The 144,179-nt window shown below is 42.8% G+C and overlaps 1 protein-coding gene across 5 annotated transcripts; it reads right to left on the reverse strand.

Annotated features, from left to right (window-relative positions):
• Positions 1–8,958: 8,958 nt before the first annotated feature.
• On the reverse strand, positions 8,959–96,461 carry NUP93 (nucleoporin 93; the record flags this gene model as incomplete). 5 transcript variants are annotated; one of them, XM_084257805.1, is made up of 21 exons in its annotated part: positions 8,959–9,364; positions 12,035–12,163; positions 13,493–13,576; positions 14,047–14,164; positions 14,971–15,089; positions 15,823–15,939; positions 17,465–17,509; positions 17,788–17,860; positions 17,975–18,101; positions 18,703–18,894; positions 19,610–19,703; positions 19,942–20,107; positions 21,177–21,334; positions 22,757–22,889; positions 29,860–29,999; positions 31,780–31,869; positions 34,171–34,245; positions 45,746–45,874; positions 54,144–54,206; positions 89,639–89,756; positions 96,283–96,461. In XM_084257805.1, the coding sequence occupies 21 exons, from the start codon at positions 96,459–96,461 to the stop codon at positions 9,254–9,256; spliced, it is 2,460 nt and encodes an 819-aa protein (XP_084113931.1). In that variant the 3' UTR covers positions 8,959–9,253. The 5 variants fall into 5 exon arrangements, with proteins under 5 accessions (XP_084113931.1, XP_084113933.1, XP_084113932.1 ...); XM_084257807.1 differs by lacking the exon at positions 54,144–54,206; XM_084257806.1 differs by lacking the exon at positions 17,465–17,509.
• Positions 96,462–144,179: the final 47,718 nt, after the last annotated feature.

The raw sequence follows: 144,179 nt of genomic DNA on the forward strand, positions 1-144,179 counted from the left end.
GGCATGGTGCTTTGTAAATATAACCTTTTTTTTTTTTTGACGGGTGGACCCAAAAAGTCCTTTAGGTACCAGGAAAAGAAAGGTGGGAGAAAACCAACCTACCTTTATTTATTTATTTAAAATTTATTTTAAAAATAAACAAGTTGGGGCAAGGGGAGATGTAGGAAAGAGGAACTTGGGGATCAAAAAGCAGAAACCTAAGAGAGCTGGCTGTAGTCATCAGAGCTCAAGGTTTAGCAGAGGCCAACGTTCAGAGTCTGAGAAGCTCAGGGTGGGAGCAGCTTCTCCCACATCATGTGGCTGCCCTTTACCAACTACTGAAATATGCTGCTGACCTTCATTTCCCAAAGCACAATCTTAAGGTTCTTCCGTCACTGTCACCCAGCACTCTGCACCCTGCACCCAGCACCAGGACTCAGTTGCAAGTTAACATGGGCCATGTGGCTGCATTTATGCTAAAGTGAGGTCAGGGATTGGATTGAAGAGGAGAATCTACCTTACCCTGGGTGCAGGTCCTACAGGGTAGGCAGCAGGAAGTTTGAGGGGCTGCTTGTGGAGGTCCTCACCCCCAGGGAGCTCAGCAGTAGCACTGGAGCGCTAGGAAAGAACACCCCTGATGAGGGCCCAGGGATTAAACCAAGTTGTCATATGCTCATTCGTTTGTGGTCTCTGGGAAATTTGCCCCTCATCCCCCCATCACATACAATGATGCTCTTCATTTGATGCCATTTTTACTGGCTAACCACCCAACATCAAAGAACATGCTGGAGAACTGACTCTGACCTTGGTGGGTACACAAAGGGCAAGCTGGCCCAATATATATTTTCGGTACTATATATATTTTTCCTAAGCAGTTAGAATTTTTATATTCCTATTCTATGATTTATTGAAAGCCTGTATTAAGGATATAGAGGCCCAGAGGCCTACTTCTTCAAGCCCTGCCTTCAACCAGAACAAGAGTTCTTGATCTTGTTCTTAAACCAGGGCATGAAAAATCACCTGGGAAGCTTTAAAATATACCAATCAGTACAGTGCCTGTACCCCTCCCAGGGCAATTAAGTCAGATGTTAAGGGGGCAGGAGCTTGGAAATTGTGGTTTTAAGAGCTCCCCAGGAGATTCTGGCATGTAGTCAGTGTGGAGAGGCAGATCTGGAGCTGTAAGCTAGAGGAGAAAAGATGTGTCACCTTAAGCTGTGTGCAGCACAGAACCTGGCTCCCTGCTTAAAGGTAATGCTGATTTAGTGCATCTAAAAAAATGATCTTTCATGTTATAAAAAGTCTTTAAAGAACTCTTTTCTCCCTGGTAGACACAGGAATATGTAAGTTGGCCACCAGTCCTTTCTGCTGGATTTATTGTCCAAGGCCAACAGGCAGACTCGTACATACACGTGTCACCTCCCAACCCCACCCTCATACTCACCTTTTGAACAAGGTGGATTCCCTACAGTCAGTCAGGCTTCAGCTTGGCCAGAATGGGCTGAACCTGCGGTCTGTAACCTCTTGCAGGTCTCCACCTGGTTCCAGGGCCTGTCAACTCACCTGAGTCCTGCTGTTTCTCCTGCTTCAAGGTCATGGGCGAGATCAAGGACAGCAAAATTCACTGGGGCCGACCAGGATGGATACAGGTGCTCTCAGTATCCTAGTCTAGCCAGGAAGGCAACTCCCATGCCACCCCCTCCTGCCAAACCTGCAGGTCTGAATCTTGGTCATTTACAGGTGGCTCCCACATGCCCAGCCACAGGAAATTCTGTCTTTGCCCTTATCCCTCTTTCTCCAGGCTTCATATTTTATTATGATGTGTCTGTGTGCACACAAACACAACCTGCTTATCTCTCTTCCTCAACCACAATGTGAGCTTAGGAAGGCAGGGTCTCGCCTCAGGTTCAAAAATCACCACATGGCTCTTAGCCCCAAGGCTACATGGTGGGTGGGTAAATGGGTGGGTGAGGTATTCACCTGGGAAGAAATCCACTTTTGTAGGAAGAGGCTGGTTACTGTAGGTCTCACTGCAGTAAAATGTAAGAGCCTAAGGGCAGCGATCTTGCTGTACTGCCCCCGGGGCCAGGGCAATACTGGCAAGGGACAGATGTTCAGACACTTGGACTGTTTTCTCCATTTGACAGTCACTTGACATCAATGTCTGTCCCTGAATAGTAAATTTTTGGCCTACTAATTTTGACCTAATTTTGTCTATTGTAAGAAAGAAAAGAAAAAGCCGCCCCTGGGGGAGGGGTGATTGAGTTCTGCATCCACGTGAAAAATCTGTTGTGAAGAGCAGAGTCAAACAGCAGAGGATGCCCCTGCAGTCTTAGAGACCCGTCTAGACAAAGCTGGGAGCAGGGTGACCAAAATACACTTGCACCGAGGACCCACTGTGTAATAGGCAGGTGTTTTATATTAATTAACCCTCCCAATAGCCTGATGGAATAGGCACTAGGATCCTGCTTTATACCTGCCCAGACTGGTTCAGAGCTGTCAAGTGACTTGCCCTCAGCCACACAATTACCAACTGCAGATGAAGGGGTTTTAAGTCTGGCTCCAAAATTTGTGATGGTCTTTTGACCACGTGTGGCCCTGAAGTCTTTGAGGTCATGTATTCCATGATAGTTCTGTGCTTCCAGAATTTGCAGTCTGGGGGCTGTTTCCACAGTATTCCTTACCCTTCTCTTCCCCCACCCCCATCCATATTTAGCTCTTTCCTTTCAGAATTTAGTTTTGAAAGGTCTCAAATCCTTCTTGGGCATTTGGTGTTAAAACCAGGGAATCTCTGCTGGCCACCACAGGGCCACATTCTGAACATCAGTATTAGAGGAACTGAAGTGCCCTTTTCGGTTTGGTTTAATTTTCCTAATAATGAACAATGATGTAATATATATATAAATTAAAAATAATTTTCCTAAACAAGCGAGCCAGCCAGTTGTAGTGCTGGTCTGCACAAAAGCTCACCCAAGAACACCCCGAGTGTGGAAGAGTCAGCCAGGTGCAGCTGACGCCTTCAGGCAGGTACCCTTTGGGTGGGAGGCATTGAGGCAATTGAGGAAAAGGACTTTCCAGTTGACCTCCCCAAGGGAAAAGCTACCTAGGACCAGCACTCTGATCCCCCAGGCTCTGACCCCTCAGTCCTCATACTTCTCTGTGACTGTTTGATCCCCGAGGCTTCTACAGAAACATCTTAGAAACCCATTCTAAGGGAATAACTAAGGTATCTTCATATCAGGGTGGCCAGTGGCCCTAACCACTTGGGAGGGATGGAGAGTCTTTAGTCCACTGCAAAGTCGGTCTCTAGCTCTGAGACCTGGATAAACAGGGCCACAGTTTGCCCCAGAAGCACCTTCCCAGCTGGCCTCACAATAGTTCTCCCTGGCCAGGGCTGGCCAGGGGCCACAGGGGTCCAGGGAGAACCACTAACCCTACAATGGGGAGTGTGGGCACTTGTATGAAGTCCACATTCCCAGGTGATTCAACAAGAAATGGCCTCCCATAGACCCCAGCAGCCAGAAGAAGCTGAGGGTCCCAAGGCAGAGGGAGGGGAGGTAGCCCCTTCAGGGGAGAATACTCAGACCCCAGGCAGCTGGCTCTGAGTCACTTTAGGGTTTTCATGAGGGCAAAGTCCCCCAGAAGGAGAAAGCAAACACCCCCTCCCTCCCCAGCCGTTTGCATATCCCCAAGCAGAATCCCATGGCTCAGATCTGGAAAAATGCCTCTCCTGGTCAGAAACACAGAAGATAGTGTGTGAGAGGGCAGAGGCATCTGCCCCATGGCTCCAGACTCTCCCACCCTCTGACAAACACAGCCTCTGTCTTGCCTCCCTTTCCCCAAGGCCAAAAAGTTGCTTTCAACCCCCATTAAGATGCTTTCCACTGAGAGTCCAAGAGAAAAGTCACAGATTTTTAAGTGCTCCCAGTCTCCAAGTATATACCCTCTCTGGGCTTACCACCAAAATGTTCATTTATAGTCCCACACCCCTCAGCCAGACCCTGTTTATCTATTCTGAGGCTTGGAAGCAGGGGTGAGTGTCCTGTACTTACAGAGACCTGTGGGGTCATCACGGACCCAGGGACGGGCCAGGCCTTGGCCCTCCTTGCAGGGAGTGGCGGAGAGGCCAGGCTCCATTCACTCCCAGAAGCTGGGAAGAAGCACGTCTGTTGCCTTCAGAGGAGCTCTGGGCTGTGCCTCGGTTAAGGGCATTCCCGGGAGAGGAAGGCTGAGAGAGGTTTTCGCCCCACTGAAGAACTGAACAAGGGAGCACATGGCACTTTAAGGGGATATTCCAGAAATTTACTGGCTAGTCAGGGTGGTGGTGAAGTAACCAGCCTAAACAGAGTAAATGCAGAAGTTACTGTGCAGAAAGGCACACGTAGAGCACACACACCAATACCCTCCACCCTCTCCCCTCGCCCCATGAACACCACACAGAGCGACAATGTCAGAAAAGCAAAGACGAAAGAAAAACAGTCAACTGAATAAAGCCAGTTCTCCCCACTGTGTTTCTAATAAAAGTTATGATCAAGTGAGAAAAGGCTGTGCTTTGCCATCTTGCCCTCTTTAAAAGATACACGACATTTGAAGTTCCTGATGGAAAAACACGCAGTTGATGATAGCAGCCAAGGTCAGGCGGGGCCTGTCAGCATCCCACTCAGCCGGCCTGCCCGCTCTTCAAAACTCATTCCAGTTACTGCCCTCTCTCAAGTGACTTCATATGTCACTGTCATTTCCGCTGGCCCACAGAAGCAGTAAGAGTGCAACAAATCAGGGTAATAATCCACTTTAGCTGGAGAGCTCCTGGCAGCCTGTGCCAACCCTGGAAGCCTCTAAGCAGCAAATGCCAGCAAAGTCTGAATCCGGGAGCCAGATGAAGTTGGGACCTACCCATTTTAAGAACTTATTATTTATCTGAAATGCAAATTGAACTGAATATCCTGCTTTTTTATTTGTCAACTCTGGCCCCAGTGAAGGGGCCTTGGCTAAGGCTGTAAATCCCTGGATGCCCCTGGGGGTCCTGTCCAGGTCAGCTCTTCTGAGGCCACAAAGGAGGCTCTGCTCTGTCTGCTTTGCTGCTAGGAGCTCCTCTGGGATCACAGGCTCCCCACCTCCTGCTCAAACGGAGCCAGTGACTGAGGTAAACTCCTTCCCCAGGAAATAGATTCTAAAGGACCCCAAGGGCAAAGGCAACAAGGAGGACAAATTATGCAGAGGCAATGCAGGGTCTCTTCCAGCAAGCCTTTCCTTCAATTCTTTTAAAGATCTGATTCTTATTAACAGTAAATCAAATTCCCACTCCCTTCCTCCCAATGTTTCCTTCTTTGAAAGACCAGCTCTGTTATCTGACCCCAAGAGACACTCTTTTCCACCTTCTTTGACACCGAATGTCCATCAAGGGCCCCAAAGGTGAACTAGGGAGGCTGAATCTGCACAGGGAGCTGGTTGATGATGTGGGGAGGGGGCTGGCACCCGAGGCCAAAACAAACTGCTTGTTCAAACACTTGCTGAGTGGTAAGTTGTTGGCTCCCAGTAAAGGGCACACAGAAGCATCTCAAAACCCAAGGCTAAGATAGAAAAACTACCTTCTTCCCTGGGTGAGAAATTTAGAACCACCAGTTTCCACTTAGGTGATTCTGTAAAAAGAGGACTTGGAGAGGTGATTTGTGAGTGGCTCTAGGGCGGGGACTTGATTTGCCCTGGTTGTCATCTGCCCCAAAGCACAGCCAGTACACGCAGGAGCTTTGTATCTGCTGAAGTAAACCTGGGCTGACAAGTCAATATGGAGGCGCCTGGTTAGACAGGCCATGGGCTCAGTTGGGGTAAGTGTATACGTATAACAATGCCAGAAGTGTAAGTCACCAGAAATTTTAAAAAACATTTTAGTTAATGGTTTTAAGCTTTTTTCTACCAACCTTTTCCATTAGGAAGAAGTGGCAAGAGGCAGTTTAACTCCCCCCCTCTCCCTGCTCTGGGAGAGACAGGAGTACACTATCAAATTGTCTGACAGTTGGCTGAGGAAGGGTCATTTCTGAATTCAGCCTACAAGAAAGAATGGGGTCATTCAGGACCCTGAACGCAGGCTCATGTTCTTTCAGTTCTTCATAATCCCTGTTTAATGAGATGCTGACTTCCGCCTGACATCCCTCAAATGCAGGAGTGAAAACTTATTTTATTGAAATAAAATGAGCATAATGATGCCATAAAATGCCATTTCCACTAGGAATTTTATAAGGAACACCTTCTCCCAATTTGTTGGACACAGGGCTCAGTCAATCCCCATGGCTGAGTGAAGGTAAGTGGGGGGCTGTCAGTGTGAAGCTAAGTGGGGGGACCCGTCAGTGCCAGCACTTTGGAGGCCTGGGACATTGTCCCACGCCCCCCTTGGGTTTTGCAGCATTCAGCTTGAGAGTCACTTCCTAAGAGGCATGATGGAAATCTGGCAGAGATGTGAACTACCTAATGAGCTAGACAAAGGTTCTATGGCCCAGTGGAGAAACAAAGATCGAGGAGATCCAGGTTAAGGCAGCTGGTATATCTGCACACGAGTCCTAATTTAACATTAATCATCGGGAGAATTTCCTCAAATAGGGCAGGCAGGGGCAAGGATCCTAAAACAGAATAATCTTCACCCTTTTTTTTTTTTAATTCAGCAAAGTCAAGGCTTCTGAAAAGACCCCAGTGATCAAGCTGACACCTCCCTGTGAGTGTCTCGAGTGTCTCGTGGGTCTATGAGCCACTCTGAGGCAGGCACTAACCCTATCGGCCTGCAAGTGGGACAGTCTAGAGTACCATGCTAAAAAGTAACCTAAACCCTAGAACTTAAATGAATTATCAAAAGAGTAATGAGAGCAGCTCCCATATTGCTGCTCAAAGTCTCTTATTGGGCAGCAGCAGGGCCTCATGCTGACCCAGTGTGACTGGCATTTTCTGGTCCTCTGTCCCTCTCGGGAGTGGTAAAAGCAAAGGACTAGCTCCCTAAGGAGCCCCTGAGTTCCAGCTCAGTTTCCCCTGTGAAGGTGAACATCCAGAGTTGTTCTATTGAAAAAACAACAACAACAACAACAAAAAAAAACCCCAAAGTTCAGAATCCTTGAAATCAAATTGCTGAAAAATAAAGACCCAGATCAAGTCAGCACTTCCCTCTGAGTGTCTCAGTGCGTTTATTATCAGCCACTCTGAGGCAGGCACTAACCTTACAAGTGCCCTTGAGTTTTTTTAGAAAGATTGGAATCTCCTCCCTGGCAGAGACTCCCATGCCCCTTTCTCTTGTTTCTCTGGATAAATGGTGAAATCATGGACCAATGTCAAGGGGAAGGTTGATGTTGAAGTTCTCTGAATAGGATCATAATTTCTGGGCACCCTGGGTACATGGGAACCTGCTGTGGCCTTGCCAAGTAGGTCATCCCTCCAACATCTTTGCCCCAGCTGACCGTAATTCCCCACAGAAGTAGCTGATAGGATAAGCTCTGGGATTTGCTCTGTGAGCCTGGCCCATCTGGTATGAACCTAGTTATCTGATTTCTCCTATAAATGGGCAACTTAAGTCCTCAAATGCCACTTTCCTTTAACCACACAGCTCCCCATCAGGGCAGCTCAAGGTCTGGTGGCTTTTCTCTCCCTTCTGATTTTATGTCTCAGTTGCCTCTCAAAGGGCGGCGGACCTCACCCTCCTATGCAGGCCTTACATGCAGTTCTCCTGCTTGGAGTTGGCAGAAGCATGTGATGCAAGGAAAGGAAATTCACAATTTATTCTCATTGTAAGAATAACGAGCAGAATGAGCCAGGGAGCAAATACACATTTAAATAACTTGAGTCTCCCCTCATTTATGATACTGTTAACATTTCTATCTGTATGTGAGATCTAATATTAAAAAAAAAGTCACTTTAGGAAAGGTCCCCAGAGTTCACTTTTTAAAGCAATGTTAAAGCAAGTCACTTGACTTTTTAGAAATATAAATCAGTACCTGAAAACAGGACATAACTTGCTAAGTCAAATCACCTGCAGCACTCATCTTTGGGACTTTTAGTCAAGTTCAGCAGGTGTGTGCTCCAGGTGAAGAGACAGGGCTAGAGGAGGAAGGCAGAAGCCCGATGATCCTCAGATGACATCAGGATGGATTTATGGAATCCAACAGATGTACAGCTTATATACACATCAGCTCTTTCCCAAAAGGAAAGGTAATTTATTTTAACAACCAGAAGATGGAAAGGCTAACCATGCCCTATACGAGAGTAAGCAAAAGCACTTTTGGAGATCGGGGGCTCTTAATATCCTCTTGGGAGAGCTGGCCTCAGGAGCAGGCCATCACACCTGCCCCACTCTGGTGTTCCCAGATGGCCCACTCAGGCCAAAAACTAGTCCTCATTTCCTCTCTGGTTTATTCCAGGGCTTTGGGAAACACAGAGCCAGTGATGGGGGACAGTCACTGAACAGGTATAAGGGAACAAATACCCTGGCACTGACGCCCAGCAGTGTCTGCATTCTGAAGTCAGAACTCAGAAAGTGACCAGCAGAGAAGGGAAAAGAGGGGCTTAGAAATCCTTAAGAAGAGGGGAGCAGACATACCTAAGCAGTCACCTCCCAGTGGGGCAGCCACCAAGAGGAGGAGAGATGAGGTTTGCCCTTCCTCATCTGGGGCACTGACAACATTCATTTTTAAGGCTTCCTTTCACTAGGTCTGTGCTTCACTGCCAGTGGGATTTCAACTGAACCGAGAACTAGTTAAACCTGGAATCAGAGCAGATGATTTTAAGGATGGTCTTGGACCACCTGGATCCATCCCAAGGTGCACTGGAGAGAAGAGAAAGGACATGGAAGGCCTTTTATTTCACACACAGACCATAACTTGCCTGAAATGTGAACATGGGCCGGTGAGCCTGCTAAACATGAGATATTACACCCAAGTAAAAGTAACTCCCGAAGGCTTCATTTCCTTGCACATTTTGGGTGAATTTTTAATAATTTAAGGTCAATTTTTACCAAATCACAGACACCTATATGAGCCTATCATTCCCTGGCCCCCAGACCAGTGAAGGACATTTCCTCTCACACAAATAAAACTTAAAAATTCAAAGGAAAAAAAAAAAAAACCAATGAAAATAAAAGAATGTGAAAAGAAATACAAATAAAAGAAATTTATTGGTGTTGACAAAAATATATAATACAAAAAACAAACCAAAAAAACCACAACAGAAATAAAAGCAGAAACCCCACCACACAGGCCCACGTGCCTGAGGTGCTGAGAGTTCACAGTCCCCCAAAACATGGAACTTAATTCATGAGGACCTCCATCTGCACCAGCCTCGCGTTGGTGTCCCCAGACGTCCGGTAGGGGATCATGCCTGCAAAGGTGATGAGGGCTCGGGCTTGACTTCGCAGTTGCTGAGAAAGCAGAGGGAGAGAGGAAAACCAGTTAACTTTCCAGTCAGGGCTGTGCCCCGAGGCCACCACCATGTCCTTCCATGCTGCTCCTAAGTGTCAGGGGCAGATTCCTGGGGTAGACGACAGTCTTTCCAGTCTTTCCTGAGGTAGACGACAGTCTCACCCTCCACTGTCAGGCGCTCCCAGCATGCTGCAGAGTTAGCAAAGCTCATCCCTGGGCCCCAGTTGCAGAGAATGTCAAAGCAATAGAGACCTGGCTTTGCCGGGCAAGCTGCCTTGCCTGCCCACTGCATGAGCCAACATGGTCCTGTGCTCCCCCTCCCCCAGCCTCTCGCTTTCCTGGGTGGGTTCTGTCCACCTGCTTCCATGGGGATCTAGTTTCTAGGGTCCCCGTGGAGAACCTGCAACCTGAGGTGGTGGTTGTAACTGAGTGTATCCCATTCTAGCTCATTTCCTCCCCACCTCTTCCCTTTTCTTTCCTTCCATTTCGCCCTTCCAGATCTAAGTGTTTGACTCTCTTTTCCTAGGCAGCAATATCCGTGGAATTCTTGCATTGTTTTGGGAGGGAAAGATTTTAATCCAGGCATTCCCATGAAGAATGGGAATTCTTCAACATTCCCAATGCTGCACTCTGACGTCTAAGTGATAAATTACTGAATAAGGAAAAAAGAAACTGAGGTGCTTCAGATTATCCCAGAACGAGATGGGTTAGATGCCTGTACCAGCAAGAAAGGGAACTGTATCTGGAATGGAAAAGGAGAGTCTACAAATACCCTTTGAGCCAGTAAGAAGACTTCTAAGAAAAATCCAAGGGTCACTTACTAGGCTTCTTAAGGATCATTCAAGAAGAAAAATGAAAGGCAAGTGCTTTTTACCTGATATGTGAAACAAATTGGCAGGCATATGCCCTCATTCATGTTCAAAGCAGAAGAAATCTTTACTGTATGATGACAGCACCCATTGGATATTTTTTAAAAGTGCCTGATTTGAAGCTACTATAAATGAGCTCTAGGGGGTTAGGCAAAGAAACCCGGTCTCTTCTTGGCTAGGCAGTTTTTATATATAAATCTTTCCTTAACCCTACCCAGTCCTACCCTTCATAAAGAGACAGAAGAAGGAGAGGGGTGGGCAAGAGAAAGAGAGGAGAAAGAAAGGCTTTATTCATGATATGTAAAACCTAAAACACACACACAATGAGTTCAGCTGGTCTTCAAACAGCTCCCATTAGACATGGGAAATGGGCCTCTCTATGGACAAGTCCCCCAATGTGTGAGCAGCACACAGTGGGTGAGACACGCCTGCCTCTGCAGCACTCGCATCACAACAGTGTGAACTCATCCTTTCACCATAAACACAGCCGGACTCTGAGGTGCAAGCAAGTGGGCCCACCACCGGCACAGCCCTGACATTTATTTTTATGCTGTTTAGGATTGTGGCTGTCCAAGGGCAGATGGCAGAGGGCAGTGACCTCTTGGGCACACAGGGACACCCCAGAAACTGCTACCTACATCCTAAAGGTGAAAATGCCTGCCATCATTCACCAGGTAGAACTCCATCAACCCAGTGCCTGGAGGGTCACGTGGAGAGAGCCTAATGAGATCCTTGGAGGCAGAAGCCAGACTTTTAAGGATCTAGTTTCCTCATTACCAAAACCAAGAAACAGGTCTGGCTATCAGACACCACAACAAGAATCTTGTCAAAAAGTAAGTGGAAAAGTTGAGGTGAAGGTAATTTTAAACCATCACTGGTTTAACTGGGTCAAATACCTTGGCCCTTTTGTCAAATTGAATGGACAACAGACGCTGTGTGCATCCCAGTGTCCTAGAAGCCTGGACTCTGCTGGACCCATGCACCATTGAAGGCCCCACAGACAGCAGAGTGGGCACTGGCCAGGTATCAGACAGGCCAGGCTTCCAAAAGCCAACTTCCCGACTACAGCCTCAGTTCTCTCAGCTATAAAATGGGGTTAACAGGGCTTCCCTGGTGGCGCAGCAGTTGAATGCTGGGCTACGAAGCTGCCTGCAGCCTCTGCAGCACTGGTTTGATCCCCGGCCACCAGCAAGGGTCCCACATGGCGTGCAGACCTCTCCTGCCATGCCCACTGCTCCCCTCAGCAGTGTACTTCGTTGGTCTGCCTGTTCTGCTCCCCACTCTGGCTCTGGTGAATTTTCTCACCCTCCCGCGCTTCTGACTGTACCCAGTGCTTGTATATATAAATAAATAAATCTTTAAAATAGGGATAACAGTGACCTAGCTAGTTACTTCTTTGGGATCACTGTGCAGCTCAGATGAGGGTTGAAACAAAATTTCTCATCAAATTAATGTTTTGACTAAAAGTGAATATGGTTTTGATGAAAATGCTGAGCTTATTAGGCTCACAAAATAACCTTTATTTTATAATGCGCAGGAAATTCTCATGGAATCTCTACAAATAAGCATCCTGTTTGATTTTTTTTTAAGGTGCTATTTGCAGACTTAACACATTTTATTTCAGTTGGAGAAGAGCAGCAGCCCCACTAATGTTCGATTTCTTCTGGCAGCCCCCCACACGAGATTTGCCCGACTGCTAGGCAGTCAGGGAGGGGCGCTCTGGGGCCACGAGCAGTGATCAATGGACGCAAACCAGAAAGGAAAATCTCAGCAGTGGCTCCGGCCACACTGGGATCTTACAGAGTCACGATCCTCGATGACTCGCTGGGGCCTGGATGCCGAGGAGGGACTCGTCCCCTTGAGCCTCTTAAACTGTGTGAACAAGATGTTCATGGTGGCGAGAAGCACTTCTGAGAGGTTGTGCCTGATCTGCACAGAGAGAAACACATGAAGTCAGGAAAAAGCCACCAAGTCATGGGGCCAAGACCAAGTTGCTCCGGGCAGGCGTGGTCACACCACATCCTCGCAGCTGCCAAGTGGAGTGTGGCAAGGTCATCAAAAAGGAGATAATGGCACCGAAATGCCAACAGTGATAGCAACCCCCAAGCAATGCTACTTAGGAGGCCAGGTGGGTCATCCTTGGGTTCTCTTCCTTAAGCCATTCCTCTTAGCAGGGGCAGTGAGGCAAACACATGCTGACCATGTTTGGACAGCCTGTAGGCTCAGACTGGCTATCAAAGGGATTACCAAAAAAAAAAAATCTAGACTGGATGTAAGCAGAGTAACTGTCCAGTCCCCATCCTTCTCCACTGGTTCAGGTCCAGGAAATGGCAGACCCACACTGCCCCTGCACAGTCCATGGGTGCATCTTCAAGGGGCAGCCCTGCCGCAGGCCATGATGCTCCACATATGGGGGAGGCAAGAACAGCAAACGGCCCGTGGCTTGGGGTAGAAGTGACAGCAGGAATGAAGAGAAGGTGGTAAGGGGATGGGCCTTCTGAAGGTGACTGCCCCTCCACATGTGCAGAAACCACTTTTCCTTCTTCCTCTAAAATAGATGTGTGTTTCTGTGAAAGGTCACCTGCTTTCTCAATAACAATAGTAAATTCAAACACCACGAGTGACAGCCCAGAACCAGGCAGCTGGCCCTGAGTGTCTGGTTCTAGAGAAGTTTTACCCTTGCTGTATATGGGAATGCCTGGGGGAGGTCCAGGCTACAGTTCAGATCAGGGACACCTGAATTTTGGGGGAATGGGCCTGGGCGTGACGATTTTTTAAGGAAAAAAAAAGCTGCCAAAAGACAGTGGCTCTGAGACTTGTGGTGATAACTTAGTTCAGGATCACTGCACTTGAGACAAAACAGTTCAAGGAAGGGAAAGAAGGAAGAATCATGATGAATTTCTCATGCATCCATTGGAAACTTAAAGACAATCAGAATTAAGCACTAACACCCTTGAGAACAAGTGGATAGTAAAAGAATTACAACAGCCATCACCGAGTCCAACCAGAAACCTGTTTCTCCCAAAAAGATGTCTGACCACTAAAGCTACTGTATTCTGGAGCCAGGAATTCAGACAATAATCTGATGGGGAGATGTGCACTCAGAGAAAGATCAGCGAAGGCTACCTGAAATTGGACTCATCTCAGAAAATGCACACTGGAGGACTCCTAAGCATCCTAAAGTTATTAGTTATATTAAAACAAAAACTTCCCATGAAGGAGAAAAACAATTCTGTAACTCGGAAGAAAAGAACTCACTTCATCACTGAAGTTTCGGAAGGCAGCCACTCTTTCTTCCACACTTTCCTGATTCAGAGGCACCAGTTTCAAGCGATCAATTATCTGTTTAAAACAAAACCACACCAGCCCATATAATATACCATCACAGTCATTTCATCTTCCTATATGCACATCAGCATCTAATATGTTCATTAACAGCTTCTTAATAGAAAATGCTACTCCCCTTATACACAAAATTCCCCAAGCCCTCCTGAAAAGAAAAAGATAACAAACAGAACCCACCAATATACACAAAGGCCTTGGTTCTAACTTGCTGATTAACTTAACTCCTATTCTCACTTTCTGGGGCAGTTTTAAAATTCAGTTATTTCAAATTACTTTGAGAAATATTTCTGTCTTCAGATTAAAGGGGAAAGGAATAGAAAAAACACAACAGAAATTCCCTTTAAATTCCTAAATTTCTACTTGTCTTCATTTTGCAGGCATATTGGTGACATTTCCTTTGTTTTAAATGAAGAATTTAAAAAATGCAGGAAGAATCCTGCACTTCAAGCACCCCTCCTGAAACTTACATCAAAGGCTCTATCAATATGACCACTGTGATACTCGTCAAAAAAGGTGATCAAGTCCAACAGAAGATAGAATGTGGAGTCCACAAATTTATTTGCACTGATTCCCTGAGCCCTGTATCTGAACGACAAAAAAGGAGGGGAGAGAAGGGGTAGATCATGAATTTTGATTTCATTTACAACATCAACACCTAAATTCTTCTGGGTAAGGAGAATGAAGAAGTGGAAAATAGCCTTTTTTCCTGAAATGGCCAAGCATTTATTTGATGGTGGATTTGACATGAGTATAAATACTCTGCAGGAAGTATGCTTTTCTGGCTTCCGCCACCATCTCAGCACCCAAACCTCACCAAGGATGGCAGGTCCTGATGGCAAAACAACCAGCGACCATCACTGGAGACTGTGTGCTAAATGGAGAGATCTCATCTGCCAAAGAATGTTCTTCTGTGCCACCCCAGGACAGCTCCCCTACCCAGATTTCTCTGGGTCACTTTATTAAGAGCATCTACACAGGGCACAAAAGTAGTGACTGTTACTTAGCCTAGCAGCTCTACTAGTTAAAGTGAAATAACTCCATCAACTTGCAGGGAGGAAAGTGGCTTCTGCAACACTGGTCACTACACCTCTAAGAATGCCCCCATCCGTTTGTCTATCCTACCTTCGTTCCCAATACTTTTGAGGTGGTTGATACAGTATATAAATGACTGGAAGGCCCAGAATTAAACCTAATGTGTAGGAGAGAAATGTTGAGATGCCCTTTCATACCCTTTTTGGGGGCAAATGTTCTAAAGGTCTGACAGTATCAAGGTCTGGTTATGTTGTGGGAAACCAGGAACTCTCAAACAGTGCTGGTGAGAAGGGGAGATACTTCAGGAAACTAACGCTAATGGGCAGCGGGGCGGGCACTAGTGCTGGCCCCAGCCTCACCGTTCTGCAATGGAGAGGGCCATGTTCTTCAGCCTCTCCTTGTTGGACTGCGGTGCGCTGATCTGGGGGACGACAGGACTGAGCAGTTTGTTCATCAGCTCCAGTACCTTGTCAGCATTCTGTTTGGATTTTAAAAATTAAGGAAATAATCAATAAAAGGACAAACTATAAAACCAAGACCAAAAAGGGAACTTTGTGGGGTGATGAATAGAAATGCTCTGTGTCTTGATCTGGGTGGTGGTTACAGACACACACCATAGAGAATTCATCAAGCTGTACACTTAATGTCTGTACATTTTCTAAGGCTTAACTAGACCTCAATCAAAACATAGTAAATGAAAAAAAAATAATTTTATAACCATTTCTACCCACTTTTGTCAGCAGATGAAAGGAGAGAATATTATCTTTTTTAGACCATACACCCAATGGCAGTCATCAGATATTCTTATGAAGAAATACTTATTCTGGATGTCCCAGCTGCCCTATTGTTCGCTAGCTGGACACCAGCAAGTCTGCGGCTGACAGAGGGGAGCGTGACGGCATTTCCACCTGCAGCTTTGCCACTGAGCTGTGATGGATGCTCGGTCTGCTGTCAGCTGAAGACCGCGGTTCAGCAGCTGCAGGGGAGCCTTTCAACATGTGCCTTGTTTGGCCAGAAATACCTTATGGGCAGAAATAATTCTGTAAAATGGGAATTTCACTCTGATCGGACCATTAACTGCCTCAGCAGTAGGAGAAAATGCCTCAGCAGGGAGAGCAGCACAATAATGGCACCGTCGAAATGATTGTGAATTTAGTGCCAAAGGCCAATAGATCTTTTGAGTGCAGGAGGAGGAAAAGGGCACATTTTACCTTGGCAAGGTCATAAAGCTTTGCTGCTTCTTCAAACAGTCCTTTATTTTCTGCCACGGAAGCAACTTTGTTGATAATAGGCTTCGTGTCACTAGTAAACTTATCTATGACTCCAGGCTGACAAGACAAATTGCAGAGGGGGAGAGAGAAAGAGGGGTGCACAGAGCTGTTATTTTAAACACAGAGAAGCAATCGGGACCTGAAAACTACTTTAAGTGAAAATGCTTGCTGTGGGCAATGCATACATTTCTTCAGCTAGATCTGGCTTTCTTGAAGATAGAAGAGTCTATTAAAGCTATGAAAAGGACGATGGGAACTACACAGGCAGAGGCAGACTCACGGCAGCACAGAAGAGTCAGCAATAAGACATCTGTGCTTTCTAATTTTCCAAATGACCTCAAGGATAGATGAAATCATCAATGGTTTTGGATTTGCTGATGAGTAGCACTAGGAAGGAAAACCAGCAGGCTCAGAGAAGATAACTGAGAGACTTTGGATTGCTAAGACAGAGAACAAAAGAAACTCAGTGTAGAAAAAAATATATGACAAGTGGTGTCCAGATATTTAAAATCCCCCTCATCACTTGATGGCAACCAAATCAAGAGAGAACGAGAGAGGCCTCTGGAACCACAGAAGAGAAAGTGCATGTCAAGTGACATCTGGCCATTCTGAGCCTCCATCAGCCTGGACCAAGTGGGATGACTGCTCCTGCCACCTACAGGCAGCACAGGTGATGAGTGAAGAGCAGGGCTCAGAGGTGAGGAGCACAGGTTCAAAATCTAGCCCCCATTCTTACTAGCTGTGTGACCTTGAGGGCCCATGCCCACTCATCTCCATTCCCTCACTTGGAAAATACAGAAAGTAATCGTTCCACTCAGGTTACTGTGATGATAAAATAACTAAACACATATAAAGTGCTTGATGCAGAGTGACAGTGCAGCTGTCTCTGCCCAATAAGCCCGGCCATGTCATTAGCCCAGTAACTAGTCTCTCTTCTGCGCTGGATGGTATGAGCAGCGTGAGCTCATCCTGAGATTGCTCGGTCGAGGCCACCCATTTTTACACATGAGGAAAGTGAGTGCTGAAGAGGCAGGTGACTTTCCCCAGGCAACAGTGAGTGTTGGGTGGGGTCAGGACCGGTCCCTTCGGCTTTGCCAACCCATAGACACGATGGGTCTCAGGGTGGCCAAGACTCACAGAACACCTGCGTCTCTGGGGTCAAGGCAGAGGCCTGAACCCTCAGGAACTACCTTTGCAAAGAGGTAAAGCTCACTTCCAACTTTTCCATTTGGGAAGAATAGGTGCAATGGTTAATTTCTTTTCTTGTATATTTTCTGAGCCAAGAATGGCAGAAATGTAGCCTTCCCAGCTTAAAAAGTGGCAGGTATAAACACATGAGTGTATTGAACATAATTTAAAAAGCTACCTAGTTACAAATTTATGTATTTTAAGGAGAAATTTAAACGTGTGTAAAATTAAAGTCGTCATCGGGTGCCTGTAGTTTTCATTCTGTTTTTTTTAAGTAACTTCATTCAGATTTGCATTTTTGGAGCCTTGAGCCCTAAAATCTAATTGTATCCTTTTGACAACTGTAAATGCCCAACTGCAAACTAATACATCTCTCAGGGCATGTTTAACCCACCTTTCTACTTCCATCGTTCTCCAGTTTCCCAAGAATCATATCAAACTGTGGAGACAAGAAAAAAGTTTACTCAATTTACTAGACAAAGATATACAAACAATCCACAATTACTTGGAGTTAACAGAGGGGAAGGAAATAGGGGAGGTGGGGAGGTTTTAAACAACTTAGAAAACAGTAAGCCTGTTTGTTTGCCAAAAACCAAGCCAACGCTAATAATTCCCAGGCCACATCCAGCCTCCCCACACGAGGGACCACGGGCCCATCACACTAGCGTGGGAGCGCACACGTGATGCCATGGCGGAGAGGTCAGGAGCCCAACATACCTCTCGACTTTCTATCACAAGCTCACTGACACAGCGCAGAAACATGTTTTCTCCTTGGCTATCCTTCTCATCCCTGTTAGGTGAGAAAAGTGACCTGGTTTCTGGTGTGGACTCAGTGTCTCCAAGAGTCATTCTCAAATGGCAGAAATCAGAGCCAGCCAGAGCAAAGGGCCAGAGCAAGTGTTACCTGAGGAAGTAAAAGTACTGGAGTGCCTCCCTCGGATCCGTGGATTCGAACTTGCGGGTGTAGAGCATGAGCAGTCGCACAAAGTTCAGTCGCCTCATGCAGGGGGGGTCTCCAGGCTCATGGCTGACTACATCGTGGGGGACACAACTGGTCATATCACACTGCCTCTCTGACCCCCACAACCGGCAGCTATGGGAGCTGAATCTGAAGAGCCAGCCCATCCACACCCATAGGCCAGTTATCTCTGCCAGTGTGAGCTTCAGTCAACTCCCTTCACTCCCTGCCCTCCATTTCTCTCCATGCACAGGATGCAGAAAATGGCTTTCTATAGTAAACTACACGTGCTCTGGGGTGACATGCAGCCATTCCTCCACATGCACCTTCCCTCCCTCTCGACTGTCCACCCACTCTAGGGTGCACAGGAGAAGGCTGGTGGAGGAGTCCGACTAGAGCCCAGTGGGGACCAGACTGATGATCTAGCCACTGCTTCGCCTGCACCACTTTGACAAAACCAGCACTTCCTATAGCACTTTATAAGTCCACACCTCAGGGAATACTGGGGGAGAAGGGGAGAAGCAAGAACCCTAACAACTAATCATCCAAGCCTGTCTACAATGGTCCAAAATGACTGGCACCGTCTGCTCACATCCTCATGAGGTGCAGTTATGTGTCCGCTGCTACCCAATAGGGGACATGTCACAGATAGGCCACTGCCCATAAATACTCACGGAGCTGAGCACTCTGCCCCGAGGACTTCAAAAGCAGCTTCAGCTCAAAGAGCACCAGTGCCACGTGGACGGCATGGCAACGCAGCCGCTCCATGCGGAAGAGAAAGGCGATGGCAGCTTCAAACTGCGCTGTCAGGAAGAGCACTTGGAAGTAGAGGAAGGGCTGCTGGTTCACTGTGAAGTGAGATTCTCCTGAGGAGAGAGAACAGACTCAGGAGGAGTCAGGTCCACCAGCAGCTCCAATCCCAGGTGGGATAAAAGGAAGAGTGAACTGGGGGGGGGGGGGGGGGGCCTGGACACTGAACTGTCAGATGAATCAAGATCTCGTCCACAACCTTCTCCAGACCTCACAACTGCCAAGTGGGGGCCATGTTGTAAAACCCAAACCGAGTTCAGGACCTTAAAATAGAATATGAAAGGGATCGTTAATCTCCTTTATCTTGGTAAGTCACTCAATAGGGAGAGGAACTAACAGTCAAAGGTTCTGTTCATAGATATATGAATTCAGCAACTGCTGATCACTGGTTGGAATCTTCATCACAGATTTTTAAATGATGGGGTGGGGGTGGAAGGCAGAGAAAAGAATTTCTCCCTCGTTGTGAGAGAGACAGTCACTGCCAGAGTTATAAGGAAGTAATAGCCAAGTCCTCTTTATGTCTCTGTCTGAGCAAAGGTCTACCAGAGCAGTCGAGAATTGGACAGAATAGCTTACTGCATATGGCCATGCAAGGCCACGTGGTCTCTACTGGAATTTGAAGTCAGTGTTTTGCTGCATTGTGTTGTGAAGATCCAAAGGGTTTTGAGAATGAGGTAAGAGTTCAGAGATAAAAGATTTTCCCAGAAGAAAGCTAAGTAGCGACCTTAACTGCATGAGAGAGAGACGGTGGTTATGTGTAAGATATCTCACCATAGTCTTCCAACAGCTGCTTCTGGAACTGTGAGAGAGTGAGTCTGTCTTGTGGAGAGCTGGTGCCATCATCGTCGAAGCACACTTGGTTCAACTAAACCCCCCAGCCCCCAAGAGAGACACATGATTAGTATCAACTACCTCCTCTGCCAGATGCAGAGGTAGTTGTTCCGTTAATGGTCATGGAAATTCTGCAATGAAAAATGTGGCCGGTAGATGGGAAATCCACTAACCCTATTGGCATCACATGTAAAACAGGTAAAATCTGTGTGTGGAACGTGAGGAGAGGGACGGGGCTAAAAAGCCCTGAGGAGCAAAGGAAACAGCCCCACCTTCAGCCACAGGTAATCCTCAGTTTTGTCAGCCACTTCACTCTGGTTGTCGGTGATGTCACATCTGCCAATGATGCAGTACACCGCCCGCTTATAGGGGTCGGTGTTGTTTCTGAGGGCCCTGCGGTAATGCAGCCGGAGCTTGTTCTCCGTAGCTGGTGACAATCTAACAACACAAGGGAACAGACAGACACCGTCACTGAGGATGCTCGAGGGCACCTGAAAGCTCCCAGTCCCAAGCACATAACCGGGTTACCAGGCTTCCTTCACAGAGGGAAACTGACACTGCCCTGGCCAGTACCACAGGAACCATCACGCTAGTCTGACTCGTGACTGTCAGCACCCCTGTATCTCTCCTGCTGGCATCTTCGAGGAGGGCTCCAGGGGCAAGTCAGAAATCCTAAGGAATTAATACTTCACTCTACCAGCCAGGAGCCCCCAAACAGTGATGGACTAGAGAGAGCCCTTCGCTTAACCATCTTCGCACCTCCTCCTTCAGGCCTCCTCACCCCCTTACGTATGTGGGGTCATCTCCCAAATAAACTACTTGCACACAAATTCTTGCCTTTTCTCCTGGGAAAATCCTAAGACATTAACCTACTTTAAACTTTCTATAAGCAAGACAGAGGCTTATGACTGAAGACAATTTCTGAACATGGCATTAGTAACTGTCAAAAAAAGCATTCCTGGTTTCCCACAGTATAAAAGGGGTAACCATCATTATTTCTCCATATGTATACGTACATATATTTAAACTGGGCTCAAACGTGAACTTAAGCCCAGTTACATTAACACAATGCAGAGAAAAACGAATGCCTAGCAGTTCCTTAATGCAAGAGAACAACAATAATAACCTCAGGCAATCAGGGCTTACAGTGATTACATTTCAGTGATTACATTTCAAGATAATATAAACTTCTAATTCTAGTCCAGTTCTAGCTACAAAGTGGGTAACAATGCATTTTGGTATTGGGCTGCATGTTAAAAATACACCATAATACAATAAAACTTCATTTGATCAAGCACCCTAAGTGTGCTTTGGGTTCAGAGAATAAAGTGAAGTCACGTTTGTGACCACAGACCCTCCTGCATGGGAGCAGAGCCCGAACGCCAGCGCCAGGCCTCCGGAGTTCTCTTCACGACTTCAACTGCTACTTGCCAGAGAGTTTTACTCACTTTCTAAATGTCACTTGTCCCCCAAGCAAAAAATTATTTTGAGTTTCTGTTCACTGTACCGTCTGTCCTTGCTGTTCATGTACTCCTGGAACCAGGTTTTGAACTCTCCCAGCTGGTGCTGGGCTCGGTTAACCACCTGAGAGGCGGCAAGCAGATCTCCACAGCGCATACAGTAATAAATCAGTGCCCACACAGGATGGCCTTCGACTTCTCCATCCTAAAAGAGGAAAGATGCTCAAATGAAGAGACAACGGCTTTTGTATGTGTTGCCTCTCTGCAAAGCCCCGTCCTTTTACCAAGTCTCTTAATCTTCACAACAATCCTGCTGGGTAGGGACCGATAATAGCCTTCTCCTTTCTGTTTACAAGTAAGGAAACTGAGGCTGGGAGATGTTAAGTAATTTGACCAAGGGAAGCCAGTAAATGGTAGTCTGCCTCTACAGCCTCTCCTCTAAAGTGTGACGTGCACCATCTGACTCAAAATCAGTCTGTGGTCTCCCCACAGATGCCCAGCAGCTACAGTAACGTGGTACCACGTTCTTCTGACTCCTCACAGATGTGCATTTCTGCAACCCTCCAGCGAGCTAGGGCAAGAGATGCCCAGTAGGAGACTCTCAGCATACTTGAGTTTATAAAATACCCGAGATACCAATAGTTAACAAAATCAATGTGGCATTTTCATTTATTCATTCGCTGTTTATTCATATACTCACTGAGTATCTTTGTCTCAGGCACTGCTAGACACTGGGACTGAAAAGGCAGCTCTCTTCCCACCCTCCTAGACCTGTGGCTACTGTTCTCGCCCTGGTGCCCCCCAACTCCTCCAAAGAACTGAGCCTCAGACTTCCTCTCTTAGCCACCCTCCCTCCCACATGGCAGGACTCTTTTTAAAACCCAAGTCTGATCATGCCATTTCCCACTCAAACCCCCTTTGAGATATTTATATCCAAAATGCTTATCCTGGCACTCAAGGTCTTCACCAGCTGGCCCCAAGATCATCGAGCCCTGCTATGCACCCAATGTGCGAGATACTCTTTCCTGCATCTATGCTTTGCTCATGCTGTTCCCTCCCCTGGGATGCCCATTTCCAAGACCTCAGGCTGGTTGAGTCCAGATCTTCAAACCACCTCCTTTATGAAGTCAGCCTTCTATGTATCCCACACCACCCTTGGTATGCAGCTTCAGAACAGTGCTGTGCACACAGAATGCCAACTGTCTGTCAGATAATTCCTCCACTGAACTGTTGTGAGAAGAGGCCACATCCTAGGAACCACATCTAATTCCATTCTTCTAGCTGCTTGAGTCAGCAATCTCAGAAATCATTCCCTGACTCTGCCTCTCATTCCCACATCCAAGTTCTTCAATAAGTCATTGTGTTTTCAAAACACACCCAAAACCCAATGACACCAACCCCCAACTGCACCCTTTACCATCCTGACCCAAGCAGCACCACCACTCACCTGGACTCCTGCTCCACCAGTCCCCCAAGATTATCCAGCTCCTCTTCTCATCCCCCTATCCCATGCCTAGTCTCTTTTGCATATAGCAGTTTGCATACATAATCTTATTTTAACTGAAAACACATATGGAAGACAGCTTGTTCTGGGGGCATAAATGATCACATAGAAAGTTGACAGTACCTGGAGTCCAGGCAAGGGAGCTGGAAGTTTAATGTTCAGGAAACTTCGAACCAACTGGTAAGTCCCAGGCACCCCGCCCAGCTGGGCCTGATGCAAATTTCCAAAGACAGTCACGAGGGTGTAGTTCTTATAACTAGAAAAATTTTAAAGGAAAAAACAGGGAAAATTGAAAAGTACATATTCCACTTATCTAAACCCATATCCAAGGCAGGGTGTGGACTTGAAACCTAGCACAGAAGAGGCAGCAGTGCCAGCTTCATGAAGCAAGCTACATGATTTATTCAGTAAGCAGTGGATCACTGTAAAGATTTCTCATCACTGTGGACATGCAAACAAACCCCCCTGGAGGAACATAACTGTAGACTTCTAAAGCATTAAGGGCTAATGTGCAGAATAATAATTGCTCCAGCTCACAAATCTAAAGCTCTACTGGGTTCTTTTAAAACTTTTTCTTTGAAAAAATCAAACCTACAAAAAAAATTAAATAGTTCAATGAACACTTGAATACCCTTTATCTAGACTCACCATTTCTGCATATTTTCTGTGTATATACATGTATAAAATACGTGCAAATACACAAATACATACGTAGACACGCATACACAGTCGCACAAATCTTTTTTTCTGAATTATACAAATACAAAAATTTGGGGCTACCTCATCTGTAAATACAATATACATCACCTAAGAACTAGTACATTTCTGTACCTAACCTAAATTACTTTTATCACACCAAGAAATGTAACATTAATATTCTGTCATTATCTATAAAATATAACTTACATTCAAATTTCTTAGTGTCCTTTATATTTGTGTTTTTAAATTGGGATCCAATCAAAAATGTATGGCACGTAGTTGTCATGCTATTTCTATCTTTCTTAATGTATGGTAATTCTAGACATTGACCTTTTAAAAAGAATCCAGGCTAGATGTCTGGAAGAATATTTCACAAGCTATACAGTTTCCTCTTGATTTGATTCAGATTCAACCTTTTCATGGATGTCGGTACTGCCCACCTAGCCTCACAACAAATTAGGTAATATCCGTTTGCATTGCAGACAATCAGAATCCCCAAAGACACAAAGTCAATCCAGAATGTTGAAATATGAAAGAGCAAAATCCTCGAAATATAATTCTGGGGGAAATTTTTTCCCCAAAATTCCTTAAAATATATTATTTACATTTTTATTTTATTTTTTAAATTATTTATTCATGCATACAAGAGCTGGGGTGTAGGCCAGAGGTGTGGGGGTGAGAGGATCACCAGAGACAGAGTGGGGAGTAGAATAGGTGGATCAACTGAAATATACTGCTGAGGGGAGCAGCGGGTGAGACAGGAGAGGTCTGCCGTTCCATGTGGGTCAGCTCCCTCGCCAGGGATCAAACTCTTGCTGCAGTGGCTGCTGATAGCTTCATAGTGCTGAGACTTAACCCCTTGCACCACCAGGGAGGCCCTACTTAAATTTTTATTTATTTATTTATTTTTAAAGATTTATTTATTTATTTATACAAGCACTGGGTACAGTCAGAAGCGCGGGAGGGTGAGAGAATTCACCAGAGCCAGAGCGGGGAGTAGAACAGGCAGAAGGACCGAAGTACACTGCTGAGGGGAGCAGTGGGCGGCAGGAGAGGTCTGCGCACCATGTGGGACCCTCCTCCGGTGGCCGGGGAGCAGCTGGGGATCGAACCGGCGCTGCAGAGACTGCGGGCAGCTTCGCAACCCAGCGCTCAACTGCTGCGCCACTGGGGAGGCCCTCTATTTAAATTTTTAAATGAAGATTTACTTGAGAATCAAAGATACTTGCTGACACAGAGGTTCCTCCTGTATTGCAAATCGTATTAAATGGTGAACTATTCTTGATTAGTGATTTGACTTTCAAAGAAGACTGACTTTGTATATTCACCACTAAATCTAACATAGAAGAATTATCACATAATTCACTTTGGATAATGAATGGGACATTCAAAACCCCACTATTTTATCCCTATTGGATCTAAAAATTCTAGAATATAGCCACCCACTTATGTATTAATGAATGGGAAAAGTGAAGTACTTTACAAATGCTTATTTTGAAAATTTGGTGGATTTTGCTGAAGAAATGGATTTCAATAGAAATAGAAAACCATAATGACATAATGAAATTAGGTGCAACTTGGGGCCTCGCTGGTGGCGTAGGGGTTAAGTCTCAGCACTATCACCACTATGGCCTGAGTTCGATCCCTGGCCAGGGAGCTGACCCACATGGTGCAGCAGACTTCTCCTGTCTCACCCGCTGCTCCCCTTAGCAGTGTATTTCAACCAACCCACCTGTTCTGCTCCTTGCTCTGTGTCTGGTAAATCCCCTCACCCCCTACACCTCTGGACTACACCCCAGTTCTTCTACACAAAAAGAAAAAGAAATTAGGTGCAATCAAAGCTTCTAAAAGTGAATTTCACAATGTTGCCAATACTGTTTTTTTTCCATTTAGCCCAGTGCATTCAGTGGATAATTCAGACGAGTAGACTGGCCAGATGATATAGCAACCGCTATTAATGAATTAAAGCTCCACATGCCTAAAAAAGTCAGTGAAGCTATTGACTGGTTTGAAAATGATTGTATGCACACATCAATGGTCAACTAATCTACAACAAAGGAGCAAAGAACATACACTGGAGGCCTTCCCCCGTGGCACAGTGGTTGAACGCTGGGCTGTGAATCTGCCTGCAGCCTCTGCAGTGCTGGTTCGATCCCTGGCCACCGGCAAGGATCCAACATGGTGCGCAGACCTCTCCTGCTGTGCCCGCTGCTCCCCTCCGCAGTGTACTTCATCAGTCTACCTGTTCTGCTACCCGCTCTGGCTTTGGTGAATTCTCTCACCCTCCCATGCTTCTGACTGTACCCAGTGCTTGTATAAATAAATAAATCTTTAAAAAAAAAAAAAAAAAAAAGAACATACTGGAACAAAGGGAGCTTATTCATTAAATAATGTTGAGAAAACTGGACTGCAACATACAGAAGATTAAACTAGACTATCTCACACCATATATAAAAATCAACTCAAAATGGATAAAAGACTTGAATATAGACCTGACACCATAAAATACATAGAATAAAACAATGGCAAAACACTCTATGACACAGTCTCAGAAACATCTTTGAGAATTCTTATCCAGAAACAAGGAAAACAAAAGAGAAGATAAATGGCTAGGACTACATCAAATTAAAAAGCTTGTATATGGCAAAAGAGACAATCAAAACGAAGAGACATTATACTGAATGGGAAAAAATATTTGCACACCTATGGCAGATAAGGGGCTGATATCAAAGATCTACAAAGGACTTACACTACTCAACAAAATCAAAGCAAACAACCCAAGTAAAAAATGAGCAGAAAAATTAAAAAGCTACTTCTTTCAAAGAATAAATGCAAATGGCCAACAAACATATGAAAAATTTTCAACATCATTACTTGTCAGGGAAATGCAAATCAAAACCACAACGAGATACTACCTAATACCAGTAAGAATGGCCCCCCATTAAAAAAACAGAAACAACAAATGCTGGAGAGGATAACGAGATAAAGGAATCCTCTTACACTGCAGGTAGGAATACAAATTTGTCAAACCTCTATGGAAAGCTTTGTGGAGGTTCCTCAGAACACTAAAAACAGATCTACCAAATGATCCTGGATTCCAGTCCTAGAAATCCAGGACATAAAATTCCAAAGGACACAAAAACACTAATTCGAAAGGAAACCTGCACTCCTATGTTTATTGCAGCACTGTTTACAATAGCCAAGATATGGAAACAACCCAAATGCCCCAAAATGGATGACAGCATCAAAAAGTTGCGGTTTATTTATACAATGGATTATTACACAGGGATCAAAAAAGACAAACTTATGCCAATTACAACAACAGGGATGGAGCTGGAAGGGATTATGTTAGCTAAAATTGGTCAGAAGGAAAAGATAAATACCGGATGCTCTCACTTACATGTGGAATATGGAGAAACCAAACAAAAGGTCAAGAAAAAGTCAAAACTACCAAGCTGACCATAGATCTGAGGCATCCAGGAGAGGGGGGGAAAGGGCAAAACAGGGGAGGGAAGAACACAGAGGAATATGGTGATGGTTCACGGGTGATATGGTGGCAGGAGAACTATAGGGACTACAACGATGTAAGAAAAAAAATTTAATAAAGAAAAGAAATACACAAAAAAATAAAAATAATTGCGTGCATGGTAGGATTAAGAGGATACTTACACAACAGTGTTGCTATTCAATCACCAGAGTAGTTTTGGCAAACACATGTTCTGTATATGAGCACATTCAGGAAAACTTCCCCTGCTTCCAAAACAACACAGAAGCACAGCACACAAGACGTGGAGGCTTAACTAGGGAATGTTCATGTTGGTGTACACTGGGTTGCAGAATCTCAAGGGCAGTGCCACACAGAAAATGAATGTGAGCGCATTCTCTAAGGAGAGCCACACACTGAAAGTAAAAAAGCAGCTATTCTTTGCAACGTAAGACTTCAAAATAGAGTTCGTTGTTCTGAAAGTCAGTTCGTAGGGACTACCTCTGCACCATTACTCATAATATATCCCTCTACTATACTTTTTCATAGTCAAATTTTCTTTTTAGTTTTTAAATTGTTTTTCTGTTTTTTAGTCCACACCCCCCCCCCAACTATTTTAAATTGTCGGCAATATTTTTTTTTTTTTTACAATTCATTATGCTATGTATTTCATCTTCATGTCATCTCTACAACTGGACAAATAAATCAGGTCAAAACTTCTAGGGAGTTAACTCATTTTATGCCAACCTGACTCCATAAATGTTCATAATCACAATGCTGACTGTGTGTGTAAGCATCATGCATATACATAAAAATGGTGAAACTGCCTTAGTAGGTGAAAAGCTATCACAGATGCAGGTGCAAATTGTATAAAGTGGCCCATCATATGTTCTGTCATGCTATGTTTCACAAATAAATCACATTTAAGAACATTAATAATTGTCTTTTAAAGAATTTTTATTATTTTTTTTCCCCAGAAATATATTTTCAAGATTTTGATTTCCAGGATGTTATACTTTAGGAATTTTGATCTTTCAGGATTTCAACATTCAGGAATAATTTAAAAAGCAATCTATATAGAACCACATATTTATACAATCTGATCATAACTGTGTAATAATAATAAAAAATAACAAGGTACCATAAGACTCTGGATGTGGTATGAGACCCCTCCCCTTTTCTCAGGCCTTTTTGACATCTTTCAAAAATTTACAAAATGTGCATTTACCATTTTTATAATGAAAACAAAATTTAAGTTACTAAGTATAGTGAGTTCTCCATCACAAGACACATTTTAAAATTGAGGTAGGAAAAGGGATTAGAGGAAAAGAGACCTTCAGCACCCAGGACAGACATGCTCACTGTGGTCTCTTCCACCTTGAACTGAGACAACCCACAGCTAGCCAAGCCCAAGCTGAAGCAGCAGCTAAATTACTTAACTGCTAAGAACTAGCTTCAAATTTGGAATGTGAAAGGGAACAAACACTACATTTTCTCAACATTTTCAGTCTTCCATTTGAAAAGTGCACACATATATATATAGTCATTGGATGAGCATCAGTAAAAATACTTTAAAAATGAGTATAATTATTCTAAAATATTCCGTCTGTCTAAACAGGTAACTGTGAGTCCTTTAGAAGGAAGATACCAGAATACAAAAGAGAATATGGTCACAATAATTGTAGACCGGAAACTCCCAAATAGCTCAAGTACTGCTAAAGGAATGCATGGAACAAAAACTAAATGAAAAGAATATACAAGAAATCAGATGGCTGCCAGATATGAACCCAAGACAAGCAGCCTGGCAGCACTGATGAAGTCAGGTCCAGTGCTGCAGATCAGGTGCACTGAGGAAAAAGCAATCATAAGTAGTCATGTTAAAAATCCTAAAGGTTGTTACATGCTGTAAGAAATTGTGACTCATATTTTGCTGACATATAGCAATAAATACTACTACATACATTAGGTCCTTCAGGCTGTAGATTAATACACCCAAAATGTACACAAGGAAAATTGAGTCAAAGCCTGATGAAATATTTTATAACCTCTTTTGTGCCTATGACAGAAAGAATAAGAAACCACTTAGAACTTCAGGTTTTTCTTAGCAAGGGAATGGAGGTTAGCGAGCTTAATATGTTTGATGGCGTTTCACCCCATGCCACTATTGTAGAATTAATATAGTATTTGGTATAAAAAAACCTCTGCTCTAACACATCTGAATTACCTCAGTTACACCCAGGAAATCTATGACTTCCTAATGAAGTATTATTTTGTTGATAAAGGCCGGTTGCACTATAGGGTCACTGGCAGCGACACAGGCTCAGAAGCAAAGAGCTACAATTCAGCAAGTGCTTTCTTCTCCAGTCAACAGAGAGAGGCCCACCACTCCGTCTCTGAAATAAAGAGGGTCTGTTGCACTCTCACGACAGCCCCTACAGGCCAATTCAGAGCTGGAAGGAGTGTCCACAGGAGAGATGAAAGGCACAGGCCCAACTCACAAAGGGGACAAGTCAGAATTCAAGGGCACAGTCACGAACCCCTCCCCCCAGTGACCAAGTCCAATTAATGAGGTGGTGGCAAACAGAAACCCAGGCACAAATCACAGGCATTAGTAGCAGGGATTAACTGAGCAAGAGAATGAACGCTCAAAGTACCGTCCTAAGGTTTGAAAGTGGTAGTATTGCCAGGCGTAAAAATTAAGATATTGAATGAGAACAAAAGCGTGTAAGGAAGGAGTATTGGTTGAATGACACTAGGGAACAGGACCCAGACCTAGGCATTAGGCGTTAATAATCATGAAGTCTCTGTACTGAGGGACAGCGAGTAGAGATAAGAGAAAAAGCAAGTCTAACAGTGCTCCCATGGACCATATTTTTTGTATCACTGGGAGAAGTGTTTCTGAAAACAGGATTACACTTCTCAGCCTGGTTCAACCTTTAAATTACCCCAGCTACAGAGCACTCAGCCTAAAGACTACTTAAAACACGAGAACACCTGACTTCAAGGGACCTACAGATAGCCTGCAGTGCTCATGCTGCCTCACCTCTGCTCCAGGTACCCCAAGGCCTGCCTGACGAACTCCATGCGCACTTCCACGCTGCTGCGGCTCTTCAGGGCATCAGTTGCCGGTGTCAACAGCACATCTGTCATTTGTTTCACCATGGTCCACATGTCAGAGATGTTCTGCAACAAACGAGACCGCACGGGACAATGCTGCAGGGCTGGAGAAACTGGTTCTACACAGCACTTTGACCTCAAAGGCAGGCAGGATGAGGAGGGGGAAGAGTGTGATGTCCATCGTCTGAGTCCCTCAGGCTTAAGTCCTGTCCTGCCAGCTGCCAGGTGCTGTAGTCAGTGAGCAGCCCCTGTTCTGAGTTGGTTTTCAGATCAATTACAATTCCACCTACATAATTAAGACCACATAAAAGTAACCAGAACACTGAATCTCTGCAGGTCATCCCTTGAGAGAGAGTGAATATCAATCACTCTTATAATCACTCAGAGCTCTAGGAGCTTAAACTCCAGTAGTGCATAGCCCTTACAAGGTCATTTGAGGTTGTTAAGGCTTAAAATAAGAGTTTAACCTAAATAATACAGGTTCTGACCTCCCAGAGACTCTACAGGGGCCAGTGCTCTTCCCCCCACTCCGTGCGCACGACAGCCTACCATTTGCCTTCCCACTCACTCTCTTCAAAAGACACCTGCCAGGACAGCCTCCCAGGAGAGGAACAGGCGTTCTCTTCTGCGTGTTACCACCACCCAGCTGGGACTCCCGTTCCCCAAAAGCCTCCTGGTGCAAATCTGTCTTTAAAAATGTGTTCCTTCAATCCTTAGCAACTTTTATATAAGTAAAGAATCCTTGGAAGACAACACAATTAGAGAAAAGCAGACTTACGCTTTTTCCCACTTTAGATCTGTTCGTATTGCCTTATATTTTACTATTTAAAAAGAATAGGGCCTCCCCAGTGGCGCAGCGGTTGAGAACTGGGTTGCGAAGCTGCCGGCGACCTCTGCGGCGCCGGTTCGATCCCCGGCTGCTCCCCGGCCACCAGAGGAGGGTCCCACATGGTGCGCAGACCTCTCCTGCCGCCCGCTGCTCCCCTCAGCAGTGTACTTCGGTCCTTCTGCCTGCTCTGCTCCCTGCTCTGGCTCTGGTGAATTCTCTCACCCTCCCGCGCTTCTGACTGTACCCAGTGCATGTATAAACAAAACAAACAAACAAACAAACAAATAAATAAAACATGCCTCTAAAAAAAAAAAAAAAAAAAAGAATAAAGTTGGATGCATTTTGAAGACCAAAAAAATCCAAACCCTGTATGAGTGTTTGCCCCCATCACATCCTTTCCTTCTTTTCTCTTTCCTCCTGACAACCTCCCAACCCATCTACCATCTATCTAATCACCGATCCTTCTATCTCAGGGGGTGAAAACTGACCAGTGTAAAGAGTTAGGGAAGGGAATAAAGATGGAGAGTCAGAGAGGAAGGGAACCAGTGGGATGCAAAGGATGCTTTAAAAACCCCTCCAAGTCAAGTTCAAAGCTCATCAGGGTGAAGAACTTATCACCTTTATAATTGAGCGCTCGTTAAAAAGGTTGTACGTTTGTCTAGGAAGAGATACTGGTAAAGGAGTTTTTAGAACCTGACGGGACTTCAAAGCAAATACAGTTGAAGGAGAACTCTTGAGATAGTTAATTAATCCTGGTTGGGCCTTTTGAAGATATATAAAAAAAATATTCTTACATGCACACACACATTACATACACCCCCACACACACATACACACATACTCTTATAAAATCATCATCAAAAAACCGCCCCCAAATTATCTAAATAAAACTCTGAAGAACAGTTAACGTTTTATTTCACAGAATGTCTCTTCAGCACATTTCTGCCAAGTCAGCAAGCTTCTACTCCTGTCTGAATACCTGACCCAGGTTCCTACTCGGGTATGCCCCAGCACTACCTTATCATCCAGCTCTGCGACGGAAGCACAGAGGTCCACGAGGTTAGGCTGCAGATGTCCGTTTACAATCTTCTCGTTATAGATATAAATCTGAAATGATGAAAAGCAAAGTAAATGGCACAATTTCTATTTTCACCTCTTCTTAAAGTCTCTAGAAGCAGTTCTGAAGCCAGCTTCTGCCAAAAAAGCCAGCAGAAGCTGCAACCTTCCTCAAAGTGACCTTTTCTTCCTCAAAGTGGCTAAGCTAGCCACACTGCCTGGTCAGCAAGGCCGCCTCCAGCCACCCCATCTTGCATTTGGGCTCTGGACAGCCACATCAAAAGACACCAGAGATGGCTGCTACCCCGGCCTTCCTAAACCCAACAGGGAGCTCCAACCTCAGGAGGGGGTCTTTGGGAGGTGTCCCACAGGTAGTTCTGGCCTCTCAGCCCAGCAGATCTTCAGTCACAGTGCGCAAAGACCAAAGGGCAAGATGGGATGACAGAAGGACTCCCATGGCTGCATTCTAGGTCCCTGAAGCAAAGTGTGGTAATCTTTCTGCCAAACAGTCTGAATGGGCCCAGGCCCGGGATTCTAGACTGAGTGGAGAGTGTCAGGTCTCAGTCTTTTACATGTGTTGGAATAGTAGTTGCTGTACATTTAGGTGAAAACATTCCTGCTTCTCAGGGAAGAACATTTCATCAAGAAATGGGAAAATCACTATTACTTTGAATTTTATTTGAAAAGAACTAAAATGATGGTAAAAACTAGTAAGTTCTATTTTTTGAAGCCCTGTTCTTACCAAGGACTGAAAAAGGCAGTAATGTTAGACAAATCAGAACCCTATCGAAGTTGAGGTACCTGAACTTAAGGGGTGTTATAAAGATTCTATAAAAAGTTTTTAAGCAATAGGTGGCATTTAATCACTCAACAAGCATTTATTAGAGGCCTTCCCTTTGCAAGGTACTATGTTCAACACGGGTTATAAAGATGCCCTCACTTCTGGAGGGGACAGCCATGTAAGTAGCAGACACAGGCGTGATGTTATGGTGCCCTAAGTATAAAAAATGTTAGTTTTCTGAAGCTTTAGTCTTCACAGCTGTAGAAGATACTTAGCTTCTCTCCTCAGAAACTTATAATCATTAAGTCTGAACTCTGGTGGTGGCCCTGGCAATGGAAAGAGTCAGCCATAAAATGAAGGTAAATCCTAAGGTAAGACTTAAAGACATAAAATGAAGGATGTAGAGAGAGACATGTGAAAACCCAGCAATAACACATGACGGAGTTGGAAGGAAAGGATTCATGTGCAGTAGGCCAATGAGGCTGGCTTCTGCTACTTAAGAGTTTGAAGTGCCATTGGTACACTGAAGGAGAAAGACTTTTAAATAGCACTTAGAAAATTTTTCTCAGCAGGGTTACAAGAGGGATTTCTGATAATACCATCAGCCTACCAGGTAATTCAGTTAACACAGAACTCTATTTGCTAAGTAATTGACTACCGAAGGTAGACTCCTCTGTTAAATGGCACAGGGCCTAACAATTCTCACAGCAACCTGCGCCCTTCCATAGCTGTGACATATTGCTTCCACCACCCCACTCCAGACTGAGTGGCACCAACCTGGCTACAGTGGCACCAACGTGTTCTCCCCTCAAAGAACCACAGGAGTTGGTCATAACTGAGCATATGATCCTTGGCCACTGCCAGTGCGGGATGATCTAAAGGTGATGAAAGGCCACCATCCTCCACTCCCCTCTGATACTTTGTGGGGGAAAGCGGCAAATAAGAATAAGTCACACAGGTGGCCAAGCACTGCTTTATTTCAAAAAGTTAATTCCAGGTAAGTACGATGGTCAGTAAGTTTATGTACAACAGACTCCCTGTGCTCACCACAAACCATCTCAATCCACACCCACAGTACTGCAAGGTCATGATCTACAACCAGAACAATCACGAGTTCCTACAGGACAGTATTAAGTAGTGTTGAGTTAACTATGCTTACCAAGGTAGAAAAACATTAAAAAAATTTCTCTCACCAACAGGGGTGAAAAAGTATTTCTGATAAAACTATTGTCCTACTGGCTAATTCAGTTAATACAGAGCTCCACTGGCTAAGCAGTGTAGTTACTCAAAGCCTGATTATATACGGGCCATTGCCAAATGCAAAACGAGATGCCTTGGTCAGTGTAGAGGGCAGATTTCAATTTCCTTAAATGAAATCTGAGCCATTCTATTAACCCAATTTGATAGAATTCTCCAGTGACCTGGATGGTAAAATATTAACCCAGACTTCTGGACAAAGACCCAGAGTGTTTTCAGGGATTGACTTTCACATGAAGTCTTGTTTCCCTTTTAGTACCCAGAGGGCTCAGAAAAGATTTTTCTGATTTGATCTTCCTTGAGAATATACTCACCTGCCGGGCATAGGCCATTTCAATGCTGTCCAGAGAGCTTCGACCTGGAGGTCCCCCATCACTGATGTAACTTGGCTGTAGACAGATCCACATTTAGAACTGGTTAAGAACAGCATCAGTCACGTAAAAAAGTCATATAAACATATTTATCTTTAACAAAGCTGTGAGGGGTCTGTTTCTTAGTCAGACTTCCTCAAAATGATGATTTTTGGGATCCCAATAGAATGCAGCTCTCTTAGCAGGCACATGTGAGATGGGAGCAGGCACAGGACTCAATTTACAAACGCACATCTTTACAACAGTCAATTTCAATCCCAAGACCCCTTTCCACCTCATTTTCTCCATGTCTCCACACCACTAAGGATATCATTTTTATTTGTGGGCATCCCGGTTCCATCAATCACATCAGACAGCTGAGGGGATGAAGTCTGCAGGGTCACAACACTGGCATTCAGACATTTCCAATCTAGAGCCTGTAATAAGGCCAACAAGTTGCTGATACATTTTCTGCATCTGAAGATATGAAGCCAATCTGTTGGCGGGGGTTATTCATTCATTCAGTGAATACTAGCAAAGTGCCTGCTACATGCAGAGCTCTGTACCCATCCTTCCCCATGCGCATGGCCGCAGGCCCCCTCACAGACACTGGCCCAAGGAGCTCACCTTCTCGGGGGAGAGTCAGACACAAACATATGGGTAGGCTAAATCATTAGGCTTTTTAAAGAAAGACTAAAGTTAATCTCTGGCTGACGTTTTTTCCCCATTATGAAAAAATATGGACAAAATTGGGCATATTTTTATTAGGTTCATTAAGTATATCCTTAAATTTCTAATGTATTAGTTTGAACGGTACTGTAGCAAAAATAAAATAACTCAACTGTCTCTCATTAAAAATAAATCAGTGCTGTATTCTCTAAAGTCTAAAACAAAGCAGTTTAAAGAAGGCTTCCTGGGAAATTGATGGACAGTAAAACTTCCTAGCACCACAATGCTGGTAAAGGAACATGGTGTGAGCATTGATGGGGGTAGCAGAGAGAAGGGCAGCAGGCAGAATGGTGGGAATCTGAACCCTCAGGTTCCAGAGAATGAACACTGGACTGTCAGGACAACGTGGATCCAGAAGAATTTCACTCACTATAGCTTTATGGCCTGGGGTAGAGCACACTCTCCTGAAATCGAATGAAGGGCTTGTCCTAGACAATCTTGAGCAGTTCTCCCCAACTCCGATTTCCTGTGATCACTGGTATCAAAAGAGCTTTAAACCACGTACTGATGACCTTTGGCAGATGCTGGTGGGTGGCTGACCCAATAACCATTCCCAATCCCTGTCTCTCACCTCTGTCCCCTGCATATGGCATATAGAGTTAAACATATCCAATGATATATGGGTAAATGTTCAGCAACCAGCCTGGGGAAGAGGATCTGATATGTAGCATTTGGCGCCAAAAATCCTACACCACGACGGCAGACATCAAGCTATCCCAGGTGATACCGACTAAATTACAAATTTTCTGAAAATTTAAGAATTGACCTTTGTGAGCTGAATCTTACACACTACTAAATACCCTTTCCAGCCTCTGCTATGTCTAGCTACTGTGCCCTTGTTCTAGCCAGTGAGATAAAAGCACAGGCCTGTTGGTGCATTTGGGGCCAGCTTTGGTTTTCCTAATAAAGGGAGAAATAAGAATTGATCGTGGCCTTTCAGCCTTCTCCCTGAAATGTCAAGGCTGTCAAGACTGCAACAGCACCTGTGAACCTGGAGTCAGAGTACGTGCTAAGGATGGTGGTGTGCAAAGACAGGAGGCTTTAGGTTTTGTGACACTGCAGCCAACACTCTCCACAACTACAGACTTCTTGTTAGGTTGAATTTTCTGTTACTCATACAGGAAAGAAAGTATTCCTATCTGAAACACAGAGTTACCCAAAATCACAAGTTCACAGTAACAGCAGCTACTTATTGAACACTTACTATGTGCTGAGTACGATCTTAATTTCCATGTCTGAAGTAACTTCCATAATCCTATGAGATAAATACTTTCACTCTATCAATTTTACAGATGAAGACACCAAATCGCACAGAAAGCAACTTGCCCAATGTCACTCCCATAGGAAACAGTGGACCCAAGGTTTGAATCCACAGTCTGGTACCAACATGCCTGCCATGGCTGCTAGGAACTTTTCCAGGACAGCCATCTGAGAATAGGGAAAGTGGTGGCTAGAAATCTGGCTCCACACTACTCACTTGCTATGTCACCTTGATTGAGTATATGGCTTTTCTGATCCCCGATTTCTTTAAGCTGTACAACAGGGGTAGTGAGGGTACCCACCTTGTAGGTTTGCAATGAAGATTAAATGTGGAAAAAGCAGTATTTACCTCACAGGAATGTTGTGAGAAATAAGGAGAAAGAACTTAGCATAGTACCAAACATGTGGCCTATAAACATTAGCAGTTGTTATCATTTGCTAAATGAAAAATAAACAACCATAATGAACACAGGAACAAACCCTGCACTGGACAACAACAGACAGATGTGGATACTACAAAAACAGAACCTAAATATTTTACTGTGTACTGGCTAGAAATCCTCATCTCATTTTTCTATAATGAACACACATTCTGTGCATGAACAGAACCCTCCACCGGGTCATTTTCTACTTCTAGACTAATTCAGAGTGTCCCTAGTAACGCTGAGTTGAGGACTGCTCTATAAGATAGCTACCTTTCTGGAACCATCTGAAAGTTGAAGATCCCAAAGTCTTTTAAAGACACAGGGTCTAAACCTGCTAATTCCAATGACTAAACCGGAAGGGATAAATAGGAGGGTAAAAAGGGGAACAGCACTGAAACATTTCTGCAAGGACATAGTTCTTTCAGCTAAATATATGTAAACAGCTTTGAGAAATATTTTCCAGCACTAAAAATCTAATTTCTTAAATTATCCATTTAAAAAGTAGTTGGTCTTCGGTCTTCAAATTTCCATTTAAATTAATTTTGCCTAATGCTCTTGTTTTCAAAAGTATTTTTCCTTCATTTGCCCTTGGCCAAGCCTCTTTCACTACGCAGAAAGTCAATTATCCATCCACGGGATACGTACACATACATTCCTGAGCAAAGCACCAATAAATGTGCACTGCAATTTCAAAGCTGGGGGTGCTCGAGAGCTGGGAAAGTGGATGCCAGTAAGCTGTTCAAGAATAACACTCAAACTCCTCAGATATGTGGGTTTTTCTGTTCTGAGTCTGGTCAAGTCATGGTGGGGATGACAGGGATAGGAAATCAGAGACCAGAAAGGCAGAGAAGATGGGTGCAAGGACTAGAGAGGGAAAAGAGGGGTTCACCCAGGAGTCTGGAGACAGGTGGACAAAGTGTAATCTTTGGGAGCAGGTATGAGAATGGACTTGTCAAAATGGCCAGTGTTCCCCGAAACAGTCAATTACAGGTAAGTCGCAGTTGGAGAATGGTAAGAGAGAACTACAGATTTTTATTAAGTAACTTTTGTACAAAGCCTATCCAGGGATCATTACAACTCTCCAAACGAGTGCCCATTCTCATTTGGGAATAGGGAACATAGTTAGCATTCCTAGTAAAACAAGTGGAGAGTAAAAAGAAAATATACTACAGAAAGATGAGAGTTTAATTTCCAAGAGGAATGTTTTCGCCGAATATAAGCAAAATGGAAGCAAAGTAATTTAATTTGTAACAGCTGGCTATAAAATCTGTACATAGAAACACAGTATCACAAGAAAAAAACACCATTTGGGGGCCAGAAGACCCAGGTTCTTAACACAACCCCATTAGTAATGACTTCAGATGGATCTACACATACAAGTGTGCACACACCGGAGTGATATGGAGGGATGGGGGTGCACCAGCAACAGAGGCTGTCCGTGTGCGGGGTGAAGAGAGCAGCTGAGCCACCACTGTAGGTCAGGCATGTGTAAAAAGAAACCACTTGTGTGAGATACATAACAGCAATAAAATGGAGGGCCTGCTAAGCTGTTTTTAAAACTTCTTTTTGAAAGAGCAGCTGAGCACTTTTGATACTTGAAATCCTATTCAAATTCCAATACGTGAAACAAATCTACCCTTTAGGAAACCACCAGGGAGTCCTACCAGACAAGCTTGGAATCATCTAGTCATCAAAACTCTGCCAGTCTGTATTTTATTGTATCCTATCAAGTCTCAGACAGCATTTATTGTAAACAAAAGATATCAAAAGAAAGAAAAAATGCAGTCAAATGATGACATACCACTAAAATTAAGACATCCTGATTTTGGAGATGATAAAACATAGAAAAGATGTGTGACTGGAAATTAAGTCAGTTAACATCAAAATTAGATACAATGTTCAATGTGCCCAGTTGATACACCAGTATAGATGCTGGACCTTAGCTTCTCTCCCAGCCTGCTGATTACTTGGCTTTTCCATATAATGCACTAACGGATCATCTGCTGACTGTGTCTACCACCAAAGTCATGCTACACCAGATCAGACAAACTTACCTTTAAATACCATTTTAAAAGTCAGCTAAGGGCCTCCCTGGTGGTGCAAGGGGTTGAGTTGAGTTTGATCCCCGGCCAGGGAGCTACCCACATGGCTCAGCCGATCTCTCCTGTCTCACCTGCTGGTCCCCTCAGCAGCGTACTTCAGTAGATTTGCCCATTCTGCTCCCCACTCTGTCTCTAATGAATTTTCTCACTCCCCACACTCCAGCTCTTGTATGCATAAATAAATAAAATAGATCTTTTTTTAAAAAAAGAAGTCAGCTAAGACATACTCAGGGTCCCAGGAGGGCTCAAACCCCACATGCTAGCATGTACAGAGCACAGCACTAGGGCTCTTCCTCTCACTGACCACTAGATGCGAGGACCAGGGCACCAGGGCACTTAACCAAGAATCTCTTTTTTGTGTCAAAGCACATCATTTTGATTCAGTCCACAACTTGAAAAGTTATTAACAATCTTTCAATTCCTCCCTGCCTTAAAAATTATACTTCTTTTCTCAATGATATCCTAAGGAAATTAATTTTCCAAACTGAATTTATGCTACTGAAGCATCATCTCCTTTATTAAAACTTGCCAGGAATAGATATTACCAATGTGTAATTGCTCTCCTTGTTATTGGCAGCCTTGGGGGGGAAATATTTCTAGAAATCACCATATCCTAGCCCATTTTTTGCTTAAAGAAAAAAAGGAGCCCCAAGCCTTTTTTATTAAATTATCCAAATTTGGACATTTTCCCTCAAATATATGGTCAGCTCAAAATGATCTGATGCCTCATTCCTAACGAATTATTCTTTGGAGTTCAAATCTTATTCCTGACAATAAAGTACCCAGTAAAGAATGGTTTAGATAGCAAGTCATACTCTAATTACTTCCCTTTATTCCCAAAGTCTGTTTTCATTCCTAGCAATACTTTATAAATCAAAGGAAGCACTTAAAAAGGAAAGGCCTAGGCTCATACATATGTGGTTAAAATAAACTCGTTAATACTATGTAGCTTACCAAGCACTAATCACCATGGTACACACTGCCAGGATGTACTGAGTGGGTGCTCATGAGGCCCCAGCTAGGGCTTGCATGTGTCCCACACCACTACAACACCTCTTCCTTCACAATGCACATACCCAGGCCGGGAGTCCAGGTCTGTCCAACTCCAGCCATCTCTGGCCTTCACACTCTGTGGTTTCCTCATAGAGAGGGTAGGGGTAAGTACCTGCCCCAATGGAGATAATATCACCTTTCCATCATTTTGAAGGAAATTATATAGAAAAGATGGCAAAAATACATGTTTTCCACATTCATGAGAATGGTTAAATTGAGAGAGATTTAAAAAAAAAGGGGGGGGCCTCCTTGGTGGCGCAAGGGGCTAAGATGGAAGCTATGAAGCTGTCTGCAGCCTCTGCAGTACAAGTTCAATCCCCCGGCCGGCAGGGAGCAAACCACATGGCGCAGCAGACCTCTCCTGACTCACCCGCTGCTCCCCTCAGCAGTGTACTTTAGTCAATCTGCCTGTTCTGTTTCCCACTCTGTCTCTGGTGAATCCTTTCACCCTCCCACACATCTGGCCTGTACCCCAGCCTTTGTATGCATAAATAAATAAATCTTAAAAAAATTTTTTTTAAAAAAAGGTGGCAAGGATATGGAACAAATGGAATTCTTACCTTCTGCTGGGGTAAGGGTAGTACAATACAACCATTTGGGGAAATTGTCCAGTAGTATTAACTATGGCCGGACATATGCATTCCCTTTCACTCAGCAATTCCCCTCTTAGGTACACCCAACAGAGATGTAATCATATGCTCAACAAAAGACACACCTATGATATTAGTCACAGAGCAAAATTTTAAAATTATGAGAACCAGAATCAAGAACTAGAAACTATACAAATGTCCCACAAATGTCTATTTGAATGGATGAATAGACTATGGATAGACCGTTCAGTCATGAGGATGAATGGCCACAACTACATGCACCAATACTCAGGAAGTAAAGCAAGAAGAATTAAGAGCACATATTCTTTGATTCCATTCATAGAAAGTTCAAAAATAAACAAGATTTATCTGCAAGGTTAGAAGTTAGGGCAGCAGTGGGATAAAGAGTAATGACTAGAGGGCCTCCCCGGTGGCGCAGCGGTTGAGCACTGGGTTGCGAAGCTGCCCGCAGCCTCTGCAGCGCCGGTTCGATCCCCAGCTGCTCCCCGGCCACCAGAGGAAGGTCCCACATGGCGCGTGGACCTCTCCTGCCGCCCGCTGATCCCCTCAGCAGTGTACTTCGGTCCCTCTGCCTGTTCTGCTCCCCGCTCTGGTTCTGCTGAATTCTCTCACCCTTCTGCGCTTCTGACTGTGCCCAGTGCTTGTATAAATAAATAAATAAATAAATCTTTAAATAATTAAATAAATAAATAAAAATTCAACAAAAGCTTTAAAAAAAAAGTAATGACTGGAAAGGTGCAGTTAGGGGGTTGCTGGGGGTCTGGTAATGTTCTCCTTCTTCATCTGGGAGTGTTCCATTTGTGATAATTCACTGAGCTATATACTTAGGATGTGTGCACTTTTCTGTATATATGTCATAATTCGGGAGGGAAATTCAAAATAGCAACAAACAACAAAACCTACAAGTTTCCAGAAAATGGCAATTCCCTGTATAACCTGGAGTGAGAATCATCTGTATCACTTGCCAGCTTCTAGTTCAAAACTTTCCATTCTACTAGGTCTCACAACAGAAACAGCAAAAGTATTGATAACTTCCTTCCAAGGGGACTTGAGGTCAAGGAAGAAGAGTCTATTAAATAGACCAGTCTATTTTTAAGAAAAGAGCAATCAAGAAAGAATATTTCATTAGCAACTTAAATTACTTCCAAATCCCAATACATACCACAACCTATTAACACCATTTTTAAAAATGAAGTTTATAATCCATGGGCTGTTCTAGTTCTCTTCCCAGACACATAAGACATTGAAAAAAAACATTACGCTGGCCAAGTGTTTGATGCATATTAGTTCTTCCCTCACAAAGACGTTCATCTGAGTCTTAAGTCTTTAAATCAGGATAAATTTGCAGGTAGGGAATCTGAGAAGTTACCCTTAGGCATAACAAACTGAAAAGCCACCCAATCCTTGACCCAAACTTTAACAGTCCTAGGCCACATCAGCATCACGAACGTCAGCCGTCTCTTATGAAAAGAATGCTAGTTAGCCCAATAGCTTCTGTGAAAAAGACTTCTCAGGAAGCACTGGTAATATTATTTGAAAATGTCTAAGCTATGCTTTCTTGTAACATTATAGTTTTTTTTTTTTTTACATTATAGTTTTAATTACCTCCAAATAACCTGAAACTACTTTTTAAGAAAGTATCACCATTCTCCCCAATGACCCCATTTCACCAGCAAAGACACTTAAGGTTTACAGGGTTAAATAACTTGGACAAAGTCTCAGAACCAGTCAGTGGGGAAGTTAAGAACGAACCCTGGGGGTCTCCCCGGTGGCGCAGCGGTTGAGCGCTGGGTTGCGAAGCTGCCCGTGGCCTCTGCCGCGCCGGTTCGATCCCCGGCTGCTCCCCGGCTACTCCCCGGCCACCGGAGGATGGTCCCACATGGTGCGCAGACCTCTCCTGCCGCCCGCTGCTCCCCTCAGCAGTGTACTTCGGTCCTTCTGCCTGCTCTGCTCCCTGCTCTGGCTCTGGTGAATTCTCTCACCCTCCTGCGCTTCTGACTGTACCCAGTGCATGTATAAACAAAACAAACAAACAAACAAATAAATAAATAAAACATGCCTCTATTTAAAAAAAAAAAAAAAAAAAGAATGAACCCTGGGGCTAATCTCTTCCCAATACCAGGGTGGAAAATGTGTGGCAGGTCACAGCTTCCCCAGGCACAAGGGCAGACATCACTAATCAAGCAAGATATTCTTTCCTGCTGACCCCAAGATGCAGCCTTAAATCCCTCTCAGGAAAGATGTCCAGGATAGATTAAGAACAGACCACAAAGTAAGCTAACTTCTGTATAAGAAGGTTGGGGGATAAGGAAATAAACATGAGAAAGTAGTTAAAGTGATTATCTCTGGGGGAGGCAAAAGGAGGAGGAAATGGGCTTTTGGGGTCATGGTTTTTAATTCTTGAATCATATAAATATATTACCTTTTTCAAAAACTGGATTTTAAAAGAGAAAAACCATCAAGTTAGCACTGTTTCTAAGCAATTAACACTGGCAATTAAGACAACCCCATTTATACCCACTCTAAAATCATAGTTTCAACATATCCCTAATACTTCAGTTAGCACACAGGTACAGACAAATGATTCATTCATCAAGCACCTACTATGTTCTAGGTATTCATCAAGGCTCTGGAGATATAAGGGTAAATGAAACAAACACCCTTACCTTCATGGAACTCAATTTCAACTATAAGCAATGACATAAAACATATGCAGTGGTATGTGGGAGAAAGTGTTAAAGAGAAAAATACAGCAAAAAAGGAGGAGTACAGAAGTGTTGAAGTGGGAGAGGATGTTTGGATTTCAGTTATCAAGGCCTCAGAAGGCCTCTCTGAGATGGTATTGGATAAATATTTGAAGGAAGTGGGAGACAGTCACACAGTTCCACTCAATTATTTGGGAGAAGAGCATTCTAGGCAGAAGCAACAAGAAAGACAGAGGACTTGAGGTAGGAGCAAGCCTTCCAGGTTTGTTTAAGGAATCTGTAAGGAGCTTGTCTGGCTGGAGTAGCAAAAGCAACAGGGAAGAGTCCTCATTTAACACTGTGATAGGTTCTTGGGAACTTCAACTTTAAGCAAAATGACATATAAAAAAAAGAAAACAGGGCCTCCCTTGCTGGCGCAGTGGTTGAGTGCTGGGCTGCAAAGCTGCCCGCAGCCTCTGCAGTGCCATTTGGATCCCTGGCTACGGGCGAGGGTCCCACATGGTGCGACAGACCTCTCCTGCTGCGCCTGCTGCTCCCCTCAGCAGTGTATTTTGTCAAGTCTGCCTGTTCTGTTCCCCGTTCTGGCTCTGGTGAATTCTCTTACCCTCCCACGCTTCTGGGAGGGAGGGAGGGAAAGAGGGAGGGAGGGAGGGAGGGAGGGAGGGAGGGAGGGAGGGAGGGAGGGAGGGAGGGAGGGAGGGAAGGAAACAAGCAATCCCAGTCAATGCTGAAAGCAACAAATTCATTTGGGAACCTGGTTTTGCTATATGTTGTTTCATTTACCATGACAATTTCCAAGAACCTATCTATGACATTAAGCAAAAGCAATGGGGAGCAACTGGGTAAGGTGAGCTTGAAGAGGCAAGAAAACCAAGTCAGGTAGGGACTTAGAGGTCATGGTGAAGACTTTGGCCTTTATTCCACTGGAAGGTCCCGAAGAGAGGAATGACACAATCTAGTGTGTTTTAATAGTGTTACCCTGACTCTGCGTTGAGGAAAAGCAGGGAGACCAACATGGTTGGCAACATCTAATGTAGCCCTTAATAATCCCCATCTCCTGGTATTCAAGTCCTTGTATAATCCTTTTCCCTTTAGTATAGACTGGATTTAGTGACTTCTGACAGAGAGGTTTCAAGATAAAGTTACAGAAAGACTGTGGTTTCTGTTGTCGTGGGAGCTCTTTAGTGCTCCCTCAGACCCATCACTCTTGCTCTAGGGGCGGCAAGCTGTCCTACTGATGTCTCTGGCCAAGAGCCCAGAGAGCACCTGAGGTGTGCAAGAGCCATGAATGAGTGAGCTTGAAGTGGCTCCTCCCACAACCCTGACCACAGCCTCAAGACACCCTGAATCAGAAATACCCATCTAAGCTAAATGCTCACTCACTTGGGTTTGGAATAATGTATCACACAGCAGCAGACAACTAAAACCGGGCAGGAGGCTAGGTCGACAACCTGAGCAAGAGGTGATGGTGGTTTGGACCAGAGTGCAGACAATGGAGGTGGTAAGAAGTGCTAGATTTGGGGTATATTTTGGGAGACAGGATTAAGTGAAGTTGCCAACATGTGAGAGAGACTAGGCTGGAGGAGAGGACAAAAATGAATCTGAGGTTTTTTTTATCTGAGCAAGTAAAAAACTGTAATTGCCATTTATAAAGATGAGCAACTGTGAAAAGTAAAGGCTGGTGTGGGGCTGGGGATAGGGGAGCATCTGCCCTCATGGCTCAGTTCTGGCCATGTTCAGCCTGAAATGAGATGGCTCTGAGATATCCAAGCAGAGAGAGCCAAGAAAACGACTAGATGAATGAGTCTGGGGTTTGGGGCTGCTGAATCTTCGGCTTACAGATATTTAAAGCCATAAGCGCAGATGAGATCAAGAGGGAAATGAGGGCCTCCCCTGGTGGTGCAGCGGTTGAGCACTGGGCTGCAAAGCTATGCCCACAGCCTCTGCAACGCCGGATCGATCCCCAGCCACCGAAGAGGGTCCCACATGGCTCCCAGACCTCTCCTGCCGCCCGCTGCTCCCCTCAGCAGTGTTTCGTCAGTCTGCCTGTTCTGTTTCCCGCTCTGGCTCTGGTGAATTCTCTCACCCTCCCGCGCTTCTGACTGTACCCAGTGCTTGTATAAATAAATATTTTTAAAAAACAGCAAGAAAATGAATGAATTATAGACAGCAACAAGATGAAACTCCACTTAATCATGGGTTCGGCATAATTTTGCATGATAATAAAAGTGACTTTCTATCAATTATATAACACACATATACAAAATAATAGCCTTTATGTGCATATAAATATTATATAAAAATAGAGAAAATATCTGGAAAAATTCAAATCAAACTGATAAGTATGACTCTCAAAAAAAATAAATAAATAAAAGAGGGAAACGACTGAGGGAGAAACAAAAAAAGGTTAAGGATTGGGCCCCAGACAATGAAGCATCTCGAGGTCAAGGAGTTAGGGAAAAAATCAGCAAAGGAGACTGAGGAGAGGCAGCTGGACATGTTGGAAAAAAGCCAGGCAAATGGGGGCATCCTAGAAACCAAACATACATAGTGTTTCAAGGAGAGAGTGAGCAACCGCGCCAAGACGGCCAAAACAGGCATTCTTCAACCTCACATTTTTATTAACAGTGGTTTTTCTTTTGGACTCAGCCTACCTCACTTTCTTGAGTAAAGTCAAGGGCGTCTTCTCCTGATGCCAGCAGCGTGTGGAGAATTCGCTGTTTGACCTGCTCCCACTCGACCAGCATTGACTCTCGGTGGTACTCCTCAGCCATGCCAAATGTCTGTCAGGAAGAAGCAGAGATGATGCAAACAGAAAAGCAAAGAACAGTTTCTCTTAAAGACTAATAGAAATAAACTCCAAATGTATTCAAGATTTAGATACCAGACCTGCAACAATAAAATACATAGACGACACTGACAATATGTTCCATGTTATCAACAGTAAATATATTTTTGGTGATTCAACCCATATGGCAAGGGAGTTAAAGACAAATATAAACAAGTGGGATGACCTCAAATTAAAAAGCTTCTATACAGTGAAGGAAAATACAAGACAATTAAATAGTTACCCTGCTAAATGGGAGAAAATGCTTACACAATACATAACAGATAGGGATTAATATCCAAGATATACAAAACACATATAACTCAACAATGAAATAAAAACGAGCCAATTAACAAATGAGCAGTAGATATGAACAGGCAATTCACCAAAGAGGATATCCAGAAGGCCAAAAGACTTTGAAAAATGTTCATGTTCACATTAAAACTGCGATGAGATACCATTCTTATCTGTGAGAATGGCACATATTAAAAAGACCCCCAACAAATGTTGGAAAAGATGTGGCATTTTCTTTAGGAGCTTTAGAGTGAAGCACCTTTTCTTTGTAGTATATGAAGTGGTAAGTTATAAAAGCGATGGAATCCAAACATGTAATAAGCATGTAAAGTGAAAACAGACAAAAACAAGATTCCCCTGATTTTATTATTTTTTAAGAAACAGTAATAGTCTCCTAGGTAGAAGCAAACCAGTGAAAGAGTGGCTTTGGTGGCTAGGTTTCCTACAGTCTACTCAGTCACACTGAAAAGCTGGCAAACCTCACTCCTGTCCATCAACCAAAACAAAGGTCCTTGGGAGAAAAAGGAAGAAGTGGGGGGGTGTTGGGGGGTGTTAAAGCAACTTACAGAGACATACCAAATCTTGACTATTCTTAGTCTAGTCTTCTTTTTTTTTTTTAATTTTTTTTTTTATAGAGGCATGTTTTTATTTATTTGTTTGTTTGTTTGTTTGTTTATACATGCACTGGGTACAGTCAGAAGCGTGGGAGGGTGAGAGAATTCACCAGAGCCAGAGCGGGGAGCAGAGCAGGCAGAAGGACCGAAGTACACTGCTGAGGGGAGCAGCGGGCGGCAGGAGAGGTCTGCGCGCCATGTGGGACCCTACGCCGGTGGCCGGGGAGCAGCCGGGGATGGAACCGGCGGCGCAGAGGCCGCGGGCAGCTTCGCAACCCAGCGCTCAACTGCTGCGCCACCGGGGAGGCCCTAGTCTATTCTTCTTTAACTGGCAAACCAGATTTCTCATCAGCTTAAGCCCACTTTTCAAAAAGCCATTTCATCTACCATCAGACTGGCAGGTAATTTAGGCAGCACCAAGGGAGTAAGTATCAGTAATGCCTGCTTTATTTCTGGCAACAATTTATACTGAAAATATCCACATACATGAGTTTTGGGAAACTTAGAAAAATCACATATCCTCTTCCTGCAATTAGAATGTTTTGCATTTGGACTAATACTTGGAACAACGAAAATGTGAAAAAAGATAGACACCAGACAAGCAAAAAATGATGAGGAAGAAGGCTGCCACATCTTCCAAGCAATGATATGGGTTCATTTACCAATGGATGCCTTTTCCAATGTTTTCTGAAGACACATGGAGAAATGACAACCACAAATGTTAACAACAGTCTCCTACCTGGTTTTCTTCTCACTGAGAAACAGGGTTAATGGACCAGTTCCAGTCAGCCTGGACTGAAAAAATACCCAGAGAAAAATCCTTTCCTCTTGGTAATTACATTAATGAACTTAAACATAAAAGCTAGGCACTCTGAAAAGAGAGGCATTTGAAGAGAAAGGGGTGTGGGAAAGAGTGGTTTCCCTGCAAGATATGCAGAAATAGTAGACAAGTGAAACAATTTCTTCCTACTTAGTGGTCAAATCACCACCTCCTCAGCCTCCAGCAAGAGGAAACAAAGAGCCATGTGACCAGGATGGGTAGAAATGGGGAGGTGGGAGAAGGCTGGCATACCATCCAGCTTACTGTGCTTGCAACAGTAAGGCTGACTGAACTGTGGCACTGACGCAGGACCACAGCATCACAAGAGTTTTTCTTAAGGACAAGACCTTAAGAGAGAGGAATAAAGGTAACTGAAGAAAGCAGACAATGCATTGCAGAGAGACACTGTTGATATGGGCGATGGGGCAGACTTCCAGCACTGTGTAAGGGTCAGAACAATAGTGGGAATTAACCATCCACTGCTAATCAGGCTGCCCACCTGTGTGCCAAGACTCCTGCTTTGCTAACATATGAAGTACTCTGAAAATTGGCAGCTTTCTGGGCACAGATCCTCAGCTATTTGAGAAGTATGCCAGGCTACTCATTTGGAGAGTCCCATAACCTGAATGAACAGCACTGTGGTTCCATTCATCACTAGTGTGATAAGGAGCTTCAAATAAAAATAAAGACCCAATATTAAAATTCTCTTCCTTGACCATGCCACCCCCAGCTTATCTTAATTACATTAGAGATAATGAAACATCCAATTTGTAGGCTAATCAGGGGTGATCAGGCACCCATCTGCCCAGTTCTAGCCTATTCTCTTTAGACCCATAACTGAACCACCAGTTTAGGTGCAAAGAATGTCAGCTAGAGGAGCTAATGAGAGAATCACCCAACCTAGGAAGAATCAGCAAACTCAACAAAGAACTAAGAGGAGGACAGTGAGGATCTGAGGTGTGAGGTAGGAGGAAGGAGTAAACTGGAACAAGAAGGCAAGAACCCAAGGAAGAGATAAGGGGTGGCCTGTCAGAGGGTGCTGAGGTCTAACAATGAAAAGGAAGCCTAGACCAAGCACAGAACATGACAAAACAGTGGAACTACTGTTGCAGCAACTATGACAAATTAAATCATGATCTTTGAAGGTATGTATGGAATATACATCTCCTTGAACACAATTAAGAAAGGAAGGCAGGGAGAGAACCGGGCGGCTGATTTTAGAACAGGTGGGAAGCACTTGAACCCCATTTTCATGAAAGGAAGAGGGCAATATGGTTTGACTCCACACCCGCTTATTACTGAGCTGTTGCTGGCTTTTAGAAACTCCACATATGTTCTGATAATGTTGTTCTGTTTTTGCTGGGATGCACCAAATGGAAAAAGATAGGACACATTTGTGGGTTTGTAGCTTGTTTTCTTGGCATTTCAGCAGGACATTGGCAAGTTATTCAAACATGAAATTGCCACCCAAATGCCAGGAAGCTTGTATGAACATGATTCTTACTCAGTGGCAATCTCTAGGTGTCTAAACAGGTGAAAGGTCACCCACCTCCACCCCAGGTTGGCACCCAGCATTGGAATGTCTCTCTCACAAACACATATGCACACATTTTGCACTGTGGTATGTCACTTAAATGTTTTAGCTGGCTGCACATTTAGTCTCAGTATGGCACAATGTTCAGAGACTGCCAATTTCAGGAACACATTCCACAGAGTAAATGGATTAATAAGGCTCAGTGGCATTCGATAATCGTAATTTAATTTCACTGGTCATTTACAGCAGGAGGATCAATGCTGATACGTAACTCAAGGTGTGAACCCCCCCCCAAAAAAAACCCTCCAAAACACCTTTCTTAAAATATTTTCAAAACTGAATCAAGTGAATTTCTCTATTTCAAGAAATAAGTATTATTGCCAAAAATGTAATTAATGATATTTTAAGGATTTTTACTCTGGTAATTAAATATACCAGTCATTTAGACAAGGCCTTTAGAACATTTTCTTAGAATTTTTTTTTTTTAAAGATTTATTTATTTATTTATACAAGCACTGGGTACAGTCAGAAGCACGGGAGGGTAAGAGAATTCACCAGAGCCAGAGCAGGAAACAGAACAGGCATACTGACGATACACTGCTGAGGGGAGCAGCAGGCGGCAGGCGAGGTCTGCGCGCCACATGGGACCCTCGCGGCTGGGGATCAAACCGGTGCTGCAGAGGCTGCAGGCAGCTTCGCAACCCAGCGCTCAACCGCTGCGCCACTGGGGAGGCCCTGGAACATTTTCTTATATATTAAACTGGCAAGCCCCCTGCTGCCCTAACTCACATCAGCCCCACTGGGACAATTTCATCTGAGCAGAACATTTTAATAAAGTTACTGAGATGCAGTAAATTTTTAAGCCTTTTTAAAAAAAAAAAAAAAAACACTACATTAGTAACAAGTAGAAATATTTCATTTGAAACTGGCCCCCTTCACCCCATCTCTCCTTTGCAGAGACAGCCACTGCTGGCAGACAGTTCAGAAGCCTCCAGCCTTCTTTTTGGGGAAAAGCTGCAAATTCAGAAACAAGTCTACACAATAGCTGATCTTCCTCTCATTGCAAAAGGCCCAGTGGCCTGAAAACTCCCTCCTCCACAATGGGGTATTTTGCAAAAGTTTTAATCTTTCAGTCCTTGTCAGAAATAAAAGATAATACACGTTACTAAAATAAACAATCTTTGTATATCTTGAAGGAAGTTGCAATATTGCTGCACGTATATGGTAATGGGGCTCTAACTGACTCATTTACCATTCTGTCCAGTGTCAAGATCACGTGTGTGTATGTGTGTGTGTATAAAACATCATTGTTCATTTTTGTACAATGTATGCTTGTCATGCTTTCTCCTTTTAGGTGTAGTCTCTGTAAAATTGCCACTACCAATTCAGCTATCACCATAGTCCCTTGTGCTCTTCTCTCCCTTGTTTTGATCCCTCTTCCTCCCCTCCTTGCAGAATGTCTTTGATTTATGGTTGACTGATAATTTTTTTAATATTATTATTGTTATATATATTTTTCCCGATCCTTTATTTGGTTCTCCTATATTCCTCCTATAAGTGAAACCATCCAATATTTTTCTTTTTCCTTCTGGCTTATTTCACTGAACATAATCCCTTGTAGCTTCATCCGTGTTGCTGTGAAAGGCATGAATTTATCTTTTTTGATGGCTGAGGAGTATTCCATTGTGTGTGTATATAGACCACATCTTCTTGATCTAGCCATCTGTTTTTGGGTATCTGGGTTGTTTCCATGTCTTGGCTAAGTAGTGCTGCAATAAACATAGGGGTGTAGGTATCCTTTTCATTTAATGTTTTTGTGTCCTTTGGATAGACTGGTAGGACTGGAACTGCTGGGTCATATGGTAGCTCCATTTTTAGTAGGCTGAGGAACCTTCATACAGCTTTCCACAGTGATTGGACCAGTTTACATTCCCACCAGAAGTGTAGCAGAGTTCCTTTTTCTCCACATCCTCACCAGCATTTGTTGTTGCCTGTTTTAATGTGTGCCATTCTCACTGGTGTAAGATGGTATCTCATGGTAGTTTTGATTTGCATCTCTCTGATTATAAGGGATATTGAACATTTTTTTATATAGCTATTGGCCATCTGCATTTCTTCCAAAGCAAAGAAAGTGAAGGAAAAGATAAACAGCTGGGATTAATCAAACTAAAAAGCTTCTGCTTGACTACTACCTCACACCAAGCACAAAACCAACTCAAAATGGAAAAAGAACTAGACATAAGACCTAAAACCATAAAATATATAGAAGGAAATATAGGCAAAACACTACATGACATACACCTCAGTAACATCTTTAAAGACACATCACCCAAAGCAGTGATAGTGAAAGCAAAGATAAATAGCTGGGACTAAATCAAATTAAAGAGCTTCTGTACAGCAAAAGAGACAGTAACCAAAACAAAGAGATACCCCACTGATAGGGAGAAAATTTTTGCACACAACACTAACAATAAAGGACTGATCACAAAAATCTACAAAGAGCTGATGAAACTCAACAAAAACAAAGTAAATAATCCAGTCAAAAAATGGGCAGAAGAGCTAAAAAGAAACTTCTCCAAAAAGGAAATGAAAACGGCCAACAGGCATATGAAAAAATGTTCAACATTGGGCCTCCCTGGTGGCGCAAGGGGTTAAGCACCGCACTGTGAAGCAATTCACAGCCTCTGCAGCATGAGTTCAATCCCAGGCCGGCCAGGGAGCAACCCACATGGTGCAGCAGACCTCTCCTGACTCATCCATTGCTCCCCTCAGCAGTGTATTTCAGTCAGTCTGCCTTATTCTGTTCCCCACTCTATCTCTGGTTAATCCTCTCACCGCCCCCCCTTCTCTGGGCTGTACCCCAGCTCTTGTATGCAAAAATAAATAAACTAAAAAAAAAATGTTCAACATCGCTTGCAATCAGGGAAATGCAAATCAAAACTACAATGAGATACCATCTTACACCAGTGAGAATGCCACATATTAAAAAAACTAGCAACAGGGCCTCCCCGGTGGCGCAGCGGTTGAGCGCTGGGTTGCAAAGCTGCCCGTGGCCTCTGCGGCGCCGATTCGATCCCCTACTGCTCCCAGGACACCAGAGGAAGGGCTCACATGGTGCGCAGACCTCTCCTGCCGCCCGCTGCTCCCCTCAGCAGTGTACTTTGGTCCTTCTGCCTGCTCTGCTCCCCACTCTGGCTCTGGTGAATTCACTCACCCTCCTGCGCTTCTGACTGTACCCAGTGCTTGTATAAATAAATAAATAAATCTTTTAAAAAAATTATTAAAAAAAAAAGTTGTCTTAAAAAAAAAAACAAAAACCTAGCAACAACAAATGTTGGCAAGGATGTGGAGAAAAAGGAACTCTCCAGCACTACTGGTGGGAGTGCAAAGTGGTGGGAGTGCAACCACTATGGAAAGGTGTGTGGCGATTCCTCAACCTGCTAAAGATGGAGCTTCCATATGATCCAGCAATTCCACTCCTAGGTATTTACCCAAAGGACACAGAAACATTAATTCAAAAGGGCACCTGCAGGGCCTCCCTGGTGGCACAGCGGTTGAGCGCTGGGCTGCGAAGCTAGCTGCAGCCTTTGCAGCGCTGGCTAGATCCCTGGTTGCCAGCAAGGGTCCCACATGGTGCGCAGACCTCTCCTGCTGTGCCTGCTGCTCCCCTCAGCAGTGTATTTCATCAGTCTGCCTGTTCTGTTCTCCGCTCTGGCTCTGGTGAATTCTCTCACCCTCCCGCGCTTCTGATTGTACCCAGTGTTTGTATAAATAAATTAATTAATTTAAAAAAACCCACAAAAGGGCACCTGCACCCCTACGTTTATAGCAGCACTATTTACAATAGCTAAGCTTTGAAAACAACCCAAATGCCCCAAAATAGATGACTGGATCAAGAAGATGTGGTCCATATACACAATGGAATATTACTCAGCAATCAAAAAAGAAAAACTCATGCCATTTGCAGCAACATGGATGGAGCTGGAAGGGATCATGTTCAGCAAAATAAGCCAGAAAGAAAAAGAAAAATACCGGATGGTCTCACTCATAGCAGGAATTTAGAAAACCTAAATAAGGGACAGGAAAAAACCTAATTATAATAAAGTAAAAATCAAATCAACTAGCAACTATAAACCAGAGACACACGGTGGGGGGGGCCGGGGGGGGGGGGGGCGCACTGGGGTGGAGGAGGGAGTAGGATCAAAACAAGGGGAGCGGGAATTGTATGGGGTCTATAACCAAGATGAAAATGTATACATTGTGCAAAAATGAAAAATGATGTAAAAAAGTATAAAAGAAAAAAAGAAACTTGCAATCCAGTTGAACTAAATAAAACAGCAATAAACTTTTAGACTACAAACTAAAAAGCTTCTGTACAGCAAAATAGATATTAACCAAAACAGACACACTATTGACTGGGAGAAAATTTTTGCATACAATACAACTGATAAGGGACTGATCAACAAAAACAAAGTAAACAATCCAGTCAAAAAATGGGCAAAAGAATTAAAAAGACACTTCTTTAAAGAGGACATGCATTTGTTTTTCTGGCATTTTTAAAGAGCTTGGAGAAACTTGTATAAAAAAAAAAATCAAGTCATGTGATAAAAGGAAGAGAAGTTGAAGAAAATTAATTATCTAAGCTGATTCAGTAGAAACTAAAATGCCATTTATACTATAACACTGAAACCAAAGAATTATTTGACCCTTCTTTTAAGAGTTTTAAGATTAATTTAATAATTAATTGACCAGTCCAGTGTTTCAGATGCATTTTGGTCACCAAATGCAGAGTTACAAGCACGGTATTTTCTGCAAAGAATGGTTTATTTAGAACTCCCTCTGGTGAACTCGCAGTCTAGGCAGGAGAGCTGGGATTAGGGCAGACTCCAGCTCCAGAGCTGCCTCCCCGGTGGACAATGCTGCGGTCACAATGGTACGCGTCTATGCTGGGCTCGTCTCTTACCCTCTTCCGGGATTCTTCAATGGCAGACAGCAAGGCATTGTCCTTCTCATTCTTCAGGAAGCCCTATGAAAAGGGGGGAAAGGGAAAGAACAATATAACTTGGATTAAAATGAACCTTCAAATAATCAAAAGTATACTGTTGGGGAATAAATAACCACAGGATATCTGCTATCCCACCCACCTTAACCCTATCAAAACTTAATTTGAAAGTATCAAAATAGATGGTTTTTACAGATACTTCCTAGTTTCTTCCATTCTGGGGACACAAGATGGCTGTCAGAGGTAAAGCAGTAGTGTGGAGACCCATGTTTAGAAACATATAAATTGCCAACATTCAAGACTGCCCCTCTCCTATGCAGCCCATTTTATAGATAGAGCTTTGACTGTGCAGCCGCTTGAAGTTACTCAAACTGCTGCTTAACCTTTCAATATATTCTTCAATTTCTTCCTAATATTGAGGAAACTGTGGTCATCCATTTGTCTGGATGTTTTTCACTTGTTTGCCAACAGCTGGGAAGTCCTAATAATCATTTATTGACGCATTTCTTCTGGGTTTTACCACATGTGTTCCCTATTTCAGGCCTGCTGGCATCTGCTGCTTGTTAAATGTAGGTAGGGTGAAGAGGAGACAGTCTACAAGTCTGGGTGAATGCCTGTAAATGCACCTACACAATTAACATAATAACAGATCTAGCTTCAAGTGCTGGTGCCTCCATTTAGCCAAGTCACCCAAACTCTGTAAACCTTAGCTTACTCATCTGCAAAATGAATATCGAAAGAGATAATGTAATCAAGCTCCTGGCCCAAGGTTCAATACAAGTAGCTTTTAGAATTGATGAGATTAACTCTGCTGGTGACATTAAAGAAAGAGAGATGCCCAGGGTGCCCCCTTTGCTGCTACTGACCTTACAGCTCAAGCTGAGGTCTTGGGGCAGAAAGGGGGTGACACTGTCCTAACAGTGTCCTGAAAGACAGCTATAGCTGCCCAGTGGACTTCAGCATCTGCCTCTGTGCCAATACCCTGCCCTTTACACAAGGAAGAACCACAGCTTGGGGTATAGGGGCTGGGTAGGAACAAGAAATTATCTATCAACCAGCAGGCAGAGATCAAAGTCTTAGTTGTAATATGAAAGCATTCAAGCTATCCTATAGATAACCTACCCTCAGTAATACAAGGTACATGCATGTTAAGTACACTATTGCTGCATTTATACATGTTCAAAATGACCTGTATTTTTCTGAATCATGTCTTGGCTTTTTTTAAAGGAACTCTCTGATGGGGATATAACAAAGTAGAATTAAGCAAAAACTATTTAAAATGATATGTTAACCTGAAAATTATTGACATAATTAGCTTTGGTCACTTCTTATATTTTAACAAGTATAATGTGTTAATTTATCTAATTTAAACCATTTAAGACATGAGGCTGCTGGTTTGTAAAAGAACAAAAAATGGGGTCACATAGACTGGTGATATAAATTTAAATGAAATGTTACTAATCTCCATAGATTCCCCATATCCCTTATGTATTGGCGAAGATTTCTCCATACCTGCTGTCACATGCCAACCTGGGCAGTGCACTAGGATGGGCAGGGACAATGCCCAGTGGACAGGAATAGCTCCCTCGTAATCTCCTCCAGGGCAGTCCCTGAGGAAGCTCTCAGGCAACTCTGAGGACACAAAAGATTTCTCCAAAAGTCTATATGATAACTGGTGGTGAGGTGGGGTAGGGAGAGGCACTGGCCATTTGCCTAATAATATAATAGCCTCAGTAAACCAGAGCTGGAAGCCCATGTGGTCCACTCACAAAGGCATGGGGCAGTCTGTCACTACATGCCTGCTCCAAGCCATCATAGGGGAATCAGACACAAAATGACAGCACAGACTTCAATGGTCCTTGTTTATACCCTTCATAGCAAATGATCACATCGAGTCAGCAAACCTTTATTGTAAATTCCCTCTTATGATGGGTCTTCAACAGCTATAGCTAAGGGTTTTAGTATTATAGCTTATAAATAAAGTTATAGAACGCTTATCACTGATTGCTGTTCCTGAAAAATGGGTAGGACAGTTTGTGCACGCTACACCTTTTTGTGGTTGTGGCTCTGGGGAGCTGATTATCTAAACAAGTCAGTTTGGGGAGGGTGTGAAAACCACGGCCTGAGAACATCTAATTTTTTATCCTTTTGGTTGGGTGGGAGGACCTGGGCTAAGTACTTCCTTCCTACTCTGGGTTTCTCCTGCTTTTCCAGCCAATGACCAGCCCATCCCATTCTTTTAACTGCACCTATGTCTATATGACCTACATACACACAATTAAAACACAATTGCAATAATCAGATACATTTGCTTAAAAACAACACAATATTCTGTAAGATATTCAATCTCCAAATTTCTAAGAGATGAAATTTCAAGCAGTGCTTAAGAAAAAAAGATAACTGCTTTAGGGTAGATGACTCTCTTCTTTAAAATATTCATTACAAAGCGACATTCCAAATATATTACCTCATAAATTAAACAAAGCATTTGTACATGAGAATCGAATATCAGACATTATCCATATAAACAAAGACCACTAACCATTACGGACCTCAACAACTGGGCTTTCTCTAAGGTACAAACAGCCCCCAAAATATACAGATTTTAAATTTTAACTTATTCTTTGTTCCTTCATAAAATGAAACACAAAATAGGCTCCATATCAAATGTTATTTTTAAAAAACATCACAGTAGTGACCTGCCTTTTGAAAAAAATCTTAAAATAATAATGTACACAGTCAGATAGCTGTTGGGATCTGTGTGCCATCTAGTGGTGGTTGGTTCTTTTAAAGAACACACTTCAAGAAAAAAAAAAAGGCTGGGCAGAAACATACCTGCCTCAACCCAAGTTTCCCACAGCTTTCATTTCAACTTTTTTTTTACTTCCCTTTTCCATGAGCAAGTTTCCTTTCCTGCCAGCTCCTACTCTGAGGCACGTCTGATGCCCCTCACCCCAGTAATTCACTTGCAAAGCTTAATGGAAAACAGGTTTTCTGTAGTGGTGAGCTAGGGCACCTCAGGACTTCATGAAGGTGACTTCTCTCCCTCAGTGGGGTTCCTTGCTTCACTGAAGATGCCAGAAGGCCCAATAGCTCACTTGTCACTAACCTTCTAACTGTGACCCTCAGAATTCCTTATCACTGATAACCCTCATCTTGCCTACAAACACTTTTTAGGGCCCGCAGTACCCTACCTGGCTCTTCTAACGCTGACCCATTCAGTAAAGAACATTCCATAAACATCTACAGGCCTGCTAAATCAAGATAACTTCCACATTTGTAAACAGCATTTTACTGCCAGAGTCCTGCAAACAGACCTCTTCTAACCGACTCCTTGAATGGGCTTTGGTTTCAAGCTTTCTGTAACATGTAACATTCGGGAAGCAATTTCGGGCCAAACAAAAGCTCTAAGCAATTCAAAGACAATATTGCTAATATTTTAACAATATGAAACGACATCATTACCCCATCTCCCCTCAATCACTTCTGCCCCATTTTATAGATAAGAAACAGATTTGACATTTAAACTAAACCCAGTGTTTCTAACTAGGAAGAGGCAGAATTCAAGCACAGATCTGTCAAGAGACCAACTGCTTTGAAGATACCTAGGGAATAGTAGACTAAATTTAGAAAATAATTTTTTCTCTCTAAAAAGATGGAGCCCAGGAGGGACTGTATCAGTATTGGTTCCCCCTTACAGATGAGACAAAGTTGAAGGTCCAAAGACCACTAATTCTCATGTTAGTACTTAACAAGAGTTAGTCCTTACATGGACAAGGTGTTTGCTCTGTGTGAGTCATTACTCACATCTGGTTCTAGTCCTGACTTTTAACCAGTGTTAAACCATCTCTCAGTACTAATTTGATCACACCCTAAAGGAGGTTTTTAATATAGGTTTAGAGTGTGAGCGGGCTATGTAAGATGGCTTCTAACTTAGGCTCCACCAACTGTCAAACATTGCGGCTCCACATTAAGTTCACCTGGTTCCTAGGAAACAAAGCTCAGACTAGAACCCAAAGCTTCTGACCCCCCCTTCAATTTTTTTCCTGTCTATCTACTGCCTCTCATCACAATACATTATGCTTATATATTTATTCTTTTCCCCCTCCATTTCATAGAGGAAGAAATAGAAAATGTCAAATGTTTGGCATACTTTTAGAACAGTGTTTTTCACAGTGTGGATCAGAACCCATAATCGGGTCATCAAATCAACCAGCATTTTTTTGAATGAAATAAAGTGCGACAGGTCCATGGATGAGTATTCTTTTGTGAATCTTCTTGTTCAACTATATATACTTCTGTACATATGAAGTGGGTCACGATATAAAATACTTTTCTTACTAGGGGTCCATAGCAAGGAAAGCTCAGCTGGAAATCACAGTTCTAGATGTCAGTTTCAGTATTTCAAAATTATCACTTTATTTCTGTGGAACAATAAACACCATACATCTGCCCAAGCCACATCTCTAGCCACGTGGCCACCTTTAACAGAGGAAGTGAGTTGCTGTGCAATGGGAACAACCCGCATGTCACGGTGAGGTAAGCCAATTCTCCCATCAAACTTGTGGTCACCTCTGAGGGATCCAGGCCCTTGAACGGCTGAGGTTGAGAATGACAGTCATGAAACTGCCTGGTTTTTAATCACCACGCAGATTCTGGGCTTCAGTATACTGGTTGGAGCTAACTCCTACTGTAGAAAAAGTGAGTGGGCAAAAGAATGTTTTTGTCAAATGGCTAAATTGTCTTAGCTTATTTGCTTTCTGAAAGTGAAAACTGTAAGAAATAAGGGTCTCTGTGAGAAAAATTTCAGTATCCACCGGAACGTAAGATGGCAAAATAGAGAGAGAGAGAGAGAGAGAGAGAGAGAGAGGAGCTTACAATTAGTTTTTCACAGTTCTTTGCTACCCACATACAATAAATACGTGATATGTTGGACAGTTACATAAATGGTTTGAAATAAAGACCATCAATACTTCCTGAACATTAAAAAAATGAAACAAAATAAGGTAAAATCATGACAACACAAAACAACAGCCATATTTCTCATGGTCCTAAAACCACGAAGACCGTTTCCTTGTCTATTTCTCTTCAAAAGAACAACCGATTGTCAAATTTAAAATGAGGCACGACAGCAGTCTAGACATTCTGCCAGAAGAGAGCCCAATAAGATCAGAGTGAGTACTATGTTTGTATCTTTACTGTATGAACAAACAGAAAATCTGTAATCAACATATCAAATCAAAATACTATTAATACAAGCAGTGACTGTAGAAAATAGTCGATATGGTCAAAAAAAACAATTTCTAAACACAAGCCACAGCTAAGAAAGTAGTCAAGGAAAAAAAAAAACAAGCATATCAAAAAAGGTAAGTAAAAAAAAAAATAGAAGATGAAACAAGAATTCCAATAACACTCATCAGTTCTTTAGACAGTGAAATGGACATGTCCATTATTTTGCTCCAAGTTCATTATGCGTAAAATATCTATTCTCCCTTAACCTTTCCCATACCTTCTTCCCCATTTTTGAATGAACCTCCTGTGAGTGAAAATTTTATAAAGGTAAAACTGCTACTTAAGGAGGAAGTAAGGAGGGACAAAGTGAAATACTGTTTTCCACACAACAGAAATTCTGCCAGTACAGGGAGAGCCGCTGGGCTTATCAGATGGCGTGGACAGGCTTTTCATTAACTTCCTTTTGTGGTGCCTCCACTGAGAACGCCTCAAGGAATATTTCAAGTGCAAAGAGATGTTCATTACTAACAAAGCCCGAAAGATGAGCGGAGAAAAATTTAAATGCAGGCATTTTCAAGATTTGGTGAACTTTCAAAAGGTTTTATAATGTGTTTGGTTATTTTATTAGACCAATATTTGATGTAATAAAGTAAGAATACAGAAAATGTCAGCTTAGTAGACAAGAAACTGACTCTCCTTTTTACAAGGAATACAGACTTTATTCTCCAGGCTTTATTCTCCAATTCAAATATTTAGTTTGTTTTCTGCTTGCTTTCTATAAAATTTTTAATATTTTAAATTGTTCAGAATGCATTATATGTGTGCATTTTAAAAAATACCCTCTCAGAAAAGCAGGCTAAGCCAGCAGTACTGCCATGTCAATTGTAACAGTTTTAATGCTATTGTATAATTTCTGACATCACCAACTGTAACATATTTTTAATGTTGTTAATGATTTCTCATTATGCATTATGCCAAAGCCTAGCTGTTCTCATTCAGCAGGTGGCAGCAGACCTGCAGGAGTAGCTGTGGAGCACCACCATTCACCAGCTCAGGAGACCCATTCACCTGCAGGCAGCTCTGCAGCCACAGGTGGCAGACCTCAATGCTATGGCATGGTGCTGGGTGGGCACCAGGTTTCCTGTCACTGTAGGGGTCCATTCTGTATGCGGTTTCTGCTACTGGGCTAAAAAAGGGTCATGCAACTACATCATAAACCTGGGTCCATTAAAGCAAAACAAATCATTTGTTCCCATAATTCAAACTGGTTTATAGGGCTGTTAAGAAGATACTCTAAGCACAAGAGAATATCATAATGAAAGGAGAGCAAGGTCACTGCTCTCTTGGATGATTGCTCTAAGAAGGGTGATGTATAGCAATCATGCAAACAAAAAGATGACCTTAGAAGTTAATACATCTTAGCTTTAATTTCCTTTAAAAAAAATGGTATACTAGGCCTCCCCGGTGGCACAGCAGTTGAGCGCTGGGTTGCGAAGCTGCCCACAGCCTCTGCAGCGCCAGTTCGATTCCTGGCCGCTGGCGAGGGTCCCACATGGCGCACAGACCGCTCCTGCCACCCGCTGCTCCCCTCAGCAGTGTACTTTGTCAGTCTGCCTGCTCTGCTCTCCCGTCTGGCTCTGGTGAATTTTCTCACCCTCCCGCGCTTCTGACTGTACCCAGTGCTTGTATAAATAAATAAATAAATCTTTTAAAATAAATAAATAAATTTTTAAAAATTAAAAAAAAAATGGTATACAGGATGAACTGGAAATCCTCACAGGTTGAAGAGAACTAAGTGTGCACAAGAAGATTTTAAACCTAAGAAAACACAGCTTTGAGCAGTGCCTCTCCCTGGATCCATTAGGGCCTTACAGGCAGCATTCTGACAGGAATGTTTGGTCTCTTCCCAGCAGTGCCAATACACCTCAGCCGCAGGCCTTTGATAGAGCCACTCATTTAAGTCCATTGAATTGACTTTTGTGGAGCCCTTCCTATTGTCCTCACCACCCCATCATAAAAAAAGAAGAGGAAGAAGAAAAATAATCACCGTACAGCAAAAGCCCAACTTCCAAGATTTTCAGCATTGGGAAAAGAAAGAATATAAGGAGGGCTCACATGACCCAGAAGGGAAAGCTGAGAAAAAGTCAACAGTATAGACACTAGATGCTGCTCCTGTTTCTACACCAAGGCATCCAGCTGGGGCTGCTTAGCACATAAGGTTGCTGCATGTGAAGAGTAAGGCCAGGGTTGAGGACTGGAGCCCTATAAGGATCATTTAAATCTCTTGTACTACTGCTGCAAAGCCAGTCTACCCCTTTAATGGAGCCCAAGTGCACTCTTGTTACCTGCTACCTATCCATGTAGGAAAGGAGAGCAACTGTTCGGTTCAGTTATTGGGAGACTGCATATAGAGGGGTAGAAGTAGGACATAATAGAAATGAGGGAAATAATAATAAACGGTAGCCATTTAGGCACTAGTGGAGAAAAAAATGTTTTTCAGTGGAACCCCCTGCCACAAATCCAGCAAAGTCCTGGAATGACTTTTCAGGGTGTGTAAGCAGCTTTCCTATGCTGGTCACAAGAGGCCTTAGGGAGAGGATGTGCCTTGTTAGTGCCCATACGCCACCACCTCAGAGACACAAGCCAGAGCATGCGTGCCAGGGAGCCAGGGGTGTGCTGCAGCAGGATACGTCCCACCACAGTGGTGAGGCCTCTGCTGGCCATCCTCTCCCTCATCCCTCTCCTCATCCACCCTTTTGGGGTGGGGAGTGGGGGGTGTCAGAGAGAAGAGGGAACGCTAGCAGCAGAGGGAGGGGGGAGAGCAGTCAGCCAGCTGTTCTTAGACTGCTGAGGTGGCCCCCTGGGAGCAAGCAAGGACAGCAACTCTAAGCATCTCATCTCTACCCCGGCACACATACTAGGGTCAACCTTTGGGGACATAAAAATAGGGAGGATTCTAAGGAGAAACTTTTCAATCTACCTTTGTAAGTGGAATGTAACTGTATGCCAAATTACATCTGACTTTTAAAAAGCAGCACAAGAATCCTCTCCTCACTCAAAGCTTATAGCTTAAACAGATCTAAAAAAATAATCCCATAGTCATTCAACGGTGATGAGAAGATAAGGAAGATACATAAGGAGGATGAATAAAAAATGTTTTACTGTATCTTGGGGGAACTGATTTCCTTCTTGGAGATGGATTAGTCCACATATAAAGAACTTTGGGTACTAACACCTGCACTGCAGTATACAAATGGAAATGCACCAAAAATACCCAGCATCCCCTCCCAGGGTCCGAAAGCCCACTCTAACAGAACTCATTAGAGCACCCTTGTATTGTTTTTTTTTTTAAATAATAATAATAAAACAGAGTCTCTACTTTGTCAGATCTAGTGTCTTCTTCCCCTTGGAAAAAGGAAACAAAGGCAAGATTTGGGGGCTGTGAGAAGGAACAGATAGCAGAGGGTGTGCCTGCAAGCTAGTCAGGTGGGAGCTGGCCGTTTTTGCCAGGCTGGTTTCTACAGGATTAAGCTTCAAGTTCCACCCGGCAAGCAGAGAGGCTATGAGTCAAGACAATGTTTGGGAACCACGTGTCATATTAATTCCCTGCTGGTACATGGTGTCAGTCATTTACACTGCAGTTGAAAATCACAGCTCCTCCCGCTATGCAGCACTGCTTATGCTGATGGCACTGGAGCTCCAAGCATCATGGCTGTCACAGAAAAAGGAGCTTTGGCTTTGCTGCAGTTTCTTCTTATTTGGAAATTATTTTCAAAAATGTTCTTTAAGACCATTAAAACAAACAAGAGACCTTCTCTTTCATAACTTCATGTTGGCTTAAATGGAATTTGTCACAGCACTCCTCTGCCAACAGTACTTGGGATTCACACTCTCTCTAAACCCTAATTAAGTTTGTAAACGTTTTGACTTTGCCCTGTCATTGCTGAGAGAATACTGCAGGATGCACCACTCACCACTGTCACCACAGGTACAGAAAACAGGAAACACTGCTTAGCTGGAGTGGCAAATACACAGGAGGAGAAAGGGCAAGACCAGTTATTGCATACAAAATTGCCCAAAACTGACAGGGAACTAAAACCTTTCACCCTGTCTATCCATAGGAGGAGAAGGGGCAACCCTGTACCAAGGCTCCCCTCACACCTGGAGTCAGCTCCATCCCTGCTCCGGGGGATGGATGTGACACCTACGCCCAGTCCAGGGCACTACTACTTCATCATTCATGCAAAGTCGACACAATGGACCTAAAAGCTCAGCTTGCAGGGTAGGTTATTTTAAATTGTTTGTTCATAGTGAGTATCACTTACAGCAGGGCCCATGCAGAAGACTCCAAGCACAGCTCACTAAGTCATTTCTGGCAAGACTGAAAAGCAGTGTATTTCTGAGTTAGATCACTAAAGCAAAGACAGTTCTGCTGAAAGCTCAATCTATTACATCCATGGGTGACCAGTCAACCCGCAAAGAGAAAGAGATGGCGTCAAATGCAGACAGAAGCAGGGCATAGCACAGACGAAGAGCCATGTGGCTTTGGATTTAGGATGAAATGAACTGCTCCCCAGATAACTGACCTTGAAAAAGTTGCTTAACTACAATAAACCTTGCTTTACTTAACTGTAAAATGAGCTGGTGTCCTACAAAAACTCTAAAGCTATCTCCAGAAATTCCAACTGAGACAAGTGGGAAGAGTTAAGAAATTAACATTGTTATTATCATTATGTTCACTTCTAAAATACTGCATACCATGAACCAAACACACACAAGCAATACAATAAACTTTGGTTTGGGAAAAGTCAACATATATTATATATAGAAAATAACCAAAGCCACAAAAGCTAGGATGAAAACGAGAATCAAAGATAAGTAATATAATTTCACAGGAATGCTAGTTTCATCTTGCAATAAAGAAGCATAATGTCCTGTTTTCTGAAAAACTACACTACAGTGGAAGAAGTTTCTATTAAAAAAAAAAAAAAGAGCAAAGCAAGAATCTCAGAAGTGTTAATATAAAGTATCTAATTAAATTTTATTTTAATAGATTTTAAATATTTGTCAGGAGTTTCTCAAAGGCAACATTCAGAAGCTATCCAGATGTAGGTGCTAATTAAGTTTTTACTTCAGGAAAAATTCCAAAATTTCTATCTTCTAAGAGAACAAGAAGTAACTAAAAATTAGCAAGGCAGTGACACTAGAGGTGCCTTCAAACTTGACTGATGGAAACCAACTCACACGGTCTACCTTCATCACAGTGTTCCTGGTGACTCCATTTTACTCCTTCCTCGCTGCCATCTTAGTGCCACAGAATATTTCCCAGCGGTCTGGCCGACATGCTTGCTTATCTACATGATGGTACTGTCAGAGCATTCAAAAGTCTGCCAGGAATGTTTTTCTGTATGAAACAGAACCAGCCCCTGGCTCTTTACTATCAGCCAGGTTAAAATTTCATGAGAAAACTGAAGAGCTTCCAGATTGAAAAGATTCAGGGATACCTTACAAGGATACCCTACAAGGAGAACCTCTTCCCAGGAGCCAAACTTGAGTAGACCATGGTAGAGGCAAAGAAAATGCTAAGAAACTAGGTCTCTGCCATCTCCCCAGAGCACTAGCACACAGCTTACACACAGTCATTGAGTGGAAATAAGACCAGCATCTTCAACCAGGTTTAACCAACAAATTTCAAAAGAAATATCTGCGATACCCTCCATATCATGCATCCAAACATTTTATCAAACAAAGCTATAATTAAAATGGAATTCTAACTTGTTACCCTAAAACTCTTTTATTGCAAAGTACAAGTCTTATAATAATACCAAGGGAAAAGAATCCCTTTGCATTCTATCATGTATCAAAATAATTAATATATTAAATGTCTCTATTGGAATTAAAACAATTATTTTGAAAGCACAAGATTTATACAAGATTTTATGGCATCTTTGTAGCCATCTAAACAGGGCTTTAAGGCAACTGGGTCTTCCTATTTCAATGAAAAGGCTGGTATGAAAAAACCTCCTCTGTCCCCTCCTTTCAAAAAAATCTATTAATTAGAGAAAACAGCATTCAGTGAATAGAATCAACAACAGCTAATGCAAAGAGACCTGGAAAAACAGCCGGCTTTATAAATTTGGTATCAAGTCAAAAACATCCTCAGACACCAAATTCTATGAAGATTCAACTCCTGAAGACAGCTACTAAAGCATTTTGAGCAAATTCTTCATGATACAGTTTACTATAAAATACATTCACTATAAATTCTTCAGGGTTAAGTGCTTTTAAAAAGATAAACATACAAATCAAAGTTAAAATCCACTTGTTTCCTCTTAGTAACAGCATAAAGGAACAAAGGAATAGCCGAGTCAAATCCAATTAATTTTAAGCATCAAGATTTCTAAGCTTATAATCACAAACAAGAGTTTTCCACAAGTAACTTTGAAGTCACAACTAGTAATTAAACGAAGGCACTAAAAATTATCCCCATGAATGAGAGTAAAGTCTCAATCTACTTTTTTTTTAAAAGACAAAATCTTGTTTTGTTAAAACATGTTTTCTTGTGCATTTTACTCAGCCATCATAGACCATGAACATGGGAGTTTTCTTAAAAAAAAAAAAAAAAAAAACTAAACTAAAATTCAGCAATTTTCTTAAGAATAAAAAAACAAACTGTAAAAGACAGTGAAAAGCAGCCTGAACACTCTTAAATATACCATACTTGGATTTCTTCTTTTTCCTCATGTTTGTCTAGTGATAAATTCATACTTCTCATTAACTTAAATTACCAATGAATAATTAGTTGAAAACGTGCTAAAATCATTCATAAAACCTGTATTTCAAGTAGATCTATCACACTTGGTTTCTAACACATACATAAAACACGCATCCAAAAACCTGTGTTACACTTTTAATATTTCAGTGTTCATTTTAAAGTCATCTTGTCCCCTCAACCAAAGACAAATTTTCAACCTCTCGCCACTATATATGAGAAATACTTACTGTAGACAAAAGGATTCCATTTTCTTTCTGAGAATGTTCTCCACCCTCCTAGAGAACTCTTCTATGCAGTGTGCAAATTCATTTTCTGAGTTTTACAGTAACAAAGCTCTTGTGCCATAGAACCTAATGTAAATGAAACGGCCCTGCAGCTGCCTTCAGAACCCAGCTCACCTCAACCATGATACAGCTAATTGTTAAAAATGGTGGCTGAGACATTTTCCATACATTAAATTAAGGAGCTCTGATGAAGGCGCAGGCATCCACCCACTTCAGACAAAGGAAAATAATTTGCAACTGTACCAAGACAGGAATAAATGAGTCATCTCCCATACAGGGTCAGTGTTAGAGGTTTCCTCCATCTTTACAAAATGCAAACCACAGCTCATTGTCTCATCTCAGAAATCAATTCTTTGCAATGCTGCACCCGGTCAGAGTTTTAAAGGAATCAGAGTCGTGGGTAAATCTGAACCTCCAATGCTGAGAGGAGTGAAATTCTCACAGTCCTCTCCCTTCCCCGAGCAGCTCTCCTTCATTCCCCACTTGACAGCTCCTCAAGTCTTCCTATTGTTAAGAGTGCAGAAAGTCCCACACCTCCGAAGGAAGCTAAATCTCTCAACTAGGTGAGCAATTTCCAAGTCCATGCTTCGGAAAGAAGTCCAGACCCTACAGGTCCCGAGATATAAATGCATTCTTGGGATAAAAAGCCATACCTTTGGCATTTTTTGGTTTTGTTTTTTCAAGGGAAGACAACAAGCAAGCTGCTTTAAAATGCTGAATTAAAAGCACTTTATCTCTAATATTAATCAAGGTATCACAAGTGTGATAGGCAATACTTATAATTTTATTTCTCTCCTGATAATGCTTACATGACTTAGGAAGTTTTCACTTCACATACACAAATCACAATCTCCACACCAAAATTTGAAATATACTTAAAGGGCTCAATTATACTCTTTTGAGGATGAATTTAATAAATGAAAAGTAACTGTCTTAATTTAAATTGTTAACACTTGATAATACTTAAGAATTCACATCTCTGACCCTACTACTTAATTTTTCACATTTACAGTCTTATGCTAGAGCAATTCCTGTGAGATAATTCCAAATACCTCTAATATTACTTTTTCCTAAGACAAATATAAATGATTACATTTCTTCCTATACACACAGCACCTACAATCCCAAAGAAGGATCTGGTTCTAGCAAAGAAAAGAAATTCAATTTTAGCATTTCACCTCATGTAAGAAATCTGCACTTCATACTCATCGTTTTAAAAAAATCCTTAAGTCCACATTAGTACCTAAAGATGAAGCCTGCAAACATTCTAAATAACCAACTACTTGAATCTTTAAGCAAATACCACTCTGCCCCACCCAATATATTTTTTTTAGAGGAAAAAAAACAGAATGACAAGGCACAAATCTGAACAATTCTCAGGAGAAAAAGTACTTTTTATATGAAATGAGTTAAATGCTTTTGAATTTATCTCAAAATTTTAAGCAAACCAAAACCTTGTTTTTCAGAGTTCCTACAACAACATGCTGTCCACTGTTTACCAGGGTGCCCTTATCTTTACATTTGTCTTTAAAATACACAGGCAATCCTACCTGCAGCTCTCAAATTTAGAGTTAAAGACTGGTTGGTGCTGTTGGTCACGGCAGCTCTTCCAGACCTTCTATGTGGGATGAGCTCCGCTGGAACCAGTGCTCAAGTTTTTCCCACTCCAAACAGCCAGAATTAGAAAGGGGGAGTTGAGGGGAGGAAGGAGGGAAAGAGAGGGAGAGAGAGAGAGAGAGAGAAGAAAAAGGAAAAGAGAACACCCTGCAAATGTTGACATGACTGAAGCACTAAAGAGTCAATTAGACAATGAGGCTGCAGGGTCCCCTTAAAAAGGGTGCACTGAAGTCCCTGGGGCACAGCATCATCATTCCTGCTGCTCTACACAAATTCAGAGAAGTCAGTCATCAGTTTGAAAGCACAAACTGATGGGAGTAACAGTTTATAGGTTACAGAAGGGTATTTTATTGTTAACGGACTGTACCAAGTTAAGATTTAAGAAGGGGTGAGACAACATGTAGGCAAGAAATGCTATGATACTTTTTTTCAACCCAAGCTACTGCAATTACTCTGATGTGAATTTTTGATGACTTCCGACATCTTGCAAGGTTAATAATCGCTTCAGCTGTCATGTTTGGTTAATGTGGAAAATGCATTTGCTGCATTGTGATGCAGTGCTGTGTCCACAGATTGTAACACCAGTTGTGAAGCTGGTCCCTTAACTGAGCAGCAGGAATTTGCACATGCCATGATGCTAAAATAAATGGTAGTTAAAAGATTTTATACAGCAGCAGACAGATTCTGCCATTTTAGTCTACAGAATGTGTAGATCCAACATACACATGATCCCAGATCACTGTGCCCGTGTCAACTGCACTATCCTCTCAACAGAACGGCATGTTCACCGCCTTAAATATCTGGCCTCTTAGTAGTTAAAAGATTTCGATACTGTTTAAATAACTATTCAGATTAATTATAGCTTTGAACAGAACCAAGGTTATTTGCATTTCAGGAATATACAGCCAATGAAACTGTCAGTGACACAGGAAAATGCAGACCTTTTATTAACATATGCTCAGCTCAACTGTCACTTCTTTGTACAACATTTAGGGGGAAATATATGATGTGTAAGTAATGAATATTCTCATTCTACCACAATGGTTTTAAAAGTACTCCTCAGAAAGGGATTTTTTTTCCTCCATGTTTTAATGTATAACCTGAAAATTAAAGACTATATTAAAATACTAGCATGTATTTTCCATTGTCACTAAAAGAAATTCAATGCAGCAAACAACTGGGCAATTATAGCAGAGCTTGTGAAAAAGCAAAGATGAAACCACACTAAGAATCAGGCACCAGATGATTAAAGTCAGGCCAGTCAGGTAGTGGACCGTCATTACGGTGCAGATTGCAGAATAATGAAAAGACCATTCCATTTCCAAAAACAAATCCCATAAACCCTACAACTGCAATCTCTTGGTTGCAAAACCAATACTTATACTGCAGAAGATGAAGAATACATATTTGCCAAGTTCATAATATATTTTTATACAAATATTAACTTGGCTACTTAGCATCTAGAATTTGATTACTTGAGACTCTCATTCATCTACAATCATTTTTATTATTTAAAGAGGCACAACCAAGTTAGGCTTTGTTGCTTAAAAAAACTAATACGATTAACATATTTCTTAAAACTTTTGCCAATTAAATGCTTGGAGTTGAGATATTCTGGATGTTTTTGCCTTATTTTTTTTAAAAAAGCTAAACTAAAAAGAATGGAAAAAGGAACACACTTGTGTCTGTACAGTGAATAACAATGAAAGAACTTATGTTACTAACATAAAAATCAACTCATGATTTTCTTTGTTTTATTCATTGTGATAACACCAAATGCATAATTTGGAGGTGCATGTGTTAACAAGTGCTATGGAGCCGAAGAGCGTTCTAGTTTTGTTTCTTACCCTAACGCAAAATTAACTGCACCAACAGTGATATTGGATGCCATATCAGATGTCATAGTAGTTGGAGTTAATTCAAGTGTTTTTTTTTTTTTTTTTTTTTTTTTTAATCCAGACCAAACACCAGGTACCACTAGCAGCTCAGACACTGCAGGAGTAAGGGGGGGGGGGGGATATATGTTGGGGGTAGCTTTGAAATTAACCAGGCTCAGCTTATGCTCCAATTACTGAACAAAAGGCAATCCAGGGGGACCTTTCTCTGAATCAGTACAAGAAGCTAACTCTTTTGTTTCTGTTCAAATAAACACTGTAGTGGTGCATAGTAGATAGGCAGCAATAGGAATCTTTGCCTAGGGATGGAGGGGACAAGGCAAAAAAGAACCCAAACACCTAAGTGTGGTTATAGTAAAACCATTTCACTGATGGTTAAAACCTATTTCTCAGGAAAACAGCTGTAATTCACTACAGAAGAGTGGAAAAAAAATACATAGCTACCCTTTTTTTTTTTTTTTAAAGATTTATAAATACAGTCAGAAGTGCGGGAGGGTGAGAGAGAATTCACTAGAGCCAGAGTGGGGAACAGAACAGACAGACCGGGGCCTCCCCGGTGGCGCAGCGGTTGAGCGCTGGGTTGCGAAGCTGCCCGCGGCCTCTGCGGCGCCGGTTCGATCCCCGGCTGCTCCCCGGCCACCGGAGGAGGGTCCCACATGGCGCGCGGACCTCTCCTGCCGCCCGCTGCTCCCCTCAGCAGTGTACCTCGGTCCTTCTGCCTGCTCTGCCCCCGCTCTGGCTCTGGTGAATTCTCTCACCCTCCCGCGCTTCTGACTGTACCCAGTGCATGTATAAACAAAACAAACAAACAAGCAGACAAATAAATAAATGGAACATGCCTCTATAAAAAAAAAAAAAAAAAAAAAAAAAAAAAAAAAAAAGAACAGACAGACCGAAGAAATACATTGCTGAGGGGGGCAGTGGGCGGCAGGAGAGGTCTGCACTCCATGTGGGACCCTTGCTGGCAGCCGGGGATTGAACCGGCACTGCAGAGGCTGCAGGCAGCTTCGCAGCCCAGCGCTCAACCGCTGCGCCACAAAGGGAGGCCACAAAGCTACCTTTAATTGCTAAACAACAACAACAACAACTTCAGTGAGTCACTACTGTGATGTCTTTCCTAGTCAGTGTGATGTTAGATTAGATTGTAAACTAGTTCAGACTGTCTTCCCCCCAATCTATGAGTAGCCCAAGGAAGCCAAATGAGTTGCAGAATATTCTGGCTGCAAAGGACCGTGGAACAGACTTGCTAAGAAGTGTTAACTGACCTGCCTAACCCAGCAGATGCCTGAATATGTAAGTGAAGATTGTGAAAAGTACTGAAAAGAAGCCACCTTACAAAGGAGGTGCTTTCTTCATTTGTTTATTGCCAGCTACACATAAAGTGAATCATTCCTAAATATCTATTTGGTAGTTCATTGTTTAAGTTTGTATTTTGGTTTCAGAGCCCTAAGCACCCAAAACTAAAACAGAAGTAGATCCAACATTTATTAATACACAGGGCCAAAGTAGGCTGGCTTATCCAAATGCAGAGGAGACTGGTACCATCTTCTCAGAATCCTCTGTGCACTGAACCATTCTGAGCAAGAGCAGCTAACCTGAATATCACAGCCACTATACAAAAAAAAAATTCCAATTTGTAAGGACAAATGGATCGTACTACACAATAACCAGAGTGTATTATAGAGACCCTGTGTGTTTGAAAGATCTCCAAATTTCACATAGGGCTTGAATTTTCAAACAGTATTCCATACAAAATTGCAACAAAGCATGCCTTTAGTTTCTTAAAATTCATAGTAATAAGGGATCTTAAATAATAGAAAGATGTCCAGTTTGTTTTTTCTATTTCCATCTCTTTACGGATTCTCCCAGCTCCTCCATTAAAAACTTCTCAGCAAAGTACAGGTACACAAGACAAGACAGAAATATCTTTAAAAGTGGAAACACTTCTTCCAAGTTAAGATATCCAGATTTCAAATTCTCTTTGACTTTTTCCTTCATGTACTTAACTGATCTGAAAGATTTCTGAGTATGGAAAAATAAAAAAGGAGGGGGAAGATGGTGCAAATTTCTTTAGATCCATATACTGCGGATGAAATAGTAGTAGCAGTAGGTGTAGTAGTAGTATTGTTTTGTGTTCTGCCTATTAATCATTTATTACATTAATAAAGAATAAATAAAATTGCAGGGGAAAAAAGTAAGCCTCTGAAATTCTGTGGTTCAAGGAAATGATAATAATCACCAGGAAAAATGACCACATTTAAGGGAGCAACTGTCAAGCTCTAAAATACACAGACCTTCACCTCCAAATCAAACTTTTACAGATACCTGGTGAGCTCTGTCCTGCCTTTTGCCAGGTTCACAAGCTGCTGGGAAGATCAAGTAATATTACTGGTGGTTACGTTCTTTTAAGAGCTAAAGGGAGGCCCTGTGATTTGGGCAATTACTGCTCGCTACCAGCAGCCTGCAGGGGAAAGACAGATTCCGCTTTTCCTTTTCAGCCCACCCCCACCACGCTCCTCCTAGTTCCTCTCTGCCCTGAGACTCTGTCCCCCTTCTGTGGCCCATGCCTTACATTTCCCCTCCCATAACATTCCTTTTCACTGCTGCAACTCTTACCTATAGGCCAGTGGCTCTGAAAAATTCTGCATAATTTTCTGAGCAGAGTTATATCATCTCTAATAGTTTCAGGGGCATTTCCATGGCTATGTCCTGCCAGGTCATCAAAAACTAAAACGAAATCTTAACCCTCAATCTAGTTAATCTTCCTAGTTTCTCAGCCCTGACCATCAGCACCCATCCTACTCCTTGCTCCAAACCTTGAATTACTTCTGAACATCCTACATCAACAAGTGCGGCAACAGTTTATTCCAAACATCCTGCACCCATCTTTTACTCTGTCACCAACCTGGCCCTGGCACTCATCGCTGTGGCTAGATTATCACAATTCCCCTGAACAACATTTCAGAAGGCATCCTTCCACTGGCCAAACTACTTTCATAAGCGTTTCCACACCCTCCGTCCTGTCTTCTTGACAATGACCTGCTCCAACGGTCAGAAGCACTGCTGCCTGAACCACACTGCTAGCCACTTACTCTCCCCACATTCCAGACCCCTTTCTGACAGGCTTTATTTCTTAGTAACTTCTGTTCTCACTCCCTGACTTTGGTCAGGTTATTCCATATCTCTTTCATGTCCTTTTTAAACCCATTTAATCCTTCAAGGCCCATTCGCATCCTCTCTGTTCCAAAAGGTCTTCCCAAGCTATCCCACAATCCACTTATCATTACCCTCTTCCCTCTCCTCTGGACTCTGACAGCATTTAGAAATCTCTTGTCATTTCCATTCAGTTTTGCCTGTCACATTACACTGCCTGGGACAGTTTGATCCTGTTATAGGAATGTTAGCTCTCCAGACAGCAGACAATGTGCTTCCGGAGGGCAGTATCCAGAATTTATGTTTATCCTAATTATCATCAGTGCCTACCATAGTGTCCTTAATGGGCACTCAACACAACTCCTTCATTGATTTCTATTAGTGCTCACTTGTCCTACCCAGGTAGATTCACGCAGCTATTTAAAAGGAGCTAAATATTACTTTTACTTGTTTTTGTTTGGTTACATCTCTTCAGTTTCCTGAGAGAGTAACTGCAGTCTTAGTAGTAACACAGATGCTGAGGTGGTTCTTGGCCAGTGTGCAGAGGCATCAAACTCTCCTTTGTGACTAAGCATCATTACCAGCAGCGTTCAGTTCCCTAAGTCAGCTTCCTTCTCAGTTGCATCTAAAGTCATGGAGGTTCAGGGAAAATGAGATGGTCCTGGCCCACAGTCAGTTATGTGGTATTCACAGTAGATTTATCCTGACAAATCAGCTAAGAATGAAGAAGCAATCTGCTTATTTTCATCGGTGACATTTCACCTTGTGTATCATTCTAAGTGAGGAATTCCAGATTTAGGCAGTCAATAAAAATCAGAGGATTTCTGCATATCTTTATTCAGCAGTACAACAAATTAAGGTTTATTCTAGTTGCCCATATACAGACTTTCTGCCCAAGGGTCAATAAACAACAGGGCAAAGAAAGCTCTCTACCTAGAGGCCAAGTTCCCATTGCCTCAGAATGGGGTTCCTGCCCCAGGTATAGCCAATAAACCAAAAAGAGAGGGAGCAGGGTTTAGAGGTGGGCTAGAAATTTAACTCACGTAGGTGAAAGTAATTTCAGAAGAAGTATTTCCACATTAAACATGTTTTCAAGTTCCCCATGTAAATGCAGTTACTAATGGGCACAGGCATTAAAATGGGAGGAGGAAGCATCTATCCTCAAATTCTTCTCCAGTTTCAGAAACTCCAAGGGACAAGTGCTCATCCTGTGTCTGCCATATATGTGTCTATCGGTGTCTGTCAGCTTCGGGTTCTAACTTCAGGATCCAGGATTCTTGTTTGCAGAGAGGGCTCTTTGCACAGCACTAGGGGACACTATACTGAGGAAAATTGCTCCGGTGTGTGTCCGAGTCCCAGATTTTATGGAATTTTAAGTTTCCGCATGGGGGATGATGGTGGATACGAAAGAATGGCTGCTGGCTTGCTAATTCTTGTTTCCAATGTACTCTACACACCAGATGAATTTCTTACCAGGTTGATTGTAAATAACATTCTTTTAAACAAATTCCATTTTAAATTCAGTAGGAAAGCTGTTACTTGAAGGAAAACTAAAATTAAACATTACCCCGGATTTCTTTTATAAATAGATATTTAAAGTTTAAATGTGGTTACTCTGAAGCAAGGTCCATTATATTATTACTATTATTTTAGAAATGTTAAAACCTTAATTTTCATGTAATTGTTTTGCTACACACATTTTTCTACTAATGTCAAGAAAACAAGATAAAGTCAGAAACTGGTAACAAATAATAGTAGTAGTAGTAGTAAATACATCTCAACAAAAAGAAAAGGATTTCTAAAATTATCCAACCCTCAATGATTTAAACAAAGGAAAACTACTTATTTTGTTATCTGGTCAGAATTTCAAACACAAGACATACAATATGCACGTTTCTGAAGTTTTCCCAAGAAGGAATCTCACAAATATATTATAAAGTCGAACGTGAAATTCTTCAAAGCAATAAACGAAATCTGGCGTCAAAATGTAATAAAATTATATTCAAGAATGCAGACCTTGAAATATAGTACAAATAAGCAGAGTATAACTTCTATAAGAAATAACGCATAATGAATTTGAAACAGAAAGCCTGGGGACTCCACACAGGATGTGGGCCCTATATGAAGAGGCAGGAGAGGGGAGAGGAAGGGCCTGCCCATAATCACCCATGACTCTTGGTCCTGACAGACAGCCCAGACTTGGGAGCCAGTGGCCGTGAGCCGGCACAGGAACGCATGCTGCCCTACAGAGCCCTGGTCAGGTCCCCTCTGCTGCACCTTCCTGTTTCTACAAGGAGACAAGAGACTCTGTAATTCTAAAACAATTTTTTGAAAATTAGGCTGACTTAAAAAATCTTTTTCTCCATACCACTCTTTTCTCCACCAGCCTCCAGCAGTGTCACAGGTAGGAATCATTTTAAAAACAATGGTGGGGTTTTATTAATATGCTTTTACCACTAAATCCTCCAGCAAATAACTGGGGAAACCAAAACATTTCCAGTCAATACTCAGGCTTTTCAAGTAGCCAGATGCTCTTGGGTAGACCTAAAACACTGAAAATTTAATAAAGATGGGCACCATGTTTTATCTATTTAGGGTACTTAACAAAGTGTCACACACAGGGTTAAGTATGCAGCATACATTGCTTAATCTGTTGGATGTTAAGAATCATTATCTGGCCCCTCTAGGAAATGTGACTGTTGTCAACCTTTCCAACGGTGGTGCTTCTCGGCAAATTTACATTTAGAATTTAGCCTGCTGTGTTTCTGTGAAGCTACTGAATATTATTAGAACTTAATCTGGTGAAACACCCCATTAGGTTATCTACATATGATCTCTAAAATCAAGAAGTAAATAATTCCAGTGGAAACCATACTGAAATTGCAGTCAAAAGAACTGGGTTTTAAGTAAGTAACCCTACACAAATCATTCATCTAATGCCTCAGTTTCCTCATCTACAAAATGGGAAAGTGCCACAAGACCTATATGAAGTACGAATAGTATATATTCAACGGCCTATACAACAAGATTATTCTTCAGAGCAAAGAGAAGCCATTTCAAAGGCTTTCTAAAACACAGGCTGCACATTTTAATACATTTTTTCAAATATGCAGACTGATTTAGACATTTCCAAGGAAATACTTATTCTGCTCTCTGCTTTTTCTCATGGCATCTGTTGTTACTAGCAGCTCAGAAAAAGTAAAATCTAATGTCATTAACGGTAGACCCCAGGTCTCCCGAGCTCATTGATGGGGAGGGAGGTAGAGAGAATAGCAAATGAAAAGGTAAAGAGAGACAATGAAAATGAGAGGAGCTAAAGAGAAAGAGAAAATGAGGTTAGTGAATAAAAACAACAAGTCCATCTTTCATCTCTTCTGGCTCCCACTGATGGCAGACGGTGTATTTAATCTGCTGAGAGACCAGATTTAAGGCCTCCCTTTGGCATAGTCCATCCATGAATTATTAACATTTGCAGGAGCAATAGCACATCCGCTCACAGCGATCAGAGAGGATAATGATGATTAACCAAGATGGGATTATTAATCCCCCCACTTCCTTTCCTCTGTCTCTCTCTTTTCTTCACTCCCCTGTGGGCTCTGACTGCTTTTTAGGCAGCGTATTTTCAGCTACAGCCTCAGTATCAGATTCAATACCACCACAGTGGAAAAAAATAATCAATGACCAATTATAAATCATAAGTTTTTAACATCTGAGACTACTATGTCCTTGATGGAACAAAGATAAAAACAAGGGTAATTACAAGATAAATACACTGCTTTACAGTTTGGTTAGTGAAAGGTCAGCATTGGTCCACAAATGAATTAAGCTTAAAGGTTGGTAAGATGCCTAGAAAAACAGGTTTTACCTACACTATACTTCTATCAATATGATCACTTAACCAGGTGAACCAAGATACTCCCCTAGTTCACAAACTAGGGGGTTTGTTAAAACACAGGTTCTGAGCCCCACCTACTAAGATTCAGTAGTCCTGGGGTGGTGCCTGAGCATATTTACAGTGAGGTCAATGATGCTGGTCTGGGCATCACTCACTGGAATCACTAGCCAAGAGGCTTCTTTCCAGTCACCAAAGGCATTCAGGTCATGAGTAGAATGGGGCAGAAAATCAAAACCAACCTGAGACAGAAAGCCAGTACAAAAGATAGAGGCAAGATGAAAAACCTAGACACCTAAAGGGCTCTGCAACATGTCTGCTGCTCCAAAAAAACCCCTAACCCCTGACACTCCCCTAGTCCCCCAAAATGAAATAGGATGCATAATCAACAATGGGAAAGAGCACGAAGGAAGTTGGGCACTAGATTAATTTACAACTTTGTTCCTAAAATATGAGAAACACAATCAAATAGACCCCTTCCCCTGGTCATTCTCCCCCATCAAGCCCTCTATGTAGAATTTGGCTTTAATGTATAATAACTCCTCAAAAGACAAATAAGTTTCAACAGCCTCACTCCAAACCCCAGTTGCTATAAACAGAAAACTTTTAAGACCCTCAATATCAAATTAGCACCAAGAAAACCAAACCAGTCTCTCCACTGGGCCAAGTGCAACGGCACACCCAGACTGTGCTCATTCTCCATTCAAGAGACAGCCTGGGCGGGTGGGTACATGCTGCCAGGCGGCAGGAGCCAATCTCACAGCCACCATCTCACAGCTAACAGTGACAGGAAGAAAAGAAACATATATTCCCATCAGCAGCAACTACTCCAGATGACAGCCAGCCATAAAACTCAATACTCCCCAAAGGGTGGCTGTTCTGACAACTTCGAGGGGCCATACAACAGTCAAGGAAGTACAATATGGCGTCATTTCCCAATTCTCTGAATGATACAAGCCTTACTTTCTATAATTAGGGGAAAAGTGAATTTTCCCTTATGAAGTCATGCAGTCCTCATTAACACAGTCAAAATCTCTACTTTCATGTTTCTTTGTCATCTTTCCATCAGTGCTCACTCAAGAGGTGAGGGTTCAACCTCTATTCTAGTCAAAAGATACCCAGGTTGTAAAAGAGGATAACAGTCTCTTGCAACCAATTATTACTTCTCCTCCCACTCTCTGAGCCCGGCTCCCTCTGTAATCAGGACACATGACACTGTACCCGTGCCTCGGCCAGATTCTCATTTCAGCTCCACACTAGGAGAATGGCACATGGCAAATGCTGAGAGCACTTAAATGGGAGTGTTTAATGGTGGCCTACTGTGAAATGCTCACCGCCTCACCTTTTCAGTTCCCTGCATGGTCTTCTCTTCTGATTCTGTCCTGTTGTTTGTCTTCATTTAAAAGGGCCACTTAGTACAAAGGGCACTAATTTACATGACTTCATGTCAACTCCTCACTTTCATGCTATCTCCTGAAAATGAATAATTTTGCTCTAGAGAAATTATTTTCTTTATTCTGGAGTACAAACACAAAGTTGAGGGCCTTGTATGTATCTTTAAAAACCAAACATACATAATACCCTTAGACAGCCAAATCTTATTATAAGATGCAAGATTTCCACATTCCGGCACACTGCCAGGGCTTAATGGCCAGTCAGACGCTAAGTAAGGAAATGGGTCTGCATTAAACCTACAAATAAGTCAACAATCAATAGTTTAGGATTACAGTAAAAATTTGATGTGCCCTTTAAATTGCTTTAAGCATCATCCTTCTAGCTCAAGTTTGGCTTCAGAAGCAAAACAAAACAAAGATGATCAAGCAAGAAGCTGAACACAATCTACTTTCACAAGCATAAAGCCTTGGTATTTCAAAACTAAAAGCTGCTCCAGAATTTCACAGAAATCCTTTACAGTGTACCTGTAGGGCAGCAAACCTGAGAAATAATAGGCTGTGCTTTAGATAGTAAATTACACTGACAGCTCAGCAAGCAGAAAACTATGGGAAAAAAGTAAGCACCTGGAGATAAATGGTGAAGTAGGTTTGGCCTTCCTGCAAAATTCATCTCCCCTCCTCCCCACCAAAAACTAGCAGGAGTTTGTATCAAGTATGTCCTAGCTTCTCCCTCAATCAACTTTAGTTTACTACTACAATTATATTAGTAAGAGTAATGCCCACCAAATCGATTCAAAAGCTGGCACATCGTTCTCTGGCACGATGGGTTTTCTACTCTTTATTTTGCTCTAAATGAGCAATCAATTATGTATGTCTATTTCACACTTCCACTACTTTGCTCATTCAAATACATCTCCTGGAAATTCACCCCTTTCCCAAAAACAGTCTTGGTCTACAACTGAAATTTAAAACCTGTGGGATTAAGGGCTCAGTGCTGAGCTCAAACCAACAGGAAGAGTTGTAGGAAGGCACCCCTAGCCTCTGCAGGCCTTGGGTTCCTCATCAGTGAAATGGGGTTAATGATAATAGGATCTGTCTGAGAGGGTTACAGGAAAGAGTGAATGAGGAAACCCAGAAAATTGCTTAGTACAGGTTCTGGACATAATAAATGTTCAACAAACATTAGCTTTGCCTCCCTGATTTTTAGAAGGGTAAAACATAAGACAGGAGTTCAAACTTACCACGTTGTAGGACAATTAAGCTAAACAAAAAAGAAAAAAAAGGAAGCAAGCTAAGGAAGAGAAGGAAGGGAGCAGAAAGAAAAGAGGGGAGGAAAAAAACACAACTATTCAAATTAGTGCTCCTGAAAGTACTGTTGGAGGAAGGCCAGTCTGCAAAAGGCTTATTCTCAGTCTGCAGAAAATAAGGACAAAAACTGAGAATAAGCATTTAGAAATGTTTGTAGCAATCTGGGCCTCCCTGGTGGCACAGGGGTTAAGTCTCAGCACTGCGAAGCTATCGCCCGCCACTGAGGCATGACTTCGATCCCAGCCAGGGAGCTGACCCACATGGCACAGCAGACCTCTCCTGTCTCCCCGCTGCTCCCCTCAGCAGTGCATTTTAGTAGATCTGCCTGTTCTGTTCCCCACTCTGTCTCTGGTGAATCCTCTCACCTCTGCCCTATACCCCAGCAGTTCTTGTATGCATAAATAAATAAAATAATTTTTTTAAAGAAATGTTTTTAGCAATCTGAAAGTAATTTTATGTTTACTGAGTCTAATAAAAAAAAAAACTAGAGCACAGATTTTGCATGGTTTTAATTTTTTTCTAATTCATTTTTACTGTATTTTATCAAAGCATCTCTCAGTCTGAGACAAATTGGGAGACAAAAAAACAACTTGTTTGAGAAGCACTGATTCAATAAGCACCCTTTGAATGAACACCACCCGCCTATAATTCCCCTTCAACAACTGAGATGTTGACATCTGGAGTCTCAGAGAGAATAAGGGGCTACTGCGAAGGACCATACTTTCAAGGATCCAGAAGACCCTACACATTTAGAGACTGGTACTGCTGAAATGGACTGATAGGTATTGTGGATAAGAGAGAACCTAAAAGAGAGGAGAAAGTACTACCAGACAATGTCACACTGGAGTATTTTGCTATCTTGAACAAATCAAGCACACAGAAAGCTTTCAATGACTGTTTTTACCTGTCCCTAAGCTTTTTAAACTATAGAAAAAAAATTTTTTTTTAAATAAAAGGGAGTGGAGGAAACTTTCCCTCTTATCCTTTGCTCACAACTTTCAAAAAATTCACCAAATCAGATAGTAATAAAAATCAGCCAGTAAATCCACTCCCATTTTACAGTCTGCTGACCTAATCCTCCCGTTTTGTAAATTAATCAAATAACCCAGTTCTAGTTGTGTGTTTTTTAATAAGACCAGGCATTTTCTGTACAATTTCTTGGAAGCTGTGTCACGCCCAGCCCTGCTCAGCAGATTCTGCTGCAGTGCTTCGAGCGCTGCGGTTTTCTGAAAAGCACAGGCAGGATTTTGCTGATGGCATCTCAGCCTCACAGCCACTCCATGGCGAGAAGCAAGGACTTGCCCTTCTGTCCTCCAGGATAATTAAAGTGGCATGTGCACGGCTGCTGATCTTTAGTTTTACAGACCAGGGGCTGTCAGACCTAAGACCTTAGTCTCAGCTCAGCTGCCAGCTACCTAAGAAGCTTGGGGGACTCACTCAACCTTTCCATATCCGAAGTGCAAATGGAAGCCAACCATTTGTGCAAAGGGAAATGCTTTGAAAGAAAGAAACACACACACTGGTTCTGAGAGCTCTGCACACACACAAAAATTTAAGCACAGGTCTTAGTGACCTCAGACCTTAAAGAATATTGCCATTCTACCCCTCTCCCCAGTTTCTTTTCTGGGTCCCCAACAAACAAAAAAAAAAAAAAAAAAAAGAAAAGCAAAACCAAGAGTTATCCCTAATTGAGCCCCTCTCTCAGTTTCTTCAAATTGTATTTGTAGAGGAGGTAGCAGGATCCAGGGTGCCAGGTTGTGCTAATTGAGGAACCATACTTTGCAATCACCACCAGGCGAAGGAGCCACATCAGGCTGCAGGTCTGAAAAGCTTCAGATCAAACATGCCAAAAATTAGAAATAAGAGATCCCAAGGCACAATGGCAGCACATCAAAGTGGCCCATCGGGTAAAGGGCTGCCATCTGAGAATGATGGACAGTCCACAGTAATGCATTCAATATCTGATGAGGTTTTAACGTTCATCGAAATCACTCCACTCCAATTATCAAATAGTTCAGCAGATAAAAAGACGTGCCCACTTCTGGTTCCTGACACCAAGCAATTTAGAGACACAAGACCAAAGATGATAATATACATTCCCCATCTCAGAGCACAAGGGCATCAATACATATTGGCAGGTTAAGAGAGGTTCGTGAGGGAGGGTGGGAAGGAGGGGCGACTCAACTCCAGTTCAAAGGTGCAAAGGTCTGGCCCATTTTGAAGTGTTCTATTAAATTGTTAGATAAATATTTTAGCCCTGGCTTCTTCCAAAATACTCTTTACAGAATCCTTCCAACTTCTTTCTTCTTTAAGTTGGTAATTGATATTCCCTTGCTCACTACAGGATGTAAGAAACCTCTGGGAAGACAAAAAAGCCTGTCATTTCCTGCTTGCTCAGAATGCATTCAGCATCCATTTACTTGCTTGTCTGAAAGCCCTGCATTCAGGAGTAAGTGTGAATGGGTAAGTAAAAAGGCTGAAATTTTATATCCTTGGCTCACATGAAAGCAGTTTTTCACATTTCCCAGAGACAATGCCTTTAACACCCATTTTTATTCCAAAGTTACCATTTTTAATTCCATTCACAGGACATTTAATGTACTTGTATATTTTGCCACTGGAACACAATGCCTACCTTTTCCCTTATCACCGATAGGCAGAAAAATTAAATCATTTCAGTACTTACCAGAGCAATCAGCATTAGACTACCTAATTATAAACACAAAACGGGATGGCACATTAACCTGCCTCTGTGAAGACACTATTTTTCTTTGTACCTGTTTATTGGTTTTCACCAGCTCTGAGATTTACATTGAGTCAGGGCTTAATGACAAGGAACAAAAAAATATGTTTACTGAGTGTGGGTGAGATGGAATCGCCGTATTCATACAAGAGACAAAGCCTGGCACCACTACTGCCCTGAACAAGAATCAGGGCAGTGAGATGTGTGTCTTTCCACATACAGTTCAGCTACAACAAATGAATCTTGGCCTAAGATGTACCTCGTGTTCCAGGAAAGGGTTTCTGGATCCAGTAAGAATTGGATCATTTGCTAGTGAACCCAAGAACATTAACTATAAGTTATTTTAAGTCCAGGATAGTCAGTATGATAAGCTGAGAAGGGACCAGAGTCAAATATTCACTAACGTTCTCTAAAAACTCACAAGAAAAGTTGCCATGAACTTCCTGTTGACTCTTAGGGGCAATAAAAGAGGTCAATAAAAAATGCTTAACCAAAAACCCTCATACTGTTATGATGGGCCCAAGGTCTCTTATATTTTCATTGTATGTGAAAACAGTTAAAGCAGTTTGACTCCTATCAGTTCAAAATCTCTAATCATCCAATTTAGGTTAGATCACAAAAGTTTGTTCAAGCACATTAAGAGCAGGAACAACAGAAAGGTAGCTATGTTTTGCCTACTTAAACTGTATCTCAGAATTGTTACACAAATCAACACACAAATAGATGGAACGCTTAAGAATGAACCTCCTCTCTTCCTTAAATTTTCTAAAGCAGCTCTGGTAAGACCTCTCCTTGGTACTTATACTTAGCAGTTTCAATTTCTGGAAAAAGATGAAAATAACAGAAAGAAAAAGAAAAATACCGGATGGTCTCACTCATAGCAGGAATCTAGAAAACTTAAATAAGGGACCAGAAAAATGAATAACTATAAGAAAGTGAAAATCAAAATCAACAAACAACTATGAACCAGAGATACTCTATGGGGGACGGGAGGGGAGGATTTGGGGTCAAAATAAGGGGGTTACAATTGTATGGGGAATACAAAAATAAAATTTATATATATAAAAAAATAACAACTGCATTTCTTTAAAGATACTCCCAGAATTAAGACTCTGTTCAGCCATTCAGGCTGTACTTCACTTCAACTGAAGTGAAAGCTTAATGGGAACTACAGGGAAAGCTTAATGCATTTTTCCTCAATATTAATAGTTTGCAGTAATATTCCTGAAGAGCTGCTATTAGCACACTAATCATTCCAGGCAAGCCTGACCCTCTTTCCAACAAACTGCCACAGAATTTCTGGAACCAATTCCCTATCAACAACTTGCCAGTACTACAAACACACAATTAGCAAGGAATATAACTAGTTTTCCTCTTAGCTATTACATATAGCTCCATTTAAGCAGCAGTATCTTAAGTCTGAAGGTATAAAATTAAAAGATAAACCATGAAAATAACAATTTAGGTGAGATGGGGTTACGCCACCAGTGATTCATTTTTATACTTACCAAAGTCATTTCATTTTTTTCTCCAATTATTTAAAAGATAAGCTAAGAGTGGTCTTAACATACTCTACATTTCCAAGGACAGAAAAAGGAAATAATGGATATTTTATAAGCACTACAGTGTCATAAGCAAAATAAGTTTTTAACAAGTCAACTATTATTGCACTACTACTGTTATATGTGACAGATCAGTTTCCAGCTCTAATTTTCTTAGTTCTATTTTCCTCTGGTTAAGGCTTCCTTTTTCTCTTTATTGTATTAGCACAGATCTTCATCTGGTAATTTAGGTAGATTATGAAGATCTTCATAGTAGAGGGTTGTTTGGTTTTTTTGTTATAAGGGGCTGCATTTTCACTTATCTAAGATTTGAATTGGCTACAAGTTAATTCCAGCAACACATCTAAATTTGTTTACTTTGTGGGAGAACATTCAGAATGTCATATTGGTTTTCTTTCCTAAACAGTAAAACCAAATACTACATTTGGAGAGTGGGGAAGAGATATTTGAGAAGATTATGAAAGAGGTAGTATCAACAGTTTTGGACATTTCAGTGGTGCTAATCTTGGCTAAAGAAAAGCAGTAAGCTGGTGGGGCAGACCTCTCCTGTCTCGCCCGCTGCTCCCCTCAGCAGTGTAATTTGGCCCTTCTGCCTGTTCTGCTCCCTGCTCTGTCTCTGGTGAATTCTCTTGCCCTCCCACGCCTCTGGCCTGTACCCCAGTGCTTGCATAAATAAATAAATCTTCAAAAAAAAAAAATGCAATTGAAAAAAAAATCAGTAAGTAGAGCCTCCCTGGTGGCACAGGAGTTAAAGCCTCAGAGATATCACCAGCCACTGCAGCATGAGTTGGACTGCCTGCCAGGGAGCTGACCTACATGGCATGGCAGACTTCTCCTGTCTCGTTGGCTGCTGCCCTCAGCAGTGTATTTCAGTAAATCTGCCTCTTCTGTTCCCCATTCTGTCTCTAGTGAATCCTCTTACTCCTATACCTCTGGCCCACACCCCAGTTCTTGTATGCATAAAGAAGTAAAAGAGAAAAGGAAAAGAGGAGGGGAGGGGAAGGGAGGGCAGAGCAAAGCAAAAGCAAAGCAAAAGCAAAGCAGTAAGTGAAGGTTTAAGAGAAAACAGAAAAGGTTTTGGTACCTGGTTGGCTAAAATAGAAATATACACCCACCCACATAGATATACACACACACTGGCTCCTTCTACTACAAGAAATTATCACAATTTCATCCTACCTGTATAGTTAGTTACCTTTAAAACTAGGTATTCAATATTTTAAAAAAGGAAACAATTTTTTTTTTTTTAATTGAAAAACAGCTCTACAGAAATCTCACAAGCACATTACAGAATGTTAACCTGTTTGGAGAGTAACCACTACCAAGCTGTGAAATCAGACGTGGGTAGCCAGCCTCACTTCCCAAAGGCCAGAAAAAGAATGGTGAGGATAAGATCAGGTACTTGGTTCAGGTTTGCAGTTATTGGAACAACTAGCAATGCTTCATGCAACCATGTAACAGGTGTGAAGATGTTTCATTTATTAGTTAAGTTACAGCTTTAAATTTTCTGACACTGTAAGTGTAGTAAGTTGAAGTGTGTCCACCCAAAAGAGATATGTCCAAGTTCTAACTTCTAGTCCCTATGACTGTGACTTTTACTTGGAAATAGGGTCTTTGCAAGGTAAAGGTAATTAAGGATCTCGAGATGAGATCATCCGAGAGGATGCAGGGTGGGCCATAAAACCAATGTCTGGTATCCTGATTAAAGAAAGGAAAGGTACACCTGACGTACACCTGTGAAGATGTAGGCAGACACTGTGAAGATGTAGGCAGACACTGGAGCTAAGCAGCTACAAACCAAAGAATGCCAGGACCCACCAGCAACTGGAAAAGGATTCTCCACTAGAGCCAAACTTAACCTCCTTTTTCAAAGTTCTGGCCTTTAGTGCTGTAAGGGAATATAGTTCTAATATTTTAGGCCACTAATTTTGTGGTAATTTGTTGTAGTAACCCTAGAAATCTAATATGAATTTATAAATAATAATATTATTGCCAAACCTATTGTATTTGATTCCTAGACCTGCCACAACAAATTATTACAGCCAAGTGCTGAGAAATTGCAGCTCCCATTTTTATGGCCAACTCAGACTATTTCTGCACAGTCTTCTTGGTATGTACATGTCATCTAGTGAAAGAAAGCCCAGAATATAACTGACTTGAATAAATTTGTACTTTATTACTACATTGCATGTTATCAATATACATTAGGCCTGTTCAGATCAAAAAACTATATTGTCAATAAAGGTGTTACAATAGCTGAAAAAATGTCCATCAAAAAGCATATCTGATGTTTCTAAAAACAAATAACTGAAAATGTCCAAGTTTACTTTTCTTGAGTAACCAACATATCATGAGAACAAGAGTAGGACTGACTACTCCATGCTAAGGGCAAAAGTTGCCTTGGCTCTTAATATTTGACTAAACAGAAAATCAAATAATAACATGATTCTACAGTATGCAGGGGATGTTTAAGTATAGGTCAAGTGAGCCATACAGCATAACTTAAAACTTCCAACCCTATCAATAACTAGAGTCATCTCAGATCAAGCCAAAGCCCCAGCCCTTTAAAAGTTAAGCTTTGCTTTGGAAACAACCCAAATGCCCAAAAATAGATGACTGGATCAAGAAGATGTGGTACATATACACCATGGAATATTACTCAGCATTCAAAAAAGATAAACACATGCAATTTGCAGCAACATGGATGGCACTGGAAGGGATCATGCTCAGCGAAATAAGCCAGAAAGAAAAAGGAAAATACCGGATGGTCTCACTCATAGCAGGAATCTAGAAAACTTAAATAAGGGACCAGGAAAATGAATAACTATAAGAAAGTGAAAATCAAAATCCACAAACAACTATGAACCAGAGACACTCTATGAGGGGTGGGGGGCGGGGATGGGAGGGATTGGGGTCAAAATAAGGGGGTTGCAATTGTATGGGGAATATAAAAATAAAATTTATTAAAAAAAAAAAAAGTTAAGCTTTGTGGGGCCTCCCCAGTGGTGCATCGGGTTGAGTGCAGCGCTGTGAAGTGGTCCACAGTGCCTGTTCGATTGCCAGCCAGCAGCAGAAGTCTCTGCAGCGCAGGTTCAATTCCCGGCCAGCTAGGGAAATTCCCACATGGCACGGCAGACCTCTCACTGCTCCTCTCAGTTTCAGTCCTTCTGCCTGTTCTGCTCTCTGCTCTGTCTCTGGTGAATTCTCTGTACCCCAGTGCTTGGACAGATATATAAATCTTTAAAAAACTACGAAAGGAAACCAAATTATTAAAAAAAAAAAAAAAGTTAAGCTTTGTCCTTTTAGCCTTTGTGGGCAAGAAGAAGTTATAGAGGATTCCTTTTAAAACTATTAAGTGGGCCTCCCTGGTGGCACATGGGGTTAAAGTCTCAGTGCTATCAAACTATTGCCAGCCACTGAATTTGGTCCCCAGCCTGGGAGCTGACCCACATGGTGCAGCAGACCACCTCTCGTATCTGCTCCCCTCAGCAATGTATTTCAGTGGATACGCCTGTTCTGCTCCCCATTCTGTCTCTGGTGAATCCTCTCACCTCCCGCACCTCTGGCCTATACCCCAGTTCTTATATTCATAAATAAATTAAATAAATTTATAAAAATCTTAAAAAAAAAATAAAACTATTAAAGTCCTAAATCTTTACTTCAGGTCCAGATGACCAATTCATCAAAAGTCATCTTGGATTGACCACTTTGCATTTCTGAAGCTATTTCAGAAAAACACATCTGAGGGGCAAAATTTTAAAATGGAAGCATCCTTTCCCTCAAAGTTCAAAGATTTCCCAGTGATACAGGACTAAAAACATAACTCAGGTTCATTCCAAATTAGGAAGCTCTCTTTGATGTGACTGAGCAAGTATTGCTAAGAAACCATCTAATGGGGGTGTTGCAGAGTGTTCCTGCATTGAGCAGAAGGTTAGAATAGATGATCACTATGACTCAATGCATTTACAGACTTGTCATTAATACCACAAAGCAAAACTGGAGTACCACATGAGTGGAAATTTATGAAGTATATCACTAAATGTTGCTGAGGATCTCAAATATGACAAAGAAAATTTAAAGAGCAGATAATTTTTAAAATAAACTTCTTTGGCATTTTAAACATTAAAAATGCTCAAACTGGGCCTCCCTGGTGGTGCAAGGGGTTAAGCACAGCAGTGTAAAGATGACCAAGGCCTCTGCAGCACGAGTTCGATTCCCCAGACAGCCAGGGAGCTACCCACATGGCACAGCAGACCTCTCCTGTCTCACCCACTGCTCCCCTCAGCAGTGTATTTCAGTCAGTCTGCCTGTTCTGCTCCCTGCTCTGTCTCTGGTGAACCCCAGTTCTTAAAAACATAAATAAATAAAAATCTTTAAAAAAAAAGTAAAACACTCAAACTTCAGACTTCAACAAGGGCCATTTCTTTCCACACTGCTAGGGAGTATATGGTGATTACTCAAATTAATTGTACTCTATCCCATTCACCCATTTCATTCCTGTTAAAAGTTTTTGTTTATAGAAAGCATCAAGCAGTTGAAACAGAAGGGGGGTGAGGGAACAGCTAAAACTAAAAGCATGAAACTGGAAAAGCTGAATTTCCACGGTCTGGAATACATCAGTAACAGAAAATAATGAGTATCTAGTTATTTAACTCTCAACTTAAAAGTACAGGATATTAGGTTTCTGATTTGGAATAAATGCAGAATTGGGGCCATTAGAGGGGTTAAAATAGTTTTGGGGAAGGATCGCAGAGAGTATTAACTTAAATTGATACTCAAATACCCAAATAATAACATAATAATAACCCATTTGTACTAAGATTTGCCTTTGGAGGAGCTTTATCCTTTCATTTCAGGATAAAACAAAAATAAAAATGGCATGCCACTGTCCCTTCCCTCTAACTCAAATGCAGAGTTACAATTCCTCAAAATTAAACAGACCACAAGTTTTGTCCTTAATAATTCTGCTGCATGAATGAGTGTGCACGTGCGCGCGCATGCGCGCGCGCGCGCACACACACACACACACACACACACACACAGAGTTCTGATTAGATTAAAATAGCAATCAATTGTGCCAGTGGCATGTTAGGTTAAATGAGACTGCAGTGCTCTATTAGACCATTTCCTGGTGCCACTGATGCAGCCAAATACTTCTTAGAATCAATGAGTAGGTTTCAGGAAATAGTACTCTACCTCTGTGCCAACCAATACAGGCAAGATGTAGAAAAGAAATGTGGAAGAAGAATAGTAAGATTATTTGCGTTCCAGCAGAGAAAGCAAGAGAAATGTAGAACTAATGTCTGTGCTTTGGACCAAGGAAGGAAAAGAAATCTATTCTCATATTTATAATCATCTAAAAAGTGCAGGTCGGAATTGCTTTCTTAAACTTAGCCTCATGCAACATTCTGAAAATAACCCAATGTTCCCCACTATACCTTTAAACCTGAGTCTCTCATTCTCTTACTATCTGAGGAAGAAGAAAATTAACAAAGAAATGTGGAATTCCTAAATCAGCCGGTCAACAAAAGACCAGGCCTCTAGCCTGGCTGCAAGCTCTGGGTTCCACCTGTATCAGTCCTGACACTTGGCTGAGCTTACCTGGATGTCTGTATCCTTCACAGGCTCAAGAGGTTCAAAGGTGGTGGCTGCACTCAGACTCTCCAATCTCTGGGAGATGTGGGATATGTCAAGTCCTCGAGAACCAAGGAGAACTGACCTACATGAGGATTCAGGGAAAAGAGACAGAAGAAGGATTAAAACATCTACTATGCTTCTTAATATACTGCAGAGCGCTTTTTTGTGCAAACCTTCATAAATACTGCCCAGATACTTTTATATGGTCATTAATACCCTGTTATGGGATAGAAATAATAGAGCTGGTTTTATTTCTACAGGTGTATCACCTGGAATAAGACATACTATTACATTTCATAGTAAGACACAGAATTCTAATCGGGTCTGAAGTAGTCAGGCCATGACGACAGGCTAGACTGTTCCAAACGCTTTAAAATAAAGAAGCCCATGAGATAGATGCTATTATCAACCCTCATTTCTGGATGGAGGAACTAAGGTCCAAAGTCACAAGGCCAGGAAGTGTCAATGCCAGGTCATCAGCTCGAGAACAAATTCTTAGCCACCATCCTGTATTTACAGCCTTTGTAAAGACAGATATAATCACAAAACTTTAGAAGTTTCAGGAGTAACTGTGTCCAAACTTTTAGTTGAGTTTAAACTAGTTTAAATTAAACTTTTAGTTTAGAAGTCCAGAGCAACTGATTTGCAAAGTAAAGTCAAACCAAAATCTAAGGCCAGCTCTCCATGGCATCTTGTCAAAAGCTAACCACCATGTGTAGAACATCTGCCATTTCCCTCTCTGCTATCCAGTTCAATAACAAGAGCCTGTTATCTGACCAACAAATGTTTTTGTAGTGAAACTGGAATGATAAAGCTGGCTTTATTTCTACTCATCTGGGGCAATGTAACAATGAAGAGTCAGGGATAGGAAGCCAAAAAAAAAAAAAAATCACAAATTCTCATTCGTATCTAGAACACTCCCTGGAAGACAGAAACTTAGGAGAATTCGGTTGATTTTTTTATTGTTGCTTTTGGATTATGATTATTCAGTAACAAAAATCCCACTAACAAAGTTTTGCTTTTGTTTTTTTTTTTAAATGGGCACGAAATTACTTTATTTGAAGTAATGGTACAAATGAAAGATTTAAGTAGATGTTTTGGCACAATTCACAGAAAAAGTAAAGGTAACCCCAACATGCATGCACTGCCTTGGTGACCAGAAGTGTCCCCCCTGGCTATGGGAAGGCAGCCGAAGGCTTAGCTTAGCTCTGGTCACTTTCTCGCAGAAAAGAGATCTTCTGCCACGCCAGATTCAGGGGCCTCCATCTTGCACAAGTTGGTTACGTGGTCACCCAATTCTTTGATGGATTTCACTTGTTCATTCAGGTAATGAGTCTCTAGGTGGTCACAAAAATGGGGATTGTTTTTGTCAGTGGCCAGTTTGTACGGGTCCAGTAGTGAGTGATTCACGCTTTTTCCCAAGTGTGATGCACTCTCCACTGCACTCATCCATTCTCCCGGCCAGCATGGTCCTGAAGGGCAAGGCTCGGCCCCCTCCACAGTTGACACTGCTGGCTCACTTTCTTGATGGTGTCCTTTGAAGCATGAGTTTTTAATTTTGATTAAGTTCAATTTATTTATTATTGATTCTGTCACCTGTGCTTTTGGTGTCATACCTAACAAAGCTCTGCCTATGTTTTCTTCTGAGAGCTTTAAAGTTTTACCCCTTTACATTTAGGCCTGTGATCCATGTGGTGTTAACTTGAAGTAGGTTTCCAGGTTCATTCTTTCGCATGTAGATATCCAGCTGTCTCAGCATCACTTTTGGAAAAGAGTATTTCCTCATTAAATGGACTTGGCACTCCTGTTAAAAATCAACTGATCACAGACACATGAGTTTATTTCTGGACTCATAATTCTATTCAATTGATTTATATGTCTTTCCTTATGCCAGTACCACATAGTCTTGGTTACTATAGCTTTGTAGTAAATTGTGAAATTAGAAGTCTGAATCTTCTTCCTTTCTTCTGCTTTTTACAGATTTTGGCCATTCTAAGTCTCCTGCATTTCCATGTGGAATTATGGATCAACTCGTCAATTTCTGCAAAAAGTCAGCTGGTATTCTGATAGGGTTTGCATGGAATCCATTGATCAGTTTGGGGTATATTAACAATAATGTTAAGTCTTCTGATTCATGAACATAGGCAGTTTTTCACCTACTATCTTTTTTTTTCAAAAATTTATTGATTTATGTATACAAGAACTGGGGTACAAGAGGTGTGTGTGGGGGGGTTAAAGGATTCACCGGAGACAGAGTGGGGAACAGAACAAGCAGACTGACTGAAATACACTGCTGAGGGGAGCAGCAGGTGAGTCAGGAGAGGTCTGCTGTGCATGTGGGTAGCTCCCTGGCCGGGGATCCAACTGCAGTGGATAGTGCTGCAGTTGTTGCGGCTAGCTTCATAGGTTGCATCTTAACCCCTAGCATCACCAGGGAGGCCGTCACCTACTATCTTAAATAAATGAGAGAATACTATATGCTCTTCTTCACCTTGCATTTTTTACTTAATAGTATGCCCCGGAATCAAAACTAGAATTAGAATTATATAATTTATATGGTAGTATATATCTTCATTTTTCTCCATATGGATATGCTACTCTTATTCAACCAGTCTCTACTGATGAAATGTTAAGTTGTTTCCAATTTTCGCTACTACGAATATTGCTGCAAAGACAATCCTTGTGCATATATTCTTTTGTACTTTTGCCAGTGCATATCTGGGATAAATCCTCCAAAGTGGAACCACTGGTACATTCACTAGATATTGTCAAAATCTATCCCACAGGCACTATACCTCTGCCAGTGATATGTGAATACACCAGTGCCCAGCAATTTTAAGGAGTACCAAGGTTGAGAACCTTGGTTATTAGAATTATTGGAAGAGAAGATCATATAAGTAGGTGGTGGCTGCAGGAACTGCACAGTGCAATGTGTGTGCAAAAGCCATGATGGGGGAAAGAAACGGAGGACTGATGAAGGAGGTAGGGAATCTCGGGGAGGCATAGTTTTATAGGTAAAGGATATATCAGAAATGCTCCTGCCTTGGTTTCCTTTAGCCAGGCACATTCTCCTGCACAGAAGGCCACAAAGAGGGGACGCATCACTTTGGACACATCACTTTGCCAAGCTTCATTTTTCTTCTCCGTTATATACAGGAAAAAATCCCTTCCTCTCCCACCTCTTAGGCTTGAAGACTTGTCACAAGAACACCTAGGCCAATCCTTTGGAACTGAAAAGTGCCATACAAATGTGGGGGATTCTTACTGACCAAGCTGCATTTGAATTCTGATTCGGTCACTTGATATCTGGCCTTCCTTAATTACAAAATGGAGATAATTACACTTATTTCACGGGGTTATTTTAAGGAGAGAATATATACGTCATGTAAAGTATATAAAACATGGCAGTGCTAGTGAATAGAAAGTACTTAGAAAGATACGTTACAAGTAAAGTGTCATCTGCTGTGTGACGTTGGACAAATAAATGTTTGCATATACTTTGCATGAACATGGAGAAAAGTGTGAAAGACTAAGCACATTAAACCCTGGTTACCTTGGAAGATAAAGTTAGGGAGAGAACATGATTGCTGGCTTTTTCTTTATATCCCTCTACTTTGTTTGCCTTCAGAGTTTGAATGGAAAAATCCACTGAGGCATCTCAGGTGGGAAAAGAGGGGGGGATGCAAGCAATGATGAGCACCCAAGGACTTCACAGACACTGATAATATTATCTAAACTGTGCGATACACACCAGAGTACTCGTTCAGTGTATTATTATTTACAGCAGGAGTCAGCAAACTTACTGGGTAAAAGGCAGACAGTAAATATTTCAGGTTTTGCAGGCAATACAGTCTCTAGCATAACTACTCAACTCTGCTATTGTAGCAAAAAAGCAGCATAGACAATATATAAACAAATATGTGTGGCTGCATTCAATAAAACTTTAACAGGCAGCTCCCTGGATTTGGCTAAGGGGTCGGAGTCTGCCAAACCCTGATTTACACCTTTATATGTGTTATACATATTTTTCTTTATGTGTGAAGAAATTTAACAATTTAAAAATATCAAACACACATGCAAAAAAGCTACCAAGTCTGTTCCCTAAAATGAGAAATCCAACAAAGTATATTTCAAACAGAAGAATTCAGCACAATTCCATCTTAAATCTGCAATCTAATCTTAAAGACAGAATTTTCTTTAAAAATTTATTTCATGTAAGAAAATTTTTCCTACTCAGTTCTCTCTTCTGCCCTCATCCTGTACTAAAATATTCACATCACACTTTATGTCTCTGTCTATTGAGAAGATGGAAAAATACAGTCATTAGTTCTTTGATTTCTTTTTAAGCACCTGCCCCACCCTATTCTTTCAATGTTTCAACTTCCTCCACCCAAAAATAATAAATTTAAGGTAGAAAGAGATGAGGAAGAATGGAAATTTACAAGAAAGAGAGTCTGAATGATAATTGTTACCAAGAAAACATTTTCCCTTTTTTGCTCTTAATAAGCTGTATAGCTGATGCAATTAAATTATAACTATAGCAACTCAGCTGGCATCACAGCCCTTTCACTCCAGCAGCATCTTTGCACACAAGCACAGAGCCTGTATGTTCAAGTCTGGGGGTGACTGAAGGCAACCAGGAGGAGCAGAAAGAAGCCAGCAGGGAGAGCACAGCAGCAGAAATGTCTAAAGGTTGGTTGAGTATTGGGAATAGCGGGGACCAGTTGGTGGCAATTAGCTTCAAGTCCGGATAGCAAAAAAGCCCGTCCAGCCAGTGTTCCTCTGACTTGCCTTAACCAATACCGTCAGAACCAAAATTAACCAATATTTTAAAAAAGTAAAAATCTGTGGTGGCCTGTAGAACAATTTCCACAATATCCTTACTGACTCAGCAGAGCAGCCAAATCTTTCAGCTATTAAGATTAGTTGGGAGAAGGATGCATCCTCATCTCTGTGACATGTATTAAGTATGCAAAACAATGTCCCCACATTAATATCAAGGATCGAAGACTGCAAAGATGACTGACAACGTTCCATACAGAATTTTAGTAGATTTGTTTATTTTTTAAAGATTTATTTTGTTTCTTTATGCATACAAGAAGTGGGGTGTAGGGGCCTCTCTGGTGCCTCAAGGGGTTAAGCATCGCACTATGAAGCAATCTGCAGCCTCTGCAGCACGAGTTCAATCCCCGGCCAGCCAGGGAGCAACCCACATGGCGCAGCAGACCTCTCCTATCGTGCCCACTCTCCCCTCAGCAGTGTATTTCACTCAGTCTGCCTGTTCTGTTCCCTGCTCTGTCTCTGGTGAATACTCTCACACTCCGCATCTCTGGCCTGTACCCCAGCTTTTGTATGTATAAATAAAAATCTTAAACAAAAGAACTGGGGTGTAGATCAGAGGTGCAGGGGTGAGAGGATTCACCAGAGACAGAGTGGGGAACAGACAGGCAGACTGACTGAAATACACTGCTGAGAGGAGCAGCAGGCGAGACAGGCGAGGTCTGCTGCACCACGTGGATAGCACTGAGACTTTAATTCCTGCCACCAGAAGGCCCAGAATTTTAGTAACTTTCGAGAGCCACTAGGGCACAAATAGCAGTTCCCCTCCATTCTCCCATGGCCCTCCTAATAGGGCTAAAGGAGTCAGATTGTTGGGTATGACTCTTGGCTCACTGCTTGCCAACTGTGTGACCTTAAAGAGTCATTTGCCCTCTCTGAGCCTTAGCTGTCCAACTGTAATATGAAGAAAACAGTTCTAATGTTAGTTGGAAGGTTTAAGCAAAATTTTAAGTCCAGCCAAGTTTCTGATGCAAACTAATCAGTAAATCACATTTCTTATGAAAAGTACAAGGCTTCTGTTTCTGCCTCTCCAGATTATAAGCTCCTTAGGGATAAGGGCAATGTCTGATTCAGATTGTAGTCCCAGAGAGGGCCCAGGCCTGGCACAGTGGAGACCCCAAGCACATGTTTGTGGAATCAACAGCTCAATTGATGCTGGGGGGCAGCAGCTGCCACGGGTCGCAGAGCTGGTCAGCACTTTTCTCCAGCTGCACGCTCTTGGGGCTCACCCATTTTCCTGCTCTACAATCAACTGGCAGGCACTGCATTTCCAAGGCCTTTCAGAAGCAGCCTCTGGGGTCACTGGCAATAAGCAGACAGAAGCACTCCTCATTTGGATGGCCAGCTTCTCGTCAGTGCTCATTAATGTCATCCAAATGATCTTAAAACTTTGCTCAGTGCTGAACACTCTCTGGCTTTGAAGGGAACACCTATCTGCGTGGCCTCCATTTACTAATCTACTTATGAGAGGAATTTAAAACCCAACAGTCAGTGAACCCAACCAGGAATGACTGTGACAAAGCTCTTCTGCCCCACCCTGATCTCTGTCTGTGGTATGGGCTCATACTTTGATCAGACAAAGGCTGGAAAACTCAAGAATCAGGGAAATAAGGCGAGGCTGCAGATCCATTCACAAACCTCTGAGTTCCCGAGAATCTGGTTTGTGTCTGTCATTTATAGAACTGCACCCAAATTCAAGGCAGGAAAGAAGAAACAGATCCTGCCCCTGAGCCACCCAGTACCGGTGCTGCCTCCCCACCAGTACTCACGCCTTGACATCTGCTGTCTCCTGGGATGTGCGCGTGAGGGTACGGGAACGCAGGCGCTCTCCCGCCTGCTGGATCTCCTGTAGGTTCCGTTCCACATGGGGAAGCTCTGAGATGCCCTCAGTCTCAGCAGCAAGCTGTTCAGCCTGCTGAAGAAGCTCGCCAAACCCCTCAGTATCCATTGGAGATGCAGAACCTAGACGGGAAGAAAAAAGAAGAAATCTAAATCATGGGAAAGACAGGCTTCAAACACTGCCTGAATCTGTTATAAGCTGAAGGAAACACTAGGACTTTTTGTAAACAGACATGAAGACAGCTCATCAACAAGCAGGATTTGTTCCTGAACATAGCCCAAGAACAGGCCTGACAGAGAAAATGAATCAGACTGTTTAAAAAAAAAAAAAAAAAGATTTCTGTGCATATGGACAGCCCCTAGATTGATTGCTGCCACCAGAACAAATGCAAAGATATTAAGCCACAGACCAGGACTCCTGCCTCCTTCCACCAACTCAAGACAGACAAGGAAATAGAGCTATGCTGGCAACCTCTGGGAGAACAAAAGAACAATCTTTCTTTCCCCAGCCCTGCTCCTCTACCTGTTTTAGAAAAACCACCATCCAGAGGGCCAGCCAATTTATGAAGCACTTATTTCGTGATTTTCAACAACTCTGTGAGGGCTCCTGAGCAGACAAGACAAGCAACTCCAGCACGGAGCTCAAGTCCATACCCTGAATGCTCTGCTGTGATGTGGCTGAACCCAGACCAGAAGAACTCAGGTCTCCTGACAAAGCCCATGTTATTCTCATACCTGCTCCTTTACTAACATAAAAGTCAGTCTTCCTAAATTCATTGCCAAGTCTCCCATTCACATATTCTTTAGCTTACAAGGTTACTGACAACAGACACCTATGTCTGCTTGTTATGGATGACATTCAGGATATTATACTTAATTGTCACTGTACTTACTACTTTCAGAAATTCCACTAATAATTATACTAATTGGAATAGCAGCTGGCTTCTAGACGGTGAATATTATTAGCAAGACCACCTGTTTCCACAACAATTAACCAAGGAAAGCCCTACTAACAGTGTTGATATTTAATGGATATATTTATGAATCATATATGCTGCATTACCTTATATAAGATTCTCCACCAGAAGGATGTTTTAACTCCTACCATTATTTAAATCAGAAGATAAACAATGGCACCACCATTAAAAAAAAAATTTACAGGGCCTTTCCCGTGGCACAGTGGTTGAGTGCTGGGTTGCAAAGCTGCCAGCAGCCTCTGCAGCGCTGGTTCGATCCCCAGCCGCCGGGCGAGGGTCCTGCATGGTGCGCAGACCTCTCCCCTGCCCACTGTTCCTGCTGGCCCACTGCCCACTGCTCTCCTGCTGCCCACTGCAGTGTACTTTGTCAGTCTGCCTGTTCTGTTCCCCGCTCTGGCTCTGGTGAATTCTTTCACCCTCCCATGCTTCTGACTGTACCCCAGTGCTTGTATAAATAAATAAATAAATAAATCTTTATAAAAAAAAATTTATACTGCAAAAAAAAAGTTATCAAATTAATTATTGAAAAAAATAACAGTTTTTAAGTAGTAGCTCTTGTTTCTATCTTTCTTCTCTGTCTTAAACCCATAGTTACATTACACTTTTGAAATTCCACTGGTCTAGCACTGTAGTTAATATAATACAAAATTGTATCTTAGTTATGAAACATAAGTTAATGTTAAAGGGGCACTATTACCGGGCCTCCCCTGGTGGCGTAGCGGTTGAGCGCTGGGCTGTGAAGCTGCCTGCAGCCTCTGCAGCCTCTGCAGCGCCGGTTTGATCCCCGGCTGCGCCCCGGCCACCTGAGGGAGGGTCCCACGTGGCGCGCAGACCTCTCCTGCCGCCCGCTGCTCCCCTCAGCAGTGTGCTTCGGTCCTTCTGCCTGCTCTGCTCCCCGCTCTGGCTCTGGTGAATTCTCTCACCCACTCGCGCTTCTGACTGTACCCAGTGCTTGTATAAATAAATAAATAAAATAAAAAATTTTTAAAAAGGGGGGCACTATTACCATAATAAATCCAAACAGGAGAATAAGGACTTTTTAAAATAAGCATTAAATGGTATTAACTTTATTTATTTATTTATCTATTTATCTATTTATTTTTTAGATTTATTTATTTATTATTTATACAAGCACTGGGTACAGTCAGAAGCGTGGGAGGGTGAGAGAATTCACCAGAGCCAGAGCGGGGAGCAGAGCAGGCAGAAGGACCGAAGCACACTGCTGAGGGGAGCAGCGGGCGGCAGGAGGTCTGCGTGCCTTGTGGGACCCTCCTCCGGTGGCCGGGGAGCAGCCGGGAACGAACCGGCACTGCAGAGGCTGCGGGCAGCTTCGCAACCCAGTGCTTAACAGCTGCGCCACCAGGGAGGCCCAAATGGTATTAACTTTAAAGGCAAGAGTACAAGATTAAAGCAAAACCAGGTTAGCTGAAGCAAACATGAAAATACTTAAGATATTATAAAGTACTAAGCTGACTTTAATCTTCAGACCAAAATTTATATATACAATAACTCTACCTAAAGTTTTTCAATAATCATAATTTGGGGGTAGAGGATTTAATATAACCAGGCTATATGGGGCAATCTCTACTTGTGGGGAAAAAAGTGGATGGAGAATTAGGAAAGTATTTTCAGGGACAGAAAAGGAAGAAACGGAAGAGTATTTTAAAACAATACTTCTATCTGGTGGTAAAATGTTTTTCCTCAGAAACTTACAGGGCCAAAGACATTCTACTAACCACCCAAAACTCTTTTTACTCTACAATAAAAATAATTTGTCTGACAGAGCTCAGGAGATGAAAAAAATTTTTTCTCATAAGAAAAATTCTGGAACCCTCTGAATAAAGAATTGAATGAAGCAAAACTTTTTGATGTTTAAAAAAAAGGAAGAAATAAAGCTAGTAGTTCACTTCAGTGTCAGACAAATTCAAAAAAGAGGAAATACTTAACTTCTCAAACGATTCCCTCATACAAAGGTTTAAAGTGACTTGGGTAGAAGTCAACAAATGCAAATAAAAGTCATAATTTAATATGATCCAATAAGGTTTTTAAAGTTAATTATGTAGAATAATTTTGGCTGTGGTAAAATAAAAACTAAGTTTCTAAACATCCTAAACTTAATAAACCCCAAATGATGCTTTAACCTTTCACCTACAAAATCTTCTCCTTGGCCTGCTGAACGTGGAGACACCATTATTCAGTTCGCGAGCCAAACCCCTGAAAGTTTCCATGACCCCATATCCAACTGACCAACAAATACATCTACCTTCGAAATGCATGTAGAATCTACCTCACTCTCCCACCTACACCATTCCAAGTCACTAGATTCAACTCTCTGTGGACATCTCCCAGCTGCAGCTCCTTCCTTCCATCTGGCTCCAGTCTTCATCCGCAGTGAGGTTACCCAGAGCCTTTAAAGAGGTGAGATCACTTCACTCCTCTGCTTAAACCTCCTGTACAGGCCAAAGCCCAACAGTTGTCCTACCTCTCCTGACCTCAGACTTACTTAGCTTCAGCTCTGTTCCCCTTAATTTCCTAAACTCCAGCCACCCTGGGGCATTCTCCCTGGTACCCCAGTGGTTCAGGTACATTCCTGCTGTAGATTCTTTATACTGTATTTTCTCTACCTGAAAATGTACCAACCCCAGATAGGCTGATGGCACATTCCCTATCCGTTTCAGAGCAACTCTCACCGTGTCTCTGACGCCAACCTAGAACATGATATTAAAAGAGCAAGCCACAACCACCCCAAGTACTCCCCCACCTCCTTGTCTGTCACCCCACCACAGTGCAAGCTGCACAAAGACATGGATTTTTGTCTATTTTGTTTATGCTCCTATTTGTACTCCTAGAACAGCACCTGGCACACAGTAGGTACTCGTTTGTTCAATGAATAGGAATTTTATTCTTCTGTTGGTGAAGAGTCAGTCTGTCCTTCTCAAAAGCTTCCTACAATCCCCTGCCAAATCAGCACCTACTGGCAAGCAAAGACCAGAGCAAACACATTCCCTTCCGACTACCAACTGATACTTAACGTTTGTAAGGCTGTACAGCATAAGGCAGAGACAGTATAAATGGCATGAATTCATATCACACTTGGTCCAAGCTAGTGCTTTTCCTCTAAGTACCCAAACAAAACCCAGTGGTATTCTAAAAGAAATAGCCCAGTTTTTAGGTGAATAGAATCCCAAACCAAAAGAATATACAGAAGGAATTTTGCTTCATGACTTAAAATAGAAAATAAGCTTTTTCCATGTCTGAAAAAAGAGGCAGACATAAAATACCTCATTTGGGAAAATTATTTTACAAAAAGAATCTTGAGTTTACCAACCTATTTTGATATAGTTATTGTTCCACTTTGTAAATTTTTTCAAGTTTATGCTTTAGTTCATAAATTCAAGGACAATTTTTGTCCCCTCCACAAAATAAAAATCAACTTCATCATAAAACATGTGGGTTAAACCAACCAAAAGTCAATGTCGGTGGACTCTTGGTTCAGGATACTGAAAATTGATCATGTAAATAACTTCACTAGCTTTGTCCAATAAGGAGAACTAAAATGATCCGAGGGGTAGAAAATGAAGTCCAAGCTTTGTGTTGGGAAAATCTGGCCAGGACACATGCAGAGTCTGGTCACCAGCTGCACCTCTGAGGAGCTACGGAGGTCAGGGCCAGGAAGAAGTCACACTGAGATCCCACAGAACTCTGGTAAGGAGAGTCAATGCAGCAAACTGGGGCTTGAGAAGAAAATGCCACAAGGACAGACTCACAGCACCAGGGTTCCTCTCTTAGCAATGAACCTGAGCCTGATGGTGAAAGGCTTTGGGAAACCCAACAGGTACCTCCAAGAGTACCTCAGGATGGCAGGGCCCTGAGCAACAAGCTGCTCTCCTGTGCCATTTGGCAGAAGGCCTACTGAGCCTCCACAGGCTTCCTCAAGCACCCAGGTGATGGTAAGGCTAAAAATGAAAAGCAAACATCGCTGTAGTTAGAAGGCAGGATTGATAACCCTTGCTGCAGAGGAAGACAGAGGGAAGCTTCTAGAGCTGGTAATTTTCTGAATCCTGTCTGGGTGCTATTAACAGTATGTTCAGGGTCTCCCCGGTGGCACAGCGGTTGAACGCTGGGTTGCGAAGCTGCCTGCGGCCTCTGCGGCACCGGTTCGATCCCCGGCTGCTCCCCGGCCACCGGAGGAGGGTCCCACATGGCGCGCAGACCTCTCCTGCCGCCCACTGCTCCCCTCAGCAGTGTACTTCGGTCCTTCTGCCTGCTCTGCTCTCCGCTCTGGCTCTGGTGAATTCTCTCACCCTCCCGCGCTTCTGACTGTACCCAGTGCATGTATAAATGAACAAACAAACAAATAAATAAATAAAAACATGCCTCTATAAAAAAAAAGTGTATATATATATATAAAAAAAACAGTATGTTCACTTTGAGAAAACTCACTGAGCTAGACTCTTCTTTTGTGTACTTTCTGATGCGTCATAAACCAGTGAGTCCCTCCCCCCTGGCCCCCGCCAACAAAGGACAATGACCCACTGTTTTTTGGAGGCTGTAGTAGGACACCCCAATATGCTAGATATGAGGGATGCTTTTAGTAAGACATTCTCATGATCCGGATCTCTTCACTACACCTACAGGGTGCTAAGAAAACTAACTAGAAGTAGTAGTTAAAGCCCACAGCTTTACAGAGACAGCTCCTTCTCAGAGTTAAAATCAAAGCCTGGGGAAGCTTCTATTTCCTCAAACTGGTCAGCATTTACCTGTTCGTCAGTATCCAAAAGAAAATGTCACTTCTGAGTATTACCAGCATTCTTAATTGAGGGGAAAAAACACCCCCATGTTGCACATAGGATGAAATGAAACAAATACAAGGACAGAGCAAAAATGCATCAAACATTATCAGTTTGCCTACTGTAACCTTGTGTCTAAATTCTCAATGTAACCATGTTAAATATCTAATCAAGCCAAAAAATAGAATAGTATAAGAAATGTACTTGGCTTTTGTACCCAATTCCTGGCACCCTGGCATGTCTTGAGTTAAGTCTTTTGTAACTCCTGGGAGCTCCTTTGAACACACCTGTGCTAACGAGGTAACTTGCAGGGAGACCTAAATAGCCTCAGGTAGTGCTACCAATGACACCAAGTGATTTGATGACTAGAACTTCTGGCCCCGCCCCTGGAAAGGAGAAGGGGGTCTGCAGATTAAACTCTATAAAAACTCCTGAACAATGAGATCTAATGAGCTGCTGGGTTGGTGAATGTATCTACATGCTAGGAAAGTGGCACACCCCAAATTCATGGGAATAGAAGCTCCTGCACCCAGGACCTGTCCAGACCCTGCCATACGTATATATAACAGGACACTATATGATAATGCCCTCTATATATTATATATATAACATTTGTAGCTGGTTTAACCGGTTATATTTATATCTTTAACTGGTTGTTCATCTGTATCCTTTACAACAAACATGAACATTTCTCTGAGCTCTGTGAGCTAACTCAAGTATATTAACCAAACTCAAGGAGGAGGTCATGGAACTTCTGATCTCCAGCCAATCAGTCAGAAGCACAAGGGTAAGAACCTGGACTTACCACTGGCATCTGGGGTGGGGGAAGGGTGTTTTAGGGGTGCCATCTTAGGGGACTGAACTTTTAACCCGTGGGATCTAATGCTGTTTCAGGTATATAATGTCAGAATTGAGTTAAATTGTAGGACACTCAGCTGGTGTCCAGAAAATCTGAGAACTATTTAACACCATAGAGCCAGAAATGAAATAGTGCTATAGACTGTGAGAACACTGAAAACATACAAGACTGTTTTCTCCTTAACTATTAAAAACTGCTTAACTATTCAACTGCTTAACTATTCAAACTGCTGAGCACTTCTAGGCCAATTTAAATAAGTGTTCTCAAAGAGTAGCCTCCTCAGGGTTCTCAGGTAGCTATACTATTCATGATTACTGTATTAAAATGTCCACACATTTGTTTTTTGGTATTATTATACTACTTATTTCATTGTCTTCTTCAGTCGTACTTTGAAAGCATCAGCCGCAAGTAGAATAAATCTTACCACTTGCCCAGGGCTTTGTAACTACCAAATAAAGGAACCCCTGGGTGCTTTTTTAATTTTTTTTTAAAGATTTTTCTATTTTATACATACAAGAACTGGGGTCTAGTCCAGAGGTGTGGGGAGGTGAGAGGATTCACCACAGACAGAGCGGGCAGCCAAACAGGCGAATCTACTGAGATACGCTGCTGAGGGGAGCAAGGGAAAGACAGGAGAGGCCTACTGTGCCACGTGTGCCAGCTTCCAGGCCAGGATCTAACTGGTACTACAAGGGCTCGCAATAGCTTGATAGCTCCGTGTCTTTAACCCCTACATCACCAGGGAGGCCCCCGAGTACTTTTTTTAAATTTTTTAAAATTTTTTAAAAAGATTTATTTATTTATTTATTATTTATACAAGCACCGGGTACAGTCAGAAGCGCAGGAGGGTGAGAGAATTCACCAGAGCCAGAGGTGGGGAACAGAACAGGAAGAGTGACGAAACACACTGCTGAGAGGAGCAGCAGGCGTGGCAGGAGAGGTCTGCGCACCATGTGGGACCCTCGCCGGCCGGCTGGGGCTCGAACCGGTGCTGCAGAGGCTGCGGGCAGCTTTGCAGCCCAGCGCTCAACCAATGCGCCACCAGGGAGGCACCCAAGTCCTTTTTTTAAAGATCACTGGGTCATCCTGGAAATGGTTGTTACTCACTAGTTCTCTCATATCTGATGTTACTTCCAGGCCATAGTCCCTGAAGTTAGCACCTTCAGAGCCTCAAAGTTGACAGAAAACAAAGGAAAATATGAAAGAGTCTAACAGCCATTCATCCTAGACCTGTCTACCAAACCCTTTCCCAGTTTCTAGTCTTTGACATGTATCCTAGTTTAAGGGGCAGCAAGCTTGTTGTGTAAAGGGCCACACAGTGAATATTTTAGGCTTTCTGGGCCAGTCTCTGTGTCAATACTCAACTCAACCCATTGCAGTTTAAAAGCAGCCAGAGAGAACATGTAAACAAATGAGCATGTCTGCACCCCATGAAACTTTGATCACATCTACTCAAATATGAATTGCATATAATTTTCACAAGTTAAAAAATGTTATTCTTTCCGCCCCCACCCCAATAATTTAAGGGCATAAAAAATCTTAGCTTGGTGAAGCCAGGGGTTAAGTGTCAGCACTATGAAGCAATCGGCAGCCACTGCAACACATGTTCGATCCCCAGCCAGGGAGATGACCCACATGGCACAGCAGACCTCTAGTGTCTTGCCCACTGCTTCCCTTAGCAGTGTATTTCAGTAGATCTGGCTGTTCTGCTCCCCACTGTCTCTGGTGAATACTCACCCCCCACACCTCTGGCCTACACCCCAGCTCTTGTACACATAAATAAATCTTTAAAAAAAAAAATCTTCTTAGCTTATTTGGTCCACAGGGCTTACCAATCCTGGCATAAAGGTTTTGAGCTAAAGCGTGAACCCTGGTACTAGCCATGTGCCCATGGCAAAGCTAACTCAACTAGGTCTCAGCAGTGAAATGCAGTTGTAAAGATTAAGTGAGTGACAATAGGCCTGTTGCTATTCCCCTTTCCTATTTAAACTGTTTATTTGGAGAGTATATTTGGGGAAGAAATCTGTTTTGTAATTGATAAAATTTGTCCACTAAATGTCTTTTGAGCTGAAACACAGAATGTTAGTAGGAACTCACTACCCTTTTCATGTACAATGAAAAATATTAAACCTTTGTGAATTTTTCCTTTCCCTTATCACCAACAATGCAAACAGCCCAGTTATCCAAGAAATACAAAGAGCTGAAAGAGATGAAAGGATAAAGACAAAGCCATCCATCTTTTCTTCAAAGTCAAAGGAATCTCTCTCCATTCAATGACTTGCAATGGGGAGATGACACCATTTTTCCCTGAAGAATTTCAATATATCAAACAATACTTATTACCATTCACTGTGGAATTCTAATTTGACCACACAACCAAATATCTTTTAATTACAAAGACTCTGAAATCTGACAAATGCACATTTAGCACTGCTGTAGTTTTTATATATATCTGGATGTTGTCAGAGGAGGGAATTTTATGTACATCAGAAAAAATAACTCATGCTATTTACACTGCTTTTCTTCAAAATGTACCACTTCTTTTGATTATTTTTAAAAATGTAATGTGACAATGAAACAAATCCAAAAAGAAATATTTTTAATACAATGGGTAAACAGAAAAAAACTGGACTTGGAGCCCACATTCCTGCTTCAAATCTAGAAATGTTCACTTACTAATTGAAGGTGGATCAATTTATGCCAGGATAAAATCCAAATCTCTTCTCTGAGTCTCTTCATCTATAAAAAGATAATCCCTACCTACTTCAAGGGGTTGATGATATAAAGAAATATTTCATAAACTCTACTGGCTTGCATCCTTGTAAAATGCTATTTTACGTTTTTTCCCCCAAAGCTGCCAATTTGGTGACATTTTATCATTTAATTATAAATATCTCTACTTCAAACAATCTTCTAGTAAATATTTGATGTTAAATTACAATTTATTTAATCACAAATTCATACCATTCAGTAAGAATTCTGGAAGACAGTTATACTTTTCAAATATATGTTTCTCAGTATCAAATACGTTTTTATAATAAATTCAAATTTCCAGTGAAGGTGTGATTCAAAAGAATTTAGTATTTAATTTCAAGTGAAAATCTTGCCCTCAAACCTCACTAATTATAAACTATAACAAGACCAAGACAATAACAGTATTTATTTAACACAAAGATCAACAAGTAATCTTAATCAAACCATCAAAAGCTTAAGACTAGTGCTCTTTCTTCTTTTGAATATATTAAGTATGGTTAAATGACAATATCATTCCACATTTTATTGTACCTGTCAGTTGTCAATTACAACAATAACTAAAAAGAAAATTGTATCTTAAAGCATATTGTTTCAGGCCCTCCAGAAGAGGGAAAAGATGATCTATTAAAAAAAAAAAAAAATGCTGCATGGTAATTCTTTACAGTTCTGTGAGAATGGGAGAAAAAAAAAAAAAAACCAAAACAGAGCTAATCATTACTCATAAGATAGACTTCTGTATAAAACAAAGAACTAAAATAAATTACCCTAGACAGAAGAGAAATTAAAGACCTGGGTGATTCAGTAGTAGTACCAGCCTGGGTGACTCAGTGTTTGCAGTAGGAAATGTATAGTATCAGCTTTCCTGGTACATAAAATACCACTTATATTACTGCAACTTCAATGAGCAAAGAGAAGCAAGTTTGCACTACACAAAAACATAAAGTATCCACATGGGTAACTTTCTGATAAACTCTTAGCTGTCCAGCCTGTATCTTCCCCCCCTTAGTCCCCTGACCCTGGCACTGGTCCTCCCTCCTCTAGGATCCCAGTTTCACCACCAGTGAGATGTCGAGGTTACCTCAGGTGATTTCTAAGGGCCTGCCTCCCGTAAAGAATCTTCAAATATGGGCAATTTGAATCTTCACAATATGTCCTCAGAAGGAGCTGCCCATTTAAGGTTCTCTATACAGAACCTTCAGAATGACAATGGCCATGTCCCACAACAAACAGGCAGATCCACAAGTCTGCCCCCAAAGGTCTTTGGCTCTAGGTCTTCTCTACATCAGAGGATCTCTGCTGGGAGCAACTTGCCCTACAAGTTATTAGGCAATATCTGGAGACATTTTTGGCTATTACAGTTGGGGAAGAGAAATATCTACCTGATATCTAGAGGATAGAGGCCAGGGGTTCTACTAAACATCCTACATTGTACAGCATTTTCTTTGTTGTAGCCTTTACAACAAAGAATTATCTGGCCCAAAATATCAAGTGTTGAGGATGAGAAACCATGCTATAAACCAAGGAAAGCTTCTTGTCCTGAGGGCCACGTATCAGGAACATTAGGAGCTGCTGGAAACATGCATCCTCTTTTTTCTAATATAGGAAAAGCACCACAGCGTCTATCAGATTCCAACAAGTCTGGCTCCCCTCCCCACCCCCCAATCACCAAAAAATCTTAAAATTACTCTATATGCAGAATTATCCCTTGTGAATTTTCACTTATGGTACAGTCATACCATGGCAATCCATAACAGCAAGGGAAAAGATGAACTACACCTACACAGAACAATGTATTTCACAGATACAATGGTGAACTATAGCAGCAACTATGCACTTCACCTCACAAAAAGGACACACTGTTTGAATTCATTTATAAAGATTTTAAAAAGAGGAAAAACTAAGATGCTAGAATGCTGAACACTGGTTATGCGCTGGACAGCTGGGACTGAAGACTGGTTGGGAGGAAGCACAAAAGAACAGTCTAGGTACTATGGGCTGAAACGTGTTTCTTCAAGATTCATATACTGACATCCTAACCCTCGAAAACTGGTAATTAGAGATGGGTCCTTGGGGAAGTCATGAGGTTGAAATAAGGTCATAGAGGGGGGCCTCACAATAGGGTTGGCTTCCCTTCCTCTAAACATTCACCCCACGCATATTCACACAGGAAAGATGTGCAGACAGAGCAAGTGGGCAGTCGCCTACAAGCCAGGAGAGGCCCCGCCAGAGCCCACACGTGCTGGCATGGAAGATGAGATAGTTTTGCTTTCACAGATCTAACATGCTGATCTCAGACTTCCAGCCTCCAGACCTGTGAGAAAACTTCTGAGTTGTCTGAGCCACTTGGTCCATGGTGTTTTGTTACAGCAGCCCCAAGGTAAGATACCAGGAAACTAGTAATGTTCCTTCCTATCTCAATGTGGGTGGTGGTCACATGACAGAGTATGTAAAAATTCATCGTGCTCCCTATGTTTACAGCAGCACTATTTATAATAGCTAAGCTTTGGAAACAACCCAAATGCCCAAAAATAGATGACTGGATCAAGAAGACGTGGTACATATACACAATGGAATATTACTCAGCATTCAAAAAAGAAAAACACATGCAGTTTGCAGCAACATGGATGGAGCTGGAAGGGATCATGCTCAGCAAAATAAGCCAGAAAGAAAAAGAAAAATACCAGATGGTCTCACTCATAGCAGGAATTTAGAAAACCTAAATAAGGGACCAGGAAAAAGAATAACTATAAGAAAGAAAAAATCAAAATCAACAAAAAACTATGAACCAGAGACACACTGGGGTGGGGGGCGGGGAAAGGAGAGACAGGGGTCAAAATAAGGGGGTTACAATTGTATGGAGAATATAAAAATAAAATATAAAAAAATTCATCGTGCTATGCAGTTAAGGTTTGGGCACAGTTTTTATAAGAAATAGCAAGAAACAACTTTGCATGACAAGAAACTAAGCATTACCTCTGTAGAACAAAGCTAAGAGTTGGGAGATTTCTGCTTTTCATTCTATACCTCTTTGTCTGTTAATACCTATATTACTTTTCCCCCAAATAGTTTAAAGCTTAAAGTATTTTGTAACTTTATATTTTTTCCCATTGCTGCAACAATGCCCTGTAACAGCAATTAGATTCTCAATACAGTCACCAACAGCCAAAAAGCCTTCCACAAACCTTGCCAAAAATGTTTAAGAACTCCTGGGCCTCCCTGGTGGCACAAGAGTTAAGTAAGTCTCAGTGCTATCAAGCTATCGCCAGCCACTGCAGCATGAGTTCAATCAGGAAGCTAACCCATATAGCACCGCAGAACTCTCCTGTCTTGCCCACTGCTCCCCTCAGCAGTGTATTTCAGTAGTTCTGCCTGTTCTGCTCCCCACTCTGTCTCTGGTGAATTCTCTCACCCCCTACACCTCTGGCTTATACTCCAGTTCTTGTATGCATAAATAAATAAAAATAAATCTTTAAAAATAAAAATGTCTAAGGACTCCTTATTTTCTAAATTCTTCTGTTGGCCTTATAAGGCTCACCAAAGCTTAATTCCCATCTTCTTTCCTTAACAGTTATTTATAAGGTATCTACCATGTGCTGTAGACTGTTTGTTTAGGACACCAGGGATGAAGCTGTGGCAAAAGAGGATAGGGTTCCCAGCCTCAAGGAGCTTATGTTGTTTATTAGGAGACATATAATAAAAAACACGTAAACAAATAGACACATGATGCTATGTACTGATAAGTGCTGCAAAGGAGATAAAACAGGGAACTGTGGCAAAGTGGACAGTAGGATGAGGTGTCCTGAGAAGCTCCTTTTAAAAGGAAACCTTTCAACAGAGACCTGAATGAAACATGGGGGGCAGCTACATAGACATTTGGGAGGAAGGATGTTGTTGCAGAGAAAAGAGCGGATGCCAAAGCCCCAGGAAGAATCCTAAGAGCCTTTTCAAAGGCCCCCAGCGCTGTGAGAACAGATTAGGGGGAAGAAGGGCATGAAGAAGCAACAGGGAGACTCATGAGGAGTCTATTCTATCACCCCGATGTGATCAGGTTATCACCCTGGATCAGGGGCGAGGGCAACAGTGTAAAAGGGACAAAAAATGAGTCTGATTTATGTATACATGTTTTAAATAGCTTTGGTGTAGAAATAAACTGCTGGAGTAGAGGATGAGGGGAGAAGAAAAGGACAGCGCCATGGAGTTAGGCCTGAGTAGGGAGGAGCAAGATGCTGAAGTCAGGGAGGCGTGGAAGGAGGCAGGTGTGGACATCGGAGGGATGGGTGAGGGTGACATGAGATTCAGCAAGCAAAACCCGGGGCAGGCAGTAGCACCCAGCTCAGGAGATAAGGGCTGTCATTATTCCCCCAGTCACCAGCTCCTTCTCCAAGTGGCCAAGCCTCACCTTTCCAAAAGTAAGTCCACCACAATGGGGAAAACGAGGCGAGGGGTATAGAGAACTCTGCATGATCTCTCATATTTTCTGTAAATCTCAATTTAAAATTAAAAAAAAAAAAAAAAACACTCTCCCACCTCATGCCCGCCTCTAGGAAATAATGAAACTGCCATTCTTTGTCACACTTCATTCATTGATCACCCAGAGCAATCTAATTTGGCAGCTGTGAAAGGACCCTGCGAATCCTCCCTTTCTGCCTTTGACACCCTGACCCTCACAGTCTTCCAGAAACTCTCTCCTTCCTCCCTTATCTTCCTACTGCCTCTCCAGTTCTTTCTTCTCCCATCCTCCTCTGCTGTAGTGTCTTCATCTGCCCACCCCTTAAAATGCCAAACTTCTATCCTTGGGCCTCCTCTTCTAAGTTACAAATTTCTCAAGCTATATATTTCATCTTGGCCATGGTTTTAACAACTCCTACCAGTGGCTACTAGTCTTCCTCATGCCCAGCATCCCCTCAGGAGCTGCTGTTCAAGCACACAACAGAATACTCTTGAGGACACAGTGTCCAGAGGTTCCAAGTTCCCTTTCCCCAGAAAGTCCATTCAAGAACCTCTGAGGACTCTGCACCCAGGCAAAGATGCTGATCTATCAAAACAAAGGTGATGCTCACGTCCCCACGTGCAGCTCAGCTCTCGCTCCTGAAACAGTATCTCCACCTGGTCACCTGACAGCTACACCTGCATGACCCATTGGTGCCTCAAACCACACACATCCCAAACCAACCCCCTCACTTCTTTTTTTGGTCACTGCCATCGCCACCACCGCTTCTTCCTCCTGGAAGAATATCTGTCCCTCAAACCTCTCACAAAGTCAAACCCGCATCTCTCTTGCCCCCACTCTGACCGTGTGCTCTTCTCCCCGTTACCTCAACAATCTAAGCCTTCCCCTTCCTCTAACTGACCCTCCCACTACCCAGAGCAATCTCTGACAAGGGCCACTGCTCTAGTCCCATCAAGGACACCTTCCGTCTCCACCAGGAGGACGTGCTCAACTCTCTCCCTGACACAGCCATTCGGAGTGCCACCCTGACCACCATCTCTTACTGCCCTCCTCTCACACACCCCGGAATTGTACTTCGTGTGCCTCACAACACTTGCACACACCAGGTGCACACTCTGCCAGCATCCCCAAACCTACCGTCAAAGGGGAATGCTAAAACCTGTTCCCTTAACACACCTCGAGCCCCCCACCTCTGGGTCTTTGCTCTGATCCCACCACCTCCTTGGCACATCTACCTTTCCCCCAACCTTATTTTGTACTTCAGTCCATCAAAGAGCAGGTTCGGGCACTGAAGCTCACCACATCTCCAACTGTTCCTATCACAAGGTCTCTGTGTTTGCCATTTCCTTCCAAGGAACGCTGGTGATGCAGACAGTCCCTCAACATTCTCTCATTTCAGTTGGGCCTCTGTTCAAATATCTTTGTCCTTCTTTGAAAATCAGCCCTGACACTACATTCCATATCTGTTTATTGCTGCTGGTGTCCTCCATAGAACAACAGTTCAATTAGGGCAGGTCTGTGCCATTTACCAAGCTTCTAACAGTGCCATGAAAAGCCATTTATTTTCTTTTCTATTTACTGAGTAACTTGTATAACAGGTGAGGGGACAAAACAGACAAAAATCCCTCCACCCGCTCACATTTTAGAGGAGGAAGGTAAATAAGCCACAAGTAAGCAAGTAAAATGTAAGTACTAAGAAGAACTACTTAAGCAGTAAAGGAAAACAGGGAGTGGGGAAGCCTCACTAAGTGACCCCCCAAGTAAAGATCTGAAAGAAGGGGCCTCCCTGGTGGCTCAAGGGGTTAAGTCTCAGCACTATGAAGCTATACGCAGTCACTGCAGAATGAGTTCAATCTCCAGCCAGGGAGCTGACCCACATGGCACAGCAGACCTCTCCTGTGTCACCTGCTGCTCCCCTCAGCAGTGTGTTTCAGTCAATTTGCCTGTTCTGCTCCCCACTCTGTCTCCGGTGAATCCTCCCACCACCCCCACCTCTGGCCTACACCCAGTTCTTGTATGCATAAATAATAAATAAATCTTAAAAAAAAAAAAGATCTGAAATAAGTAAGGGAACAAGCCACATGAACACTGAACTGCAAGCACAAAGGCCCTTAGGCCAAACCATGTCTGACATGTGAGGGAGGTGGGGTGGGGGCAAAAAATGAGAGCTTGAAAGTTACAATAGGTCAGATGTAAGATGTTTGTCTTATGTGAGACAGGGATCTACTGGAGGGTTTTGTTGTTGTTGGTTTTTGTTTTTACAGTGACGGCATGGTATGACCTGTTTTAAAAACGATTATTCTAGCTGTTGTGCTGAAAACAGGGATGAGGGTAAAAGCAGTGAGAACAGGTAAGATGATATTTTGATATTCCCAGTAAAATGGGTGACTTGGACCAGGGTGGCAATCACTGGATGTGAAATAAAAAATAGCAGTTAAGGATGACTCAAAGGTTACTGACCAGAGCCTTTTGTGATGAAAGAAAATAGCAAGAAGAGAGTTTGGGTAAGGTGTGGAGGAAGTTTACTAGCCCTCTTTCCAACCATCATCCATCTTGAGGGAGATGCTGATAAAAACTGATGGAGAGGCCCAGGCTGCACAAATAAGAGATGTTTATCTAACAAATAGATATTTATTTTTTAAAGATTTATTTATTTATGCATACAAGAGCTGGGGTACAGGCCAGAGGTGTGGGAGGACAGAGTGGGGAACAGAACAGGCAGATCTACTAAAACATACTGCTGAGGGGAGCAGCGGGTAGACAGGAGAGGTCTGGCGCGCCATGTGGGTTGCTCCCTGGCTGGCTGGGGATCGCACTTATCTGCAGTGGCTGCGGACAGCTTCATAAGTTGCGTCTTAACCCCTTGTGCCACCAGGGAAAATATTTTCAAAGGAAAATATCAGAAAACTTTCTTTGCAGAGACAGGGGTGCTGTGAAACCACTGTGCTGGCCACCGGGTTCCAATCACGGGGGAGGAGCGTTACCCTGGGTGCCGCTACAGGAGTCTGGTAGGGTCGGAGCTCTACCAGAGTGGTTTCCCCGAGCCCCAAAGACCCCCTCCCTTGGGGAGCAACGCCTTTGGGGCTGGGTGTGTCCACAAGGGGCCAGCGAGCTGCCCAGGGCGTGTCGGGCAGGTAGCCCGGCGGGTGAGAGCATGGAGGGAGCAGCGCTCCAGCACGGGGTGGGCTGTCCATGCAGGGTGGGGTGCGCGCCGCGGCAGAGCGCTGCAGTGCGGGAAGCCTGGCGTCGGGAGGCCGAGGCTCCGTATTCAGGAGGAGGTTAAACGCTCCCGGGGCGCAGCCCGGCGCTATCACGGGGGGCGGTTCGACGAGCCGCAGTGTCGCCGGCGTCAGGCGTGCCCGGCGGCCCTGAGGAGGAGGGAAGCATGAGGAGCGAGGCCCCGAGCGTGGGGAGCCGGGCCTCCGAGCCCGAACTCAAGGACTAGGCCCCGCTCGGGAGGATACTGCCGCAGGCACCTTACCTGGCACCACAGCCGACCCCGCACCCAGGTCCAGGAGGGAGAACGCGGCCACTGCTTCTCGCGCCGCCGGCCCGCGCTTCCTCATTGGCCGAGCCCGGCCGCTCCCAGAAGACCCCGCGCGCCTCGTCTCCAACTGAACTTTATAGAAACCGGTGGAGGAGGACAAGGACATGGGCGGGGCCTGGGGCGGGCAGGGGCGGGGCCTGGGGAGGGCGGGGGCGGGACCCCGGGCGGGAGGGGGCGGGGCCTGAGGCTGAGTGATCGCTCCCCGCGCTCCCTCCCACGTGAATTCCGGCTCTGCTGGGAGTTAGCGATTCCACCATTGCCTGCACGGACTCCTTACCCTCCACTGACAGCCGTCGGACTGCCAAGCGCTATTCTAGGCGCTGTGGAGCACAGTGGCCACCACGACTGACAACACCCCTGCCCTCATGGAGTTATTCAGGCTGGAAGGGGAAACAAAATATAATCAACAACTACAGATCGTAAGGTAGGCTATGTAGAAAGAATGATGAGAAAGTGCTAGCCTTACCAAGTCCTGGATGCAGAACATTCCAAACAGAGGGAACAAGAGTGAGGGGGCCCAGGAGAAACAAGTTTGGTGTTGGAAAATAAAGAGTGACAGGCAGGGGATGAGCGAGGGCATCAGAGGGGGGTCAGAGTGCACAGATGCTTCAGGCCTCACCAGGAAGGTTGACATTATTCTTGCAAATGGGAAACACTGGGGGATTTGTAGTAGTGGTGAAACATGAGCCAACTTCTCTTTGCCAAAGATCCCTCTAGTCCTCTGGGTGGAGAATGGAATGTAGGCAGGCAGAGAGGAGCTGGGAGACTAGTGCATTGTCCAGCACAAAAGGATTGTGGAGGCAGGGTCATCAGCATCCACTCCTGCAACATACATTGCTGTTTTCTATGTACCGAAAATGAATAAGGCCCAATCTTTATGCTCCAGTGAGGAAGCAGGTATACAGATTGTGTTTCAGTTTAAAGTGGAAAGTACAGGGGTCTCTCTGGTGGCCTGGGGGTTAAGACTCAGTGCTATCACCCCTGTGGCCTGAGTTCGATCTCCAGTCAGGGAGCTAACCCACATGGCTCAGCAGTTTTGCCCCCTTCTCCCCTTAGCAGTGTATTTCAGTGGATCCACCTGTTCTGCTCCCCACACTGTCTCTGGTTAATCCTCTCACCCGCCCCCACACACCACCTGCACCTCTGGCCTACACCCCCATTCTTCTACAAAATAAATAAAGTGGAAAGTGCATACCGGAGCTATGCAAGCATGCTATTTGAGTTTACCCAGTCTGGGGGGTTGGAAGTCAAGGAGGCCTTCCCAGAGGAAGGGACATCTTAACTAAGCCATAAGGATGAGTAGGGTTTAGCCTGGAAAAGAATGAGTGGAAGTTTTTCTTGGTCTAGGGAGCGGACTAAGCAGAGGCAGAAAGGAAAAACAGTGTTCTCTCCACCCTCCCATATCTTTCCTTTGTCCTCTGTCTGACAAAGATTCTCCCCTTGACAGAACTCTTTTGAGCCCTCTTTTCTTCTGAGTTCAACCGTGGCCTATAAAGGCTTGAACAAAATACTAACATAGTGTTAGTTAGAAGAGGGAGCCTCCCACTTTGTCTCTCAGTCTCTGTGGGAAGCTATGTGTCTAACTTCAATAAGTGCCAGTTAGCAAACCCAAATGGGCTTCACATACACCAATACCTCCTTCTCACTTTTTCTGATTTTTATAATTTCTACTTCCCTGACCCCTCCCTGTTTTTTCATTCTCCCTGTAAAATACCCCATCACCTCTGTACAAAGTTGAGTTCAAATTCATGCTGGACTCTTCTCCCGATTGCAATTGTATACAATATTACTGATTAAAATATATCCTTATCACTCAAGCTGGTGTTCAACTTTGTTTTTAACACCTCACATAAGCATATTGTGGGTTCTCTACAATGGTAGTTGCTGATTGGCAGTAAGTGTGGCATTTGTCCTATAGCTATTAAACATGTATACAGATCCTGTTGTGGTCAGTAAATATTAACAAAATAGGACCTCCCTGGTGGCCTAGGGGTTAATTCTCAGCTTTTTAACTGCTAGGACTTGAGTTCGGTCCCAGCCAGGATGCTAACAACCATGTGGCACAGCAGACCTCTGCTATCTTGCCCACTGTTCCCCTTTGCAGTATATTTCAGTAAATCCTCCTTTTCTGCTCCCTACTCTGTCTCTGGTGAATCATCTCACCCCCTGCACCTCTGCCTAAACTCCAGTTCTTCTGTGCAAAAAATAAATAAAAATTTATTTTTTCCTTTGTTGAGTTTTTTTTAATTTTCTTTTTATTTATATATTTTTTACATCATTGTTCATTTTTACACAATGTTTGCATTCCCCCCCCATCAGGTGTTGTCCCCATAGGATTCCCACTACCAGTTCACCTGTGCACCATCACCACAGTCCCCTGTGCTCCGCCCTCCCTCCCTCTGATCCCTCTCCCTCCTCCTCCCATGCAGGATGTCTCTGGTTTATAATTGTCTGTTTGTTTTTTGTTTTGTTTTGTTTTGTTTTGTTATTATTTTTCCCCTAATGTCTCATTTGGTTTCCCTATATTCCTCCTATAAGTGAAGCCATCCGATATTTTTCTTTTTCCTTCTGACTTATTTCACTAAGCGTAATTCCTTCTAACTCCATTCATGTTGCTGCGAAAGCATGAGTTTATCTTTTTTGATTGCTGAATAGTATTCCATTGTGTATATATGCCACATCTTCTTGATCCAGTCATCTATTTTTGGGCATTTGAGTTGTTTCCAAGTTTTACATATTGTAAATAGTGCTGCAACAAACATAGGGGTACAGGTGTTCTTTTGGATTAATGTTTTTTGTGTCCTTTGGGTAGATCCCTAGGAGTAGGATTGCCGGGTCATATGGAAGCTCCATTTTTAGTAGACTGAGGAAACTCCAGAGAGCTTTCCATAGTGGTTGGACCAGTTTGCACTCCCACCAGCAATGCAGGAGAGTTCCTTTTTCACCACATCCTCACCAACATTTGTTGTTGCCAGTTTTTTTGATATGTACCATTCTTACACTATAAGACATATATCTCAGTAGCATCATTAAAGACACATCACCCAAAGCAAAGAAAGTTAAGGAAAAGATAAATACCTGGGATTACATCAAACTGTAAAGCTTCCACAGCAAAAGAAAAATCAACCAAAACAAAAAATAAAAACTTAAAAAAAGGGAAGATAGTCACAAAAATAAGAGCATATTGTATCTAAATAAATAATGTTCTGTGCTTTTCACTAGCTATTTTCTTTTATGTAAAGAAGGATCTTAGGGCCTCCCTGGTGGCACAAGGGGTTAAGACACACACTATGAAGCTATCCACAGCCACTGCAGCACGAGTTCTATCCCGGCCAGGGAGCTGACCAATATGGCACAGCAGACCTCTCCTGTCTGGACTTCTGCTCCCCTCAGCAGTGTATTTCAGTAGATCTGCCTGTTCTGCTCCCCACTCTGTCTCTGGTAAATCCTCTCACCCCCATCTCTGGCCTGCACCCCAGTTCTTGTATGTATAAATAAATAAATCTTTAAAAAAAGAAGGATTTTAATAACATAAACAAATACTAATAAAACATTACCAAATGAAAAATCAGGACATTTGCCTTTTAAAGTTGAATATTTCCATATTATAACTCCATCAATTTCACTCCTAGACACATGCCCCAAAAGAAACTCATATGTGTGCACCAGGAGATATAAGCAAGAATCTTATAGCAGCCCAATTTATAACACTAAAAAAAGTAAAATATCTATTAATGACAACAAAAAAATATAAATTAATTATGGGTATTACCACAATGGAATATTAAACAGCAGTGAAAAATGAGTGTGCTATGGGTATAAACACAACATGGCTGAATCTTGGAAACATAATGTTAAGAGGAAAAAGCAAGTATCAGCAGACTAGTCTAGTATGAACTCAAATTTTCTAATAAAGTTAAAAAGACAGTAAAACCAAACAATGGGTTGTCTGTACACAGATACACTAGTGATAAAAACCATAAAACATTGGAATGGTAAGTAGGAAATTGAAGATTATAATTATTTCTAGGGATAAAGAGATATGCAGAGGACCATCTTTGGAAGAGCTAAGGTATTTGGACATGTTTTCAGTCTTGAACTGGGTAGCTGGTTCATAGGTATTGATTATATTATTATTCATTATTACATATAAATAATTTTCTAAGTATAAAATAATATTTGACAATAATAAGTGGACAAAATTCCCAACAATACGGAGAAGGAACAACAGAACAATAGGGAGAAGGAAATATGACGAGAGAAAGTATCTCTCCTGGAAATCACAAGGAAACCCTTAAAAGCTAATGTATTTTATCAAATATTCTGCAGTGAAATGACTGCCTCTTGCTCCCCCATAATCAGAAAAAAATACACTAAAACTAGGCTTGGGGTTTGATTTTGCTTCACTATAAGTTATAATATCATATCAGCCCCATAATTACCCAGGCATATAATTCAAAGAACTTCCTTTGAAGATTCCACCGTTACCTCCAAACCAACACCTTAAATTGTCTTCTTACCCAGATACCACAAAAACAAGTTTCTCCTGATGAAAAGGTCTGTATAGGTGTGATTCGTGGAACTATTTCTGTTAATTAACTATACAGTTTAGAAGAGTTTCCTTGAACATCACTTTTACTGAGCTCAGGACCTTTGTCTCATGATTGTTCTGAAATGTGCTGCAGGTTCCCTGTAAGACCTGTACTTTGTCCTTTAGCAGGGACGTTACACCTCTTTTCTACTTAAAAGATATTGAGTGGGGAGGACAGTGGCAGAAAATCCTTCATCCCTCCTATTTAGTCCTGTTAGCGTCCAATAGAACCTTTTAAAATATATAATAGAACTCCTTTTTTAAGAGAAGTTTTTTTTTAAGATTTTTTTAATTTATTTTCACATAGAAGAGCTGGGGTGTAGGCCAGAGGTGTGGGGGCTGAGAGGATTCACCAGAGACTGAGTGGGGAACAGAACAGGTGGATTGACTGAAATACACTGCTGAGGGGAGCAGGAGGCAGACACATGCTGTGCCATGTGGGTAGCTCCCTGACCTGGGATCAAACTCAGGCCTCAGCAGTGATAGTGTGACAGCACTGAAACAACCTCTAGGCCACCAGAGAGGCCCTCAGAGAAAAATTTGATCACTGCTTTATATATAATACAGATTTTGCACTACTCGAATATAAGCAAAACCACATAATTACCTTTCTTGTCTGCAGAATTATCTTAAACAATAGCAAGCCTTAGTACTCTCACCTGGCTGCACTTCAGATATTCTTAGTTTTCAGATCAACTCCTTAAATATATGGGATAGTCATTCAATACACTAGACAGCGTTAAAAGACCTCCAGCGGCATCCGCTATTAAATACAAGGCTCCTTCGTGGGAGGCCCGCCCCCCCCCAGTCTTTGTAATTTGATTGGTGGCACGTGACAGGACTAGCCAATCAAGTGCTACAGTTAACTCAATAACGTCAAGAAAACTAACTTTCAAAATGTTTTGTTTAGACAATTGATCTCATTACCACTGATATTGGGACTGTGAAGGTAATATCCTAGGAGTTCACCTTTCCTGAATCAACCTTTAAAAAACTTTAAGCATGAAGGAAGACCCTGTCTGAGAATGAAGACTTTTACAGAAGAATGCCACGTTGTGACATAGAGAGAGGCAGTGTAGGGTAAAGAAAATATCAGGCTTTTCTGCCCTTCTGCCATCAGGATAGATGATGGATCCTTGTCCTGAATGCATGCCTGATGGCGGGCACCTGGAATAGGGTGTGGGCATAGGTAGATGGGATTCAGCTGAGCTAAGACTGTGCTTTTAAGGGAGGCGTCACGGGGACGCCAGCAGCAGCAGCAGCCGAAGCAGCAGCAGAAGCCGAAAGAGAAGCCGAGAAGCAGCAGAACGAACGCTAGAGAGCCCAGATAGAGTGAAGACTTGCTGGGGGCTGGGAGGCCTGTCAGCCTCCCAGCCCCCCAGCCAGCACCCCTGCCTGCCATATGCCTGGTGAACCCCAAATAAAAAACCTGCAAAACTACTGAGGACTCTGACTCCTTTACCCGGTCTGCATAGGATCAGAGAGCCTGCACTGTGCCCATGTCCTGCCTCTTACAGGCAGGAATGCAGTGATGTTGTGTGAGCTTCCAGATAGAACTAAAGCCAATCCTGTCTCTGAAATAATCAGTCACATGCTCCTTGAAATTCTATTTTTTGCTCAATTTGAGCTGGATTGTCTGTCACTTGCCATCAAAAGAATCCTGAGTCAGGCATTGCTTGAACCAGTATATAAGGCGTTCATCTAACATACTTATTACCAGGTAACTGGCCAGAGCTCAGTAATCTCCTCCTAATCAAATATGCTTGCCCCTCACATCCAAGATAAGGCAATATTTTCAACAATATTAAGAAGGATGTTTTCACAATCAATGACATTTTGTTCTATATATTTGAAAAATAACACTAAATTCCATTTACTGAGAAAGTCTTATTTTTATGTTCTTAACATTTTCTTTCAAAATATCATAACTTGGCAGGTGCTACAGTTTTAAATTGCAGGGTTTTGTTTCTGTAAAGTCTGATTGAGACCCTTGATAATTTTTAATCATTAAGCAAACGAGATTTCTCACTATTGCCCTTGTCTTTTTGGTGAGCTTGTGGGGAAAGAGTTGACTTCCTTCACTCATTAAATCACTTGAAAAATATTTGTTGGGCACCTGCCTTGTGCAAGTTACTGGGGATTCAGAAGGGTACAAAGTCCCTGCTCTAAGAAGTCTATATTCAATTAAGGGAGATAAATAATAAACAAATAAATAAGTTTAGAAATGTTAATTTTAAGGAGTGATAAGCAATGGTGTATATGCATGCAATGGAATATTATTCAACCTTAAAGAAACAATTTGTAGATGTAAGGACAGGAAAACACAGTGTGGGTTTTCTGATCCAGCAGACCTGGTAAAGGAGGAGTCCTGGAGCCCTCGGTGGCTTTGCAGGCTTTTATTGGGATTTACCAGGTACACAGCAGGCAGTGGTGCTGGGGAGCCGGGAGGCTGGCAGGCCTCCCAGCCCCCAGCAAGTCTTCACTCTATCTGGGCTCTCTAGCGTTCTCTCTTTCTCGGCTTCTGTTCTGCTTCTCTGCTTCTTTCTCTGCTTCTCTGCTTCTGCTGGCATCCCGGTGATGCCATCCTTAAAAGCCCAGTCTTAGCCCAGGTGAATCCCATCTACATACGCCCACACCCTACTCCAGATGCCCACCATCAGGCATGCATTCGGGACCACAGGGTTCTGTCATCTGTCCTAATGGCGGGAGGGCAGAAAAGCCTGATACTTTTTACCTTACCCTACAGTAGGGTTACTGTACAGTGTTGTAAACCAATGTCACCGCTATAAAATAAATTAATAAAATAAAGATTGTGGAACAACTGGGACCATCATATAATGCTGAGGGGTTGTAAATAGGAATAACCACTTTGGAAAACTTGCAAAATATATGAAAGCTACATATGTCCTCTATGATGCTACAGTTTTATACAGATATGTGTGTTTTATTTACTTTTCTATCTCCAACATAAAACTGCAGATTTTCACCAAAAGTCACAAACAACATTCATAGCACTGCTTTTGTACTTAGCCCCAAGGTGGAAAAACCCAAATGTCCATGAATAGAAGAGTGGATAAATAAATTATGGGGTGATCATGTAACAAGACAATGCAGTAACTAAAAGAATGAGTGACATCTGCCTCACAGACATCATGGTAGGCAAAAGAAGCCAAAGAGAGAAGTGTGAACTCCATTTACATAAAATTCGAATCAGGCCAAAGTAATCGATGGTAATAGATGGCAGAAGAGTGGTTATTTTGAAGGTGAGGGAAGGGTTGTTTACTGGGGAGGGAAATGAGAGACTCCTGTGAGGTCTGTTAGAGTCAGTTTCTTCATCTGGATGCTGAGTGCATGGATATGCTCACTTTTAAAAATTCATTGAGCTTCACATTTAAGATTTGTGCACTTTACCACACATATATTATTCATTGCACTACAATGAACATAAAAAAGTATTCTATTCCCTACACTGTGGAATATGAAACCTTTTCGTAGCCAGAATGCAGGCCTCTTCCTCTACCTGATTTGCTTGCAATCTGGATCCTTGTTCTCTTTCTTTGGTATTTCCCACCATCCCCAAGATATGGGGCATGGAAGGAAGCAAGAAATGCTTCATAAATGAGATAGAATTCAGCTTCAAGACAGAATCCTATCTTGAGCTGCTGTTGCTGGAGAAGGGCTCTTAGTGGGTGGCAGCAAATTATATAAAGCTTTGTGATCTGTGATTGAGTGATCAGCCATATTCTTGAAAGTCATTAAAAGCTTAAAAGGGAACCTTCTTACTTTGTACTTCAGATGAGTTTAATTTCAGTTGCATAAAATGTGACTTGACAGTTTCAGGAATGGCAAATAAGTTTTTGCTAGATCATCAGTGCCTGGAAATTGTTGAGGTCTACCAGAAGACCAGTTTTAGCATAGGCATGTTAAGAGCACCTGGTGTATTGGGTTATGTTTGAGCTCCAAATAACCAATAGAAATTGATCTAAACCATAAAGAAATATATTATCTAACTTAGGATGATGATTTGAACATGACTCCAGACCCTACAAATCCCTACATTAAATCTCAAGTCTCCTAGTATTGATAATACCCCTAAGGGCACCACGTTTTAAAGGTGACAAGCATGGCAAAAGTGTGGAACAACTAGAGTTCTCATACATTGCAAGAGGGAATGTGAAATTATACAACTACTTTGGAAAATTAACAAATTTCTAAAAAATGTTACAGCACACTTACTCTGTGACCCAGCCATGCCACTCCTAGGTATTTACCCAAGAGAAATGAAAACATTTACACAAAAACGCTTGTATGAAAATGCTCACAGCAACTTTATTCTTAAGCACAAAACTGGAAACAAGCCAGATGTCCATCAAAAAGAGAATGAGTGAACAGGCTACAACATAGCTGTGCAATGCAATACTGTTCAACAATAAAAGGGAATGGACCACTGATTTCTGCTCAGTGTAAGTGGACCTCAAAAACCACCATGTCAGGCATCCTTGGTGACACAGGCAGTTGAGCGCAGCGCTGTGAAGTTGTCTGCAGCCTCTGCAGCACGGGTTCAATCCCAGACGGCCAGGGAGATACCCACATGGCGCTGCAGACCTCTCCTAGCTTGCCCGCTGCTCCCCTCAGCAGTGTATTTCAGTCAGTCTGCCTGTTCTGTTCCCTGCTCTGTCTCTGGTGAATCCTCTTACCCTCCTGCACCTCTGGCCTGTACCCCGGTTCTTGTATGCATGAATAAATAAATATTTTTTTAAAAAATCAACAAAACGCCTTGTCAACTGAAAGCCTGACCTAAAAGAATACTGCGTGATTGTGACTGTGATTGTGATTCTGTCTATAGCTGGTTCACCAATGGTGATCGAGGTAAGAGCAATTATTCCTTGGATGTACTGAAAGGGAAATGCATGGGGAATTTTGGGGTGTGCCAGAAACATCCATTATCTTGATCTAAATACTTATCTAAAAAATTAATGAAACGTATACTTAAGATCTGAAATTATTTCTCAATAAACTTCAAATTAAAAAGAAAGTGATCCATATATGTTATTGCACTTGAACCTTGCAATAACCCAGGAATTGGCAGGGCAGAGCTGACTCTGGGGAACCCAAACATGAGGGGGGATCAATGACTTGCCCAAGGTGACATAGGGAAGTAGTGGCCAACCAGTCAAGTCTTCTGAATGTAAAGGCAAGTGCTCTCTAGGCCAAGAACTTCCTTGGTGAACTTAGAAGACTTCATGGATGAGAGTAAGGGGCAATCTAGTTAAGTCCTTAAATGGACTTTACTGCCAATTTCCTGAAATAGAATTGGAACGAATCCCACATTCTCAGCAGCAGTCAACTATCCGATGACATTGTGAAGGTGGTAGGATTTTTTAAACATCTGGTTGTCTTATTTGTTATTAAACATACTGACTGTTGAGTGAAAAAAAAAAAACAACATCCAAACATCTCTCCATGGCTGCTGTTTAAAAACAGCTTTGCCGACATCTATCAACTTTGTTTATGTCAAATTGTACAATTTGCCACTGATGCTGAATTTGCCAAAAGAAAAGTGAATTTGATTGACAAGGTCCCAGGGCTTCTCTCTCTTCCTCTTCAATGTTCCAGATGTTAAAAAAAAAAAAGTTGGCTCCACCCCCATGAAGGCTCATCTGCAGGTGAAAAATGTACCAAAGGCGCTTGGGGAACATGGTTTCAGTTTCTGTAGAAACTTTGCCTCCAAGAGAACCCCATCTTCTTGATTGGTTCAAATTACCCTCCATTTCCAATTGCTGCCTTTCAATGGAGCCATCTGTTTCAAGACCCATCTGTCAGGGACTCTGTTATGGTTGATTATTAAATGTATTTGCAGCTGGAGGTTCAGAGAGGGGAAAAAAAAACCTTAAATGACAAAAGGAAAGTGTCCTCCAGAGTGAAAGTAAAAAACAGAAACAGACTTCTAGCAATTCCCACTTTTAGAAATCAGAGAACTTAACCTTCTCTGCAAACCCAGGAGAAAATTAGGATCAGCAAACAAGCATAGGGAACAATAGAGGATGGGGTGATTTGGGGCCTTCCACACTGCACACTCTCTTCTTTGGTAACTATACCGATGAATGCTCTGTTTAACTCTGGGGAGGGTGTAGGGTAAATGGTTTGGTAAGTGGTTTTCAGGCTTTTCTGCCCTCCTACCATTAGGATTGCCCTGCCTGATGGGGGCACCTGCAGTTGTTACATTGTTGTAAACTGTCTTATTTACTTCTGTGGGCCATGGGAGGAGTGTTCAGATAGTCACCAAGAGGAGCAAAAGCAGAGAGAGGCAGGAGAGAGACGGGGAGAAAGAATGCCAGAGAAGCCCAGAATGAAGACTTGGGGGTGGGCAGGAGGCCAGTAGGGCTGACTCTGGGGAACCCAAACACAAGGAGGGATCAATGACTTGCCCAAGGTGACATAGGGAAGTAGTGGCCGACCAGTCTTCTGATGTCAAAGCAAGTGCTCTCTAGACCAAGAATTTCCTTGGTGAACTTAAAAGCCTTCATGGACGAGAGATAGTCCATGAAGATAGTCCCTTGTTCCTTGGATGTACTGAATGGGAAAAGCATGGGGAATTATGGGGGGGTGCCAGAAACATCCTGTATCTTGATCTGAATACATATCTAAAAAATTGATGAAACATATACTTAAGATCTGAAATTATTTCTCAATAAACTTCAAATTAAAGAGAAAGTGATCCATATATGTTATTGCACCCCCGTACCCCTGCCTGCCATGTACCTGTTTGCCACACTACATGTAAGGCTCAATAAACGCCTGAGAAAACCACTGAGGGCTCCAGGACTCTTCCTTTACCCTGTCTGGTCTGATCAGATCCTAGAAATCCTGCTAAGTGCCCATCCTGGCACTCCAGAGGGTTATTACCCTTTTCACATTGTGATTATTCTTGCAGGGATTGCAATCTACCACAGAGTTGTTCTAAGTGTTGAATTAGTTCATATATGTTAAGGCTTAAAACAGCGGTCTTGCATACAGTAGGTGCTTAATAAATGTTAATTGTTTTTATCTCTGCAAGGTCTGTTGTAATAATATTCTAGAACTGGGTAGAGGTTTTCCTTGACCTACCCCCAAGCCTCACAGAGATAGCACTGTCCTCATCTCAGTTGACCCCCAACCCCTTGAGGGCAGTGGCCTGCATGTTCAGCTTTGTGTCCACCAGGGGGCGCTCCGTAGATCTTGGTTGGAAGAAATACTGCATCACCCATGATCAGGGGCTCCCAGAATGGAGCCCAACACCCCCAAGATTTCAACTATGCTTGAAGGCAGAGCCTGAATTTCTCAAATAGAATAGGCATCTTCAGAATTTGGTCCTGCCCAGGGCTAAACACAGTGTGGCGGGGCATCACGGGGTAGGGCCAGCTCCTCTCTATGTGGTCGTCTCCGTGGTCAGCCAGTTGTGTGGTTCTATATCCTGAGCTGTGTGTGGCCACACCTATTCTTGCCTTGAGAGATAAGCGTGCTTAACGCTGACACCTGGCAGAGCTCAGGCTTCAGTGAACCAAGGCCAGAGTTTGCCCTTGTGGAATTCACTTAACAGACATTGGCCAGCTGCAGCCCCCCTGAGATCTGTCTTACAGGTCTCATTCTTTTCTAGCCTAGAAAATGAAAAATGGTCCTCAAAGTCAGCAAGCTGGGGTCTTCCTAGTGGGACAAAGGGTTGTCTCAGCACTATGAAGCTATCTGCAGCCACTGCAGCAAGAGTTGGATCCCCAGCCAGGGAGCTGACCCACATGGTGCAGCAGACCTCTCCTGTCTCTCTGGCTGCTCCCCTCAGCAGTGTATTTCAGTGGATCTGTCGGTTCTGGTCCCCCACTCTGTCTCTGGTGAATCCTCTGACCCCCTGCACCTTTGACCTACACCCCACCTCTTGTATACATAAATAAATAAATCTTAAAAAAAAATGTCAGCAAAGTGATAGAGCACGCAGATAAGAACTAACTAACTTTTATCCATTTGGTTGAGCGTATCATTTTCTGGTGAAAAAGCATGTTTGATTACCTTTTGAACCCATAAGTTTATTTACAATTTTTTTGGGTAACATATCAAAAAAGTGATTTTGTAGTATGAGCAGTCTGATTTTATGTAGAAGTTCAGCTTGAACTGGAAGGTCTGAAAGAGATAGCTTTTATCCAGTATGGCCTCAGTTGTTTTTAATAAGCAATTCCTTGGCATTTTAGTGATAGCTATCCTGGCAAGAATCAACCTTTCTGTTAATTTTTATTAATCACTGTAGATAAATTATAATATGCTTGTTGAAATAAGCATTATATAAATGATTTGTATTAATTACTGGAAATACAATTATAATGTGTTTATTTCAATAAACTTAAAAACAATGTGTAAAATGAATGAGAGAAATACAGTAATAGAATAAAGAACAAGAATAATTTCTGCATTGTGGTTTTCAAAGGGCTGGAATAAGCCCAGGGGTTCATTTCATCAGCCAAGACACTGAAAGAAGATCTACCACCAGCTCTTTTTGCAAAGAAGGCTCTTTGCTCTCTGCCCTTCCACTCAACGAATGTCTGAGCCTCCACTGCTGCTCCTTGCTCAGTAGCTAGATTGGGGCTGCTTTATCTCTTATCTAGCAACTGACCTTAGTGCCATAGTTTATACTCAGAAGGTGCATAATTTATATATATGGAATCAATACTGTTCCTTGCTTCTCTGGGACAATGAACACTGGAGAACCTTATTATAAGTTAGGGAATACAAGGGGGAAGGAATGCCATACGCCAGGCATTTTGTTGATTCTGTGTAATTTAATTCTGCCAAAGTATTCCCATTTTTCAGAGGCAGGAAGGTGTTTGGATGGAAGAAGTTGCCCACAGTCATGTTGATAGGAGCCATAAAAGGAAATTGAACCCAGACTGGTCTAACAAGGCATCCTAGAGTGTTACCATGATGCCATTCTCCCTTTAGATGCATCCTGGGCACCAAGGGGCTGCTGTGTAGAAAGAGCTGAGCTGTATGCCCCTTGGCAGGGTGTGGCTGAGACAGCAGAGGCAGCAAGGGTCATTCCAGTGTAGGTCAGCATCCCTGCCCTTCCTTAGTCCCAGGCCTGGCACACCCCACTAGAAGTGGGGGAGCAGGATTTCACCTTTGCCCTCTGAGATATTTCATTGCCACACCTTGCTGTCCCATTGTGGTTCCCAGGCATTCCCATGATGTCCTGGGCAAAAAGTCAGGCTGAACCTAACACTGTCTGGGCCTGTTTGAAAATGGCAAAAAGGGAGGGGCAGCTCATTTGCGCCCTGAATCTCAGCCCCATCACATGTCAGGGGGAGCCAGTAATGCTCATTAAGTCCAAGCCACCTGGCAGGATGCAATGAGGCCACACTGAAAGGGGTGTGTGGAAGTTCTTTGAAAATTTCAGAGGCTATAAGAATGTTGCAGATTCCTCAACTTATTTACAAATAAAGTATGAAAGTCCTTGAGAATTTACTCCATGTCAGGTTTTTTTTACTTTATTTTGTTTTGCTTTATGTTTTTTTCTGGTGAGCATCTTTTAATCAGAGAATGAAATGGCAATTTTCTCTTATTCCTTTGCAGCCAGGAGAATAGGTGTAGTAATTAGTATTTGATTCAGTTGCATAAAACACACCCAAAACTATAATAACATCAAAAACACCTAGTGGCTTGGATAAGACATTCACTCAAGAAAAGTCTGAAAAGAAGTCATCCAGAAAAAGATGGTGACCCTTGAGTCATCAAGGACCCAGGCTCCTTCTACATTGTGGCTCCACCATCCTTAACATCTTGCCTCACTGCCCAAGATGATTACTTAAACTCCATTTGCAATGTCTCTGGACATTGGATGAAGTGCTGTAGCCAGAGGTAAAGCATGGGTCTCCAAAGATATGTGGAGCAGGGGGAAAATGATTGAGGTTGAACTTTTTCAAGACTTGATGGGTGGGAAGTTACAACCCCTTGCAAGGCCAGCCAGGTCTTGTAAATGAGGGAAACAAGCAGGTATGTCATTAGGGAGGGGTAGGGACTGTGACACAGCTACTTGAAGGGAGCAGCCATTATTGACTTGGTCCCATGAAGGAATGTTGGGGCAATGCTCCTGGACACCCAGGTTTTTTAAAGATTTTGATTCTTGTAACTCACATTGCATTAAAAAGAAAAGTGTGGGGGTGTGGTACATACCTGGGGAGAGAGAGTGTCAAGAATCGCAATATCTGCTCTCCTCTCCCTCCTGAGTATCTGGCTGCAGGATGGATAGCAGGCCATGACCTTCAGGAGGTCAGTCTTCGAAGGATGAAATATTTAACCCCTTAAAGCCCACACTGTCTTGCATATTGAACCTGAACTTTCCCAGGCATCCAGGAGAGCCCCATGCTGCCCTCTTGTCTGCATGCCCCTCCTTTCTGAGAAGCAGTAGCTCCATTCCAGAATCTAACTATCCCCTCCCCACAAGTCCCTGTGCCACTGACAGCTTCTTCTGAAGGCCGGTAAATCTGGCGAAGTGTAGGATTATCTGCATGTCCCCTGCAGCCCTTGATTGACTGGTTCTTTGTTTCTTTCTGGAATTTCATTTGCACCGTCAGGAGTCCCAGCTTTTCATTTCATTCTGCATCTAGCTGCAGCCTGAGCTTGGGTGTTTGCGGGCTTTGCAGCCAGATATGAAAAGAGAAGAGATTCATTTCCTGCCACCTGCTTTGTGAGCCCCAGATCTTCCAGGTTAATCCAAGAGTCTGAAGATTTGCTTTAACCTCACAGGCACTTCTTAGGAAATCTTCCTCAGTCATAGGTTGACAGCTAGGGTCTCTGCAGGACGTGGGTGTGTGGCACATGGAGATCCCCTTCGAGGCTGTCCTTGTGACCGCTGCCTTCCCCTAAGATGTCTGACAGGTTACACCCAGCCCCAGGGCAGCTAGTAGTTAACAGCCAGAAGAGAACAAAAGCCCCAGTCTTGCCCAGAACAGGACAAGTCCACAGGAGTCTTGCTTCAGAACACACAGGTGAAAGGTCAAGGATATGTATATATTATGTATATGCTATTTAGTCTACATAATGCTAAGTGATACAAGACTGTAGTTTAGAAAACCATAGTTAAAAAAACCCTATGTCTGTTTTTTTTTTTTAAAGATTTATTTTATTTATACAAGAACCAGGGTAAAGTCCACATGCGTGGGAGGGTGAGCGGACTCACCAGAGACTGAGCAGGGAACAGAACAGGCAGACTGATGAAATACACTGCTGAGGGGAGCAGCAGACGAGACAGGAGAGGTCTGCCGCACCATGTGGGTTGCTCTGAGGGCGGGGGAGGGGGGGTGGCGGGGGGATTGACGTGGCACTGCAGAGGCTGCGGACAGTTTCACAGCACTGCGCTCAACCACCTGCGCCACCAGGGAGGCCCTGGTGTTTCGTATTTTTTTTTTCTGGTGTTTTTCTTTGAAAGATTTATTTATTTATTTATACAAGAATCGGGGTACAGGCCAGATGCATGGGAGGGTGAGAGGATTCACCAGAGACAGCGCAGGGAACAGAACAGGCAGACTGACTGAAATACACTGCTGAGGGGAGCAGCGGACGAGACAGGAGAGGTCTGCTGCACCATGTGGGACCCTCCCCCGCAGGCAGGGATCGAACCAGCACTGCAGAGGCTGCGGACAGCTTCACAGTGCTGCGCTCAACCGCCTGCACCACCGGGGAGACCCGGTTTTTTTTTAATATTAAGAAACTAAGGACCTCCCTGGTGGCACAAGGGGATAAATCTCAGCATTATGAAACTATCCGCAACCAGGAAGCTGTTGTGGGTTGTGCCCACATGGCACAGCAGACCTCTCCTGTCTCGCCCGCTGCTCCCCTCAGCAGTGTATTTCAGTCAATCTGCCTGTTCTGTTTCCCACTCTGTCTCTGGTGAATCCACTCCCCACTCTCCCACCCACAACTGTGCCCTGTACCCCTGTTCTTATATGCATAAATAAATAAATCTTTAAAAAAAAAAAAGAAAGAAACTGTAATATACATAACCCCTGACCTAGCAATTCCACTTCTGGGAAGAGAAATCCTCATGGAAGAGGAGATGGGTCAACAGCTTGAATATCTATTCATAGAAAAATGGCCTTTAAAATTGTACCATCGTCTCTTCAAAATATTAGGCAGCAGACAAAAAGAAAATTACCGATTACCCTTAACACTGAAGTATAAATACCTTTCCAAATACTTAGGCACATTAATGTAATTCTCACCCATGAAGGTTGTCCTATTATTAAGCCATGTTATAGATACAGAGTAGAGAAATGAAGAAAATTGATCAAAGTTCATTGGGTCAATATGGCCCTGGAGTTTGGGTGCAGGCAGCTGTGTGGTCACAGAGCCCATGCTTTTAAGCAGTATGCTTTTTCACCACTGAAGGATGAGATGGTCCTATAAATATTAAAACTTTTTTCCGACCTAACATTTATTTGTAGCATTCCACCTGCCTGGCACTGCTCTTAACAGTTGACAGGTGTAATCTCATTTTGTCCTCAAGACAACTCTTTGAGAAAGGATGACACTCATTACTAAGAGCTCCCTTTTACAAAAGAGAAAACCAAAGCACAGAGAGGTTGAGTAAACCACCTAAGATCACACAGCCAGGAAATGGTAGAGGCGGGATTCAAATCTATGCAATCAGGCTACAGAGATCCTTTTGCCCTAAATCAGTGTCACATAAGTTGCACATAAATACGAGCAACACAGGTGAAATAAATCTAAAAATCTACAAAATAATGTTTCCTTTAAGGACACACGTAAACATATAGAAAAAGTACTGACAGGTAAAGTAGAAAAATGCATCCACAATGTTGGATTTGCATCATAAAATACATAATTCTAATTTAAAAAAAAAAGCAGGTGTCTGCCTCTCCACACATGTGGGAACAGTCTAGAATGATGCCTGTGCCCCTGACAGAGAGGTCCTTTGAGTGACAAGGGCTGGGGGGGGAGAGGGTTGGAATGGGCTTGCTCTCTAAGGGAACTCAAGACCTCTCTGTATGCCTTCATTTTTTATAAGAAGAATATACTCATGTATCTGCATGATTAAAAATTAACAATGGCAAAAATAGATTTCATGAATACTCATTAAAATGTTAGCCATGATAATCTCTGGGTGGTGAGGTTTTCTAGTTCTTTTCTATAATTTAAATTTTCTACCATGAGAAGATATCACTTCAGGGAGCCTCCCTGGTGGTCTAAGGGTTAAGTCTCAGTGCTATCTCTGCTGCAGCCTGAGATAGATCCCTGGTCAGGGAGCTACCCACATGGCACAGCAGACCTCCCCTGTCTCGCCTGCTGCTCCCCTCAGCAGTGTATTTCAGTAGATCTGCATGTTCTGCTCCCCACTCTGTCTCTGGTGAATCCTCTCACCCCCTGCATCTTTGGTCTGCATCCCAGCTCTTGTATGCATAAATAAATAAATCTTTAAAAAAAATAAAAACTAACTAAATAAAAAAATATGACATCAGCGATTAAGGTAGAGAGTGGAAGGAAGAGAGAAAAAAGAAACTAAAATATTATTATCCTAAGATGTTCCCTCTTCCCCCCCCTGCTCCCATCCAGTTCATTCTCTAGGTGTCCCCCACCCTAGTTTCTTGGTCCCCATTCCCTCATGCCCAGGACAGGCTGCCCCCCTCCTTGTGATTGCTGAGATCCTCATGGCACAGACCACACCCCACGTTGGACAGATAAGTACACTCCCCTGTGTTTGGCTGTGACCTTTTCTAGGGTGGGCCCTTCATGCCTGGCCTCTGACCTCCCTGCCGGCTCCCCCCACCTCTGCCTGGCCCCTGAGCATGGATAAGCATGGGGAGACGCACTGGCTCCTTTCCATAGAGAAGAGGAGCAGGGGCCTCCCTGGTGACGCAAGGGGTTAAGTCTCAGCACTATGAAGCTATATCCGCAGCAGGAGTTCAATCCTGGCCACGGAGCTGACCCACATGGCACAGCAGACCTCTCCTGTCTCCCTGCTGCTCCCCTCAGCAGTGTATTTCAGTCAGTCTGCCTGCTCTGCTCCCCGCTCTGTCTCTGGTCCTCTCACCCTCCCGCACCTCTGGCCTATACCCCAGCTCTTGTATGCATAAACAAATAAATCTTAAAAAAAGAGAGAAAGAGAAGAGGAGCAGGTCACTCACACCCACCTTCCCCTCCCTACCTGGGACTCCTTGTCGTCCTTTCACCCCCAGTCTTCCCAGGGTGCATTACCAACTCCACCTTCTTCACTGAACGCCTACTATGTGCCAAGCACTGCAGCTGGCCCACCACGACATGCCCAGTAAGCGACAGAGACAGGGCTTGATCCTGACCTTCAGATGCCACCTCCAACACTGATCCCAGAATCTCAGTCCCCAGAACCAGTGATCCACCTAAAAAAAAAAATCTTGTTTTTATTTTATTTTTTAAAAAGATTTATTTATTTATGCATACAAGAACTGGGGTACAGGCCAGAGGTGTGGGGGTGAGAGGATTCACCAGAGACAGAGTGGGGAGGAGAACAGGCAGATTAACTGAAACACACTGCTGAGGGGAGCAGCAGGAGAGAAAAGAGAAGTCTGCTGCACCATATGGGTACTTCCCTGGCCGGGGATCGAACTTGTGCTGCAGTGGCTGCTGATGGATTCATAGGTTGTGTCTTAACACCTTGTGCCACCAGGAAGGCCCCCCCCCAAAAAAATCTTGTTTTTATTAGAGCCATTGTAGCACTCACAGTGGGGTGATTCCAAAGGCCAGGGCAATTACTTCACAACTGCCCTCTGCTGTTCTTGTTCTTCCTGACCCTTCAGGTAACAAGCTGGGGAAATATAGGTCAGGTCTCAAGATGTGAGGTGATTATATTGCTGCATGGGCTGAGGGAAAAAAATGATTGAATTTTAAAAATCATAATTATAAAACATTTTACAATAATTATGCGATAGTTTATAAATGGTTTCCTTCAAAGAATGGACCTCTTCCCCAGAAGAGAGATCTTTGATTTGCCAGTTTGCCTTGTCTGACTTACTTCTTAGGTACACATCCTGCCCTTTATGACAGCAGTAGGCAAGAATTTTCCCATCGAAAAATGGGACACTCCCATTTTATGCATCAAATAAACACATAGAGAATGACAGTTGCTCAAGAAAAAAATAAAGCTGGGAAAGAGAGAGAGGGTGGCTTTCAAGGGGCAAGGGACTGAACAAAGACTTGTCAGAGCTCCCCAGGCTTAGGGGATAGGAGGTGCAAAGGTCCTGGGGCAGAGCATTCTTGATGATGAGGAACAGGGCCAGGCAAAGGTGCCTGGTGGGAGTGATAGAGGGCCTGTGGACCAAAGTCAAGGCTTCAGTTTCCACTCTGAGAAAAATGCTGAACATTGGAGGGTTTGGAACAGAGGGATGACCTTCCACCAGGAGGAGTCCAGCTGTTGGACTGAGAACAGACCAGAGTTCTGTCTGTGTTCAACTGAGTTCTCTCATAGCCTCTGGGTACTTCGTTATTGTTGCTATTAAGTTGCATTCATATTAATAACAGCCCAGAACTTTGTTTCTGCCCAAGCCTGAGCCCTTAACAACAATTTAATCTGAGCCCAGATGGACAGGGAGGTGGCACCAGCCAGGAGATGGTCTCTTGACTAACCTCAAGGTCAGCCACCACACCGATACACCACAACAGTAGCAACAGCAACTCATCACTTTGTTTCTTTGCCGCTTTGTCTGTTTCTAATGTCAGACAAATTTGGAAAACACTGCTCTCCTTGAATGCAATATGCCCCCCCATTTTATGGCACCCTTAAAATGTCTAATTGTCCTGTGTATGGTGAACTTCTCAAAAATATCTTTTTTTAAAGATTTATTTATTTTTGCATACAAGAACTGGGGTACAGGCCAGAGGTGTACCCCTCAGGGGGGTGAGAGGATTCACCAGAGACAGAGTGGGGAGCAGGACAGGTAGACTGACTGAAATACACTGCTGAGGGGAGCAATGGGTGAGTCAAGAGAGGTCTGCTGTGCTATGTGGGTAGTTCCCTGGCTAGGGATCAAACTTGTGCTGCAGAGGCTGCTGATAGCTTCAGAGTGCTGCGCTTAACCCCTTGCGCTACCAGGGAGGCCCTCAAAAATATCTTCACAACATGAATTCAAATACACTTGGTCATCAACTACAAATGCACTTCAAATGGTACCTGTAGTATTTTGGAAAGGTGAAAAAGGAATAAAGTCCATGTTCTAAAAATTCAAATTAAGTTTGTAGGGAAATTGTCAGATCACTGTTTACACCAGCTCATGCTAACTCCAAACTACTTTGCTAAGGGCCTGTCTCTATATTCTCACTCTCTCTTATTGGCAAGTTTAGAACTGCTTTCTAGCATCTGAGGAAAGCAAGTCTGACTGTCTTAACCTTTTGATGGACTGGTTGATTAGTAAAACTAAATTGGATTTCCCCATTTGCAATGAGCGAAGTAACCACCAGGTGACAGCAAACATCCAGTACGCAAAGTCCATGACTTTATAATAAAGTGCTCACACTTGCAGATTTGAACAGAAGATCTGGGATCTATGATAGGGAGGGGGAGGTCTTAGAGTTCTGGGTAACCAGATCTAAAAATGTTGCAGATTTAAACAAATGTATTGGCCTTTTATGCTTTCCATGACTCCGCTGACCCTCGTCTGACATCTTGGTTTTAAGAAAGCACTTATGAGGTAAATGAATCAAGGAATTGGACCAATTCTCAACTGGGGATTATTTTGCCTCCCCTTTCTGGAGACAATACCTGAAAATATTTTTGGTGATCGCAATTTGGGGAGCACTACTGGCATCTAGTAGGTGGAGGCCAGGGATCCTGCAAGGCAAGGAATTATCTGACCCAAGATGTCAGTGGTCCCCAGGTTGAATAACCCTAGATTAAACCAACAAGCAGCAAAGTCCTGTCCCTGAAGAAATGAAGCCAGACTTCCAGGTTGCTGGATGCTGTAGCCTGGGCCCAGGGCTTGGAAGGAGGAGTCATTGCTAAGTACTGCATGGGGAGACTACCAAGGGAGACAAGACCTGTCCTTTAGGAACTGAGCCTGCAGGGATTGGAATCTCAGATGCCTACATGGCCATTGGGGGGTTGTTGAACCAGAAGAGAATGAAATGGGAGGGTGGGGACTGGGGCGGATAGAGAATGAGGCTGTCCTGGAGCAGTTCTCGGGAATGCAGATCTGGGGACCAGGTGCTATCCTAGGTCTGAGGGACAGCCTCAGACACCCCAACTCCAGGGCTCCTTGGGGGCCAGAACTTGCAGGGCCAGCTCTGGCTCAGTGTTGGAGGGAGGAGTGGCTAAAGTGTCTCACTGGCAGGATCTATTGGAAATCACTGGGGAGAGCCCCCCCCCCCCTTTACAGAATGGTGTGGTGATGCCTTGAAACTCACTGCCGTCTCTGAGAGGGTGGTTCTGGGTGCTGCCCGCTGGACATACTGCTCAGAAGTGGGAGTGGGGGGGAGCCAGCTCCTGCAGGAGCCTAGACCTGGAGAAAACTCACTCTGCTGGAGTCGTGCACCCAGGAAGTCCTCTATGGGAGCCTGTTAGTGAGGAACCCAGGGACCAGGAGGAGCAAATGGCCTCAGTCCCCCAGGGGCCCTCCAGCACCTTCTTCTGGCAGCGCTTAACCTCACTCCAAATGGCCTAGAGAAAGATTTACTCGGCAGTGCTCCAGTATCACAGAGCAGAAAAGGAAGGGGGAATTTGGAGCTGGAGACCATGAACTAAGAACTGACACAGCTGGGAAAGCACATACATGTAAAGAACCCCAAAACAAACAAACAAAAGAACCCAGACTCATTCTTTTTTTTTTTTTTGCATTCTTAGCAAGTTCTTTTTATTTTTTAATAATAAATTTTATTTTTATATTCCCCATACAATTGCAACCCCCTTATTTTGACCCCAATCCCTCCCCTCCCGCCCTTTACCCCCCATAGAGTGTCTCTGGTTCATAGTTTTGTTGATTTTGATTTTCACTTTCTTATAGTTATTCATTTTCCTGGTCCCTTATTTAAGTTTTCTAGATTCCTGCTATGAGTGAGACCATCCGGTATTTTTCTTTTTCTTTCTGGCTTATTTCGCTGAGCATGATCCCTTCCAGCGCCATCCATGTTGCTGCAAATTGCATGTGTTTATCTTTTTTGAATGCTGAGTAATATTCCATGGTGTCTATGTACCACATCTTCTTGATCCAGTCATCTATTTTTGGGCATTTGGGTTGTTTCCAAAGCTTAGCTATTGTAAATAGTGCTGCTATAAACATAGGGGTGCAGGTGCTCTTTGGAATTGATGTTTCTTTGTGTGTCCTTTGTGTTTCAAAGTGTGTCCTTTGGGTAAATACCTAGGAGTGGAATTGCTGGATCATATGGAAGCTCTATGTTTAGTAGGTCCAGAAATCTCCACACGGCTCTCCATAGTGGTTGGACCAGTTTGCACTCCCACCAACAGTGCAGGAGAGTTCCTTTTTCTCCACACCCTCGCCAACATTTGTTGTTGCTAGTTTTTTTGATATGTGCCATTCTCACTGGTGTAAGATGGTGTCTCATTGTAGTTTTGATTTGCAATTCCCTGATTACAAGTGATGCTGAACATTTTTTCATATGCCTGTTGGCCATTTGCATTTCCTCTTCAGAGAAGTTTCTTTTTAGCTCTTCTGCCCATTTTTTGACTGGATTATTTTCTTTGTTGTTGTTGAGTCTCATCAGCTCTTTGCAAATTTTTGTGATCAGTCCTTTATCATTAGTGTTGTGTGCAAAAATGTTCTCCCAGTTGGTGGGGTTTCTCTTTGTTTTTGTTATTGTCTCTTTTGCTGTGCAGAAGCTCTTTAATTTGATGTAGTCCCAGCTGTTTATCTTTGCCTTCACTATCACTGCTTTGGGTGATGTGTCTGTAAAGATGTCTTTGATGTGAATATCACGTAGTGTTTCGCCTATATTTCCTTCTATGTATTTTATGGTTTCAGGTCTTATGTCTAGTTCTTTAATCCATTTTGAGTTGATATTTGTGTATGGTGTGAGGTAGTGGTCAAGCTTCATTCTTTTGCATGTAGCGACCCAGTTTTCCCAGCACCATTTATTGAACAAACTTTCTTTGCTCCAATGCATAGTCTTTGCTCCTTTGTCAAAGATTAGTTGACCATAAATCTGTGGGTTTATTTCTGGATTTTCTATTCGATTCCATTGGTCTGTATGTCTGTTCTTGTTCCAATACCATGCAGTTTTGATGATTATGGCTTTGTAGTATAGTTTGAAGTCTGGGAGTGTGATGCCTCCATTCCCTTCTTTTTTTTCAGGAGAGCTTTGGCTATTCGGGGTTTTTGGTGATTCCATATGAATTTCATCAATAATTGTTCTATTTCTTTGAAGAATGCATTGAAATTTTGATTGGAATAGCATTGAATCTGTATATTGCTTTTGGTAGGATGGCCATTTTAATAATGTTTATTCTTCCAATCCATGAGCAGGGGATGTCTTTCCATTTCTTTGTGTCTTCTTCTATTTCTTTTAACAGTGTTTTATAGTTTTCTTTGTATAGGTCCTTTACCTCTTTTGTTAGATTTATTCCCAAATATTTGATTTTTTTTGTTTTGATAATAAAAGGGATGGTTTTTTTTTATTTCTTCTTCTTCAGATTTTTTGTTTGTGTATAGGAAGGCTACTGACTTTTGCGTGTTGATTTTGTATCCTGCCACTTTACTGAACTGATTGATAAGTTGAATTAGTTTTTCTGTAGAGTTTTTGGGGTTCTCTATGTATATTATCATATCATCTGCAAATAGTGATAGTTTGACTTCTTCTTTTCCTATTTTGATTCCTTGTATGTCTTTCTCTTGTCTTATTGCTCTGGCTAGGACTTCCAGTATTATATTGAAAAGCAGTGGTGAGAGTGGACATCCTTGTCTTGTTCCAGATCTTAATGGAATAGCTTTCAGCTTTTCACCAGTGAGAATGATACTGACTGTTGGCTTGTCATATTGGCCTTTATGATGTTGAGGTATGTTCCTTGTATCCCAAGAATTTCAAGGGCTTTTATCATGAATGGGTGTTGCACTTTGTCAAAGCTTTCTCAGCATCTATTGATATTATCATATGGTTTTTATATTTCTTTTTGTTGATGTGTTGGATAACGTTGATTGATTTTCGGATGCTGAACCATCCTTGTGTCCCTGGAATGAATCCTACTTGGTCGTAGTGAATTATCTTATGGATACATTGTTGGATTCTGATAGCTAAAATTTTATTGAGGATTTTTGCATCAGTGTTCATTAGGGAGATTGGCCTGTAGTTTTCCTTTTTTGTGTTGTCCTTGTTCGGTTTTGGTATTAGTGTAATGTTGGCTTCATAGAACGTGTTTGGTATTTTCCCTTCCTTCTCAATTTTTTGGAAGAGTTTGTGAAGGATAGGCACTAATTCATCTCTGAATGTTTGGTAGAATTCATTTGTAAATCCATCAGGTCCTGGGCTTTTGTTTTTGGGGAGGTTTTTGATTACCATTTCAATTTCGCTGCTTGTAATTGGTCTGTTTAGGTGTTCTGTTTCTTCTTTATCTAGCTTTGGGTGATTGTAGAGTTGTAGGAATTTGTCCATCTCCTCTAGATTGTTGAACTTGTTTCCATATAACTGTTCATAATAGTTACTGATTATTCTTTTGATTTCTGCTGTGTCCGTTGTGATTTCTCCTCTTTCATTTATGGTCCTGTTTATTTGTGCTTTCTCCCTTTTTTCCTTTGTGAGCCTGGCTAGGGGTTTGTCTATTTTATTGATTTTTTCAAAGAACCAGCTCTTGGTTTCGTTGATCTTTTGGATTTTTTTTTTCCAATTTCATTTATTTCTGCTTTGGTTTTTATTATTTCTTTTCTTCTACTGGTTTTGGGTTTTTTTTGTTGTTGTTGTTATTTTTCTAGATCTTTGAGCTTCGAGATTAGGTTGTTTCTTTGAGTTCTTTCTTGTTTCTTGATGTGAGCTTCTATTGCTATATATATTCCTCTTATTACTGCTTTTGCTGCATCCCATACATTTAGGATATTGGTGTCCTCCTTGTCATTCAATTCAAAGAATTTTTTAATTTCTTCTTTGATCTCCTCATTAGTCCAGTGGTCTTCCAGTAGTGTGGTTTTCAATCTCCATGAGGTAGGAGAATTCCTTGCCTTCTTTTTATGGTTTATTTCTAGTTTGATGCCTTCATGGTCAGAAAAGATGGTTAGTATGATTTCAATCTTGGTGTATCTGTTGATGTTTGTCTTGTGTCCCAGTATGTGATCGATCCTGGAGAATGATCCGTATGCGCTTGAGAAAAATGTGTACTCCGTTTTGGGGGGGTTTAGTGTTTTATAGATGTCTGTTAAGCCCAAATGCTCTAGGTCCTTATTTAGGGCTTTAGTTTCTTTACTTATTTTTTGTCTTGTTGATCTATCCATTGTTGATAGTGGTGTGTTGACGTCTCCCACTACGTATGTGTTTTCTCTGATGTCTGTTTTCAGAGATAACAACAGTTGTCTGATATATTTTGGTGCTCCTTCGTTTGGTGAGTATATGTTAATGAGTGTTATTTCTTCTTGAAGTATTGTCCCCTTGATCATAATGTAGTGACCATTGGGGTCTCTTTTTATCTTTTTGAGTTTGAAATCTGTTTTATCTGATATAAGTATAGCTGTTCCTGCTTTCTTTTTTGGTCCATTTGCTTGTAGGATTGTTTTCCATCCTTTAACTTTGCAGACTCATTCTTTTTAAAATCAGAAGTGGGCCTCCCTGGTGGTGCAAGGCCTTAAGTCTCAGCACTATCAAGCTATTGTCAGCCAGTGCAGCAGAAGTTCGATCCCAGCCAGGGAGCTACACACATGGCGCAGCAGACCTCTCCTGTCTCACCCACTGCTCCCCTCAGCAGTGTATTTCAGTCAGTCTGCCTGTTCTGCTCCCCACTCTATCTCTGGTGAATCCTCTCACCCCCCCACACACACACCTCTGGCCTATACCCCAATCCTTGTATGCATAAATACATAAATATATAAATACATCTTAAAAAATAATTACACTGGAAAGGAACTTGATACAATTAGTAAACAATACAGAAAAGACAAAGGAATAATTACCCATCCCTTTGTGGGTAAAATTCCACCCAAACAGGATTGGCAAGGCCTGAAAGCCTGCCACAAGCCTAAAGCACCTTCCAGTGGGGACCCACAGAAAAGGATCAGAAACAACCAGACAAGTTTGGAAGGAAAAGAGCAAAATCAAAACCAAGATAAAAATCTATCATTGTTAACCTCCCCACAGTGTCTCACCCACATCTGTTTCAATCAGTCCAGGACCAAGAAGCAAGTGTAGTTTCTTCACATGTCTCTCTGCTCCATGTGCCTCCTCCAGGGCTCCTTCTGGCTCTTCATCCTGCTTCCATCCTTCCTCTGTCTCTTCTCCAGCTTCTCCTTCCTGCCCAGTTCCACCTTCCTTTGGGTGAGGCAGGGACCCTGAAACTTCCCTTTTCTTGGGGACCACCCTGTTACATTATCACCTGCCTTCTATGTCCCTGAATATTTGAATATTTGATTCCCCACTCATGCTGTGAACTGAGGACCTCTGAGTCTTATTCATCACTGCTAATCAGTTCTTGCCACAGGCACACCATATGTAGCAAATAATGAATAAATGAAGAGTTCCAGTTACATTGTTTCCTTAACCCTCTATGGCTCTCCATTACCTAGGAAGTGATCAAGCAAGACTCTCTGTCCCAGCTTCAAGTCTTTTCTTATACTGTTCCCTCCTACAGGAGAGGTGAGGACATGCCCTGGGGTGGACATACTCTAGGAGAAATGGGGAGCCAAGGACATTGCACATCTCCCCTCTTTGGCACTTTCCTTCTGGGGGAGCTTGCTCTGGGCATTTTCCTTTGTTTTTTCCATCTGTCCCAGGCTCCAGGCAGCACGCACCCCATAGGGCCAGGAGAAATCTCATTAAATGGCTCCCACTGAATCCCCGCCAGGAAAGTAAGTTTCCCAGACCAGAGACTGGAAGACCCTAAGGGCAGAAAACACGTACCAGCTCAGAGCAAACCTCACCCATGGGTGCGTCTCTCAGGCCCAGGCAAGAAGGGATGTGGCCCAGTATGGGAGGGGATATTCTGTCCTCAGAACCTCAGGCCCTGAGGGTCTGCTGAGAACAGCCTTGGGTACAGTGGGTTGTCCTGTGACCCCCAGAGGAGGACCCTTACCCCACCAACCTCTTTTCCAGACTCCTCAGTTATTGGCAGTAGAATTAAGCTAAGGGTTATTGGCTGGGGGAGGGGGGTGAAAAGTGGGAACTGTGGGGCCAGCCTTGGGAAAAGGGCAGGTGACAATTCATAGGCCTGGCCTCAGTACCCAGAGTCTGGTTGGGACACGTAGCTGTGACAATGTCCTTTGACATTCATGCCAGCGCTGGGATGGTTTCCCAAGGGTAGCATCTGATTGGCTGAGGCTCCCTGGAAAATAAGGTTCTGGACCTCTGGCTCGCCCCTCCCTCCAAAGCTCCTCATAATGGGCGCTGTGAGGGTATTCCCCAAAAGGAAGTGAAGGGTGGGTACCAGGCAGCTAAATTTGATCAATGCTCAAATGCACCCCCAGAGTCACTTCTCTCTGAGGCACTGGCCTCTCTCTCTAAATGACCACATGATGCTGGCAAAGCCTCTAGCTGAGCTGACCCAAGATCACTCAACTGCTGGGGGAGGTTCTGACTTGGCCTGGCTGTAGGGGTGTGGGGGATGGCATCTTGGAAACAGCAGAATCCAAGGCATCTACTCATAGCTACACCTGCACCTCAGTGATGGCCGGTGGGGTGGCTGGTGGTAGGGCCTGGATCCCATCCCCCAGCTTTGCAAGACAATCTCTGGAGCCCCAGGGTGGCTAGTCCCCTGAGTCCTTAATATCCCCAACACTTGCTCCCCTGCCTCCCTGCAGCCTTTATGCTTGAGGCCTCAGGATTCACCCAGTCTGTGAAAGCAGAGGCTCAGGGGAGGGATCTCTGACTCCCCAAGGACCCCACTGCTAACCTCCAGACAAAAACCTTTTATAACAAACCCCAACATATCCCTGCCCACTAAATAGAAGTCTTCAGAGGAGAAAGGCCACTGTGGAGGAGGAATGGTCTCAGAAGGAGCCTGGCTTGGTGGGGGTTTCTGTGGGGGACCAGGATAAGGTTCTTTGACTTTACGACTTTGCCCAGGGTCAGATTGGAGGTGGATCTGGGTCTTTAGCCAACAAGGAGCGGCCTCAAGGATCACTCTGAAAGGGTGGTTCAGTGGGTGATGCGTAGGGTGGGGTCAGACTGTGTCCCGTGGGGACACACAGGTTTGTGACTCAGTTTCTCCTCCCACCAAGCTCGCCACAGACTTGTTCAATCACAACTGCTGACCTGCTGATGGGCATTCTGAAAAAGCCTATGTCTGCCTGTACCATCTCTCCTCCCCAATGCAGGCCTTCCTGTAAAGTCCTGACAACAGCAGCAGCCTAGTCTGCCTGTTCCTTGCCCTTCTCACTGCTCCTGCTATTTTCTGAGACTGGTTCTCCATCCTTCCATCAGATCCATAGGTCTGCAACACCTTCCGATGAATTTCTGATTTGCTTCACTTAGCTAGAGTTCATTTCTGTGGCTTCCCTCCAAGGGAGACCTCAGGAATCCAGAGTTTGCTTTCAGAGTTCAAAGGGAAGTGAGGCATCACTGGGACCTGAATGAATGAATAAATGAACAGGGTTTTCTCCCTGCCCCCTGGTCAGACTGACTCCTACCTAGGGCTTCCACACACCCCTTTTTTCTTTTTCTTTTTTTTTAAAGGATTTATTTATTTATGCATACAAGAACTGGGGTAAAGGCCAGAGGTGCAGGGGGTGAGAGGATTCACCAGAGACAGAATGGGGAGCAGAACAGGCAGACTGACTGAAATACACTGCTGAGGAGAGCAGCGGGCAAGACAGGAGAGGTCTGCTGTGCCATGTGGGTAGCTCCCTGGCGGGGAAGCTAACTTATGCTGCAGAGTTTGCAGACAGCTTCATAGTGCTGTGCTTAACCCCTTGTGCCACCAGGGAGGCCTGGCTTCCACACATTTGTCTTTGCTTGTCTCCCCTTCAGCCTGTCCAGACCCAGTGTGGCAGGGGGCCCTTCTGAAGACAGAAGTGTTCAGACTTAGCTTTAGGCCCCAGCTCAGCAGCTGGATCTTTAAATAAATGCCCCCCCAATTCAACACAGGCTTAATTAAGTAAAAAATCCTTTAACAAAGGGACTGACCTTATTTATATATTATCTTCCTTCTGTGCCCAACACCATGATTTATAAAGGGTCCAATAAATGTTCATTTAATCAAGTAGAGAGCATTTATGAATCACCTACTGATTGTCAGATACTCTCCCTGGCTGAGAGGGAAGGAACGCCTGAACTTCTTAAGTGTCATCAATTGTGCTGGCACATTTAACCTCACAGTCCTATAGGGGAGCCAGAATCACTGTCCCCACTTTTCAGATGAAGAGTACAAGGCACAGAAAGGCCACACAGCTTGCTCAGCAGTGGAGCTACAGTTCTTGCCAGCAGCCTGACTCCAGAGCAAACACTCAAGTGCTTTATCAGTTAAACAAGGTATTAACTTCAGGAATTAAACAAGATACTCTGAAGCCACCATGGCAAGTTCAAACACAACAGGAAAAAGGCCTGTGATAGAGTGCTCACTCGGCTGGTCCTGCCCCTCCCACTGCTTGGGGGACTGGTGCTCTGTGCTGGGGCGGGAAGCAGGTCACCCATGACTTTGAAAAGGCTGTACGTTAGAGGACTGTGTTTGTCAGGCCCGTCCCCAAGGTGGGGCAGCTGGGGTTCCCCAATGC

The sequence above is a fragment of the Talpa europaea genome (assembly GCF_964194135.1).
Source record: "Talpa europaea genome assembly, chromosome: 16".
NCBI classification, from domain to species: domain Eukaryota; kingdom Metazoa; phylum Chordata; class Mammalia; order Eulipotyphla; family Talpidae; genus Talpa; species Talpa europaea.